The following is a 114,655-nucleotide window of genomic DNA, read 5'->3' as shown; positions in this document are numbered from 1 at the left end:
GATACAATATTATATTAAAAAATACTAAACTATACTATACTAAACTAAACTAAAGAATACTGAAAGGATACTTACAGAAGGCTAAACAGATAATAATGAAACTCGTGACTCCCTCTCCAGAGTCTCGACACAGCTTGACCCTGATTGGCCAATAAGTCAAAACAATTCACATGAGACCAATTAAACAATCACCTGTTGGATAAACAATCTCCAACCACATTCCAAAGCAGCAAAACACAGGAGAAGCAAAGGAGATAATGTTTTCCTTTTTCTCTGTGGCTTCTCAGCTTCCCAGGAGAAAAATCCTGGGTAAAGGGATTTTTTAGAAAATATGGATGTGACAGGTGGGAGGCAAGTGTTTTAGGATTTAGGTTTTACTTCTCATTACCTTACTAGGATTTGGCATATATTTTCTTTAATATTATCTGAGCATTCCTTGTGAAATTACTAGTATTCTTATGACTATGCATTCTGCTAAAAACAAACAAACAAACAAAAAATAACAACCCCCCCCCCAAAAAAAAAAAAGTTATTAATTTCAATTTTCATCCCATGAAACTCTGGTTTTGTAAAAAAAAAGTCTTTGGTAATGATTAACATTTTTATTTACAGTGCAAATCAAATATGCATTTCTGAACAGAAATCTCTAATCCAAAGGACTTTTGCTCTAAACTTACCTTAGACTATCTCTTCCTGTCTCACCAGTTTAATTACCTTGAATATAAATTACAGTATTTTTCCAACAGGGGCATGTTCAAAATTATTACACACAAAGTATTTTTCTTTTCCTACAGTTGTGCTGTTTATCCTTCTGGGTATTTTACTATGTCATTTAAAAGACATCTACACTATTTTGCCCTTTATAACTTCCAAAAAGAAATTGCTACTTGGTATCTTTCTCAGGGCTCTATCTGACAACATAAACACAGTTCAAAACAAATACTACTAAATTTTCAATGTCTATAATAGAATGATTTTTCCATAGATTAAAACCATTAATTTTTCCTGAAAGGATTTGAAATGCGTATAAGGGTTATATTATACTGCCTTTGTGATATAGTATTTTGTAAAATGTAATAGTCTCATTCTGAAGTTTGCTATTGATGTTTGTTTTTTCTTTTAAATTTCATGAGTAATGCAGAATATATTATGCTATGTCAAAATCTCAAACAAGGCTGTCCATGACTGAATTTATTATCTTCCAAAGAGAGGATTGGCAGTGTTTAAAGTACAATCGTCAAGATTTTCTTCCTAATACTTAACAGATTCTAATATATAGTTAATATGCCTTACATCAAATATAGCATTTCAGACAGATGATTACAGACTGATTTTCTGACATTAGATTTGTAGCTGCCTTGCACTGCTGGCAGATCAAGTCTAACTAGAATTCAGTCACTAATTTTACTGGGGGCTGTTGCACATGTTTTACAAACCTCCAGGTTTAGTTAAAGAAACCTCCACAAGAACCTCTAGCTACTTATGTCTGGGTAGTGTATTGCTTTTTTTGAATTATTAATTATATGCTTACATTTTTTGCTGCATATATTTTTCAGGTTAAAAAAATCTGGCTAGTATTCCAGTCAGTTTTCTATGGTTCATCTGGAATTTAAGTGGATTTGCATCAATTATTTGTTTAAAAAAGCATAATAATTAAATTTTCAAAAATATTTACAACAAGAATTTGGAATTTGCTGTTCTTGTCAGCTGAATCCACATAAGAGAGGGAAGATGTAATCTTTGTGCATGCAAATGCAGGGGTTTGCTTATGCAATGACTATGTGCTTGTTTTGCTCTACTAGCTTGTTGGTTGAAATTTTAAAATATTTGAAACCTCATGATGTTCAAGTCTTCCCCAACATCCACTTTTCAGGAGATAATAATTCTGGGTAGAGGGGAATTATTTTTTTTCAAGAGCAACACAGTGATTCTCTTGCTAGGATGCACTTAAAATAAAGTGGTACTAGCTGGTACTAGAAGTTCCATTTAATCTATCTATCCAGCCTCAATACTAATTCCAAGTATTGAGGCTGGATAAATCATATGATATTAACTATGGAGAAAGTCATGCAGTCACTCGCTATGATTGTTCCACAATGTAAAACTGTTCCACAGTGCAAAAAATTAGAGTATATGGGATCCAAAAGTAAATGAACACTTTATCAGTGCATTCCTGGGAATAATACCTGCCAACAACTCTGTTACAGATTATAGCGTCAGAGAGTTACTCAGGAAGTTATTTACTATAAGGAAGTAGTTGTTAATACCTTTCTATCTGTATTCAGAAGTTTTGCTAGGCACAGAGATTTAGAGAGCTTGTCATTCATGACCAAGAAATAAAGGGGACTCCATTTGTATTAGACTCTAGTGACAGAAAAATACACATGGTAATTTTAATTCTTTTGAAAATTGCCACTGATTGCATGAAGGTAAACATTATTTGCCCATTTTTCCCATTCTCATTTGATTTTTCTCCCTAAATTACCTTAAATAATTGCCTATCTTATGTATTTTCAGCTCTACACAACATTTCATTATGTTCATGTCTGCAATTTTTTGAGTTATTCAGTGGTCAGATCAGATTTTATTAATAATGTCTTCCAGTGTCAAATATCATGCTTTTTTATGTTATGTCAATTGTTGTTTTGCTTCTGAACAGCTATATTTCAAGTTCTTGTTTCTGAGTTCATGCATTTTTTTGAAACTGTAGATTAAATAGCTTCATATTTTATTTTGCTCAAATAGTCACAAAATAGATGTACATACTATCTTGAAGAAGGAGGTTGCTACTTAAATATCAGTTCACCGAGGTGATTAACCCTTTAATAGTTTGTATATAGTAAATTGCCCTAACTTTTGCTCTTCTTTATGTATGGAAAAAAAAGTGAATCAGAAAAAGTTTTTATGTAACATAGGAATGTCTTCATTAAAATATTTCCAACATTATCTGTATTTATGTAATAATGAATTCTGAAAGCAGAGGAGTTCTATGAAAAAAAAATAAACTGCTATTTCTTTTCTGGTATTTTCATGTCAAACAGGGCCAGGTCAATCATAAACCCAGGAATGTATTGCAGTCACACATTTCTAGAATAATAGATTAGCCATACAGTTTGGCTAAAGTTCACTAAACTGTTTTGGTATCCTTACAGTTGAGAGCTTGTAAGAGTTGTTATGAAACTGTTACTGATGATGACCTCAGGAGACATAGCCTGCATCTTAACATTTACTATTTTCAGGGTGGGTTGTTTTTGCCATCTGGATGATTATTTTACTATGCAAAAAATTCGATTCCCCCTTTCTTTGGGAAGTACTTAGCATTAACAAGCAGACCTTGAGTTGTTTTTCATTTCTCTTTTTTTTTTTTTGAAAAAGCAAAATTATATAAATGAATTTTAGCTCAAGTGTTCTTTAAAAATACTATTATTCCTTTCTATACAGAGTAGTCACTTATGTGCTGTTGCTGCCCTCAGTATTCTTTTCCAAGACAGTTTTCATATATTTGGTTTTGATGTCTAAAATTACAGGCTGAGGGTGTTTATAGTTAAGTCAATATTTGAGCTATGCAACATAAGCATTTAGAGAAAGGCCAAGTCCTGTGCTTGTGTAACTGTTTCATTGCTGAAAATTACTCAGTAAATGTTGCACTCTTTCATATATTGAAAGAGTCATGCAGTAGTTCACATTTGTGCTATAAGCAAACTCAGTGAACTAAAAGAAGGAAAGAATATTTTCATCTGTTTTCTAAGAGTCTGTTAATATACCGATATTTCTGCATAAAAGAACAAGTTAGTTGTGATTCCCTGTTAATTTTCCACAATTTAATAGCATTAGCTACCTCACCTCCATTTTCTTTTTTTAAACATAATATGGGGTTTTGTACACTATATATTGACTAATATTTATGTTGCTGAGTAATAATCTTACCGTTTGTTTCAATATGTGCTATGTTAATTAACATTTGTTCTTTCTTCTGTTTAGACTTTGACTCTCCCAAAATAATATTTTGACTCTCATCAGTACACACAGGTTTAGACACCTTGGCTTGCTAATTCAGCTACTAAACTATTGAGATAGACTTTGTAACTATACTTTCAAACATCTGTTTCTAAGGCAAGTACATGATTTTGACAATTACAGGTAGACTAACAATGAAAATAGAAAATCACCAACTCATAAAGAGAATAAGTCCTATCTGTAGGATTTCGTTGTGGGAGAGGTTAAGGGATTTGTTCCTTTCTTTCTTAAGAGTCAAAAGAGTATCGAAATAGCTACATGGGAATGGACTTGTTGTGACTGTTGCATTTGGATGTTATCTTTTTCATTTTGAAGTTTCCCTGTCTCAGCACTAATATTTCTGGGATCCACCATGTTGAGACAGTGCTGCTCCATGATCTCTTGTGTCTGATGCAGTCAGGCAAGCTCAGAAATGACCAGTTGTGCCTGTTAGTTGAAGTCCCAGTGTGCTTTACCCAGAAGTCAGTAAGTTTATGTTTGGCAGATGCTCGGTTCACAAGGCAGATAGCTGGCAGAAAAAAATGTAGTTTTTCTCCTAACACATAATCTTCTATGAATGAAAAAGCACCATCATCACACAGTGCACTGTCTGTTACATCCCATAACATACTAGATAATTCCTGCCTTCTCTTTTCTGTGATCTGGGACCATTTTTGTGAGGCCTGTGAAAGGAATGAATTTGAGTGTGGTTTAGCATTAAACAGGGTAAAAGTTAAGTAAGGGTTGAACTGGAGCCAACCATAGCATAAAACCCTTAAAACATAGTTACAAAAGGCCAGCAGACAAAGGACATGTGCAGAGATAGAAAGCAGAATATTCTGTTCCTCGTTGTGGGTGTGACAAACTCTCAGTCCATACTCACCAGTATCATATGGCAGCCCTGTATTTGGTTTTGGTTCAGAACAATAATTAGAAACAACTGGTTTGCAGTGACAGTAATCATCCATTGCCAAGAAGAAGGAAATTCATCATCTCCAGGATTCCTTAAATTGAGACAGGATGTTTTTATGCTCAAGTAAACCACAAGTTATTGGGCTTGACAGTATTCACTTACAATTTAAGGGAAGATGATATGTTCCACTACAGGAATTATTGGTGAAATTTTATGGCCTAGGTTAGACAAAGATCAAACCAGATGATCCTTATGTCTTAAACTCTGTCCTTAAAATTTACAGCTGCTCAAAAAACCCCTTGTAAGCAAAACAATGAAGAGAAAGAGGAGGACTGAAACACCAATCTGAAATGTTTTATCTATAATAAAGCACAATTGTTTCCAAGAACATAGGGCATTTCTCTTTGTTTAGAACTATTACGTCCCCAGACTTGTTCATAGACAGGGCCTAACCAAAAATCTCAACACAAAAAAAAGCAAACTATGAGTTCTCTACTACTTTCTCTTCTGGAAGTTGAAAGAAATATTGCCTACACCTCCGCAGTGTGCATCACTCATGTCAAGCCATGTAGAGATTTACCTGCCTGTGCAATGACTGTCTGTGCAGACAAAGAAATAGTGTCTTCTTACATATAAGAAACTACTTTCAGGATGACTGAGTCACTCAAAGTTGTGAAGTTTCTGTCAGGGCCAGAGAATAAATAGAACTAGGCATGAATCTATCATGATACTAGTGTTAAGGCATTCCCTCCTATCCTAGTTTTTGCCATTCTGTTTCACAGAAATGCTCATCATGGAGCATTTTAAGAGAGGAAGAGAAGAAAACGGGTTCTAGGGAACTAGACTGTCAAAGTCCTGGCACACAGTAAGTCTTTTCTGCTTCCTCTTGCTGGAACTGTGATACTATACAGGACTCAGAGAGTGGGAGTATTCAGTGTGCTACACTTTAAAACAGACAAAAAGAAGATGGAGAGAATAAATGAATACAAAGGGAAGAAATTTACCATATGAAATAAGAGAAGGGAAGCAATTTCTTCCTCTTTTCTGAAACAATGCAAAAGATAGAGAAGGCAAATACCAAAGACAAAAGCTATTAATTCTGTCTTCTGCTTCAGTTTTTAGCTGTACACCTCATCCTTTTTAGAATGAATTGTAAATTTTCAAACAAGTGCAACTTTAACTTTTAATTCTCCATTCACTATTTCTGTTTAGGTTTTGTACATTTCTCCTGCTTGGTTTCAATTTATTAGGGTTAAAATTTGACCTGATTCAGTCTATTTAAAATTTCTTTCATGGTCAGGTTGCTTTAACTTATTCATATAAAACTGTAGCTGCAAAGATGACTTTGCATTTTTTCCTTTATGCATTCACTTTAAGTCATGAAGCACACACACAGGAATGGTGCAATTATGTTTGACTTGAACTTCCAGTTACATAGCTTAGTAAATTCTCAGAAGTTGTTTATAAGGTTATGGAATAAGAGGTATATTACTTGTGCTTGGAGCAATATTCAAAAACATGAGAACACACTGTTACAGTATTGACATATACCCTTTTATATCACATAAGTATTGATCTGCTCTCTTGAGCTTGCACAGAAAAAAGGAAACCTTGTGTCAGAAAAGGAAAATGAGTCCTTAATCTTCTTCATGTTTCCAGAAGTTTACATACCGTGAATCCTACAGATGACCCCACCCCAGAAAACTGTAGGAAAAACATCTTTCTGTCCCTTCTTCCTTTCAGCCCTCTCTACATCACACATTGGTCATGGCTGGAAAAGGATCTAAGGTATTTCTCAGAAGAATAGCATGTGAAAATTTATCCCTGATTAAGAAAAGTGACAGATCAGAAAACATAAAAGATATATGTGACCCAATACCTGGGTATTGTAAAATATTTGAAAAAGTAATATAGGATGAGAAATCTGGGGTATTTGATTATCTCTAGTCACCAAAGCATGGAATTTTAGCAACCCCAAAATCATGGTTTAAGATGCATGATGGGACTGTGGACAATGCACATTAGCCAGGAAAAGGAAAAGATTAAGGACTGATCTCTCAATTTATTTCAACAGAAATATTCCCTCTTACATGGTATTCCTCACTCATGGCTTGCAAAGCATTTTGTGAGAATTATTTCACCAGAAATTACTTAACTGAAACTCATTTAGCATCAATACCTGATCTCACTTTCTTTGCCTTATCTACTGATACTTCTAATATCTGTATTGGAAGAAAAGAGCTTTTCGTTAAAAGAGTCAAAGTGAAGCAAAAGAAAGCAAAAGCTTTTCCATAAAAGTATAACTTTTTTGATCTCAGAAAACAGGTGTTACCAGAGTCTATCCATCTTTAAATTATCTACAGAACTTCATTGGGACAGCAGGTTCAGGTGCCCTGAACTGCAATTCACCCTGGATTGCTCAGGTTTTAACACGTGAAAGACTCAATGCAATGACAGTTCAGTCTCAGAAAGTTCAGTACAATTGTGTTTACTCTAATTGACAAAAGTAAGATGAAGGATCTCATTTAAGGTGTGAGGTCCCAATAAGTAGGAATGCTCCTGTGAATTTTTCTGCTTTAGTTTCAGCAAGGATAACAGCTAATAAAATTCATATCATCCCATATGAGACATCCTCTAATTGCTGCACTCCATCAGTTGTAATGGAAAGTGGATAATTTACTATACAACAAAATTGTTAGATTATTGGAGCAAGTGTGCTTTTTTGATAGCACCCTCCGGAAAGTAATTTTTCAAATGGCCTTTTATTAAATAAACTCTTTTGAAAACAGTCTGCTTTCCTGCAGAACTGTGGATCTCTGAATATACACACCCATGCTGAGAAGCAAATTACATGTAAAAGCAGAAGAACATCTGCAATTTAAGCTCAATTTATTACTTACAGAATAGTTATTTCATAAAGAGTTTTATGACTTTTCTCACTATTTAAATATACCTTTCCTTACCCAACTTGGCAAATGATACACTATTCTTGGGAAAAGAAAAGACCAAAAGAAGAGCTAGGATTGCTACTTTGATAGTCTCTCAAAGCCTAGATGTACTTAGAAACTGTACCATGAAGCCTGAAAAAGTCATGAGACATTGAAAAAAAAGAAAGGTTTGTTCAGGGGTTGTCAGTGAGGAAACATGATTGAACTTCATGTAACTGGCAGGGAACTTGGTACGCTTAGTTCTAAAATAGGCAGGACTCACATTTCAGCAAAGATTATGTTGATTCTTCAAGACATTTCAAGGCTGATACAGCAAATATGGTAATGATTAAATGTTATATGATGCTACAAGCACCAAGAAGCAATTTCTCTGCTATTCTGTGTTAAAGTATCATGTGTTTATACAGGATGCAACATAATGCTCTCCCAGTTTAGGATGCAAGTTGTCCAGAGCAAGTAATTGATGAAATAGTGTAATTTGCAGGCCTATGCTGTGGACCTTTTTCTAAAAATGGAAAATTCTGGTAGCTTCCCCAAACACTTTTTTTTTTTTTTTAAATAATGAGCTCCTTTTCTTTGCAGAGGCTGTTGGGGTTTTTTTAATAAATCTCAGAAAATTTGCATGTGACTTAGAAGTGTAAAATTTTACAGGAACATTGACAGTGAAGTAATTTGTAGCAAACTATTTCTGTCAGGGGAAAGAATTAAGGAGCATAAGGTATTTTATAAATACATCAAAAGAAGAAAGTGCTAGGGAGAAAACTGATCTGGGAATAACTATCCAAAACTAGTTATGGCAATGCAGATTTCTAAGAAAACAACATTTTACAAGGGCGAGAAGAAAAAATGGTAAGATACTGAAATATACTCAGTCTTAAAGTCTGCCTAATCTCCTTAGCTGCTACTCACTTTAGACATATCAATCTCAACTCACAGAAGGAAATTTTTTTAATAAGAAGGTACTGTGCAAAGTTTTACATTACAAAATCTGGGTCAGTTACAATCCAGGCATCCAACAGAGCAGGTCTCCTTTGAACTCTTTGAGAATGGGTTTTGTACCACAAAGAAATGAGTAGAAATAAAGTTGCACCAGTACTGAATTTCCCTCCATACTCTCTTGCTGGTACTAGGATTGGGAGGGGAAGGGAGAAAAGGGCTCTCTCAGCTCACAAGTGGGTGAAAAACTGTGTAATGTGGGTGGCAGTGCCAATGACCAGGAAGAATGTCACTCTCTGCTCTTGTTTCCTTCTAGGGCTCAAGCTGGCATTTCTCCATCTGTGGAGACTTGTACTTGCTCTGTGGCTGGTCACATACCCCAGGTAAGCTGACCACTGAGTATTGATTACGTATGGAATAAAATAACTCTCAGATTTACAGCCGGTTGCTGCTTCCTCATGCGGAAGTCTCTGTTGCCCAAAAATTCTCAGTGTTTACCAACTTTTGTTTTCCAAACACAATAGCAGAGGTTTTGCCAAGAGCACAGGGGTTGTGCAACAGCCTCCCTACTACATTTGTAGTACTGTTGAGCTCTATACTGAAAAGAAACTGTGGGTATTGAGGTAGGAAGAGCATGGAGGATTTACTTTAAATTTTCTGCCTTATGATGCATCATCTGGGGCATGGTCAGGAGTTTCCTGCTGTGGCAACAAATGACATAGAATCTGCTATTGCTTTCAAATATAATAGGTGCTCATGTCATTTGTTAACAACATAGGATCACATCGTGAAACATTTTCAAATCAAAAGCAAGAGAGAAATGTACTAATGTCAGGGTTATTGACACTCGTGACCATGACTTGGGTCTATTAAGCAGTAACTAGGGATATGTTCTGAAAACTTCCCTTCTTATATGCCAGCTGAACAGAAAATCCATGTTTAAGTGCCTGCTGAGGGGACTGAGATCTTTTGCAAGTACATACTGGGACCCATATTGGACCCACAGGAGTGTGGGATAGATTCACAAGCATGGTTTTATGCACACAAAAATAATATGTGGGTGGATGAATACTGGGGAAGATGAATAAGGGGAAAAAAGGTAAAAATGAGAATGTCTGAATTCCATAACATGCATTTTAATTACATCTGACCATTTCAGTGACAGCTTTTAGGAAAGCAGAGCTCTTCTAATGGTTTTCATCTTGAGGGCTTACAATACTGTATGGAACATGTTAATATTACTGTTTCCTAGGTAAATCTAGGCAGAAGAAGAAAATGGAGTTGGCTAGGATCACTTAGTCATTCAGTCAGTGAGAGAATTGAGATTTTTAAAGGGAACACTTAGTTCTATAAGAGTCTTCTTTTCATTATTCTCTGTCCATTCCCATTTAGATGAATGAAAAGATCCTCAGTAATTGCTGCAACCAGCGGTTTTTAACTCTGCCTTCTTTCAGGAAGATTTTCTTCCATCTAACCCAGAGAACACAGTAAATGGCAAATACAACAACACATTTTAGAGATTTCTGAGATTGTATAAAATAGCAAACAACTACTTGTACAGAAACCTAGCATTTCAAAGCTAAAACTTCCTTTTTTTTTAGTAGTAAAATTACTTTATCCATTTAAAAATACAGTGCTGCCTTTCCATTTTGTCAGTGTGCAGATACTGTATATGAAAGAAGATTTATGAATTTTTAAGTAAGATAATAAAAATAGTTCTTCAATTATTAACATCTGGTAGATTTAAATAGTTTCCTATTTTTAAAATATTTTTGTTATATCTGTACAGGGATTATGGAGGCATAATTTTTATTTTAAAATAAACTATTCAAGAAAAGCACTTCAAACCATGCAATTTTACTGAAAAAATTAAGCATGCCAGGGTTAGTTTCCTTTCACAAAATGAATTCACTTCCTTTGACTTCTTCCATTATAATATGCAGGCACCAATCACATTAACACAGTATTTTTCAGCAGGACCTTCCTTTATGTAGTGCAGGTAAAGTTCTTACCACATAATGTACCCATGTTTCAGGTATTATTCTCTAATCTTCCATATATAGCCACCTGCTCTATGCATTGCACACTATGCAGACAATTAGAAAACTTATTCATTCCCTTTCCTTTCATTGTGGGAAGCATCCACGGAATCAAAGACACATAAGATTCGCAAAAACTTACAAATTCCTTTTTAAAAGTCACTCTTGGAAGAGGGGAAGCTGAGGCAGAAGGAGTTTAAGGTCAAATATTTCTCTTAGTATGGCATGTTAAACATGAGTTCAGCACTGGACTCATGGCAGTAATGTACAGTAAAGTCAATGATACAAGGTACATGTTCAAAATCCTGTCCTCCAGTGATTTAATTTACATTTCAATGAGTCTCAGACATTAGGTTGTCAGGAGCAAAAGTGGTCCAGCTAGAGGGGGAGGGAAGGAATGCACAGCACAGGGATGACGTGGGATGGTACTGTTAGAAAGACAGAAGACATATCAAGCTTCCACCTCTGGAATCTCTGTCTGTTTAGGAGTCAAGGAATGCAAGATCACTAATTGCCCCTGAAACATCTATTTCATCATCATGTCAGAACCCCAGATTTTCTTCTCTTTCAGCCAATGGCTTAGATAATTTCCTTATGGTGAGCAACCCAAGGTATTTAATGTGAAAAAAAAATTAACCAAGTCAAATCTATCAAAGCAACTCTATCAATTGTATAGCTAATTTTGGATTAGACATTACAGTGCAGTTAAAAATAATTAGAAAAAGAATAGCAACGAAAACAAAGTCCCACTTGCTTGTCCACTGTGTCCCTAAAGACAGGTCCTGGTTGTCTGCCAGTCAATCGTGCAGTAAATGACACAGTCTCTGCTGGTCCCTAGGCATTTCCTCCTTCCATTTTCTTAGTGACATCCATTCTCTGATCTTTAATAGTGGTTTGTGCGCCCAGCTCCTTGCTGTTTTTCCTCTTTCTTATTCTGCTTTTCTCTGCAGTCTCCCTCACCCTCTATGGTAGGGAAGAAGGCATGCAAGTTGGGAGCAAATAAATAATACAAGCTTTTCTTCAGTCTTGTCAGAACTTCTAAGAATAATAAGGTCTACTTTCTGAAATTTCAGTTCTCTGTACTTTACCTGAGTTTTCCTCCTTGGTTTACAAAAAGTCTCTTGCACTGTTTTTTATTGTTGGTCTCTGATTAGTATACAATTCCTATTCCTCCCCAGAAAAAGTTTAGGTGGCAGTAAGAATTGCACGGTCAAAATGGAACAGTTTCCAAGACCTGCCACTGACTCTGATATTTCACAGGCAAAATAACGTTCTTTTTCTCAAAGGAGTCAGGAGGACAGTGAAAAATTTTTGAAGAAGAAATTGGGGGAAATGAGTTCTGTGATGTGGTTTCCTATTGATACATGTATGGGTCACTCGAGTTGAAATATTTATATCCCTTATTTTAACCAATGGAATAAGAAACAGGTTTCACCAGAAGCAGCTTACCAAAGCTAATGAAATCTCTTCATGGGCAAATCATAGAGGAGAATGAGAAATTTTGCTAATGGCTTTTATGGGCATTTGCCCACAAGAGGAATGAACAATGAGTTTATGGAGCTCAGGACTCTGCTCCAAGCTCCAGAGAAGGTGATGCTGCAAAAGCACAGGCTGTTCCAGCATTACAGTCCATCCTCATGTCCCAGCTTCTCTCTTCCCAGTTCTGCATCTTTTCCACTCATGACTGCTTGTACCAGTCATATTGTCCTTTTCATAATATTTTATCTCCAGCTCCTCAGGCTTGTCTTTTTTAAGGACATTTCTTCATTTTCTCTCAGATTTTCCTTGTAGTCTTCCTTTGGCCACTGGCAGTCTAAGATTTCTTTTCCAGACATTCTCAGTCACATGCCCTGGTTTACCTGTCCCAGTCTTCTTGCCAAGTCAGTCCTCAGTCTTGAAAAGAGCTAAAGAGTTTTGTTTGGATTTTTCCAGAAGAATTCAGCCTGAGGCATCTATGAAGCATACGGAATTTCAGCCTAAATGGTTAAAATCTGGCAACGTTTTATGCAACATGAAAGAAGGGTTTTAATAACAAGCAGCACCACTAGCCAAATCTGTATAAATCCTAATCTGTTTCCCTTTGAAGTCAATGTTAAAAAACCCCAATGGGACCATTAATTTTAAAACTTTAATGAAGTAATCAAGTAAGCACATGCTTAAAGCACTTTTGTGGATTGGACAGCAATTAAAAATGAGAATGTTCTTCAAGTTACTATGAACATGAATGCACTATTTGCATTTACTACTTTCACTTCCGTTTTATGAATGTATCCAATGGAATCTGTAAACTTTCTCCTTGAAATTATTCGTTGAATAATGTGTTCACAGGGGCTGGACTTCCAAGCTCAAGGAAAATGAAGAAAATTGATAAACTGATGTTTCTGCATCATTTCTTTAAGTGTTCCACTACAGCTCTTTGTTGTGGCTGCTTTGGGTAGCAGTATTTCAGTTTGTAAGGATTTTGAGCATGTGTTCAAAGTAGCATGGGAGAGAAGAGCATGATCTTTTCCTTTGTTTTTGTTTATTATTCCAAAGAACATGAAGGATTCTTTCATGTTCTCCTATGGAGTACAATGCTTTGAAATTCTTATGCAGGGTATGTTACAGTCTAGTAGCCTTTGGCAATATGGCCAGGATACAAGACCTCAAAAAAAAAAAAAACCACAAACGTGAAGAAAATAACTGATGAGGCTGGGGGAAAACAAAAAAGGCATAGGCAACATGTCATAAAGTTGTGACATCCAGACTTTTTCAGAGTTCAAAACAATGGAGGAAGAGCTGTGTGTGTCTCATGTATTATGAAGATACAGTCTCCTCTTGATGATAAATTGCTCAAAACCCTACAATCCCCTCTACACATCATATTTCCCAAACTAACTCACAGGTAATATATAATAACAGTGAAAATTTCCCTCTTTTTAATAGAGTTGTGAGATCTCTAGCTGTGCTATCTGTGGAGTTTGGCTATATCCTGAGCCACATCTCATCAGGCTGTTTTGAAGCTTTCCAAATTAAAAAAAAAAAAACCAAACAAAAAAACCCAAAAAAACCCCCCAAAAACGAAACAAAAAACAAACAAACAAAAAAACCCCAAAAAACCCCAACAACAAAAAAAAAAGAACCAAAACCAAATAAAACCAAACAAAAAAAACCCAAATACCATCTTAATTTTGATTCCATCACATTTACCTCAGATATAATTATATAATTATTTTATTTGTGAAAGTTAGGATGTCATAATCAACAGGAGAAATATATTATCTGAGCATGGAAACAGTGCAAGTACTATCTAATATTTTTTTAATTTTTCCCTGCTAGGAAATTCATTTTCTGTGCTTCCTTTTGGAAATAATGAACTGCCTTTATTCTTTATTCTAAAATCCATAGTGATTCTTCTAAGTAGCATAATTTGTAAGTAATTTTCTTTACTGTTCTCTGCTGACATCTTCCAGGTAGATCTTGAAGGTTGAATTACTTGTTTGTGATGTGACTTTCTTTCTGGAAAATACATTAGAAAGATTAGTCTTATTCATATTGGTGTAATTAAAATCATAACTAGATCCAAAGGTATTGCTGCTTTTTGAGTGTCTCAGTTTCTCATTAATCAGAACCCAATTCTCTCCAGAGCTCTCAATAAAATATTGGTTCATTCTTTCCTGCCAAAATAAATTGTTTCCAGGTTAAATTGACCTAACTATAATGCACAAATTGTTACTTCATTTTCTTATTCCAGTTTCTCAAGTATCAGGGTACAAATTGGATTACTACCTACCTTCTCTAAACTGACCAGCTGAGTTCTGATATTTGCGCTTTTTTTTTTAATAGATGTAAATTTCCTTCCTGCTTTTTTTAAGGTCTGTTTTCTCTGTTCTGAGGGGTTTTTTTATTATTATTATTGTCAGTGCTTCCGTATTTCCACAAACAATTGCTCTCTCATTCTGCAATAGGCTTCAAATTATTTTCCTAGCCATGCAGTTGCTCTCCTCATAAGGTATCTGGACAAAGTTGCACAATGTTATTTTCTTCTTTGGAAAGGCCCTGTTGGGATTCAAAAGCGTTCACTTTCAGCCTTGTTCCCAACAGTGTTTAGACAGCCGTAGATTTTCAGCAAGACTTTTCAGTCATCATTTACCTCTGTGGCAGGATTAAATGAAGTAGTTAAAAAAATTCAAACCAAAACCCTAGAGCCATCCCAGTTCATTTCTTTGCTCCCTCCTCTCTCCACCCATGTTTTTTTGCCCTGAAGCTTTTTCCCAGGCATCATGATCTTCTCATATTGCTGTGATTCTGCATATATCTTATCCTGAATAGGAAGAGGCCTGCCTTCCTTACATTTTTATCTTGCAGGGATCATGCTGCCTTCTGATTAAATGATTCATCTTGGAAACAGCATATGGGGGAAACATAAGTGCTTCTTACACCTTTTAAGGGAAGTTTGTCCAAGCAACAGATAAAAACAATCAATTAATTCTCATGGCAATTTTAAATTAAAATCTTTACTTATATTATATTATACAATATTATACAATAACTCAACAAGAAAACATTAATATCAAAATTTAGTAACACAAATGCATGCAAATATGTAGAAATTTGTTTTATATGTAGTGTCCCATTAATTTGCAAGACATTTACTGCAGTGCCAATAGGCAGAGAATACATGCTTTGGGATAGATATTGTGGAGGCACCTTCCCTTTGGCCTGCTGTACATACACATTAGTTGTACATACACATCTAATGAAGCTAACCAGGGTTCTTAAATTCACTTCTCTAGAAGCAAAAGGCCAACATGGCACATATAGATCACACAAAGATTGTATATAATATTAGAATTTTAGAAAGGTAGAAAATAATATAAATCCTCTAGTAAGTTAGTCCATTAAAAAGTATTTATTGCTTGGAAGGACAGAAAACTTGATCTCACAGTAGTACACAACTGAAATTTTTAAGAAAGTAAGGAAACAAAACAAATTTGAAGTCTTCAAAGCCCAGATCCTGAAAGGTATTTAGGGAGTTAAACTCATGGGAATTAGGCCCTAAAATTTATTTAGGCTAACTACTACGGGCTTACATACCCAGCTGCCTCCAGTTTCAATACATATACCTCTAAGAAGCAAGGACTATAAGTTTGTAAGACACATATCTTACATTTCCAAACAGTTTGCAGCCATCTGTACGTAATAAGGTACATGCAGACTCGTCAGACAGGCAGAGCTAGGGAGCACAGGCCAAGACAGAGCATATCCTTTAGAAGCTCCCAACTTTAGCAGGATAACACTGCAAAGATGAGTGCTGAAAACATCAAAGTAATGTCATTCAGGTGAAAACAGAAACACCTGCATAATTTTTCTCTCAATGGGAAGTTGAAGTACATTCAGATTTTAATATGTGTTTAAGCATGTTCCTTATTAGAGATATTTTCCAGTGAAGAAGGAGAAAATATCCCAGGAAAAACAAACAAGGAAAGAAAAAAAAGCCATATAGTTATCTGAGCTTTAAAAATATTTTTTACTTTAAATTTGTAAATTCAGAAGACACTTTAATGATATAATGAAAACTTACTATATAGAGAGGATACAAAATTGGGTCTGGACCTCGTTTGTTCTTGGTTATGTCTCAGGAATAAAAAGGAATACAGACTGAAAAATAAATATATAATTAACATAGAAACATTTTATGAGGTACCATGGGCAGAAAACCAAAGCAAGAAAAAAGAAGGAAGTTTAAAATTCTTCAGTGAGAATAGTGATGGGTTTATACGTGTATTCTGTCCTCGGAGACTGAACCCTTTTCTACCTGTGGAGCCCCTGTACTTCTGTCTACCATAGCCTCTGTTCAGCTGATTTACCTGGAAAGTCTGAGTTTTTTAATATTTTCTATAAGCCAGTCATTGGAAGGTTGTTTAAATATAAATATATGTACACACACATGCACACACATACACACACATATGTACATACACTTCTTAGTCTATTGTTAAATTTAAAAAAAATTGTTGGCAATAAAGCCCTTTATTGTGTGTCAATAAACACAACATAACACCAGTCCTCGGTGTTATATTCTGCTGTTATACTGTGTTCTCAGAAGTTGAAAGAGTTGAAAGGGAGAGGACTATATTAAATGAAAGTGTCACGAATGTGAATATATTAAGAGAAAAGAGAAAACTGCAAAAAAGAAGAAAAAGTTGAAGAAATAAGAAATCTATATCTCAAGAAAAATCAGCTTCCAAATGAAATTCATTTTAGCACGTCATTTAAAATAAAACAGGAATTGGCAATATACATTTAAATGGTTCAATAATGATTTCAATTACTGGCCAAGCAAATTCATAATCTGTCAGTTACTTTTCTTGACATATACCTAAAAATCACCCTTAGAGTTCATTATTTCACAGTAAGGTTAAAGTGATGTTAAACATCATCCTGACTTTACATTTTGATATGAATATTTATACTGTTTCCATACAATATTTCTTATATATGAAAGTTAGAGTTTTGTGGTACCCTAAAATATGCAGTCTCAACTTAAGAACAGCATCATGTGATTCTACTTTTCTTGAGTTATCATTATAACATTATAAATGTAAGTTTTGACTGCAGTAACTAAAACAAAAATAAAAAAATCCTGGTTTAGAACTGTGTTTTCAGCTCTCTTACAGCTGAAGAATTCCTGGAAAGTCAGTAGATTAAATTCAGATCACTCTGGCATTGTTTTGCCCTTCCTGTGACATTCATGTGTAAACGAGTGAGAAGTAGCACATGCAATTTCCTGATGTTGGATTACAAGATACCTATTGTCTGTACAAATATGGAGAAATACAGTCAATACTTCCTCTTCTAGAAAAGTTTGTGTAAATATATATATTAATATATTATACAATATATAGCATGTATAATAAATATTATGTATGTACATTTCTTAATATGTGAATAAAATGTTGTTGCTGTTATTATGAATTATTACTATTGATGAGGTGTTGTATATGTGGCCTTTTCCATGGGACAAAGCAGCCTGGGTGCAGCCCCCTTGGTGCTTTCTGGCTTTCCTGTATCAGCTGTAAACTGATGGGCTCTGGGGAGATGCTCAGAGCTGGGGAACTGCAGCACTCTGAGTGAGCTGGGAGCTCTCCAGCCTTTGCAAACTCTCCTCCTTGAAGATTAATATTTTTCAGGAGCCCTTGAGGAAATCTGCCAAAAATTATTGTTGTTAAAACTCTGTCCAACCTTAGTAACTCTCTGGAATATTTCAATCAGATCTCAGTCCAGATATCAGGGAAAGGAGCTTCCTTTGATTAACAATGGTTGGACTTTACATAATCTACAGCAGGAAACTCCATCCTTTATTTCAACACACAAGTAAACAGAGCAGCAGCTGCTGTTATCAGCAGCTCATGGGGCTAACTTTTCAACAGTCTTTTAACCCAAAATTTTCCAAACAAATCTTCAGTCACACAGAAATAATAAGGAAAATAGTGCTGTGAGAAAAAGTTTGATGTCACCAAAAGGAAAATCAATAAAATTACTGGTTTCTGCTCTGTTTTAAAATTTTTTCAGCCCCTATAACATGGATGGTTAGTAGTTATACTCTGTGGACTGTGGACTAGCTTGTGTTCATTAATTGCATTTTGAGAAGTATGTGTGTTTTAGGATATTTTCTGATTACAAAGTCTAGCTCTTCTAAACAGCCTGATTCTTGGATAAGGTTCTTCCAACCATAGTGCTCTATCATCCTGCAATGAGCTGCATTTCACCAATCAGCTTTATTGTCCTTACAAGTTCTTTTTCAAGTTTCAATGCAATAATTGTCTTCTCTTAGTTCTACACTTTTAGTGACTGTTCTTTCAAGAGATATTTTATTAGTAATGTGCTGTGTGAAAATTATCTCCAAGTGAAATAACCAGGAAAAAGGATGATAATACTTAGTGTGTTTGTACATTTAACTATTGCAAAGTCCATTTAGTTTTAGGTCTAACATGCAATATTTATTTCACGCTAGTGTGGAACGGTACTCGGGAGCTCACAACACAGTCAAAGATGAAAATCAGTAGGAACTAGACATGCTAAAGCCAGTTGAAATGGAATGCCAGTTGAAATGGAAGCCAGTCAAAATGTGTGTTAGGGAGAAGCTGTTTGGAGTCACTGGACAAGAAAGCTTACAGGTAACACTGCAAAACAACTTAGGTAAAGAGCAATGGACAGTGTAATTTATCCTTTTCTACACTTAGTAAGTAAAATGTACAAGTTTTATTCTGCAATCTTTTGATTACCAGAAAAACAAATAGAGAAAAAAAGAAGTAGCATGGCTGTCTGCCTCTAATTTCAAAATTTATTACAAGCTGGTTACAGATGGGAAGATTCAAATCACAAAGCACTGGAGAACAACCACAGGAAAAATGCCTGCCATTAGCAAAATGTTTCAGTTTGAGTTCCAGCTGCAAACTGTTTTCATGGAAAAATGTCCACACACATTTGAAGAAGCAGCCATGCAGAAACTTAAAATCCTTTGTAGGTCCTACTAATTATTGCTAATTATTTTAAAGGGAAAGGCCTTCCCTAACAGAAACACCGAAAAGCTACCTTAATGTTCAAGAATAGAGGAATTCTTCAGTTAGTGCTGAGGAGAATGGGATTAATGAGACTAATGGTCCATGCACAGATGCTAATTTCTTGCTGCCAGCGGCCAAACTGATTTCAGCTGTAGCATTCCTCCACTGGGTGATCCTGGCCCAAAGCCCAGCAAACAGCCAGGGACCAACTCCACTGGCCTCTCACGCCAAAAAGAGCCTTCAGATCGAATTCTTTCTGCTATGGCCCAGGGGTGTGCTAGAGAAAGCTAGGAGCTGTTAATATTCTGCAGCCTGGCCTTAGTGAGTTGTGGAAGGTAAATGGATTATGGACAGTCAGTCAGTTTGACTTCAGACCTGACAGCAAAGACACAGTGACTTCATCCTTCTCCCAGTCATTGCTGCATAGCTTTCATGTGTCCTTACTCACAGTTCAGGTGCAGGAATTAAATATCACAAGAGCCCCGAGGCTCTTCTGTGAAACTTTTCCAGGAGTGAATTTCTTTTGGTGTCTCAGAATTTGTTCCTGTCACAGAGTAGAGGCTGATTTAGGATTTAAATGAAGTCTGCAAGATGTCAGTAGCGGCTTTGCCCTTTGGCTTCTCTGTTCAAGTAAAAATTCACAGGCTGTACAGAGCCTGGCACAATGCTGAAATTTTTCTGCCTGTTGTTGCTTTCCATTTCATTTTCATTTTCTAAAAATAGCTTCCTATACAGAAGAAAAAAAAAGCAGAAATAATATTTTAAAATCTCACTCATAATTGTGTGTTAAAAAGAATACAGTAGATGTTGCATCACATAAATGGGCAACGATTACTCTTTTTACAATGGATTATTAACAAAATTAATCTTAATATTCTATATTTCTGCTTTTTTCTCTATTTATCATAGTTCAGAGATAGCAGGCATTATTTTATCAAGGCATAATATTCTAAATTACCTACAAATTAATGACTACTCTTATTCTAGTAAATCTCCTGGGTTTATGGTTTTGGGGCATTTTGTGACCCTGCCTGTCCAGTCCCCTTTGGATGATGAGTTCCTCACCTGTCAGTTTTGCTGAAAACAGGACATGCTCATCCTGCTATTATACAGCAATAATGATCTGTCTGTCCATTCCAGGCAGAAAGGAAAGTAATGCTGTTTTCTTCTAAGATGGCAATCTACATTCTGTGTGACAGCAAAATAGTAATGGAAGACAAAAAAAAAACAACACCAATCCTCTTGCAAGTCCATGGGGATTAACTAGGAGAATGCAGGGGTTTTTATAAAAAAACCCCAAACACCTCTTTTATTGGATCTCCCAGGAGTTGTAGCACTATTCATCTTTGAGGCTAATGAAGTTCCCTTGTGAATCATGCTGTTTGAACTATGTGGGGCATATCTTGATTAGCATATGTTTCTTCTAAAAATATATTTTGAAACCCCTGGAACTTGCCATTTGTTTGAAAGTTGTACTAGACTTTCAACCTTGCATCACTGATTATAGGACAAAAATTTTACTTTTAATCTTTATGGAAGGACATCTGGCTTTGTCTGCAATTCCTCTCCCCAGTGAAAATTTAGCCCAATAATTCCCTCCAGAACACAAAAAACGCAAGGTTTTTCAATGTGAAAGTGAAATAGAAAACTTTGAGCTAATGCTTACTTTAATATAGTCTAATTTAGGAATTCCCAGGGAGCTGAAATTTTAACCAGAATTCTCAGTTTATGTTTTTGGTTTTATTTTTTTTTATATTCAAGTCTCTTTCTTAAGGTATTTCTGGTCCTGTCTTTAAGGACATAGGGGTTACAATGTCAGCCCTGGGATAAAAAGGGTATCATCCTTGAACAATGCCAGATCTTGTTCTTACAGATTTTCTGTGTGTGTCGTCTATACCCCATCACTATTTGAACACCAGACTCAAATGGACAGCTAGGTGTATGTTATGCCTAACACTACATGCTTACTTTAGGATTTCAAAGCACCCTGATTTCAAAGCATCCCGATTTTCAAAACACCCTGATTTTCCTGATTTGTGAGCTCCATTCCTAATTATCATGAAATCTGTAGAGCCACTGAAAATGTGACTACCTATACTTCTCCCCAGAAAGATCTTCAGCTTGATTTCCACTGGTTCAGAACAACTGTGTTCTGGTCACTGATCATCCCTGGCAGAGGAGCCATTCCCAGGAAAGCACACAGTGGTTACCCTGGAGGTGGCTCAGTGAAGGCAGCTCCCAGGGTTGCTGCCAGTGAAAGATGTGTATGTCACAACTGAACATGTTCTATCTCCCTTTAGCAACCTGACCTGCCTTTATTCAACAGCCAAGGTGAGGCAAGAATGTAAACACAGAAGGCATTGTCTCTTGACATGACTAATCTTCCTTTTGTCCTGATCTAAACAGCTTTTCACTGTACCTGGTGCATCTTTTCCATGCCCTGAAAAAGGAAAAAAATTATTTTCTTACACTGCATATAGATTAGCACTTTGGAAACTTGACTAAAATGGTACTGCAACAATATCTAACAATATTTGCAGATGGTTTTGTTGCAACCATATTTTTGAACAGTTTATATACATATCTACAAAAAAAATGTTGTGAAATATAATTCTCTTTGACCTGTATCTACTAACAAATTTGAATGTAAAGCAATACCCAGGAGAGTATTATACAAGATAATGATATATTAAACCGTGGCCTTAATCTTGTAGCAAAACAAGACATGAGTCTTTAATAAGATATAAAGCATATACTGCAGTTTCATCATCTCTGTCTTTCAAAGAGGTGAACTGTAATGGAAGATGAAAGTCCAGCTTGCTAATACTGTTTCTAAAAATTATTTAATTATCACCCTTCAGTGACTTAATGTATGAAGCTTCTCATACATTCTATTGTTTCTTTTAAGCAAAAATTCTCGCCTTTTTTTTTTTTTAATTGGAACATCTTCTAAGGTAATCATAGATACTGAAAATCCCTCTCCTCTCCACAATGTCTGATTTTATTCCAGCATTCCAGTGTTGTCCTTATTATATGGACTAGGATTGCAGTCAGCAGTTTCTTGATATTGGCATTGTGAAATGGCCTTATTTAACTGTCTAGGGCATGTTATGTAATGTTTATACACCTCACTTTCCTTCAAAGTATCACATGTAAAGCACATCAGCACTCTCTTATGACTGTTTATGCAGTCATAAGAGCCTTCCAGATGCTTAAGGATCATGGCTGTTTTCCTGTGCTGAGGCATGAGGGAGACTGATCATGTCTCAAAACGGCATTTATAAGTATGTTATAGTATTTTCTTGCTGAACAGTTACAAAAAGATACTTTTTGTCAGACTGATATTACACAATCCTCTGTAGAAAATTTTGCAAATTTTCAAAATAGGTCTTTCATGTGAAGTATTAGCAAAAATTAAAAATTGAAAATAACATAGAATTATATGGGCACACAGAGGATTGCTGCTAGCTGTTGTGCTGCTGGCAACCCTCCTTCAGGCAGAAAAACCTCTTCTCTGTGAGCTGACTTTTGTTTCAAAGGTAGTTACTCCTATCTCCTACTGGTAAATTTTATTTGGCATTGCTGAATAAATCTCCTGTTCAAAGTGGCATTTCTGTGTTTTCTGCCTGTTGGTGTTCCTCTTGCTCTTAGTTTTCATGGAGATTAACCTTTAATCAATTAACACACTAATTCCATATACAAATCAGACTCAAAGAGCTATTTCCCAGAGGATGCAAGCTTTTTATCTACATATTCAGAGCTGGGACTGCCTGAGATATAAGCAGCAATGATCCAAATCCATTTATTAGTCTGGGAAGAGCAGACCTGATATCACTCAATGCCTCTGTGCACCAGCTCATGAGTACTTTGTTTAGTGAGGCATTAAAATTTTTGAGATATTCTCCCAGAAGACTAAGTGTCAAATCCAGGAAGCCTTGCACACCACAGTGGACTAATAAGTCTGTGCTAAAAGACAGATACAGTGTTGTAATATTGCAAATGGAAGTGACTAGATAACCTAAGGCTCCTATATCCTGCACGAGATAAGCGCCGTAGTAAATGTGCGCCCCTAAAACCCCATCGTTTCCTTCTTCAAAGAAGAGAAACAGTGAACATGAAAACAACAGTGATTGAAATAATTTTCTACTGTCACACAAAGAAAATCACTCCCAGGCTCATGAAGAAAAGGCCCCATGAAAAAAGATTTGGTGGTGTTTCTAAGTAACCATCCTTCTAATCTCATTATGAATCCTTTCTTCTTGCATAAGACATGAATATAAGTGTAAATACATGTATTTCAAAAATGCTTTCAGAAATGAAATGTAACTTGATACAAAGAATGTTAACTGATGCCCCGATGTCACATAAAAGTCATAAAAATAATAGTGCCATCATTTCATGCTTATGGGTTTTGCTAGAACTTTGCACCTTGCTTAGTTTTAGCATATGGACATAGTAGATATAGATTTTATTGTTTGTGGAAAACTTCAGAAAAAAAGCTGTGTTCAAGGAGGTGGAAGTTCCATAGGCTGAGTTTGTCTTTCTTGCTGAGCCTCTTGCCTTCTGGATGACTGAAAGCCTGGGTAAAGTTAAAAGCCTGGGTAAAGTTAAAAGCAATTTGATCTAAGTTGTATTGATCTGTGTATGCAATATTAATAAAAATATTAATATTCAAAATCATTATTCTGACCATTTCCTAGTTAAGGTTATGGTTTCCTCTAAGAAATATTACATTCTATACTTGCAGTTAAAATTGCACAATGAATCAAGCATTAGCAAAGAAAATCCATCAAAGAAATATAACTTCAAAAACTTTTGAAAGATTTTATGTTTCCTGAATAATTCATTTCCATTTTGTTTTGTAATCAAACAGAATGCTTTTCATTATCAGTACATTATTCTTAAATCAAGGATGATATAATAATCTTAATTCTTAAATATTTTTGTTAGTTTCTGTTAAAATAAAGGTGACTTTTATCTAAAAGCCTGATTTTCAGGCTTAGTCTGTTAGTTTAATAGGAGTTAAATTGTGACTCTGGGATGTAATAAAAGTAATTTCACATTTGAATTTAATTTACCAAAAGTAGAAGATTATTGAAGCATTTCAGATAATAAACTTTTCTTAGAAGATGTGATAAAACTTCCTGGAACTCTTTATATGCATGACGAATTATAAGTAAGGATTATTAAAAAAGAGGACTTTTACTAAGTACCAATTATTATGATTAATGTATCTGAAATTAATATCCAAAATACTGAAAAATATTATTTTGCATATTATATATGATGCTACTTTTGCATCACATTCTTCTAAATCTCTCAAGAGTCCTCATTTTCAGACTTCAGTTATGCAAATGCAACCATTTGTCTAGGCAAGAGAGGATTCCTGTGGCATTATAAACAAGAGAAAAAATAATGGATTATTAATTGCAGTTGATGAAGTGAAACATATAATCTGAAAAATGTTTTTCAAAATTAATTGCTTAACTTTATCCAATGCTATGTAGCCCATCAAGATAAATGACACAAACTAGATCCACAAAGGTGTGGAAATGACCAGTGTCTGGAATCTTGTGAGAAGTAATATTCTATCACAGGGGGTATGAAAATGAGTTTTATTCCCCATATAACAATAACTAAATTTTTTTTAATCTAAGTCCTGAAAGTGAAGTGAATGAATACTGCAATAAGTGGTTCTCTTCCTGCCTTGCTCAAGGAAGTCATCTCAACCTCTCCCACCCAACCAAGCCCCAGAATAACCTCACCCTTTACTCTACAAAGTAACTAAAAGGAGCTGCTATAAAGTCTATAATGTCCTAATCTCCCATTTTCTGAATTATTTCTTTTATAATTCCTCTCAGTTTTACCATTCCTACCCATCATGAAGAGAAAGAAATTGTAGATACAGATGGATGACCTTAGGAGCAGAAGGTTCTGTATTTCCAAACAGGCTACACTAGGAGAGAAAAGAGTGTTTTGTTACTTGAAAAGTTTCACACCACTGGGTCAGAACTTTGGTGAGCAAACAGCCACTTCCAGATAAAAGGGGACCTGAGGAAATCTGAGTTTGAAATAAAGGCCACCTGTAAGAAGGCTGTGAACCAGTCAGTTCACTCAGTGTGTTGACACAACCTTTAGATGAATCCGTGTTTCTGACAAAATAACATGATCTAGATATTTTGTTAATATTAAGTATGTACCTGTTGATATTATGTAAATGTGTGGTTATATTCTACCATAGGAATCCTGGCAGGAAAAGATGAAAATTATGACTCTTCTTTCAACATTGCCTTCTGTGGCTGAGATTGATAAAATACTTGACAGACCATCCTCCAATGCTTCTTCCTGGCCACAGTTTTCCAGCAGATCCTGGTGTGTGTTACCCAGCGGGAGCTGTGGTGAGTGTCTAGCAGTGATGACATCTTCACCACCAAAGGACAGATTTTCAGGATGGGACAAGGGCCGTGCTTTAAGAAAAAGGCTCTGTGAGTCAGCACCCTTTGGCATCCCCTGCTCTGGCAGATGTCCAGCCCTGCTTCTCCCTGCCAGTGCTATCTGCAGTCAGCATGAGGCAAAGGCTCTTTACTTGGCAGGTCACCAAGGTTATTCCCTGAAAGCTCAGCTCCAGCCAGGCAACTCTCCCACACAGCCACAACTATGTCACTGCTTGACTTCCTTCCAACCAAGGCCGGTAGTCACAGTCATGGTGCACTTTTGCTGCAGCTATCACTGACTGCCAAGGAGCACTGGGCCTAGCAAACCCCTGCCATTATTTCTGAAGGAAAAAGATTACATCTAAAAGTAGGGCTTTAAATGCTCAACCCAAAGTGTCTTCCTCTTGTCCAGAACAGCTGCAATTTGAAGGAATGCTATTTGTCTGCCATTACATTGGTTAAAAACAAATAAATCCCCTGACTCCCCTTCTGCGTGTCTCACACATCAAAGCATTTATATTTACATGCTAGACCAAGTCACTTCTCCTCACCAAGTCAGGAGGAACAGTAGAATAACAGTAGCTCTCATGCATCTCATTTACAAAAGCACTATAAGCACAGCAAGATCCTTAATTAGCTTTTCAAGGTGGTTACAAAGACTGAGAAAAGATGACTCTGTCTTTTACCTCTTAATCTCTAATGCCAAACAGCTTCTGCTGAATCTCTAGTGCTGATTGTTGTAAAGTTACAGGTAAAGCCCCATCTTTTCTTGATTACTTAGATAGACTTACAGGTCACAGATGGGACAATTTACCCAAAATAATTGTACTGGAAATCCTGCTTTGACATCATCTACAAAGGAGTTCTTTTACCCTAGAGATGTTGTTTTGCAGTGGAAAATGTAGGTCCACAATAGTCTAAGATATTCAGGCAGGAGGAGTAATGAGGAAAGAAGAAAAGATGACACTAACAGGTTTCTCTCCATCAGATGTTTCTGGTTCAAACCTATCAATCCAAACCAAGTAGAACAATTTCAAGGGGTGAGTTATGAAAAAGATGATAGTTATATAGTGAAGTCTTACTGCCATGTATATATAGACTGATAGTTATACTGAAGTTTTTACTTCATATGTTTTTATTACATAGATTTTATATATTTGTTACAGTAGTATGTAATGTAGTCTTTTTATTATCATGTTGAAGTTGTGCTGCAAAACTAATTGCTCCTCTATGCCTCTCCTGTCACACTCATTTTCAGATACTACTTCACTACTACCTCTATGCAGAGAACAATTTACTTCCTCCACGTCTTCCTTCAGCCTTTCTCTAGGAAACTGTTTTGAATATTTTCCTATTTTTTTCTTTCCATTAATTACAATATACCCTACATCTGTATTAAAAGCATTTAAATGGGGGGCTGTGATTGGGTGTATGTGATGAAGGTGTTCTCTAACATGTCCCTTAGTCTATAAAAATTTCAAGGAGGCCACTCTATTCCTCTGATTTGCAAAATGATTTGGCCATTTTCTGAGCTAAATCAGTAATTTGTGATAATGTAGTTACAAGGAGATCCACTACTCATTTTCCATTTGTCTACCTGTCAGTACTACATGTTTTATCTAGCTGGCAAGTTTGCCGCTGACTCATTAATGTATGCAGCTCATATCATGTTAAACTAGATCCCTGCCAAGCTTTTCCCACCCTGATGCTATCTTCGTGGTCTCTTAGATTAACTGGAATTCTGGATTAAGTGAAAGCCTGAGGCATTTGACTAAGAAAATGAGATTAACATAGATTAAGTGTGTTACTGAAGACTGCTAAACTAAAACCTCAGGTGTGTAGATTACTCATTATTTTTTTAGCATATAGATTTGCTGACTATTTAAAAATAATTAGCTTTACCTGCTACCATCTCTGGCAGAACTTCATCACTCCCTGATCCCTTTTGCTGCTGGATATTTCATTTGTACATGCTGCTTCCTCATAGGTTCCCTGTCTCTTCCATAAATTATAGGTTTGTTCCACTAATTATGTGTTCTCTTTTCCATCTCATCCAATCAAAAAACTGTTTCAAAGCATTCCTGTCAAACTAAAACTTGCATTCAAAGCAGACACAGACTAAACATCTTTCTTGGTTCTTTTCCAAATACTTACAATATTCAGTCTAGAAGTAGAACCTCCATCCAGAAGTCCATATTGCTTAATTTATACAATCTCTTCAGCAATCTGTGGTGGGCATAACTCCACTTCTCACCTTTAATTATATCTCTAATACAAATATTTAATTACTTGGTGTTTCAGACTGAAAAAAAAATTGAACTTGTTGCACAATGATCATAGATGTTGCAAAATGATTAAACCTTGCTCTCTGATTGTGGAAAGAAAAAATAGAACAATTATTTAATAACGATTGCTGGCAGATACAAATATATTTTCAGTCTTCACACAGATTTTTCAGGTTTAGGTTAGTAAATATGATGACTGCTGTAGAATTTTGAGAAAGAAGCTGCAATTCTGTTTCAGGTCTGTCATCCATGTCTTCCCATTAACCAGAAAACCCAATGTACTGGCAAATAATGTAGACAAGAAAGATTAATGCAAAGAAAGATTGATATAAAATCAATGTCTTGAGACAAATAAAGTGGAATATACTGCTTGCTCTCAAAATCTTATTTCACCCTGAAGTTGCAGTTGACATTTACCATAAATTATCTCAAAAGATCACTGCACGCAGAATGAGTTTGGGATTCATGCATGTACCCTCTACACTAGAGCAGTATACTGGATAGGTATCTGATTATTTCAAATATGGATTTTAGACCAAACAAAAAGCACAATTCAATATTTAGATTACCAGATTACATTACTGAATTATGGCGAATAGCCTCATTAAGAATATTGACCAATCTGATTTATGTGTGATTTTCCCATCAAAATATAATACCAGAATAGCTGTATTTTGTTGGATTTTGGTTATTTGGGGTTTTTTTCGTAAAACATTGCTAATTGCTAGGAAATATGTTAGACATAAAATGAGAGGCAGGCACCAGCTGTTATAGTTTAATAGTGTAGCATTTTTTAAGGTGCCTTATCCAAAGGCTTTCATATTCCCATTACCTATGTATATACCTAATTCCAACTTTGCAGAACCAAGGTAGTTAGGAGTGGCATACTCCAGAAAGAGTCCTGGGGGCTTTTTCATCTGCAAAGACCCTGTATTATCTTTTGGCACTGTAACAACCTTAAAACCCCAAGTTCTTACTTCAACAATCCTCTTATGTCAGTGTGTTTTCCCTGCACATATCTCAGGATTTGAGTATTTATGATCTCAATCCTTTATATGTCTGTCAAACTTTTAGATGTTGTGGAACCCAGTATCATATTATCCACACACCTATGGGCATAAACACAGGTCTTTATCTGAGCCTATATCTATTACTGAAAAGAACAGGGATGAAAAAGCATACATAAAAATAATACTCTTAATATTCATGTTGTTCCTCAGCCTTGCCAAAAAGTAGTGTGATAGAAGTCTGAATTCCAGAATCCTATAAGCATGTCCCAAGGCAAACCATATAGAAGTGTACAATTTTTCTTTCATCATTTTCATTTGCAAGTATATTTTACTTTGTAGTTGATGATATGTATCAATGCTCTACAAAAATATTTTTTGTGGGCATGTTGTATTTTTGAGGAAATCAGAAAGACAAAGACTAGGGCAAGAACCACATAAAAATCTCAGGCTCTGCTTAAGACATCTTGTAAGCCAATGCTTAATTTTCAGATCTGCCTGTGCTGAAGTGTATTTGAAGCAGTTTTCCTGTAAGTTAAACTATGTCATCATCTCCAGAATAAAACTTTCTCATCAATGTCTAGAACGTACATGTTTTACCAGCTACAGCAGTAAGATAATGCTATATAATAACTACACATATTTCTTCACCTTAGTAGTACTAGTACTACTACTGATGGCTAGAATAATTTTAACCAAACTTTGCAAACAAAATGTAGAACATTTTCAAAACACCTTTTGTACTCTTGTAGCTTCTCATAAAAAAATAAAATTGGAAAGAAAAGTGAAGCGAAGCAGGAATTATTACTTTCTACCTTTTTCCCCAGGGAAAAATATTTTTTCAGCCTCATCCTATTATAAATTTGAAATTTGTAAATACTTACTGAAACATTACACTTCCAAATCTGTCTTTTCTGCCCTAGCTGTAGTAATAATTAAAAGAAGCTTAATTCAGAGTTCCTCCAGTAATATTTTGATTACTTTTTGGTAAAACTATGCATTTGTATTCATAAGAAGCTGTAAGAAATCCACCCTTGCCTATAGATTTTAGCCTTAACACTCATGACTAGATAGTGTCATTATATGGTCAGATATTGTTTTAGTTAAGCCTAAAAGTTTAAAAAATGTAGATAGAAATGTGTATAGTAGTTTTTTTCTTAAGCAGTTTTCTATTCAAAACAATAAAAACAAAAATTTCAGAATAGGAACAATAATTCATAATATAAATGAGTGATTCTGCAGACTCACATTCAAAGTTTTTGAACAGTAAAGATTATAAAAACTATTTGAGAAATATTATCTTACAATTTCATTAATAAATTGAATTAAAATTAATTACCAAGTTACTAAAGGGAAGAAGACATTATAATTGAGTGTGATTCACAATAAATTATTGGCCTTTTTTTTGGTCAATACTCAAGATTCCTATTTTTTGGAACAAAACCAAATCTGTAAATTCTACAAACATTTTTAAAAGGAAGTTGGGGAAGGCAAAACAATAAGCATGTATTTTTCAGCTATGAAGGAATTTCTCAACTTTTCTAAGGCTGCTGGACAATTTAAAATAGCTCATAAGCCCAAACTGACGTCAGGTTTAGACCTTAGGTTATGGTAAATAATGCAGAAGGTCACTGCACTCTGTTCTCTGCCAGTTCTCAGATATCTAAAGTATCCTCAGCAAACACATTTTGACATATTACAAATTTTCAGCCAAGTGTACATGTTCTTGTGCTGACACGAATTCAACAGCCCATGCTAGAACTTTAAAAACCAGCAGGCCCCTTGTATCTCAGAATCTCTTATTTACAGACTCTTTTATGGAGTTGTTTATAAAAAATGATTAATTGTATAGAATGAGAAGCAGAGATGAGTATTAGCACTTCTGTATTCACACTGAGCTCTTAATTTTCAAACTTGGGCCACAATCTCAGACTAATTTCTTGTGTTTAATTTTCTTCATGTGTTGTATTTTAATACTTCCACCGTAGCCCTCATCAGGGACAAGAGATCTTAATCTCAGGATATATCTAAGCCACAACTCTTATAAATTTTTTTTCTTTGATTTTGAAGTCTTCTCACTATCCATTTGAAACTTTTCTCTACATTAATAATCTCTTCTCCATTTTCTCAACATGCATTTCTATGATTACTTGTGTTTGTGGGTGGTGTTTGCAGGTCCATTAAATGTGGCTAAATTGACTAACTGTGGCGCTGCGATCCTTGCATAAAAGATTCAGGTTACCTGCTTCTAATGCTTGCTATTCCCTGCTTTAAATAAAACAGCATACCAAGTAAGTAGCTTGAACTCCTGCAGATGTTGGAATATGCACTAATTATTCTTAGGTTGTAGCTGAAGGTCTTGTCAGGCAGCATTCTGACATTTGGTTTTTGGTATGGTTTCTTCTGTACAGAAGATGAGTTAAAACTTTTCAGTTGTCTCTGCCTCACAATGAAAGCAAAGAGTTTGACCCTGCCTTGGTGTGTTCTGTGCAGGGCTGTTCTCAGCTGTGTTCATTACAACCTCACTACGCCTCGGTGGAGCTATGGTTGCGTTTTCCCTGCAGTGGAAGCACACTGAGGAGACAGTGCAGGGTCACATTCCTAGCACACAGCACTGCAGCTGCCCTTTGGTGCAGAGATTTAGACCTGACAAGGAATGTTAGTGCAGTGCTGGTGTAAGAACACATATTTGCTGAAATGCAGAGTCACATGCTTTCACCAGAAACCTAGTTTAAGGCACATGAAGCATTTGTTTAGCACAAGATGTAAAAGGATCATTCGATCTAATCCAGCAAACATATGTACTACGAAAATATTTATTGAAGATATATAATCTAGGAGTGATTTATCACCAAAAATATCATATGTGGGGGAATCATTTATTGTGGTCATCTATAGCTAAAGATTCTTGAATTGTATCTTGAAAATTCTGTATATTTTGGGCAGAAATATGGCAGTCAGAACTATTATTCTTCAATGCCCTTCCAGTTGCATTGAGAATTCTGTGATGCTCTTTTGATTTTGTTTGATTTACTCCTATTCAAAATCCTATTTGTGTTCCAGGACTATTCTTTAACATTAGTTTAAATTTTTTGGGGTTTTATAGCTTAACTCCCTACTTACTCAAATTTAAATGTGTTTCTTTAAGAGTTACCTTACATTAAAATGAGATATGTAACTTCTAAATATGCAGCCACCTTTTATGATATCAAACTTTTCTAGGGGTTAAAATTATATATGAATTTAAAACATAGAATCACAGAATCGTGAAGCTTAAAAAAGACCTCTAAGTGTCTGAAGAGGTCCAGTCATTAACCCAGCACCACCATGTTCATTGCTAAACCACATTCCCAAGTGCCACATCCACATGCCTTTGGAACTTAAAGGGTGATGATTCCACTGCTTCCCAAGGCAGCTTATTGCATTGTCTGACCACTGTTTCAGTGACAAAATGCTCCCTAATATCCAATTTAAACTTTCCCTTGCACACCTTGAGCCAGTTTCCACTCGTCCCATTACTGGTTACCTGGGAGAAGATACCAATCCCGCCTGGCTGCAGCCTCCTTTCAGGCAGTTGTAGAGAGCAATAAGGTCTCCCCTCAGCCTCCTTTTCTCCAGGCTGAACAACCCCACTGCTTCAGCTGCTCTTCATAAGACTTCTGCTCCACACCAGCATCCTTACCCTTCTTTGGACATGCTACATGGAACTTTTGCAAGAATACATGGGGTTAAAATATAGAAAGTGCTGTCAAAAAAGGAGTTAAAAGCTGGCACACAGTTTTCACTTGTTTCTTTAGTGAGAGAAATATTTCAGTTGAACAAATTTTTTTGACAGTATATGCATATGCAAACAGCAATGCCACACCTTGGTTTAGGGGTTTTTTTGGTACACTTATTGTTAGACCTTAAATTAGGGCAGAAGGAAGAGTTGCATCAAGTTAAAATGCTACTGACCTCCAGCAAGGACCAAACTGAGGATACAGAAGAGATGAAACCATTATAATGTTCCAAACCACTGCAATTCTGTATATCACTGCATTGGAAGTTCCTCTTTCTGTGGCAAAGAAGAAAATTTCCTTAAGGTGTTCATGGTCTTCTTTGTCCTTATTTTCAGCTGTCCTACTGTTTGTACAGATGCTCCTGAAACCAATTTCGTTCTTGTCTACAAGCCTTTATTTTTTGTTAAACTGAAATGCATCGAGTCTTATTCCTTTTGCACTTCCATTACAATCCTCCAGTCTTTTCAATTTTTTTTTGCAAGATCATATTTAATGATAACTCACAAGTGAAGAGTTCTATTCATACAGGTAGCATACATCCTGTCCTAGAGAAAAAAATTTCTTGAGTAAAAAAGTAATCCAGGAACAAAGTCAGTTTGATCCTCTCTGTTCAAAATAATATGTGTCATGTGGAAAATTGTTCACCTGGAACAAGTGGACTAAGAAAAGCAAATTTATTTCAAGTTTAATATTGTAATTATTTTTTTCTTGTAATTTGAAACAGAAATCGGGAGGTGAAAAGTCTGCTAAAATTACCTAATGTATTTGCCTCTTTTATTTGAAGTTTTCCCTTTAAATGCTGCTTTGAGACGGGAAATTCAATACATTTTCATTTCCAACACTGTACAAACTATTTTTTTAAATACTCATTTTCATCTGTGAGTATCACAGGGCTCTGCCCCTGCCATACTATAAAACAGGGATTTTCTTTTTATGCTCTAAATTATCCTGTATTTTTCTTGTTTGCATTAATCCTCTTATGAAATATTTTCAGTTTCTACTTCAGTTACTTCCTTTGCTGATGCCTTTACAAAGATATTCATCTGACATTTATCTTTTGCTTCATTGTTACCATCTCTATTTTGCATCTTCAAGAATTGTGGAAAATAACCCCTCCAAAATCTCTGAAATATTTATTTCATTGTATAGTTAATCTACAATTAAGGACTGAAACATTCCACTGAAACTATTCAATTTATGAAGTTATTCAATTTATTCTTTAGCTTATATTTGTGAAGTTATTCAATATATTCTTTAGCTTATATCTGTTTAAAAAAAAAAAAAAAAACCCTGATGGGAAGTGACTTTGTTGTAGAGAGAATGAGATTATGATTGATGTAAAATGTATTCCTATTTCCTTTTAAAATTCTCATTAAATAAATCAGTAACCCATTGATGGTTTATTCAATTCCAGACTCACTGTAGACTGCTCACAGGGTACAGATGCTTACAGACACCATTGCACAAGTGTGGGTACAACATTCTGATGACTGCTTGGGCTCTGAAGAAATATAGATGCTGCCATGTGGGTCTCTAGCTAACAAGTCTTCACAAGCCAGTTCAGGCCTTTCCCATAGTGTTTCAGTTACTGTGGCCCTGGAAGCACAACACAGAGACAACTGAATCACTGTCCATGTAACCATCTCCGGTGTGACATGGCTGCATACGAGCCCCAGCCAGCAAGCCAAGAAGACCCAAGCTGACTCTCCTCAGTCATGCAAGTGCTCTGTTGCAGTTTCAGTGGCAGAGGAGTTCCCCCAATAAAAGATAATTCAGGCACTGGGAATATACCCTAGCATATTCTGTTAAATTTTCCACTGTGTTCGCTGCAAAACTAACAGGGGTTTTTAGTCTGAAATACAGCACTTTGCATCCAATAGTTACATTTTATCAAAATGGTGCACACTGTTTAGTGCAGGTGTGTGATTGTGAGCCATACTTGAGCGAGACGGATTTTTTATGACTTAATACAACATGTGCTGCAATATTAAAATTTGTCAAGAATTCTCAGTAGCATACAGGCAGACATTCTGAACTAATATTTTACAGCTGGCACAAAAGAAACATATGTTCTGTGATCTTCCAGGAGATTTCACTTTAATCTCTCCCTTGTCTAAAACTATAATTTTAGAATGAGAAGATGTGGTTACACAGAAAAACAAATTTTTAAAAAACATTTTTCTTGTCATTTATTTGAGATAAGAAGGAAAAAAATACTTTTTATTTGCTTACAAAGATCCAGGCTATGTTGGAAAAAAATAGCCAAACACAAAAAATCTAACAATTACACCATTCTAAGGATGTTTTAGTCTAGATCATTTCTGATGGCAGAAGGAGAGACAACATCTGTAGTCTGACTAAAATAAAACTGAACAATTAGAAAGTGAATTCTGATGTGGTAAATGAGGCTTCAGCTATTGCAGGCACACATTCCCTTATTTTCTTTATCGGCAGATGCTGATGTTACAAAACTATAACCAGCAATTGAGCACAGATGGTTATCTCTGTTCATCACAAAAGCTCAGAAGGGAATAGGCACTTAAATAGAGAGACCTCAGTCACCTCTCTCAGTAAATTTCCTGCTCTGACTTTCAAACAATATGTCTCTTAACAGTTTCCCAATCACATGCAATCTGTGCATCCAGAGGGGTAACCTCAATTGCACCCAGCACGGAGCAGCAAATGAAAACTGACCTCACCTGGCTGAAGCATAGATTTATGTTCTCCCATGACTGGATCTGCCTTGAGCTTGAGTTTTAATGGCCCCTAGCACTCTGGGCACAGCTTGCTCCTTCCTGTCTAAAATTCAGACCACAGAGAGATAACTACAGTAGATGTTCAATCACAGCAATATATATATTTTTTTTCTTTTCACATTGTCCTCACCAATTTCCCAGGTATGTACTGCAGTTCAGGCTGGCTGAAATAAAAAAAAAAATCCAATAAAGCTTAAAATTCCTCAGCCTGAGATAAATTAAAAATATTTTGTTATTCTGTGTTTGAATTTGCTGAACATGAAGCAACGAGCACAATGGAAGTATGATGGCTGGGTAAAGTTATCTTTCTGGTATTCCAGGAAAGACAATGAGGTGAAGAGTAAATGTTGCTCAATTTAAACATGGATTAACTCCATATACATTTAATTATACCACTGAACAGGTTTTCTCTGATCCTCTCCTTTAATGATAAAATTAAAGTAGTTGGAGCTAAAGAAGAAAGTTCAAAGAAGTAAGATTCCCAGAAAACTTTTGTGAACCTATGACTTCTCTTTGCAAAGCAATATGCTGTAACTGTAGTGGTCATGAGTAGCTGGAGTCAGAGCACGGCCAATCGCTTATCCTGCTGTGCAGAGCGCCTTGTCTGGCATATGAATCTCTCCAAGTCATAGCACAACTCCTGCTCCAAAGAAGGGTGTCTTTAACTGGTGAATGCAATTTCTCTGTCATGGTGCTTAATTACAGAGAGTGTGTTCTGATGAGCTTCATGAAGGCTGAGTGCTTATTCACTTTATAAAAAAATATATATAGCTAAATATATTATACATATCTATTTATATAATCTACGTAAGTTTTGGTATCTTATGTATCGTGTGACATATATCATTAAAATTACATGGAAAAATTTCAGTTTATCCTAAATTAGATGTAATGGAATATATTGGTTTATGATACAGAAATTGAGGGCTCTTAAAGTTGTGCAGTCAGCAAGCACACAACATGTGAACATGAAAAGTGTCTACACCTTTTTTGAATAAATATTTGAATAGCTCTGAACAGAAGTAATTTGGTCTCAGTACATTTGCTTAATGGCATTTTTTCCAGCTTGTTTAGTTTTTTTTACTGCCAGTCATTTTCCTTACGTTATCTCTTTAAAATTCTTGGTTACAATGACTTAAGAAAAATCCCAGTATGTGAACAGATTGGTGAGTGTAAAGTACATATTATGCAAAAAGGTAGTGGGCGTGTTGTTGGTGTGGCTGTCTCTCTCTCTCTGCTCGCTTGAGAGCATTAGTCATGCAGAAAAACTGGTACACTTCTATATGATTGCTATGCATGCAGTCAAACTAATACCAGAAACTGGAATAGGCTGATATGCTGTGGAAGATATTCAAATTGAGAACCAAAGGGGAATTTTCTCCAAAGTAATGGTTTCTAGTGTCCATGAGACTGTTGGCAGAATTATCTAAGTATGAAAGAAGACCATATGCTCATATTGCTTGATTGACATTTAAATCAGCAAGAGTTGCTTGTTTCTGGAACAAGATGCTTGTAAACTAGTCATGAGGTAGGTAGTGCTGGGTGGTGGCATGTATTAATGAAGGGCCTTTGTAGTATCTTTTATGGTTAGCATATTAAATACACTATTGACCTAATGTTTTCCCCTTATTTAAATAGGTCACTGTTTGGTGAAAACTAGAACAGAGAACTATGCAAATCAAAGGGAGCTTTGTGATCCACATCTGAGTGTCCAATTACTGGCCTCAAGCTGCTTGCGTCTTTCCTACTCACAGATTCTGTTAGGCCTTATACAGTGTGGGTTTAGACTGCATAAAGGAAAAAAATGGCCTAGTTAGATGATCCACGTTAGCCAGAGGATATAATGTTATATGTAATAACATTGTAGTATCTGTAGAGGACTGGAGAATAAAGACTACTGCTGAAGGTATCCACCAGAAAAGTTCAACATCTTCCTCAGTGTGAGGTATTTTAAATATCTCTACCTTTTTCAAGAAGTTTAACCATCAGGTTCTTTGGGTTTTTTTTCTGCTGGGGATATTCTAGGAAGTCTGTGATCATTCTATGTAGCATTATTTTCTTTCTACCACAAACATTCATAATCAAATACCTGCTGAATTTGTATGTCCCACCCTGCAATACACCATGCCTTGAAACAGTGTGCTGAGGTGTCTTGAAAAAAAGAAGGAACAATCAGTGTCATTTTCTAAAGAGAGTAATAAAGGACTATGTTCTGAAAGACAAAGTTTCAGCCTGAAGTATCTGAGAACAGAGATATCTCAAATATCTCTACCACTCTTGAACACAGTGCTAGATTTAAGGCACATTTAGTGATTTAGTGATCTCAGATGAAATGTGCTAACCTGTATTGCCATGCTTTGTGTGCTTATTTATTCTAAAACACTTGCTTTTCCACTTACAGTATGAAAATTTGAAAATTCATGCTTTTTTTCAGCTTTTGCATGCTTGGAGTAAGTAACAAAAAGCTCACCTAGTATTCCAAGAAAATAAATGGTGTCTAAGTAGCTAAGAGTACCTACAGGAGTTTTCAGATCCATCAAGTGAAATTTTGTTTTTAATTGAGTAGGAATAATGTTCAAATTATTACATGTCACCTGAGCCACAGTATCTGACTGTGTGTATCCTCTTAGTCTATGGCAAAGGATAATGCAATTTGCCTGAACTTTCCTTTTTTCACGTTTTAAGAACTTGTATGAAGACATGTAGAACATGTCAGCATGTCAGCCCAAACTTGAATAGAAATCTGAGCCCATGGAAGTTTGTGAACTGCAGCTCTGACCAACATAAACTTAAGAGAAAGTAAGAGAAAGGCAACCATAATAGTTCCAAAAGATAAAAAATGTGAAGTCTCATTTTGGGGGGGGGGGGGGGGAAGTGAAAAAATATTCACTTCTGTGTGAAAGAAATTAAATGACAGAAAAAAAAGGCCCTAAATTTTAATTTACAATCTAATAGATGCCACTGATTTTTTTAAGTCTTAGATTTCTTTTTTTGTTTTTTGGTTGTTTTTTTTTTAATATCCCCTCCTAATATGTAAGATTTATCTTGTTAGTAGATACTTTTACATTTTGTTGCCTCCAGACCTTACCACATTGAACTTTTCAACAACATTTGGAGCTTATTTTTTGCTACCATGCAGTTGCTACTGATCTAGTTTTGATTTTTCATTCAGAATTTCTTTAAGGGGGATTATCACTACAAATATTACTGGAAATACCTGAAACACTTGATTCAGGTAAAGAAAACAATTTTACTCGACTTCATTGGTCAAAATGTAAAAAAGCCCTAGTGCACTATAAGCTCCCTTTGCTGGATGTAGCTAGAGAGGATTTTCATTATTTGCAGATAAACAGAAACAGATGTCTGCAATAAATTGTGGACAATTTTAAAACTTCTCAAATGGGCAAAAATATTAAATTAAGAGCTGACAAAATGATTTTGAGTTGTAAAATATTAAATTAAGAGTTGACAAAATGTTAAACATTTTTACTGGTGTAGACTTTATTGGTCACCGTATATAGCAATGTGGCTATGCAATCTTAAAGAATACTTCTGACCTCAGCTCCTCAGACATGTAATGAAAGGTTTCAGTAGTGTCTAAAGGATATTAAATGAACTCTCTAAATTACAAGGTGAACTGAAACATGCTAGAGAAGACTAACATTGCCTCACTGTCTCATGGAATGCTCTACTCCAAAAAGATTTGCTCATGGAAAGCAAGAAGAATCAAGCAAAGAATGTTTCGTTTTCACTCGATGAAATGGCTGAGATGGTATCTCAGTGTAGGGAAGGCCTTTACCATGTATGCTTCACCTCTTTTCAAATTAGTGGAGTGGTGTTGCTTTGATAATCTAGCAAGAACTTCAATACACAATAACACTAAATATGTGTTTGTTATAACACTATTTGGGAATTGATTATATCAAAGGCTCATCATAAAGGCAAAGTCTTGAGATTTCTTTTATTTAATAAATGGAAATGATAAGTATATAACCATAGAATCAAAGACCTTTAAGATCATTGAGTCCATCTGTTAAAGTGTCACAAGTTGCTAGGGTCTTCAGGCTGGTCAACACAGGCTTGATTTCCTGTTTTCTTGAAAGCTCTCTGTAAGATTGTTTTCCCCATTCCTCCTCTGAAATAAAACTGTTGCAAAGTCAAGTACAGTAATGAAGACAAGCAGAATGCATCTGGAAAAAAAATTATTACTTAAAATACAAAAATGTTAAAATATGGAATATATGCTGTTAACTGGAGTCTGACATATACAGTTACTACCTTTATAATTTTTTTGAGAAGTGAAACCACCCCTCCTAAAGAGAAGTCATCTTGATCATTACATTCCTGAACTGGCTATGACAAAGGGAACAAAGAGTACATTGAAAAAGCAATGGTTACGATAACAGAATGTGCAAGAAGGAAGTGAAAGAACAAAACATAGAATTTGGGGAAATTGCAAGAACTGACTCATTTTCCAAAAATACGTGCATGCTATGTGACAAAACCCAATAGATACATCACCACCTAGAATGAGTATAAACAAAGCACTACTTCATATGTAGAATTTTTTAGACCATTAAAATCAGATGTTCATGAGTATTACTCCATCAAAAGTTAAATCCAACAATTAATTATTAGACTGATGGCCTGCCATACTTATGAGTAACTAAAAGAAAATAACAGTGTAGTACAAAAACAGTGAGTACAGCACTGAGATTTTTGTTTTGTTTTGCACCCATCTTCTTTTCTCCACTTATATCTCATTGTCTCCAATCTTAGCCAGACAACTGTATTTCTCCATTACTGAATTTATACTTTGAACTTATAGTGCTGCAGATGACAGTACTATTGATCAAAGGACTGCTCAAGCCTGAAATGATGTCTAGGGGAAAATAAATAAGATTGGCTTTAAGTGTAGACATAAAAGCACAGAGAACAGCAATGAACATTCATATCAAGCAGTAACATCCAAGCTTAAGAATATGTTTCTTACTTAACACCGGGGATGAATCAGTGAATAATTTCTGGAGAATTAAGAAAAAAAAGAAAGAAATTCCATAACTCAAGTGCTTGAGATATTCCAACTTGAGGTTACTGACAAACTGACCAGAACTTCCAAAATGGAAAACTCTGGTTTATGTTTATCAGAACCAGGTTCCTATCATGGTGTTTTGAATCTCAATTCCTGTAATCAAATTGTTAATTCCTGTAATCTCAATTCCTGTAATTAAGATGAAAAAAAGGTTTTTCTTGTTTTATATATTGGTGGTGCTTAATTGTATCATTCAAGCTTAGGAGGTATGCTCTTTTTGGTTCTTATTTTAATGTTTTTAGCTTCTGAGATGTGAACTAAGCACTAAAAATTAAAAGACACTTTTGATGGATGTATTAAGAAATATTCTTATGTCATATTTGACCAACTTGATGGCTTCCTATAATGAAATTATTTCCTTGATAGATGAAGGGAAAGCAAAAGATATTATCTCCCTTGACTTCAGTAAGGTTTTCAACAATGTCTTTCACAAGATACTCACAGAGGGGTTGATGAGGTATGGGCTGGATGCACAGACAGTGAGATGAACTGAAAACTGCTGAATGACCACATCCAGGGGGTGATGAAAAGTAATACAAAGTCTAGCTATAGGCCAGTAGCTAGCAGTGAGCACCAACGACCAGGGTCTGGTCCTGTTCAATTCTTCTTTAGTGGCCTGGGTGGTGGGACTGAGAGTACTGTTGGCAAGTGATAAAGTGACAGAAAACTGAGCAGAGTAGCTGATACACCAGAAGACTGTGCTACCATTCAAAGGCACCTTGACAAGCTGGAGAAATTGGCTGAAAGGAGCCTCATGACGTTGAAAAAAGTGCCCTTCATCTGAGGAGGAAAAAGACTGTGCACCAGCAGATGCTGAGACCACCCCATTGGAAAGCAAGACCTGGGAGTGGAAAAGGACTCTGGAGTTACAGTAGAGCCAGGAATGTAAAAAAGGCTAGTGGTATTCCAGGCTGAATTACAGGACACATTGTCAGCAAGCCTGAGGAGGTGATCCTTCTCCTTTATGTCAGTACTGTTGAGGCCATGCTTGTAATATTGTGTCCTGTGCTGGGGTCCCCAGTAAAAGAGACATGGATTTACTATAAAGAGTCCTGTGAAAAGCCACTAAAAATATTAGGGAAGTGAAGCAGTCTTCCTGTGTGGAAAGGCTAAGAGATCTGGGACTGTTCAGCTTGGAGAAAGCTTTGAGAGAGCTCATCTATGTGTACAAATTCCTGAAGGGAGGGTGCAAAGGAGACCAGGTCAGGCTCTTTTCAGTGGTGCCCACTAACAAGCAGAGGCAATGGGCACAAATTGAAATGCAGGGCGTTCTGTCTGAACATCACAAAACACTTTTTTACTATGCGGTTGATGGTACACTGGCACAGGCTGCCCACGGTAGCTGTGGAATCTCCCTCCTTGGAGACATTCAAATGCTGGAGCAGCTGGCTATAAGAGCACTGCTTGAGCAGGAAGGTTGGACCAGGTGTCCTCCAGAGGCTGCTTCGAATGTCAGCCATGCTGTGATTGATCCTTGTCTGATAGATATGGGGTTTTGAACTGGCCATCAAAAGTAACCTTATTTTTATTAGACCTTTATTATTTTTTTTTAATGAGATTGTCAACTAGCACTCTCAGGAATTCTGCTAGAATATCCATGTTTCTTTTCCAACTTTTTGTCTCTATTAGGTTTTCAAACCCATGTGAACTACCTGGGTTGATGTCTAATCAGTATTTTTACTACTTATTACAAGTAACATGCTTAGAAAAAATTAGTGTCTAAAAGACAATGTGGAAAATTGAGTCTCAGAGTTCTTTGTGCCACAAAATTGGTCAGCCTATGATTTATTTTTCTTACAAGAAAAGTGACACAAATGAAAACAATAAATCACTCTAATAATCAGAGTGTAATAAAAGTGTGAGATGGGAAAATTATTACCTGCTGGTGGATATAATACTGTGCACTGAGTCAGAGTACCAAGTGTCTTTCTTTCATGAAGAGTCAATTTAAAAACACACGATAGAAAAATAGACAGGATAGATAGATCTTAAAATCTCCTTATTTTTCAACAGAAGAGCACAGCCTTCCCCTTTTCTTATTTTCTGCTCTTATGTGAACAAATCTCACAATTCTCTTAAAGCCAATTACCTGTACTGTCAGGTCACATCTCACTTATGCTCCATTCCTGGAGTGTGTTTGAACTTCTCTCTTTCAAGAACTTGTATGAGACTGCTCATTTTAGCACAATGCAAATATATTGAAAAACAGTACAGATGGATCTGATAGTATAAGTCTTGATCACAATGTACAAAGGGAAATTGTAGCTGGTGTAATATATTTGTTACATCTATAAGTTTCAAGTTAGCATATGTTAAGTCCAACTCTTTTATCAAGACTGCCCTGATGGATTTTATTAAATATGTCATGGTTTAGGAATGGTATTCTCCAATTTAGTAACCCCAGTAAAATCATGCCACTGCTTGCTCCCTCTCCACCTTCAATTGGAAACACAAAAGGGAAAGATCACAGGCTGAGATAAGAACAATTTACTGGAAATAACAATGAGATAAGAAAATTAACAGTAACAGCTACAATATTAATAACAAGAAGCATAAGACAAAGAAATTATATACATGGAAAGTCAATTAAACTATGACCAGCTCTTCCCCAGCGTGTTTTTTCCCCACTGAAGAAGCACTCTTCTCCTCCGAAGGGAGAGCCCCTCACTCCATCCCTGGTAGTTACTTGAGGTGGTACAGAATGACCTCCATAGCCACTGGACTAGTTTGGTACTAGCACACTATTTCTATGGACCTGGATGTTTTCTCCCAGAATATGAAACTGCTGATTTTCATTTCATATTTGTTCTTTGATCCACCTTGAGTCCTCTGAAGGACCTTTTCTTACAGCTCTTACTTCCATGCTCTGCTCTTCTGTGTCATGAACTGGCTTATTCATACCCCAGATATCAAGAAGGGAATTCTTCAGGGGTTTGATCAAATGCCCTTTCCAAAAGAATATCTATGAATTACAGGCAAGCATATTTCCTCATCTGAGAAGTGGAAATGAAAATGTGCTTAGATTACCGTTGCTTAAATATTTTGCATTAATCTGGGCAATATTAGAACAGTAATATTATCCTTCTTATAAAGGAAGAGACGGCCAGACATGGAACATGATCATGTCCTAGTAATTGAATTCATTTTCATGAATGTATGTGTGTGAAACATAATCATATTTATGCATTCTGATTCATAAATTTAATATTGCAGTCATCTTTCAGACCACATGTATGTTCACTGGTAACTTTACTAGGTTATTACCTGTTAGATTTCATTACAAATTGCAAAGATGGCATCTATAACTGAGGTGATACACTGAACACAGTGGGTCCCAAATTCACACTGAAATTTAAGAGAACCAAAATTAATTCAATGGTGAAATTTATGAAAAGAACAGAAGCTGCGACCACTTAAAATAAGTGCCATGTCACTGTAAAAGTTTGAAGTCCTCTACACACAGGAATACTGACAGTGCTCAAGAACTATTTATTCCTCTGTCTCCTCAGAGAGCAGCCATAATACACATCAGTCACTTCTAAAATGTCCAGGCTGGGCAGGCACTGAACATATTTTTATTGGTGCCATTCAGCTTCATCATTAATCCTCATTTTCTTTTTTGTGTTCAGGAGCCTGACACTTAAAAATACATGCACTTTTTTTTTAACTTGCAATATCTTCTGCAGAATTATTTGTTTGGGTGATGTTAGTCACAGTTTACTATTAGCTGTAGCATTTAGCACAATTAGATACATAATGTGGGTAATTATCTATTCTTTTATGCTAATAAACTTGCCAGGCTTGGTGATGACAGTGAAGAGAGGGAGACCCTAGAATAGATAGCAAAATGTCAAATTGTACATAATTTTACAATTTCTGTTATTCTACTTGGCAATCATAAACATAAGACATGGAAATAAAATATATATTCACTTTTTCCTGAGAAATTTAACATTTCTGCTTTTTAAATTAGACAATATGTATGCTTAACAAAAATACCAGACTGACCAAACTTGTCAGAAGTGTACTATATAATGAAAATTTGATTTTTAAGCTTCCTTAGTTTTATATATGAGAATCTCATTCATTTTAACTAATTAGCATTACTAATTAAACTGTCCTTAAAATAAAATCAGAATTACAAACACAAACCCATTGACAAAATAGGTTGTCACTTTTAAACTGAATTCATCCAAGTTTTCTTTTGAGTCTTTATTTCTTCCTTTGGACTGGAGGTTTTTCCACTTCCAACTTGCAAAAGACCCTCAGTTTTTGCCTGCCAGTAAGTATTTTATTTTAATATTTTACTAGTGCTCAGTAATTCACTTGATAGCTAAACTAGAGAATTTTGAAAAGAAAAACAGATATAAAAAATCAGCTCTGGTTCCTTCCTGTGATAGTTTCCAAGACAACTAGACAAGATGGGAAAGTTGAATACAGTTTTAAATGCTTCAGATGTGCCAAACTGCAGAAAGAAATTGAATTATTTGTTCACAGTGAAAGGAATGGAATATAACAGAAACAATACTTAATCTCCAGAATCTCCAGTGTTTCCAAGAAAGTTAAAAAAGTAAAATTATTCCATTCTCTTCAGCTCAAGCCATAAGAACATAGCTTTCCATGAGAGCACTAGTTTTGGAACAAGCAATTATTTTTCAGCATAATTAAAAATATCCGGTTTTGTGCTTATACTGAAAATCAGAAAAAAGACTTTCACCTTTATATAACTTTATAAATTTATCCATTTAATTTAAAACATTAACTGAATATTAATGGAAGTTTCCAAGGCACACAAATCGAAACTAAAGCAGGCAAAATGTTTTTTTCTAGTGAAAACATAAAAATATAAAAACAAATGCTTATATAAGTGAAATCTATGTATTGGATGTAATAAAAAATTTTAAAACTATAATTTATTTCCTTTCTGCAATTTCAGTTACTGATCTGCAGCATAGTTAAATTAGCCTATCCATACAAAAATACCCTGCAATAACTAATGCTTTCATTTGTGAATGGCTTCCAAAGTTTAATTTTCTTTTTTTCCGACTTCATACTATAATGATAAAAAAATCGCTGTTTGCTTGTTTATTTTTCTTACTTGTATCAACCTCTTGGCAATTTGGAATTTGCTTTATATGCAGAAATACTGAGAGACCAAGTATCACTTCTTTGCTTTCTGGATGAGTTTCAAACCTAGACTTTTCTTATTAAGAACCTGACTGGAACAGATGTATGACTGTAGGTATTTCAGCTCTGATATAATCCTGTTTCTACAAAGTTTTCTTCCAGAAAATGTTCCAAACAGTTTTAATCATGTATTACATTTGGCTTCCTGTAGAAAATCACCTGTTTTGTTTTTTTTTTCTTTTCTGTGGAGTAATTTCATAGACCTGAAAATGTGAGTTGAATAATGCAGTATCACCTGTAGGTAACAAGTGTAACAAGTGTTAGCAGGTGCCAAAAATCTATTCTAATCGGAAGCAAGTAGGTGTCTCTCACATTTGGGAAAATGCCCATTTTTTTATTTAAATATTCTTAGCTTTTGAAATATGATCTTAAAAGCCTCCAAAGCAAAGTCTGAAGCAAAACAACCAGCCTCACAAACTATCTTCAAAAATTTTGGAGAGCAGTCAAGTATTCTTGAGTATAATTTTATTTACTTTTCAGTTGAAATGAAGTGATAAGATTCAGCAGACAAAAATATATCTTTTAAACTTTTTTTTAAGGGGTAAATATTGATCTACCTTCCTTGGTGTAGACTTGGAAGCAATAAGAGATAAACTGCAGTGGCTGAAACTTTATAAACTATTAATTGTATGCTAGTAATCCAACCAGTCATACTATAATTTGCCTAAATCTGTTACTTAAATCCCTATGTGGATAAGAAACAAAGAATCTTCCAAGTTCATGTTATTTATTTCATGCTCTTTAAAATCCACCCCAGGTTGGCCCAGGCCCAAATCCAGCAATTAAGGTAAAAGGAGGGTGTGAACTATGTGAAAGATGGTAGAAATTTTAAATCTGTTTGTTCTTGGTCCATTGTGTGTGTGTCGTTTCCTGTATGCTTTGTTTCAGAAGGTGTGGCTGGGTGGTGGGAAGAAGGGCTGCCAGGTTGTGTGTTCCTGCTGTGGGTGGGCACTGCAGAGTCTCCTGGAGACAAGGAAAAAATACCCTGAGAACAAGTGAGTATGCTCAGCAAGGAACAATTTCTGCAGTGCAGACTAAAACAACTAAGACATATAGCAAGGAAGGATTCTCTGCCTTGAGAGAAGCCTTCAAAAAGGAGATGCAACAAATATCAGAAGCGATTAAAAGATTAACTGCAAAAGGGACAAAGACACGTTAGCTGTAGTGGGAGGGGAAGAAAGAGGGACATTGGGGGTACATACTTTAACATCTTCAATCTTGTCCCACTCAGTTCTTGATTTCTTTTTCTATTTATGTAATGTAGCTTAATTTGTGTTATTTTCTAGAGAAAACCAGTCATACAAGCAGGAAACCTTTTGAGTGATAACATCATGGAAACTGAGGGGAAAAGAGAATTCCATCTCAAAGCAATGGCTGGCTCTGGAGCTAACACAAATGCTTTGTTATTAGACCATGCACTGTATAATTAGACCCTCATATTGTGCGTATTTCCAAAAATCAACAGTAACAGGTCAAGCAAGGCCTAGAATCCATGCTCATGTCCTAAAAACATCTGATCTCCTCTTAATTTGCAGCTTTCAGAAAGCATCAATAAAATTCTGGAAAGTACAGAGCAGCCAATGCAGTCTCAAGGACAAATGTGAAACTTTATGCAAAGTTACCTGAAGTGATCCCTGCTGGGTTTTTCTCTGCTTCCTGCTAGTCTCACTGGCTCTGTGAATGCTTTATCCACCTTGGAATGAGGCATAAGTGTTCTGAGAAAAATGTCATTATTCTTTACCCGATCAGTTCGAGGGCATTTCAGAGAATCTCACTGTGAAAGCATTCACATGGCAGTAAGACATTTTCTCCTGGAATAAGCCTATTAAAAAAAAACCAAAAACCTCAGAAATTGTGGTAAGGCTGAAATACGTAGTTTATTCTTGTGATGTTCTCACACTTCAATGCCAAAGTCTGGCAAGGAAATAGGTTGCCATCATGCAAAATATTTTTCATGGGGGTATAGGAGACTAATTAATGCTCTGAAGCATTGAAAATGTGGCGAATACACACTTTCTGCTAAATAAGAATGCTTAAGAAGTACATTAGTAAAGGGTTACAAATATAGTTACATTCCACTGATTCTAATTCTTTGCTTCCTGTTCAGTGTTCCCTTGTTTATCTGATGAATATTTCAAAGGGACAAATCTTCATTTTAATTTCCATTCATCAAAAGATGAATGAGGTTAGAAAAGTGGTTAGCTTTTTAACATTGTTTACTCAAATATTGCATCATTGAAATAAAATTAATAAAGAGATAGTTTGAGTTCTACTTTAACATTTTATTACTTATCCATCTTCATTTGTTCATATTTCTCCTACTGATATTCTATGAAAGAACAGTGTTAATGGACAGTTTAGTGAAAAAACTAATTCTGTGTCATCAGTCCAAACTGCAGTTATTGCTACTATTTTGCCTCTGAATTTAACAATAAAAATATGTATGTACGTTTCAGGTATTTCCAACCTTTGCTAAATCCAGGTGTAGTCTGATCACAGAAAATTTGCTGTACATGTATCAATATCCATATAATAAAGATTAATCAGTAAAGCTAAAATAATTGTGGAATAATATCTAAGAAATTAAAGTAATATGAAAGAGGTCGGCCATAGATGAAAAACTGTAACTAAACCATTAGTAATCCTCTAAGTCAGGAGATGTTCTGAGGAAGATGAGTCAAGGGCTTTAATTTTAAAGTAAATAAGGCTTAGCCTTTAAAGCAACTATTTCTTCATCAGTGTTAAGTACTGTTATCAAGCCATAGCATGAAAGAGTGTGGAAAAACATATCAGAGAGCACCTAGAAATCGTGAGAAAAATCTATTGATTCTGAATTTTTAAATTCCACAGAAGTATGCAAATGAGAATGTACTTTATTTCACTCCAACATACCAAGCATCTGTTACTGCTACTTGAAGAAATTACTTATCAAATCTATTTTAACTGAGAGAACATTTGGTATTTCTGATTGTCAGTGAGTCCAAAAGCTTTCAAAGTGACAGTCATGACCCTGAGAGTAACTCAGTTGGTTAGAGTCTGGTGCTAACGATGCCAAGGTTGCGGGTTTGGCCCCTTTATAGGCCCTTCACTTAAGAGCTGGACTTGATGATCCTTGTGGGTCCCTTCATACTCAGAATATTCTGTGATACTGTGATGGCTTTTTCATCCTTGTTTTTGTCCTGTGAAGAATTATAGAAAATAGTGATAGTTTTAGAAAATAACTACTATGTTTCTGTAACATTCCAAAGTTCTAGATACACCAAACCAGATCTGTAAGTTTGCTTAAACTTTGATTGTTCAGGTTCTGAAGATATAAGATATCTTCTCTGCTGTTGGATAATACTTTTTGGAAAGTAATGTAATACAGACTGATTATACTAAATAAAATTTTACAGCAAAATGCTTAAAGACTGTGAGAAAAAAAAAAGGCGTTAATTATGTCTGTGATTATCAATCTGACAGTTTCTTGGAGAAAAAAACAAAATTTGAATATTACAAATATATCTAACTAGCCCGTTCACATGCTCTTCATCTTCCTTCTGAAGGTCTTCATTTTGGGTTTGTTTATTTGAATTGTTTATAGTTTAGAAAACCAGCTGTAGGATACCATGGCCCTTTTCTCAGTTGCATGGATTTACCTGGCAGTTTCCTTTGGCTAGATTTTTAAATACTGGTACACAAGGAGAGAGGCAAACATGGAGGTTTTATTTAAGAATTGAAAGTGATTGCATAGAGCCTTGAGATCTAACTGAGGAAAGTGAAGTTCCTGAGATGAACCTGCAATGCAGGAAACCCTGCAATGCAGAGTCCTGTCTCTTAAACACCAGATTTCTGTAGTAACATCCCATCTACTCTGGAAAATGAATTTTTTCACAAAGAATTTTCAGTGCATCTTTTGATCTGTGTACCATTTTTTGACAAATAAAAGACTATTTATGAAATCTTCAGACAATGTATTTTTTATCCTCCAAAACATAACCAAAGCAGAATCTTACAAGCTCTGTGCTATTTCAAAGTATTGGATCCTCAGTGTGAGTTCAAAATGTCTTAATAATTAAAAAAATAATAATAATACTGAATGTTCCCTGATTTGTGTGCAGATATTTGGGATACTAAATTTCATTACAGATTATTTTAATAAAAAGAATCCACATGTAATATTACAATTTTAAAATTAAAAGTAGAGAAATGCTGAATGCAACTTAAATAATATTCTTATTTATTACAGGGATATAGTTCAGTATAAATATTCTCTATTACATGATATCAAGACAGTATCAAAACCTGCATAAATAATTAGTAGATTCCTTTTACCCTTTGAGCAATGCTCACATCAGGTTTCTCTTCAGCTAGGATTATGGCTCTATTAAAAACTGTCTGCCTGAGCAGTTCTATAAAAATGTTGCAGAGATGAATCTGTAACATTATATGATATCAACTACATTATCATAAAGAAGCAGTAAGAAGTAAATAGATAGAATGATAGTCTACCATGTGAACCACACAATCAGCTTAGAAAGGACTAAGAAACCAATACTCATCTGGGTCATTCTTTTCCAGGAGCTGGATTTTTCATGGAAATGAATTTTCAAGTTCTAAATCACTCAAATGAAAGTGCTTTATCCTCTCCAACTGGGACTTCTAGTTATTTCCTCACCATTCATCTGTTGTGATGCTCAGCCTTAATTTACTTTTTCTTAGTTTCGTACCATTATTCTCAGTTATTCTGACAGTTTATAACAGTGAACTTTATGAAACAGTTCCAAGATTCATTTAAGAGAAAGAATAATCTTTTTTATATGCCTGTGCTAAAAATGCCAATCTGCAGAAGTTCCCACTATTGCCATACAAAAAAATCTCTGATATTCTCTTCTTAAATATGTTAAATTGCTTGATAAGAAGATATCTGCTTGCAGCTTCACATACACAAATGCATATGTTTACATACAAAGTGCAATTTTAGAAGTCCAAATATCCTTACTACCTCATAATTTTAAGAAAAGTACAACGTTCTTCAAAGAGCTTCTGAAACTCTACATCTACAGATAGAAAAGAATGAACCAAAGTAATTATATTTTTCTTTGCAATGCCACAAAAGATGTGAAATCCTAGTCCTCCCCTTTTCATATCTAAGCTCATTTGCTGAAATGTATGTGAATGTTGTTTACTGTCTCTTTGTGATGCTTAAGCAGAATACAGAAGTCAGGAAGAATTGTAAAGAATATGCCGGAAAGATCACTGGCATAGAAAAACACAGACAATTATTGAATGTTTGCTCAGTTCAGAAGATGGGACTATTTTGTCATGCTATGTCTAGAAATAAAGACAAAGCCAGTTTACTGCTGTTACTTGATGCTTGGTCTTAAAAAACATGGAATGCTATTTGTAGTTCCTTGGGCCTAATGTGCTTTATTTTTCCTTTTAAGTATCTGTTTACTATAACAAGCTCTTGATATTTATGTTATGCAAAGTGATTTATTTCTCTTGCACTCTTTCTTGTTGTACATATGATTTCAGTCTGGGTGGAATTCTTTAGTGGAATCCCAAACTTTATATTAGCTAAGCCAAACTTCCTATTAACTTGCAAAAACCTGAAGTTTGTTGCATAGAAACACATTTAATCAATTATGCAGTTTTATGTTGTTAATAAAATAACATTATAATTGTACAACTAAACTTTAGACCGTGAGAGTATCATATATTTGAAGAAGGAATTTTGATGTTCAAGTTTAAATTGGAAGAATATTTTGTGAATCCAAGAGAGTTAAATGTACTTTGTGAGTGACATACACACTGTCTGAAAAGAGACAGGGTAGACTAAAGTATTTTACATAATTGCCTTTTATTTTTGTGGTAATCTTGTAAAATGAAGACAAGTCATACTTTCTCAAACTATATTGATGTTCATAAACAACAAATAATACAAACGTTTTCTTATTTGGAATGAAATAAAAAGTAAAGTTTGCAAGAAATCAATCTCTAAAACAATGAATTAATTAAGAGAATGTGTCTACATAATACATGCTTAACTACAAACTTCAGCATAAATTTGTAATTTTGTAGTCTTAGTCTTCAGTCTCCACTGTATCTAGATTCCTTTTAAATTGCCATCAACAGTGGCACAATTATATTAGTCCCCACTAGATTCTCTCTTTTGACATGATGCAATATCTTAGAAAGCATTTCAGCTCTGCACAAATGTGCATAACCTTGGACAATATTTAAAAGCTATGAAAAATCTGAATAGAATATGGGTATGAACCTTCTAATGCCTGCACATTCACTCCTTGAATAATGCTGAAGAAAAATTTAAAAAGCAGCAAGTGTTTAGAAGACCACAACAACACAAAACCACGAAGACCACACACACTGCTTCCTGAGCCCTCCCATCCTCCTGAAAAAAAACCTAGCAAATAACAGCCATTTCTAGTTCTCCCCTGGTAGGCTTGCAATTTAGGAACAGAAAATGTTGACTGCTCATCTTGTGTAATCTTCAGTGTGTTAGAATGACTATAGCTTGCAGAATTCCTTACTGAAAAAATAGTTCAGATCATCTGCCTTTGTCTCTGGAGCATTCAGTTGATCAAGTTACTTCATACACCTTTCTTCTAAATTAACCATTCAGGTCCTGGACTCAAGAATGGGTCAGTTGGATCTTTCATCAGAAGAAAAATTTGAGAATTCTGTTAACTGCTTTTTGTTCCTATATCTTGAAGGCTACATCTTATTACAGCAATGGCAAAAATTGCCATAACAGGTAGAGTTTTGCCCTCACTCATCTTTAATACATCAGCTGTGTTAGATGGTTCTACATTTCTGAGGCTTTTTTTGATCACAAGCATGTCATTTCTTACAATGTCAGAATTTCTGGAAGAGCACAGCTCTTTTACGGCACAAAAAGTTTTAAAGGGCAAGCTATTTTTATTTCAGTTGAGCAAGAAATCTTTTTGCCCTCAGCAGCAAAGGTGAATCATCAAGCTATCTATTAGATGTTAACATATATGCCTATACAAGTAAAGCAAATTAAAAATAATGCATGCCACAAATCACTCAAGGGCTCTTTTCATTTACAACTTTGCTCTAAAAAAATGGGTGAGGGCTGAAACAAAAGTTGATTAAATTCCAGGTCAACAGTGGTGGTCTTCTCAATGTTTAGGGAAGTGTGGGGCTGTGTGGGCTAGCAGAGAAAGGACAGCTGTGTCTGTTCTGGAGTTACAGTACAATTCAATCCACCAACCTCTGGTGGCTCTCACAACACACAAGTTAGGCACTGGGGCCTTTTCTTCTTCTCACCCTTCTTTAGGCAAGGCAAATATTTCTACATTATGCTGTTTCTGCTGTAACAGAGTCAAAAGCTCAGAGCCCTGGAAATGGCTCATGTAGCCAGAGATCAGGACAGCAGGTTTAAACAGCCATAGAATCAATTTAGTATGTTGAATAGTACAAGCAAGAGAGAAGAGCTTTCAGAAACATAATAGAACAGGTGTATTATGACCTGGATGTGCCTGTACATGGGAACACACTTATGTTTAAGTGGCTGATTGACTTAATTCTTCATTTGCTTTTATAATGAACATAAGATTAATAGCCAGTAGAACAAAAGAATTTAGTATTGTTCTGAATGAATCTTTACTGTTATAATCACAGAGCTCAAGACTGGAAGGGATTTCTGAATGTGAAATGGTCCCATAGCAATTAGACCAGGTCATTCTGTGCATTGTCTCATTCAACCCTATTTGCATCACCATCTCAGTGGACATGGGGCAAAAGCCAAATAAACTTTATATAATCTTCTGTTTAAAGGATTTTTCTGCCTATGAATTACTCTTGCTTTAGAAGCAGAGTCTGCTAACAGCAAGTGGGTGTACTAAAACACAACAAAACCAATGTTACTGCTTCTGATGTTGGTATTTTGTAGGTGCAGTGCAGATGGTGTAGGCAATGGGATTGTTTTTCAGCTACATTCACATTACATTCTAAGATTTTTATCCTACTAAAATATTTATTTACTTAAAATGTACCAGATTCAAAATTCACAGGAGGAGACTCTGCTGCTTTAAATATATTCTTTTAGTGACGTTTTAGACACCCTATGCAGGGATATTTAAACCCAGATATAGGGTTATTCTCCCTGTCTTCCTACAGGTCATATTCCCCTCTGGACTTCCCAAATATCTTACATTCTCTAGGACAGCCCTGAGTATTTCTGCATATGAAACTGGATGGCTCCATTCTTTTTGAGGATTAACCCCCAGCAGGCAGTCAAGACCCTCACTCCTTCCCCACAAGTGAAATGGGCAAAAGAATTAGAAGGGTAAAGTACGAAAATTTCTGTTTTGAGATAAAAACACCCTATGGGAAACAAAAGCGGTGTGCAGAAGCAAGACAAGGGAATTTATTTACTGCTTCCTATAGTCATACAGGTGCTCAGCCATCTCTGGGAAAGCAGGGTTACATCACATACAACTATTACTTGGGAAGACAAGCACCATTGACCCTATGTCCCCTCCATATTTCCCCCACAGGATATTCCATACCATATGATCTTGTCCTTTTTTTTTTTTTTTTTTTTTGAGCACAACATCATATGGTATGGAATATCCTTTTGGTCAGCTGGGGTCAGCTACCTCAGCTGTGTCCTCTCCCACCCCCTTGTGCATCTCTAGCGCCCTCGCTGTGGGGCAGCGTGAGGGGCAGAAAAAGCCTTGACTCTCTGTGAGTATCCCTCAGCAATAGCTGAAACATCCCTGTGACATCAACACTGTTTTGGTCACAAATCCAAAACAAGCACCATACAAGATACTATGAAGAAAGTTAACTCTACCCCAGCCAAAGTCAGCACACTTAATAAAAGTTATAATTTATGGCTGTGTATCCAACTTATACATAATTTACAAAAGAGTTAACAGCTCCAGAATGGGATTCTTGAAAGTCAACAGACAGAGCAGGGTTATCCTAAATACATTTAGAGGGAATAAAAGAGGGAATCCTCTTTTCTTGCTGTTCTGTATGTAGTGGAATCTTCTTGGGTTGTCAGAAATGCATAGGACACTGACATATTCTTTCCAAGGAGGTAAAACAGATACCAAAATTCTTACACAGATTTTTACACTGTTTTCTGTGTGAATTTTCAAAGAATTTTGTGGCTTCCTTTTTGTGCCATGACTTGTGCTTTCAGAGAAAAGGCAAGCACCATCTTTGCTGCATGTACTTCGTGAAATCTGCAAGACCCAAATGTTTCAACTATTTTTTCCTATATGGAATCATTAGTTGAATTGGAAAAGTTTTTGTATGAGGTTTTTTTTCTTATCAATCACGTAATAGGTGGAGTTGTATTTGTTGGGCTTGGCTTCATTTGTTTTATTGCTTGAAATTTGAGCTGCCAAAAACAGATATTACCTAAGAAACCTCAGCCTTCATTTATAATCAAAAAAAGTTTCTAGCCTTCCAGACTGAATATTAATTGCAAGATAAGCATTCCCAGTGAGGCACAAAACTAAACAAACTTACTAACCCTGACATGTGCTCTGTTCCAAGTCTCATCTTTTGGGTGGGGTGGGCATGAGGTGTGGTACTAAAATAACTTGAGTGCCTGTGGCTGGCAAAACTGAATTGAAACCTCACAAGAAGAGTTTACCCATACCATGTATTAAAACTTATTTGTGAACAAAAATATTTTATATTAGCATATATACTTTACAGTAATTATCCCTACTGAGCTGCAGCATGCTTTTTGTTAGTCATCTTTTTAGACAGATCTCTAGCTTCTGTTTTTCTATCTGGCTCATATAGCAAATTCTGAATTTTGCTAATAGGATCATCAGGGACCTCACTCCCACCTTACACTTCACTAATATGACAAGTACTTCTGTTCTTACTAGAATGAATGAATAAAAAGAAATGTACAAGCCATTCACAACATTTATATAACTTTGAATAATAATTCTGCTTCCTGAAAACTTAGTCCCAACTCTTGGAAAGTCAAATCAGGCTTCTGGGATGTCACATTGTGTTTCATTATGCATTGCCTTCTCTGAGGTAACTTCCTTCCTGTGGGATAGTTATCAGCAGTGTGCACACTGTTCCTGATGGGACATTATTATCATTTTGGTACTGTGATACTACTGTTGTTTGTTTTAAAGAGCTATTCCTCTATAATGCAGGCTTTAATACCATGGTTGGTTACTTATTTGCTGTTAAGATTAGAAATGGGATGGTAATATCAGCTTAATCACACAATAAGTAACAACTCAATACTTGAAATGACCAATAGAGGATGAGAAGAGAAAATGAAATCCTAATGAAAATTCCTAAGTTGAAACTAAAGAAAAGTGGATATACATAACATACTGAATGCAATAATATTGCTTCTCTAATTTTTTCAATTTCAAAGTACCCTCAGAATTAGCCGCTTAAATTGTAATGTCATTTTTTAAGGATTATCCAGGCATTCTTGAGCTTCAGAAAGCATACTAAACATAGAGTTTTTTCTTTTATTCACTCTATAAAACATATCACAAAAGTAATGAAAAGAATAGTAATCATCTCTCTCAAAATTAAGATATGCAGTGAGTTTTCTTTTGCATTGTCTCAATTGCTAAACACTTTTTCTTTGATCAAAAGAAAAAATTCAAGAAAATGCATAAAAGGTATTTGTTGCTTTGGATGAACCTGCCCTCAGGTTCCATTCAGAAATCTGTTTGCTATCTTTGGTTTGAAGTTAAGATCACAGAATTTCCAAAGATTTTTTAGTCTCCAACTCAGAATACTTGATTTTCAAAATGGACCTTAATTACATTCAATAAAGCTTCATAAAATCTATGTAAAATTTTCTTGTAGACAAGTGATATTTAAATAGAAGGAGAAGATAGGAGTTTAACATGCGATCAATTTGCAAATACAAATCTGAATCACAAGTTTTTCGTGTTTCAAACAGTAAAGACGAATATAAAAGAATAATACAAACAGAAGGAAAAATTCAGTACAAAGGTAATGGGGAGTAGATAATGCTGAGGAGGTCAAAGACTTTTATGTGTCTGACTAATGCCATTAAGGACAAATCAAAAGGATAAAATTCCCACCCAGAATTTTTTTTCCCAGAACAGGAGAAAATAAAAAAGGCTGCAGAATTCTTTATAATCCAGAACCTAGATAAAATTAATACCAGAATTATATCTGAAGCAAGCTCAGAGACAAGAATTGTATCTTTGGTTAGCAAAGGAGTGAGCAACACTTTTTGGAGGCTGTGGACATGAAATACTTCCCTCCCTTTAAAAAGTGGGAAAAGGGAAGAGAAGAAAACTGTAAGCTGAGTATGGAAAAATACTGAAAAATTGTCAAACTGTAAACTCCTAGAAAAAAAATATAAGCAAAATAAGAGCCTGCACTGGTTTGGCCCATCTTGTTGATGAGTAGCTGTTGCATGACATCTTCAGTGGCCAGTGGACAAAGAGTAGCAGAACTATATTATATCTAAATTCTCACAAAGATATTGACATACTAAAAAACAAACAATCAAACAGACAAACAAACACAAAAAACCCCGAACTGGCACCTAAAAAATAGTCTAAATAAATTGTTTTGTGGTGGGTCCATAATTAGCTGGATGATAACATCCAGAAGTGTTATTAAGGATTCAAGATAGAATAATATTTGCAATGAATTAACCTTACACATGCATTAGTTTGGGAGGTATACTGGCTGATATTTCATTAATGGGAACTACTTTTATTGTTCAGCTATAGAATTGGGAGCAAATTTACATATAAACACATGGAGACCAAGCTATACTTAGTACAGGCACGTGGTATCCATTTTGGTGGCAATGTAGACAGGTAATCAGCATCTAGATGGTAGTTCAGACCAAAAGTACCTTGAGGAGGATGCTAATAACATGTAAAAATATGTTTTTTCTTTAAATTTACTTGTTACATGTGAATGACCAATTTCGTGCATTAGTAAAAGAGAGAATTATACGTAAACGATTTGTATAATATATATTTTCACTGTCATATGTAATATATTATTTGTAATCTCTGTGCTGTAACCTTCAAACATAATGTGGAAAAAGTGGAGAAAATAGTCAAGAAGGGTTGAGGGTTTAAAAACCATGATTTTTAGAAAGGACTCGAATTCTTGGGTTCTTAGAGTCTGCAAGCAAAGACAGAATAGAAACATGGTAATGGCATTCAAGTACAGAAAACCTGCTTCAAAGAGGAAGGGAAGAATCCCTTTCTTATGTTCATGATCAATAGAAAAAAAAATGAAGAGCTTAAATTGCAGCAGGAGAGATTTACATTACTCATTGAAAATTTTAATATTAGACAAACAACTTCTAAGCTAGCCCCAGACATAATTGCTTGAGAGAAGAAAGGAAGAATGACTAAGCAATATCTTTAAGTCCCTTCCAGCATTCTTTGTATAGTTTTATGTTCCTCCTCTGTGGAGCAGAATCTCTGGGGCTCAAAAGGCATTTCTTTTCTGAGTTCCTTTATCCTGTCCCTAGGCGTTATGCACAAAATGGGGCTGTGATGAAGTAGTGAAGTACCACCTTTGAGAAATGCTATATTGTAAGTTACATTCTGCATAGCAATTCAAAGAGTCAGTAGTTATATGGAAATTTTGATTTGTGTAATAAAGAAAACACAGAAGTCTATCTTTAAAAACTGGTAATTTTGCCTGATGTATTTTATTACCTGTCTCATGAAAAATAATTTTACAAGTCACAGGTTTAAATGTGAGTAGATGGACAACAGACAGTAATAAAGAAAACAGTATAGTTTTTAATAAATTTAGGAATAAATCTTGTAGAAAACAAATAATTAATGTCTTCACATGGAATTTGATACCATTTCTCGGCTTTATCAGATAGTTCCAAAAAACATACATGATGACTATGGGGCAGACAATATTAATAATTTTATATGCAGAAAACATAAGCATGAAGGCAGTGAGAACAGGCATTAAGTACCATTTTTTGTGTGCCTACAATGTACACAGTCCAATTTTGATGAAGTACTGACATCTGTCTTATTAATACCTGCAAATGGAGAGGTAGATTTATAATTTGGAAAGTCCCATCTAGAACAAAGACATGGGCGATTTTTATGTTAAATGATTCAAGTATATGAAACTCTACAGAAACAAAGGCTAAAAAAGGAAAAAATATATTGGCTAAAATAATTGAAATATTTTGCTAAAGTTTTTGCTGATAACATTTAATAATGAGTTTAAATTGCTCTTGTCTATGATTTAACAGTTTCTTCTCTCTCTGGTTTTTGTTTTTAAAATGATGAAGAAATGAAATTTATCAAATATTTCTGGACAGTAGTGGCTGTTTTGGGAATTTCAGGAGTTGAGGTACCCTTAAGAAGTATCATTTTTGGAAAATGCATTCTGACAATCTGGACCCCTTGCTGGAATTGGAACACCTGATAATTGAGAAATCCAAACTCACAATCACTTTTGAAAATTCTCAATTATTAAGCTATGTCCTAGAGACATTTATTCATAAATAAATTTTGTATACCTCATGCAAAATTGCTAAATACCTAATGCATATTAATTATACAGTTGTAAACACCTAATTATAAAAAAAATGGAAATAAGACTGGTTTCTAAAGCTACAAATTGAACAGTATTTTTCAAAAAAAACTCATATCAAATTATTTTATCCACAGAAGTGAAGGTATTACAAATAGTTAATCTAAAGCAGAACAAAATTTAGGATTATATTTTCACTTGAAATAAATATAGGATTTGATATCTGTTGCATCCTCAAAATGGATAGTCCTACATTTAACACTGGCCTAGCCTCCAACAGAATCCTCACTAAAGTGAAGGTTGTTGGTCTGCAATAGGAAAACAAAGAACCACTACAGTCATCTCAGCAGAGCTGCATATCATTTAAAGGGAAATGTCATTCACATAGTATGTTTGTACTTGCCTCAAAAGGCTTTTTTATACTACTATATACTTTAAGAACAGATAAATTCCTCATTTTTCTCAAAAATAATTAAAAGGCTGAAAGTACATTACCATACTGAAATAAATCTGTCCAAATAATTGAAAAATTCAGATTTAATAACTCATAGAATGATGACACATAATAAACAGAATAACCAAAAATTACTTAGAGTAATTGGATTTTCCTCTAGGAATGAAAATCTGTACCATGGAGGCAGCATTTTCTCTGCAGGGATCAGTTAGGAACTATTCCATTAAACCCAGAGAACTAAAACCACCCTGATATAGATTAGCACACTATGGAATAAGGCGGTTGTTTGAAATAGAGAACACTGCAGGAGTTCCTTAGTTTGGATTTTAATCATGTGATATTTTTTGTCTGAGTGTGTGTTTTTCAATATATTCCTTTTTTCTTTCCCTCTGAAGATAAATGTTTCAGAAGTAGGATCTGGTTTCTTGCGTGGCTTGACGCCATGATTGTTTACTCTCTCGGGCAGAAATTATATATAAATAAAGAGAACTTATTTATTATTAAGGAATATTTAAACATAGTCATGGGTACAGAGAAGTAGGAAAGCTCACCTTTTCAAGTGTTCTGCTCTCAAAACTCTGTCTGAGCTGGCCAGGACTGTTTAAGAAAATACTGCACTAATTTAGTCAAGCTACATAGCTCCTTCAGAGCTGAAACAGCAGCTGGCAACAGCTTTGTGTTGGCCAATGCTCTCTGGATTTGCACTGGTCACTCCTTTCATCTTGGCAGCTATTAATGTAATATGAAAGTTATTTCAGGCATCAGAGAATTTATTCACACTGGCATCCCAATCAAGATGTGGTCAGGAAGGCAACAGTATACAGAAGCACAACCCATCTGCAGCCTCTGGAATCAGTGGGATGATTTCTGCTTCTGTACTGCACTGTTGTGCCGATTCCCTGCACAGTATCTCCTTACAGGAAAGTTTTTCAAAACAAATTGTCAGTATTTCTCAAAAGGAAAGCATTATTGTTGTCAAGTAACTGTCTAAAAAGACAAGACCATAAGGAGTGAATAATGAAAGCTCATCATTGGCATATGTGAAATTCAAGTTCACGTTGGAAATTATTCCTGCATTACTAATCAACTAATAACATAATGTCTTGCAAGTATGTGTGTTAATAAAGACCCTGGGGAGGTAAACAAAAGAATTATGCCTTTTCTTTTGCCCAAGAGAGGCACACTTACAGCAGAACATATGCAATTCTGATGCACTACAGTGGAAGAGGGAAAAGATCCTGAGTGACTGTGTTTTGTGTCTTCAAACTATCTGCTTCTCCTCTTGGCAGCTGCAGTCTTCAGCATCACCAGAATCTCAGGCACTTAAATAGAGGGCAATGGAGGTTGCACATCACTGTATTTCAGTTGATATAGCTCTCTGGCATATGCTAAACAAGAGATCAAGAAGTAGGATTCATAAGAGTCCTTTATACCTCTCTTAATTTAAGAGTTTATGAAATCATAAGTTATTACTTATCCTAGAACTGGGGTCATTCAGCTTTCTTAGTAGTACTAAGCAGAATAAATCACCCTAGAGGGATCTTCAGTCAAGTCTCATTTGAAACCTTTCATGCAAGAGAGCATGTTTGACTTCTAAAATGCAAAACTGAGACCATATTCTATAGAATAAACTCCCTCTACCAGAACTTAAACAGCAGTTAATTGAAATCTCCTGAACTGGTGAAACCACCCTGGGTTATATCAGCTGAGCTCTTCTTCCATGTTTATTTAAATTCTGTTTATGTATCCTTCCCTCAGTCAGAGCCTCTGCTTAAAATGGTTATTTGTTTTTTCCAGCTTCGTTTATTTAATAGGTATTTATCAAATCAAAGGCAACCCCTGACGATGGAGAGGAATGATGAGGAGGACTCCGTGGTATCAGAAAGCTAATTAATTATTTGATTATACTATATTATTCTATATTATATTACACTATATTACATTACATCTAAATTGAATCTGCCAAGCACTCAACTCTGCTCACAACTGCACTCATCTCGTGACTGTCAGCCAACAGTCCCCACAGACACACACACTTGGCCCTGATAGGCCAAGGAAACAAGCCACCATCACTTTGGAGAAACAATCTCCATATTGCATTCTACTTTTGCACAAACACAGCCACAGCAAATGAGATAAGCACTGCTTTTCCTTTCTCTGAGGTTCAGAGAATGTGAATTTCAGAAATCCTTGGGAAGAATTGTGCCTTGGTTTTCTCTGTGAAGAGAAATGTGGCTACAGGTATTAAAAATAAACTCCAGTAAGGGGTGCTAGAAGGCTTAAAAAAATTATTATTAGAGGAATTCTTAATTCTCTTTAACACTATTGATTTTACAGTCTTTATTACATATATATATTTTAATGAAATGGCTTTCTACAACTTTTTTTATCCCATATTTTCATTCAATTGTGCTGAACACTTTCTCTGAGGTAGATACTCACCAGAGATGTAATCCACTAATGCCAACCATCGTAATGAATCTACTCCATTGCCTATAGAGTTTTTCCATCTCTAGAAATATTGCACTTCATTTAAACTGTGCCCACTGAAAGCACGTATTTCAGCTCAAGGACCAGAGGTATTATTTTTCACTCTTGAATGTGGATTGTTCCAGTTCTTATAATACAAACAGCTCTCCACCCTTAGAATTTCAGCAGCATTATTTCTGCAGAGATGCAATTTCAAGCTGTCTGGAGCAGTGCTGTCCAAGATGTGCCTAGAATATTTCAATAACTATTGAAAGAAATGGGCTAGTCAAAATGGACCAAGTCCATCATTAGTTAAATTATTTATGGATTTTCTAGTATTAAAATTCACTAATAACTTTCAATGGTATATATAACTGTGTATCTGACTTCTTGAATCAGAAAATCGTGGACTCAACTTCATTTTAGGGGAAAATGTCATAAAAAAGTAAAAAATATCTTTGCTTTTGTTTTGGATATTAGATTAGAATCTTTCAGGGCAAGTAATAGAAGCACTTGGATACACTAGGATTTGATTTTCCTTTATCAGGATGATATTGGAAAGGGGCTATTACAGATAGCTGTCTGAAATACTCGTCTGTGGCAAACCTAATGGAAAGTGGGAAGTTAGGAAAGATTAGGGAAGAAATGGAATTCAAATCAAATTACTTTTTATAGTATATAAATCCATAGATCCTGCCCTTTGAATCATGTATGCAAGAATAACAATCACATCCAAACTTTATGTAAAAAAACTGGGAAAGATGACAGAAAAGTGAATCAAATGAGTTACATATTATGTAATATATATCTGCAGATTGAACAATCAACACCAATTTAATTTACTGTATCCATTTTTATATATGATAGGTGTGCGATTTATTTATTTGTGACTAATTACAAATCTAAAGCCATTGTTTCTTTATTATTTAATTTATTATGCTTTGTTCAAAACACTGTTAATATAGTTTCCTAGGATGACATTTTGCCTACTTTGTAAAGGAGAAGGGAAGAAACAGCAACAAAAATTTAGAGGAAGGTTTTTATGGTTTGACTCTAGCACAGTGCCAGTGCTTCCATGAAAGGTATATTTCTAAAATGGTTACTGTGAGATGTGACCCGGGAACAGAACAAAGCAGGCTCTAACTTGGGAATGGAGGGGGAAAAAAACCAACACTTTATTAATCTACAACATAGAGACAAAAAGTAAAAAAAGAAAAAAAAACCCACACAACAATCTACAATGGAACACCTTCCATTCCAAAACACTCCTCCTCCCCCCACCCCTCTAATACTCAAAAAGAATCAAGACAGTTTGGATAACAGGTCAAGATGTGTCACAGATCATTTGCATAAATGTGAGCATTTGATTTGTGCCTCATAACTCGTCTATTAAGTTAAGCACACAATAGATCAGTGGTGCTCTTCCTTATTAATTAGATCCAAAAGGGCTCAATCCCTGCAGAAATCTATCCAGGATGTACCAAAATGCTCACTTCCTTATGTCTGTCCCTGAAGATGAGCCTGAAACCTTACACCAAGTCTTTATACTGGACTCAGGGAAAGTTAAGCCTGTAGATATGATGTCCAAAGTCTTCATCTGAGCTAGTTAGTATGGAATACTGGGGGTAAAAATGTGCTTTCAGCCTTGGAAGGCATTCAGTCAAAAAGTGGGACTCTGTAGCACAGTGCTTGAATGTATGAGATCAGCTTCTGATTCCTGCTTTGACTTGCCTTACACTTATATGTCACTGAAACTAGGTTTCTACCAGAATTGCAAGTTATTATTTTCTCATTTATATGAGAGAGTCACTGTCTCTATTTCCATTTCTTTGTTTCTGGCTTATTGTTTCTTCCATGTTTCCTTATGGTGGTTAGGTTTCAGCAGGAGCAGAGCTTCGAAAGTAAGGAGCACTCCATACTGTCCAAAACCTGTAAGGTTTTGATGGGAAATTTGGACTGTCTCTTGAACTCTAAAAAACCAGGGCATTTCTAGGCACTTAGAGAGTGCACTTAAGGAGCCTGAGAAATTTTCAGACAAAAATCCACATCTTCTAAAGAGTTTAGTTTCCTCCAGGACTCAGTGTCAAAATAACAGGGATTTTCAGGATATTAGTTTCAATTGTGAGTATTTAAATTGTGTCCAAAGTATACATTTTTATTGATTTAGTAAAAAAAAAAAAGTTGAATCACATCCTCCAAAGAGCAGAAGACCTACTCCACAGACGTTTTCTTGGTATTAGCTCTTCTTTCCTTCCTCTGAAGTAGAAAAGTAAAATGTTTCTATAAACCAATTTATCAATGTCTTTCTTATTTGAAGGATAACTCTAGAATGATTTATATAATAATCACTGCTTTTATATATTCATCCTCATAGAAAACAGCTTGCTCCATCATCTCAGACTTTGATAAGGTTCAGAATATCAGTAACAGTACAGTTAGTATGAATATAAGTGTGCTAAATAAACTGATGCATGTTTGCCTGTAGTCTGAACCCAAACTGTCCATCAGTTCTATGGACATTTCACCATTCTTACTTTTGAGTAAAATATATATTTTCTTCCTCTAAAGAGTCTTTTGTTAATGCAAGTATGACAGAAACAATAATTCAAAATCATATATATATCTTCATCCGTGGTCTTTTATATGCTTGCTTCTAAATGTATACAAGTATATATTATGCATGGACATAATCTATGCCAATATATAGCTCAAGTGATCTTGTCTTTGTCTATATGTGTGTTTTATAGCATATGTGCACCTTTTTTTGTCTATGCAGCTACTAGTTTTGTCAGTTGAGGGTATTTTTGAAAGAACTGATGCTTATGTTGTGATTTACTGGGGGATGAAGCCTCCAAGCAGTTAGTAGATTTTCTTCTTTCCCTTCAGAGCAACTGCCCAGAATGACTGAATGGTACTAATCACATAATGAACTCTATCCACAATACCCTTCCCTCCTTACCCCATTCAAATTAGAGCTATATCCTTCTCTGCATTTTAAATGATGTAATATAATTGCATATTTTAATGAAGTGAGCTACTCAAAACCTTGTGAATGGAAGCAGACTTGCCTGTTTGTGTTTGATATGGCCCACCTATTGTTCATCAAAGCAAGCATTGCCTTTAAATTTGGATCCAGAGACCCAACATTTGGAAATTCAGGGGTTCACTATTGTGAAGATCAGTCAGTGCAGCAAGCAGTACTTCTGAAGCATATTCTCATGAATTTCTGGGTTTGTTAAAGAAAGAAAGCCTGTGCACTGTTATAAATGCAGAACTTCTGAATCTATGATTGATTTTATAGATGTTACTTTTAAACAATCTTCTTACACTGTTATTGGGAATTTGTGCTTATGAATAAAAATCTTGGCATTTACTTAAAATAAAGTTCTTTCCACCGCACGCTCACTTATCTTGTTGATAAAGTTTGCCACATATGTTGATCTTTGGTTTGACTTATATAAGCCTTGGGCAGCAATCCAAGTATGGTGAAGGCTTACTGTTTAATTTGTTTTATCAACTCAAGTTTTCTTTCAATCGCTGCTAAGAAGTGAAATATTAATCAGTCAGCAAACATAGTAAAAATAGTTCTGAAAACAACCTTCAGTAAAAGCTGATATAGAATCACTGAAGCATGAATAGCCATTTGCACATTAACTTAAGCAGGCAGCTTAGAGACTGAGTTGCTCAGAAACCAGAAAACATAGCACCTCAAATTAGTTCAAGGAAGAAATAAGCTGACACTATGGCTTGTTCTATGCTATTGTATTATACTTCTATAAGTATTTTTAATTGATTGTCATTATCTCTCCTCATTTTTTGTTGGTATGGGTTTTTTTAATACCACTGACATATAGAATATATCTTTTGCTCATATAGTATTTTTATATGGTATTAGTAAGTGAAAAATAGGACTAATTCTGAATCCAACCAAAAATATGCTGAAAATTTCAAATTTATCATCATGTTATTCTTTAAATAACAGATTTAGACAAGCAAATGTCAATCTGGGTATCTGAGAACACTGTACAGAGCTATCACAGACACAATAATCACAGAAGGTTAAGGTTGGCTGGGATTTCTTGAGATTGTCTTGTCCAACCCTCCTGCTAAAAGAGTGGCTGCCTAGAATAGGCTGCCCTTGACCATGTTCTAATAGCTTTTGAATATCTCCAAGAAGGGGGGTTCTACAACATCTCTGGGCAGCCTGTGCCAGTTTTGATCAACCTCACAGTAAAATAGTGTCTTCTTGTGTTTCAGGAAGAATTTTATATTTATTTGGTGTTGTTTTGTTAAGGTGGTTTTGTTCTGTTACGTTTTTGTTTTATTTGATTTTGTTTTGATTTGATTTTTTTCTTGGTGGGTTTTTGTAAATTTAACTTATGCCCATTACTTTTTTCTATTTAAATGAAAGAAATCTTATCTTTCTTCCCCTATGAAAAAAGTCCTGAAACACAATCTCCACTATTGAAAATAGTGGAACAGATATTTTCTTAATTCTTAGCAATTTCTGATGGAGGAATACTAATTTTTTTGTTGTTGTTGTTTTAAGAAAGAGTTTGAAGGTTTTGGAGCTCTTCAGCTTTTTATGACTTTTTAAAACCTGACATAAAAAACTTTCCAAGGGTAGGAGACTATAATTCCTCCAGATTTTGCTCTGTATATAGTGCTGTCCTGACAAAATTTCCTTAGATGTTTTTTTACATATTTCCATTCCCAAAATTGTCTTCATAAGCAATAGCCTAATCAAGTGAACATAGTCACATATGTAATTCATTCACGGATTTGATAGAATTAGTATGCTCTATTTTTCACCAATTAAAAATAGCATTTACTCTTGGGAAGAAACTTCAGGGACTGAGTTTTTTATCAGTTCTCTCTAATGCCAGACAGTGAGGCATTAGAGGACATGACCTTGCTTGAGGCAAATTGCCTTCAAGATGACCAGAACTATTAAGACTTCTATGGGACTACATTGTCCTTTGCTATTTTTTCTCTGCAAATAATGCATATGGCAGGTACTTAGGACTTTAAACATGTCTATTTTGTATATAAATTTTATATTACTATTATGCTGTATAATTAGCATATACAGAGACTGTCATTGTGTATTAAGACCTTTATATTCTGCTTTGATTATTACTTCCTTTCAACAGTTTTGCTGAGTTGTATATATGAAATGGGTGACATTCATGCAAAATGTGTTTACTGAATCTTGAGTCTCTGTCTGGCAATGGACCATTCAAATTCAAAGTGGCCATGAAACATAATCATGCCAGAATATGTTGCTTAGCAGCATGAGGAGAGCAACATCTCAGAGAGCTACAAGAGGTCATTGTGCCTAGCATGCTCTCATTTATATGGTCATGTCAAAACCACACTGAGCTTCTTCTTAAAAATCAGCTGTTTTCTCCCTGCCTCTCATTCTGCTAGAGAATGTTGTAAGACAGCTTTCCAAAACTGGATTCCTCCCTTTATCATTTTGAGATTAATCTTGCTTTTTGTATTTTCTATTTAATATTTTCTCTTAGAAAATATTAAATAGCTTTCTTTTTGTGGCCTTATTTGTTGTGGCTTTTAAGCATTTCTAGTATATTTATATATGGAATATACATATTTATGTGTCTATATTGCATGTATGTTGCATATTTTTATATGCATTTTACATATGTATTACACATTCTAGTCACTTCAATACTGACAAGTTTAGCAAAACAAGCTACCTTGGTTGTCTTCTATAACTATATCTTTTGTTCTGAGGACTTTGAATTTCTCTCTCTCCTATTTTTCTCTCTCCTTTTTCCTATTATTATTTTATTTGGTCTTCATATTTCCTGAAGCATGCATCACTTATCAACTTTCATTTGTTTATTTTGCAGCATACTTTTCTCTGTTTCTAACCTTCTACCTAACACACTGACAATTTTCATTTCTCCCTTCTTTGGTCTCTTTCAACTGTTGTTCAATGTAGTTTTGAAATAAATAAATAAATAAATAAATAAATAAGTCATACTAGTCTGTCCTTAAATTACTTGATGTATTACTTTGATTTACTTCATCCAAATTTTCCTAGGAGTTGAGACTATTACTTGCATAGAAATTAATCTCCTGTCCAATGATTATTGCTCCTGAGTTTTTTTCTGCACAGCAATAATCTAAATATTGCTAATATTAGGAAAATAAACTTATTTCAAAAAGCAGTATAGAATATATTTTGATATAGCCACTCTGCAAGTCAACAGCTCTCAGGTATAGTATATGTGGACCTAAGAAAATAAGCAAAGAGCTGTATCAGACAACCCATATTAAAATTAATTTTGAAAGCCTAAATCTTTAAATCATATATATATATATATATATATATATATATATATATGTCCTAATTTTTTAATGTTTAATTTTGTCTTGGTGCCTTAGCCAAAGATAAAATGTCATGGCAACAGACATTAATAAACAGGTGTTTATGAATATTACAGTTATATTGGGATGTTCCCTAATCTGTGGGGAACAATAAGATAAAATTCAGCTCAAAACTGCAACAACACACATGAATATGAACTTTTATCACCTTCAGAGGGGAGGGAAGGTTGTTTGAAACACCTTCCTGCCAGTACTTGGAAAGAATGAAAAGGTAGGAAAGGATTTAAAAGCTTTTGAATACTATGAATAAATATCAACTCTTTAATTTCCTATTCCTGTTTCTTTCAGGAGATGTTCTGAATCAAATCTTGATCCAAAAACATTTTCAAAAAACAATTATGAAAGTAACTAAAACTGACTGTTAGAGCTGAATTAAAGAAGAAACAGAAATATTTCTTTTTCATTCATGATAGGTGGCAGATTAGAAGTTCAGTGGACAGGCCAGAGTCACAGTAATTGCCCAATATCACCTCCTGAAGTGTTTTTAAAGGTAAGAACAAACATTCTAGTCTGCACCTGCCTGGGTCTATGGGTGAGGCAACAGAACCTCAAGGTCATTGTTGACTGATGATGGGAGTTGTGTTGGCTCATCTAAGCTTGATGACAGAAATTAAGAGTAAACAAAAATTGCACTACATCCCTTAGTCCTTGGGATCACATAACAAAGTGAAAATGAAATTATTATCTAAAATATTGTTTTTAATTCTGTAGTTATTGAAAATGAAGAAGTTTTGTTTTGCATTATGCTACCTTATCCCATTCTAAATAATTGTTAGATGTTGACTCATGTCTGATTCAGATATACAACAATATTCTCAGTGGGTGGTGCACTAACTTAGGAAATTTTTGCATTGTTCTGGCTTGTCAAGCTTGTATTTTCATGCAAATCTTGATTAAGCTCACTTGAAGAAAAAATATGGTTTCATAATTATACCTTGAAGTAGCAAACTCAGCCCAAATTTAAGAAAAGAGAAGATGCACTTCTTTACAGGAGCAGTCAGTGTAAAAATGGCTGCTTTTGTGTCTTCACTTTCTCTAGCATACCTAGCCTTTTGGTCATGGATTCAAAATCAAGGTTTATCCTTTGAGTACTTGGTGTCAATTAACACTGTGATGAGCCAGAACAGAGATACAGAGGTATCCTTCTCCTCAGCACCTGTACTGTTCTTGGAAAATTTTGCATATTTTTAAAGCAATTCAAGTAACACCAGTGACTGCAGTGCACATTTGTACTCAGTATATATGTATGTATTTCTGATGAGTCAATATTAACATTTAAATATGTTACTGTTACTAATGAAAAATAATTCAATATTTGTACTGTATTGAACCCAGTATTTCATATTCAGAGTTCTGGGTTTCCTTCCCACACTGCTATTTCTCTTCCCAGTCTATGTTCAAGCATGAAAGTTCAAAAATCAAAATAGTCTACAAACATTTGAATTGAAAGCAACACCTCTCAGGAGGCATACACAGCAATATTTTCTTCCTTGCAAAATCACCTTAATGGCACTCACATGAAAATCAATGTGTGCTATATTACAAATGTCTTACTGCCTTATTTTTAAAAGACGTCTACTGAAAGCAAATTAGATTTTTTTGTCTATTTCTCATGGTAGGTAATCATCAAAGTAATTCTTCCCAGTATATTACTTATCTGTACTAATGATTTGAATCTTAAATATTAGTGATCCAAAATGAAAAGATAAAGGCTATTTAAAAAAACAATTATCAAAAAAGTCTACTCCAGTAAAAAGAACACAAAGCTGAAACTGAAGAATTTACCCTATTGTAAATGAGCATAATTTTTAAAGCATTGTCAGAAGGAATATGTTCTTGCAATGCTTTGGTATTTGGTGGGACATAAAGGTGTAGAAAAAGAATAACCTACTTTTCAATCCAGGAGCATAATATTTTCCATAGACAGGACAGTTAATGCCAAAAGTTTCTGTACACAGTACTGCTTTCACTAAGATATCATAGTTCAAAATGAATAATCTCCTTCTAAATAAAAGTTTCAGATAATAAAAACATTTTTTAGAAAAGACAAAGAAATCTTCATGCTTTGGTAAGTAGGATGCTTTGATCTGTTGATTAAGTTCCTGTTTAGAATGTGCATTCCTTGTAGTCTCTATGGGGATCCAGATAGTGGCATTATGTACAGTGCCTAGCCGCAGAATTAACCTAATTCTAGTGTATTTTCTGCACTTTGGAAGTTATTAAAACAGGTTGCTATGGCAATAGCTGCTGAACTCCAGAATAATCAAGACAGTTATAGACTAAATTTGTTCTAACAATCAGAGCTAGGAACAATCACTTCCTATTTATTTGTGCACTGTGACAGAGTTGCAATTGTCAGAAAGTCAGCCAGCCTTATAATTTTAACAGGACTCCTGGGAGGAATGGAAAGTACAGCTTTGCAGGTGTGGAACAGAAACACAGAGAAGCCAAGTGATTTGGTTGTCTCACAGAAGGTCTGATGGACTGGGGAATTGTTAAAAACCTTCTAAGCCCAAACATAAGCATGCAATGTAATGAATTATCCTTTTTCTCATTTAATCTTTCTGTATGTAAGTACACCATCTTCTGTTTAAGGCCAGGTTGAAATGGTCTAGAATTTGTTGCTCTGCTGGTATCTAAAAGCGAAACACATAAACAAGCAAACAATTAAACAAGACACCAAAATCTGACTGTGTTGATTATTATGGGTGCCCTAGTAAGATAATCAGGGCCAGGAAACTTCCTTGAACACTTGCACACAAGCAGCTGTATGCCTTAGCAGAACAGGCTGACATCAAACTGTTAGCATAGTGCAAATAACCCACTGTTGTTTGACTGCACAGTTCCTGCCAATGTTTGGCCCAGGGCCACAAATACTCTCCCAATCAATGCCAGAGCATGATTCCCAGCCCATCAAGGAGCAGCACTCCCTTCCAGAAGGCAACACAAGATTCTTACTAGAACCTAGGGCAAAAGAGTAGTTTTTCACTCTCTTTCTTACCCTGAAAAAGAATAAAAAACAAAATAAATGAGAGCTTTGGATGATTCAGTAAATTTTATGTGCTGCATTGTAGACTGGTTATAGGTGAAAATAGATGTAGGTGTAAAAAAAACCCTAGATTTTATACAATATTGTGATAAAAATTTGGAAAATTTAAGTTCAGGGGTAATTTCAGGGTGTTTGGATAGGCTGTCTTAACACAAATACCTTATGTAATTGCTGGCTTCTTCCTTTAAATTATTTGCAATCTCTCCAATTTTCCACATTAACTGCATATCACAGAAATATGCATTGAGCATTGTTTTAATTTAATCTAGTTACAGTATTCAGAGCAAATAAATTCTGCTTTCAGTGTATAAGCTTGTTGTACTGAAGAATGAAATTCTCTGACACTTAAGAGCAATGTTTTCTAAGACCATGAAGCTTATCAGAGTTTTTAACCTATTGGAGATCAGTGTCCTGATCAATGTCCGTCACCCCTCTTCAGGTGGAAGTGTAGCAAAGGATCATTTTATTATATGTATTTTCTACCAGAGAAAGAGGTTTCTAGATTTATAGAAGAACATTGTATGAATCCTCTTTATCTCTGAGATTGCATAAATTGAGTCATCCATTTGTTCTCCTGAACTATGTATCCATAAAAGTGTGCTATCATATGATTAACTTAATAAACCTGACTCCATTTCTTAGTATTTTATGAAATACCTATTGAAGTTTAAAGGTAATCCAGATAATGCAAACAATTTTGGGAAGAAGCCATGCTTTTGGAGTGCTTATAGGCAGACAATTTACTAATGAGTCATTGTAGTTGCCAGGAAATGGATTGAATGAGCAAGTTTTGATTACTTCACATAAATTGAGTCAAACACTAGTTACCAATTTATGTACACATGGCTGTCTGAGCATACCAAATGGTAGATAATGCTTTCTGAAATGGTAATCTAATGTTCTGTGTCTCTGGGAACATTAACCTACTGGTTCAATGCTCTTTAGTGCTTGTAAAATCCACCAATGTGTGCAGTAAGGACACACAATTGAATTGCATGCTACAATTCAAATACAGAGAACAGTCAGACATCTTAAGATAAAATGAGTGAAATGAACTCTTCTCAGTTAATATACTAATTAAAAGATAAAGGAAAGAAGAAAGAAAAAAAAATCAAGGGAGGACATTTTTCAGCTATTCTATGAAAAGTGAAAAGGAAAATTTGAATGCCGGAAGGACTGTGATATTTGCAGAATCACCTGGCTTGTACCATGGAAATAGTGCTGACTGAAGTTAATGAAATGTCTATAACCCCTCTAGCAATTCTTGAATTACCACTGACCCTACTTACACATAAAAACACTTGTGATATGATTTGTAACTCCTCCATTCCTCTAAATGCACACAAAATTCTCTATTTTTCTGGTGCTGGTTCTGTTTACAGAAAGAACAAAGCATGTAGGAACAGAAAACTTACATAATAAAAATACTTTTTTATTTTAGAAAATCATGTTAAAACTGCAGCAATTCCTAATAAAAAAATTGTGGATTTACCATTGTTCCCATTATTTGGATGCTAGTATCTGACCAATGCTTTTAGTTCCTAGAGTTGCCAGTCTTCGACTATTTATTACTGTCATTAGTCAGACATGAAAAAGTAATTAGATTGCCTTAGCTAACTACTTGAGAATTAAATTCCACTTTCTTAAATTGGAATGGATCCTTAAAAGATTTTTTTAGTTCTGTTCTTCTATCAAGGTGCCATTATGATTAAATAATGTTTTCACTATACTTGCATTCTTAGATGCCTGAATCCAGAATAAATACGTGCAATACAAAAATGCATAAATAGAAACTAATTAAAAGGTTTTCTTAAAAAACCAAATAAACCACAAAAAAAAGAAAATGAAAACAAAACAAAACAAAACAAAACAAAAAGAAAGAAAACAAAACAAAACAAAATCCAACATCTATTTAGATTTGTTATTGATTTGCTGCTTTGTGTAACATGGATATCTCATCATTACACACTTTTATATGAACCAATGTCTCTAGAGAGTTTAAATCTGTCTCATTATGCAGTACAGTCTAACCAGGAGAGGAACGGAGGGGAAAGAATTTTGCTTTTGAAACACTGAATTAATGACATAAGGTTATCTTAAAATTATTTTTCTTATCCTACTTATTTAAGCAGGAATATTTCCTCTTCTTTTATTTATTTTCTAATTTGTCTCTGTGAGTTTTTATGAAAAATTAACTAAAGTACTTTCTATCTACTTCTTTCAATGTATGAAGGACTAGCTTCCATAGAACATTGCCTGCAGAACCGTATGAAAAATCCTCAGTCCATCTGAAAACTTCTAACAGAAGCTCAAGGAATGATCCTGAGACTGATTTTGAAAGAAGAGCAGGTATCAATGAAGACAGATGTGAAAGAAATTCCCAGGAAGTATCCAAATGAGGTGTCACAAGAACTGTTAGATATAATGATAGAGAAGGCTAGCCAGGAGATCTTATTATGCATAACAATGGTCTTGACACAGGTCACTGAGGCAAATTCAAAGATCATAAATCCTTTGTTCCTCAGTACATACCTAACACATGGGTATGTTTTGACATTAAAGTTGAAAAATGGAAGCACTAAGAAGTGTTTTTATATATCCAAGGACTGTAAGTATGAGTTAAGGCAATGAAAAGCAGCAAAAGAATTGGAAGCAGAACATATTTTTTTGAGATCTTTAAATTATAGACTTTCCGAATTTTAATTAATTTTTAATATTTTTAAGGCCAGCATTAAGCTGCCATGGGGGAAGCCAGAATTTTTTTCATGACTACTGCTAGGAATCTGCTTTTTGCATTCTAATACTGTATCCAGTCTGCATCAGCAGACGACTAAATAGACATTGGATATACTTTAACAATATCATTCCTGAGACCCCAAGAAACAATTTTTAAAAAAAGACTAAAAATATAAGACACACCATTCCTTCAAGCTGTGAAGACAGTACAAGGCATAAAACACATAAACAGTTGCCTCTAGGAGATAATAGGAAATTTAAAAATTTGTCTGCTCTACATCGGTCACAGGGATACAATTCAGGCATATATACTGCAATACATTTAATAATTGACAAAGTACATGGAAACAGTATGAATAAAAAATAGCTTGAGGACAAGCTAAGAAGCTTATATATATTTTCCATACAAAGATTAACTGCCTCCATTACTTTAGTAGTGCAAATATCTTTCTTTGAAAACAGTATGAATCAGGTATTCTTCATCAGGTATGACCATTAAATATTTAACATCTGATGTATTATAATTATTCTCTGTCATTCCTATTCTACTCCTTGACCAGATAGATAAGACATTATTAATAGTTGAGGACATACATGCTATAAATTTCTTGAAGAGAATGAGTAATTGAATAAAACAGACACATAAAATCATAAAGATTTAATTGTTTAATCTTTATTTCCTTTGCTATGTAGGCAAAAGATTGTGCTTAATTCTTCTTTCAGCACAGCCAAAACAATTTTATATGGATGTGCTGTTCTCACTGAGAAGGGTGCGGTCTGACATTTTTTGTCTTAACTACCTCTATACCAGGGCTCTGGCAGCAAACTTTGGGAACCCAGCTTCTCCCTATGTCCCATCACATATGAAATATGCAGACTTCATTACAATTACCTCTCTTTAATTGCCTGTCATCACTTTAGCCTATGCTGAAAAATAACAAGTTGCAAAGACCTAAACATGAGGACAAGATCAATCTGTGGTTTATTTAAGTGTCTATCTAACAATATGCTAAGTGCTCTGAACTCTTTCCAGCAGAGCAACTACTTTTGGACTCAGAGCAAAACATTGGAACTGTCCAGCTGAATCCAAGGAGACATCTCTCTCATCCTTGAGGCTAAACAGTTGTTGTAATTGCTGGGCCTAATTATTTTCTTGGATCAGTGACAGCATGCTCAGCATTTCGTAAGATCAAGATTAGGTCCAGAAAATTTCAGAACTCAGTCCTGTAGTTTGTTTTCTTTTCCAGTTTTCCAGTACAATTCTAGGAAGTAGTCCAACCTTCATGTGAGCAAATAGATATACTCAAATTTTCCTCAACATGACTGAAACCAGGAACCTTGGACCTTTCTATAGCAAATTAATTTCTAAATTTTAATAAATGTTTACATGAAACATTGATTTTTGTATCTTTACCTTATCTATATATGTACACATTATATACATGCAAGTACAGTGCCATGTGTGATAATTTTATCTTTGAGTCTAAATGAAAATACATCAAAAGTAGCAGTGATGTCAAAGTGAATCCCATTTTGAACCTAATATCTCTTGTCTTGCCTTACAACTTTATAAATACAAATAAAAATTCAGAACTAAATCCTTAGCTCAAAGCAAATCACAGAATAGTGAACATGGAGAAAATGTGTCAAGCGGCCATGGGAAGCATCTGGTCTTTGTGAACTAAAAATTGCATGGAAAACAAATCTGTCCAAAAATCAGAACACTGGCAGCTGTTGTAGCCAGCTGTTACTTTGTCCATTTTAAAAAAAGAAAATGGTATTACTTTTAATTAACCATTTCCTACTCCCACTTCTTTGGTATGTATTTTTTTAAATCAACATTACTTCTTGTAAGGAAAGGTTTCCTTTCACAGCCTTGGTTGTCTTCAACATCAGTTTATGAGTAATCTAAGCCATGATGAATCTCAAAATGAGAAGACTGAAAGAAAACTTATGTGGAAGGGGTCTTTACTGAATGATAGACGTGAGTCAAGATACCAAAGTTTTGAATTCTCATTGAATATTTATTGCTTTCCTCAAGGCAAAATAGTTTAACCTGCTGTAGGAGCTTGGTTTCACCTTATAAAAAAATAAAAATGTGCTGCACATTTGAGTTAACCTAAAACCAAATATAGACAAGAAAAGCTTAAACATTTTATCTTTGCCTAAGACATACCTCAGTTGTCTAGAGTTTTGTTTGGTATTGCTCAGAACACTGTACCAATTTCTGCTTAGGATGAAATTCTATAACTTAGGTGGTAAAATATTTAATACCTAAATACTTCGATGTTAGAATATAGACGTCACCCGTTTCAAGAAAAAATGTCATATGATTTTGAATTGAATTTATTGCAGTAGAATTTCAGCAATCAAAACAACTTGTCTTATCTTACCAGAAGCAATTATTGCATGTAATCCACCATGAATATTTTACCAATAAAAATATTTTTATTGTCTTTCTTTTGATATTTTATTTTAAAAAATTATCTTTTTTTAAACCAAGATAATTATAAATATTTTTAATAAGTTTAAGTGAAGAATAATATGATCCATGTGCTTTTTATGTGGCCTTGCGATTTAGAGAGATACATTTAGGGAGCACTTCAAGATTTACAATATGTATACTTTGTTTATAAAATTCTAGAACAATTCTAGAGTCATTTTGCTGCTTTATTATAATAGATCTTGATTACTTTCACAATTTTCCTACTGCGCAATTTTTCATCTAGGTATAATGAATTCACAAAAGGTCCTCTCTCTTAGAGCTGATGCTATTTTTTCAATATTGCATGCTATAAAAAGAATTATTTATTTCTTTATTTGAAATGTAATTTACTAAAACTGAGTAGTCAATGAAAGCAAAAAATGGTAGAAAAACTTTTCATGAGACAATAACAACTCATAAAAAAAAACAAAATGAAATAAAATAGTATGCATACTCCATGCAAAATTGTTTGGAAAATTGTTCCTTTTAGTTTCAGGATAGTATTTTGTATTTTTAGCAAAAAGTTAATTTTATAAAATTGGAATCTCTAAGTTTCCCTAATAGTCAGCTTTCTGAAGTTGTAAAGACCTGGTTTCCTCCAAATACCTTATCCTGTCTGTCTTACTATGTAGTAAAATTGATTAACCTTTTCTAATTACGTGTGCAGCACGTACTGAATAAACTCCACTTATTTTTCTCAGTAGTATTGGTTAAATTGCTTTGGTTGCTGAAAACCTGAGAAACTTCATAGATACTAGGATTATTTTAATAAACCCGCTTTTATTTTGAAACTCCTAATGAATGTTGAATAGTTTTCTTTCTAGCTCTGAGTTTTCACCTTCCCACTTAGGACTTCTTTTTTTTATTTTTTAATTATGCTTATAAAAGTATGGGATACTTTTACTCATAATTGCAGGAACTGCAGCCCTGTAGAACTATATGTCCTTTCTCCATTATTTTTTCCCTCATATTAAAATTTCTTAGGGAAAAAAACAACATTAAACTAGACAATATTTAAAAAATATCTTCTGGAAAGGTACAACACCAGTTATCTACTTTCTCACACTAAAACACATTGAATTCCTCATATCACCTTTGATTTGCTGACTTGAAAATATAAGCTGGTCTGTACAGTGAGCATACCTGTGAATCTATCACAGAAAGGGTCCTTTCAGAGAATACTCATTTCAGCAGTGACACACTTCCATCTCTTTCACTTCCTTCCCTATACTTGAGCAGTTTAAATAGTAAAATGGAGATGATGGTCCCCTCTAAAAGGCTGCATGTTTTACAGCTGGGAACAATAATGTAAAGTACTGTGGAAAACATTCCACCTCAGCAGTCTTACACACAGACAGAATCTTTTCCTCAAGTGCTTGATTAGCAAAATTGCTGTATTTTCTGCAACTATAGGTATGTTGTACATTTGTGTCATATTGTCTAAAGGCATTAATTAAAAAAGTCTACAGACATATGCTGTGATGGAGTCTCCAGACCAGACTTTGCTCAGAATGACAGCGGTTTTCTTTTGGCCGAAACAGCAATGGACTGATACAGTAGTGAATCAATGGAAACAATGACTAGTGATCATATAAGGATCTTGTGCTCTCAACCGCACTGTGCTAACTCAGGTCTATACATTTTCCGCTGATGAAATATTTGCTGTTAAAAATGAGACATTGACTGTCTGAAAGCTGGAGTCCTTTTGTTAACCTGACTCGTTGTTCTCTCTGGATTAACCAAACATGGACCCATACTTACTCACTTTCATTAGGATGTAGCTTCCAATAGAATGGCAAAAGAAACAAGATAGCTCATGGTAAATCTGTCAGTGACACAGCTTTTGAGATGTTCAGTATCATGGTGATATAGGTAAAGAATGTTATCATTAGATTGTTAGTTTGCTCTTTCATTATTCACACTAGCTTCTTGCATTACCTCTGATCTGTTAGATCATAAACATGACACTAATTATCTTAATTACTTATGTATGAGGTAAAATGTTTATGCATTCATCAGCAGAGGAAAACTGATTTCAGCCAAAAGACTCAGTATTCATGAGGTCAGACCTTTGAGTAGCTCTAGAGTATTCCTTTGAGTAGCTCTAGTTTACTCAAGAAATCTGAAACACTTCTAAGACTGGAGTATATTTTCAGAGAAAACCATTTTGAGATTGATAAAGATTGATAAAATTAAGATTACTATTACTATTTTCAGACAATATTTCTTATATATAATTCTTTTTGTTTCTTTGTGTCTCACATGAAAGCAAATGAATCACTAATTTTTTTTGAGTATACTCCAGAATATTTTGCCCTCATTTTTCATAATATTAAGTATATTCATCATGTATGTTAACATTTTATTCTGGATATATAGCAGTGCTACTGTATTAAAACGAGAATTCAGATGTCCTCTATGATCTCATAATAACAAGGAAAGAGAAACACTATCATGTATTTGAAAAGCCCTAAATCTGTTTGTACTTTAAAAAAATCCAATTCTCTGAATCAAATTAGGTTTAAAGGAAGTAAATTTTTTCCAGTTGTACATTTCCTTTAGGTACAAGAAGGGAAATAAATTATTTACTTGTGTAATACCCCAGGTCTGATCCAGCTCTAGGGGACCTGGAAGTAAACATGAAAATAATCACAATTACTTTTAGACTTATATTAATAAAAATAAATAAATAAAGGGTCTAATACAATTAAATTGCTTATAATTGAATAAACTCTTTTGACTGTGAGATCATTCTAAATGGATAAACAGCAAGATTTATGATGAAACAGGCAACCTGTTAATTCAATCTACCAGCCTTAGCTTGATTTTTTTTTTCTTTATAATAAATATACATTTGTCTAAACCTACTGGAAAAAATTATTGACTTCAAATATCACAGATGGTGGGTATGCTTAGAAAATGTAAAAGCAGACAGCAACACTTCCCTCCTGAGTCCAGTGCAGTGTTTTATCTTACATTTTTTTTCTGAAGCAAAGATAATCTAGTGGTTTGGATTGTCTTTGTTTCATTGGGGCTACCTAGCAAATGTGGCTATATCTGGAAATTCTACTTATAAGACTACTCAACCAAAGTAGGATTTGGGCCAAAATCATCAGTATCAGACCCTGAGCAGCCTAAGGAAGGACCCTTGCCTGACTATAAAAGTACCATTTGAGTGCCTCAAATAGTATGTGGACAGTTGTTCAGAAAAAAAATTATCGTACAGCTCTGCCTTAATAACTGGAAAATAATTTTCACAGCAGGAAATTGTGTACCTCTCTAGATAGATGTAACTGCAGAAAGTATGGATACAAGCTTACTTCAGCGTGTGTTTCCCTAATAGTCGTGCATTTGAAACATATTGTCTGCGTACATTTTCCATTATGGGAGTGACATTTTTAATGGAAAACTGTCACATTTTTTCTATAACATAAAATTGTTCAGCTATCATCTACTTGGCCATAATCAGTTAACTTTTTCCCAAATGAATTAATTGTGAACTGGAACAAGACCATGACCATTTGCAAAGATGACTAAACTGAAATATATGAGTGTGGGTGAAAGTATGCAAGACGACCTCAGTGTCAGAGAACAATAATAAAGGATTTTGTTGTACTTAAGCAGATGTAGCCTTGACAGGGAGCAACATCTTTCGTTTCTACTCCCAGCTTTAGCATTATTACAATTTGGGCTCAGATTCTGCTCTCTTTGTTATGTTGCATACTTTTCTGTGAGAAAAGTACAGCCTTAGGTGTAAGAAATGCAATGTTTTGTCAGTGTATCAAAAAATCTTGGCAGTAGCAGTTATTATCAAATTTACTCAGATTTTGACACACTACTACCTACATCTTGCCTTCGTAGCATCTACAGGTGCCAAAGAGCTGACTTGAGCTCTTTGGCATGGGAAATAGTTATATAAATAGAATGCATATATTTGCTGCACAACCAATTCACACTCCTTTGACAGAAATACTCTAATACACCCTCTCTCCCTCACCAAGACATGGAAGTTGAAACAATATGATGATTTTCTTCTACAATAGCTATAGTTCCAATGATGTGTGGCAAACAGGCATTTCAGGTTGGTTACATCCTGTTATAATTTGTAATGGCTTTGGCAGACCAGTGTGGTCTTAGAGAAGTATACATAATTCCTTCATTAGGTCTAGCATGTGTTTATTCAGTTATTTGGCTATTTAACATAAATTTGATATTATGTCTGGTAAGAAACCTTTTTGAGGTCATCTAGACCATTTATTAATGACTATTTTTCCAGCTAATGTTACTTTCAGGTTCATCTTCACTAGCCATCCAAAAGAAATTTAAGAAAGCCACAGAAATTTTTTCAGTTCTTGTTCCTGTTTTAGATTACTTCTTTGCCATAAAGTAGAGAGAATAAATAAAAGAAATTGCATGTTGTAAATTTTTTGTCTTCAAACATGGAACTTAAATATTAAAATACTGTGAAGTTTTATTAACTAAATTGGAGGACTCTTAAAGATGTCTCATTCATCAGGAATATTTAATATAACGCTGAACCTTATCTTTGCCTATGTGGCAGAGACCTTTGATGCTAAAAGTAGTTCTCTGTTTATATGTTTAGCTCATGGGCATAGGATTATAGCAAGCCCCAGCCAATGAAAGTCTCTCTTCTGAGAAGCAGGATAAAGATCTCAAAACCTACTACATGCTGATAGCTTTTCTGGACTGCTTCTGACAAGAAGCTATGAGAACTTTTCAAAAATAGGTACAGAAGTGCATGTTTTCCTTGTTATACTTGGTAATATGCCTTGGTTCTTTCCTCACATTTTATTCTTGGAGATCATCAGTGATGCCTGTGTTTTGAAGAACATGTTTTGACTCAAATACTTTAACAATATTTTGCATACATGAAATTGCAGGTTGTCCTGGTCAACCTCTAAGTGTGATGAATTATGCTGAGTCTTTATGTGATGATTTGTGGATGTATTGGTCTGGTTGAGATGGAGTTAATTTTCCTCATGGCAGCCCTCACAGTGCTGTGCTGTGAAGGTGTTGATCACTGGGTGCTGGAAAGTGTTAACACGCTAATGTTTGGCTACTGCTGAGCCAGGCTGGCACAGCACCAGGGCTGCCTCCCCAGCATTGTCCCCTCACCAGCAGGCTGAGGGTGGCCAAGACCTTAGGAGGGGGCAGTGCTTGGGAGGGAGTGAGACTGCTGACCCAAACTGACCCAATGGATATTCCATACCATGTGGTATCTGCTTAGCAATATGAGCTAAGTGAAAGGAATAATGTGGGCTTGTATGTATTCATTATTATGAAATTTTCTGAAGAAACGGGTATGTGTTCTAAAGCTCTTTTTTTCCCCAGGAAATGGCTGGACATCACCTGCTGATGTGAAGTAGAGAATAATTTTTTCCTTTGTTTCCAAAAAAAGTCGTTGCTTTTGGTTTATTAAACTGCCCTCATCTTGAACCGTGAGGGTTTTCTTCCCATTTCATTTTGTTTTCATCCTCTCCTGCTGAGTAGGGGAATAATAGAGTGCCTTGGTGGGAACCTGGTGATCAGCCAATATCAACCCACCACAGTGGAATAGAGCTTCAAAATTAAGTAATTAAGTTTCGTATTTTAAAACTTTCTTTGGAACAGACAAGGGAGGAGAAGAGTTGTCAAAAAACTTGAGGTTGGAATAGACAAACAAAAACAGATCCCTGGAAAAAGGAAGTTTGCTTCATTCATGAGGTTAAATAAGGTAAGTGTTGCCGTTTCCTGAATAGATGCTATGATTTAGCTTTGGATCATATGGTTTTATGCAAACAAGGAAAGACTGCAGAGCAGTACTAAGGTGAACAGGTATGGAGTTAAATCAGACTGAAACACCCTGTCTTTAGACTCAGAAACATTGCTCTTCACTTTTTTTAAAGGTTTGGGGGTGCAAGCAAAAAACTTTTCATCAAGTTTGCGGTTTGTAGTAGTAGTGAAAACATGCATAAGGGTTAACTCAACCATCAGTAGTCTTAGTGAATAATAATTTGGCAAGTAAAATATAAAAAACTTTGACTGGAAATGTCAGTTGCTATTTTCTACCATATTATTTCTGGTGGCATACTACTGTCATATTTATTTCTGGATAGTTTACAAAAAATTTGAAGGTAAATGATCAAATATTTCTTATAGAGAAATGATTCATGAACAAGTATAAGCATTTAATTTTATCTGTTTTAACAGTAAGGAAATGCAAAAAACCCAAAAAACAGATGTCTGTTCATATATTTCTCTACCTGTGTTACTCATCTCCTTACTTCTTTCCTATATTCAGTTTTTCTAAGCTATCTTGTTTAAAAGTTAAATGAGAAGTGTTGAATCCATCCTGGTAGAATGATCCATGATTATTAATTTACCATGAGTGTTATAAAGATGACATGTCTGCCTAAGCATGCTCATTTGGAGAGAAGTGAGATTTTGAAGGGAATATTCCAACTGCTCCCACTTGCTGATGTGATTTACTTCATGAAGGATTTCCAGACTGCACTGACTTGATTATTTGGGGATGATAGTTAACAGATAAATGCACTCCAATTCCTCATGGACATTCAATACCTATAATGAAATTAAACTCTTAGATAACAGTATGGCATCAGGTCCTCAGCAGCAAATATGCTTCACAAATCATTCTTATGATAAATATACTATATGCTAATGAAAATGTAGTCAGTGACGTTTCAGAGTGGAAGGGTGTGAAATAGCAACACCTTGTGTCATTGGCTCAACAAATTCTGATTACAAAGAATTGATTAAATTAATTAAAATATCAAAGTTCCATTTAAATCTCAGAGAAATATGTTAACATGTATTTATTCCTTTATTCTCATATTTTAAATGCTACAAGTCATGGCTAAAGTATTACAAAAGCACACACACTTTCCTAAGCATGGATATTGGTTTTTTTCAGCTGACATAGGTCATGCTAAATGAAAAAATATAGCAAACAAAGCAACATGTTCCAAAAAAACCAACCCTTTGTCAATTACAGAAGTAATGATTCTCATCAAACATACAGTAACCATTTTTTTATCAGTGATTTATGCCTGACACCAAAACTGTTGGGAAGATGGGAAACTTAGATGGGAAACTCTCCAAAGGTAGGTTTACAATCAGTCTTGACCTGCAAGTCAGGCAATAAAGGTAATCTGCTCTAACCTTCAAACGCTTTAAAAAAAAAAACACGCCTGTCCCTTATTTACTTCTATAGGCATAAAAGAAGTCAAGAAAGCAGGATTGCATAAGTATTCTGAATATTTTGCTGCCAGATCTAATAGTGACCTAGTGCAATTTTTGAAGGCAATTTACTCTTTTGTCCTAATATTTGATGATTTGGTGGCAGGGTTTCTTAAACCAATGTTAAGCTGTCCAGAAAAGAAAATAGCTCTGGAACAGAAAACTGGTAATGAAAATACAGCCATTTACTATGATATACAAATCAAATCATGGAGCAAGTGATGAAAATAAGGCAGGATATGATTTGGTTTGCCAGTTTGTGCTGGTCTTTAAAAAATTTGCAGTGATCACACAGTCTGTACAACCTAGATCTTATTTAGATTTGGGCTTTAGGCACTTTAGATATTAAAGTATAATTTTCACCCAGCAAACACTCTAATGTGACTATTGTTAACTATCTGTAAAATCATATTGAAATTGCTCAGTGGCGAATCTGAATGAGCCATACCATCATGAACCATCTTGCTTCATATAATATCTCTAAATAACACTGAGTGGGATTAGAGTGTCTTTTACTAAACTAAAAGCCCATATCAGTCTGAACTAGTGTTCTCGTGGCAAACTGGTTTACTCAATTACCAGTCTCTGAATCTTTATAACTTTTCCAAAGTGTTTCATCTGACTGCTTTCTCGCTTTTCTAAATTGCAGATAGAAATAGTTCATACAAAGTTTGCTTTCAGTTTTACGGCACTTCCAACATCAGAACTTTTAGACTGTGTCTATATTCCCTTTGCTATAAATATATATACAATAAAGTCAACTCTAGTCATTCCTCACTGACTGTCTTGGGCAGAGCCAAAGGTAAGCAGATCATGATGATAAACTGAATTGTAAAAAAAAAAAATATGGGTAAATAAGCTAAATGGAATCTTTAAGAGAAAAGAAAAGGTGATCTCATATGAAGCACTATAAGAGAGAGAGCTAAATGAGTAAAATAATGTTTACATTATGTACTAGAGGAACATCTGTAGCATTCTTGGAGGTTGAACAAAAGGTTGGATTAGATATGAGGTTCTCTTCAGTTACCAAACTGTTCTGTGTGGGGATTAAGCAAGTTGCTACTTGACCTAACACAAGCTATATAAATTAGAAAAGAGTTAACCAAAATTACATAGATTTTTTAATTCATATTTCATCTTAATAAAATGTGAGTTCTTATATGAAATGAATACAGTCAATAAAAGTTGAAAAGTTTAAGCATGGAGGAATGAACCTGTGTTTTATTTGGAGATGAAGATTTAAACCAACGGTGCATTTTGAAAAAAATATTAGAGGAGTCACAAGTGACAAAAGGAGAGCCAGTAGCTGGTTTTTGAAAATAATGAAATTTTATCTCCTTTCTATCTCTTCATTCTTACTGAGAGAATCTAATCAGAAAAAATTTATTTCACTGATGATGTATTTGACTTCAATTCTATTTTCTTATGGGTAATTTAATATATTTTTGAATTATTGTAGCGCCTCTAAAGTCCTGTCAGAAAATTGCCTTTTCTCCTTCTCAAAGTGTTCTGATTCACTTGTTCTAATTCAGCACCAGATATTTATTGTATTTTTTTGTATTTGTTTCCAGGAAATTGTTTTATGGCACATTAGGTACAACTATAACATGCAAATATAATTTAGGGATAAATGTCTAAGAGGATTAAGGAACAACATTATCTCAATGTCATAAATAAGAAGTTATTTCAGTATTATTTTCTATTTTGGATCTTGTCCATCTGCTTCATTTCAGAACAGTAATTGATTAACATTTTAATCCTTGATGTTTACTTTATAATCTCAAGGTGTTTTGGCTTCAAACTGCTTTCTTCATAAAAAGACAGAGACAAATTTAAAATTGATACCTTCCTGTTTAGCACTGCATTTTCCTGAGAATTTTTTTTTTCAAAATGTCCTGGGTTTATTTTGATTTTTTTGCATATTATTATACCATTAAAAATGCATAACTGTAAAACAAAAAATTCACCCTTCAGAAGCAGGGAACTTTTTAAGGGTTTACAACATAATTTTTTCTGACCTACTGTTTCATTTTCTAGCATTCTGATATTGCCAAAGGACAGACAATGTAATTCTAACATACTTGAATAATATGATTTGGAATCACCACTGTGTGCTTGCATTCTCAGTCTTAAACTTATGAGAATTTAGTTTAGGAGATGTTTCTTCTACATACAGTTCTTCTGTGACTATGAACATAGTGCCAATTAGGCTTACTTCACAGCACTGCCTCATTCTCAAATGAATTCAGTTATCAGCTTACATAATTTCATCCTACCTAACATTTTGTGAAATTTTAGTTCTATAGTAAAGTTTTGAAATAAGTGCTTAATGTGCAGCACAATTCCAACATTTTCTGAAAGAAAAAAAGAAGATGGGATATCTAATATTTCTAGAAAAAAACTGTAAACTGGATGGTATACCTTGTTCACACTCACTGATTTTCAAGTATGATAGACATGATCTCCAAAGCTTTGAATTTAGGGATGTTATCATATGCATGGCATTACTTTTAATTTTTTTCCTTCTATTCCTAAAAAACTGACAGTGTCCATAATTTATTTAAAAGTCCCTCTTGGTTAAATTTGATAAACCTATTGAGATATATGACCTTTCCTGAAGGTCTCTTGCTAGAGACCTCAAAGGACTGAAAAAGGGAGCTCCTAACAGGAGCTTCCCTTCTGAAAACATGTGGTTACCCCTTTACTGGGTACAAAAATATGAGATAGGGTCACTTTAGTTTGCCATGGGTGTAGCTGGAAATTTCACTAACGTGTTTCAAATGCCAATAGTGACAGACTAAATTGACTCTGCAGAACATCTTTTTCATCCTGGTGTGAGAAATTAACAGCACCAATTTTGGATTATTTAAAATTATAATATTTAGAGAACTCTTTTAAAACACGGAAAAATGAATTAAGATAGTAATATATGCAGGTAAAAGAGTGTTTGCCATTCTGAGAAGTATGATTTTTTTCTTAAAGAAATCACCAGGACTGCAGATATTTTGCAATACATTTTGAGAAGTGAAGATTGAGAGTGCTTAGATCACTGTACTCCCTCAATGTGGATAATCTGTCTTCAGTTAACCTTCCTTGAAATGACCAGCAGAATGTTAAGAAAATTTTTTACAAAGTCTTGCAAACAGTAAAATGAATTTGTTTCATTCCTGAAGTATGGGATAAGATTCCATTTTTCCTGTGTCCTTAATGTCATGGAGCCAAGTTAGTAGGCTATTGGGTAATGCTTCCAAGTCAACCAAAGAGCTGCTGGTAGTAGAGATTTTGAAGATAGTACTTATTGTCCTCCTAATGAAAGATAGAATAAAATAAAAAAATAGGATGATTAAACCACGTGATTTTGCCAAACTCTCTCAGTCCTATAAAAAGCACATGTACAGGTAAGTCTGAGCTACAGATAATACACCATTCTGTTATATTATAGGTTTAGAGAAACCAAATGTTCAACTGGAAACTTCACAAAGATCACAGACACTGGATGTTTGTAGTTTGGGCAGGCCAGACAGCTGCAGAGTTTCATGCCTTCAATTTGTAAAAGCCAGCCCATCTGCCTACTATGGTGTAATACTTCTACAGGAAACCACCAGGAAAAGGAAGTTCACCTACTTCCTATAATGACAGGAAACTGATCCCATGAACATTTGACCCTTCAAAGGATGGCTGCATAAGCTAATGAAGCATTTGGCACAGAGTGCACACTGATGCCTAGGTGTTTGCAGCTTTCATACGTGTAAAGGAATAGGAACATGGAAGCTACTATAGATGAAACTTGCACTATTTCATGTCTGAAAAAGTAAACTTTTGCCATTTTTTCTATCCCTCAAAACTGAGGAAAATTTCTGTTTATGTACATATCTGTATATACTGTTGTCTTGGTTTGAAAAGACAGGAGCCTGTGAAGGAAGGCAAAAGCCTCCTGTGAAATGGAGAAGGTAAACCCCCTCCCTGCGAATTATCACAACTTCAGAATTAAAAAGGGGCTCTCAGGCAAAGATATGGGAACGGGAATAACAGTTCTTTACTGGAAGGAAAAAAAAACTAAATAACAATGTAATTTAACACAAGCAAAACAACCACTGGCAGAGTGAGAAAAAACCTGACACCCTGAGAAGTCAGGGTGCTGACAGCAGTCCAGCCAGATGGTGGCTGCTCCTCCTGGAGCGGCGATCTGCAGAAGGGTGTAGATCCCTTCCGAAAATGAGGCGAAGGAGCAGCTGGGCCTCGGTTCCTGATTCCTCTAGGAAATCCAGCGAAGAAGGCTGTCTGTGGTCTCAGAAATGCTTGTTTTATGGTGTCAGGGATGCTTGGCTCCTCCCTCTGGGTGGAGCATCTCCCAATGGGATGATGTAACTAATCTTACCAGCCACAATGAGTAATTCAATAGCCCATTAGCAGGACATTATCTTCCGGGCAGTGTCATTGTTCTTGAAAGAGATAAGAAAAAACTGCCTAACCCCCAACAGATGGCAAAATAGAATACATGCTTATTTTACAAGCCAGGACAACTGTCAATAAAATTATGTGCTTAAAAGGAACCCTTGACACCTCCTAAAAAGTAATATCCAAGACGATAACATCTTAGGTGTGAAAAGTGACCCAGACTGGTCAGTTCTGAGTTGCTCAGTAGCTCTGAAGCTACTTCTCCACAACATATTTTCTCCTGAAGTGTCCTTCTTCAGGGAACCTGCTGCTATCTTGCTGTGTTCACATTCTAGCAGAAAGAGTGCATAACTTCAAGCCTCAGACACACACATCCATGAGATAATTTCCTATATGGTACAATAGACTGAGTAGAAACCAAGCAGTAAAGTGATGAGGCTTAAAGGTGTTTTGATACACATCAGTAATTTTGTCTGCCATTTCCAAACTAGGGCTGGCTAAAAAAAGTTTTGTAGTCTTTCAGACAAAATATTGGTTCACCTGAACATAAATATTTATTTAACATATTGAGACAGGAATATGTGGAAAATAAAGTTTTATTTTGGGAATTAAGGAAGTGTCTTATCTTTTAATTTTCAAATCAAGTTAAACAGAAAATTTACTCATGGCTTTTCTCACATAATTTTAGTTTCTCATTTTTAGGCCTCAAATATTTATGCCAGTGTAGAAAATGTATCAAAAACCACTTGCACTTGTGATAGTGTGGATGTGCCACTGTTCCTCTTATTCAGGTGCTTGTTGCCTCACTGTTGTGTTCTTGAGCCACCTGGAATAATTTTACAACCATTCATCTTGTGATTACCATCCTTGTTGCAGCTTCAGTGTACCTCTCTAAAGTGTACAAAGGGGTAAAATTGTAATCTGAAATCTATGTCCACAAGTGCTTCTCAATTTTTCCTTTTCCAATGTGAAGTATTTATAATTCACTACAGATAGTTGTAGTGTATCAAAGCTAATTTAGTAGTGAATTAATTACAATCAGTCAGGACTACTCACATGCTTAAGGTCTCAGTACTTTCTTAACTTGGCTAACTTGACTTAAAATATTACACTGTCTTTTCTAAACTGACATATTAAAAAAAAAAATGAAGTTCAGACTGTTCAAACTTATACTTCCAGAAATTGTTCCTTTTTAAAACCTCAAGGTTAATCCAAATATTTTTTGAAGACTAAAAAAATTAATCTAGTAAATTTTAGTTTAGCTACATCCAGAATCAGATTGTACAAAGGCAATTATGCAGGCTGACAATCAGTGGGCTATCTTAGTTATTACAACAATCAATGGTTTATTTGCACATTTCTTTTTTTATTACCTTCTGCAACTCATTTTTAAACAAGATTATTAAACATTTATTCTCCAAAATACAGACACTGTTGTTCAAGAACTCCATGTACATTGTATGTGTATATATATAATGACTGAAGAGATTTCCATTAATTAAATGCTGGAAAGAGAAGCCATAATTTTGGAGCTGTAAATTTATCTTATTAAAATGTACGGGAATTTAATTTGTCTAAACTATTACTCTTTACTTACAATAAGAGAAGTTATGAGCAAGAGATAGTATTACTTAGGCTTTCATCTCTCTTTATTATTTGATTTATCTGGCTATCTCTACAGTGATATTCAATTACATTTTTAATACTAAAAAAATCTATGATATATTAGAATCATCTTAAAATCTAGATGATACTATAATATTTATTAAGAGAGCTCCAGAATAATAGGCATGTCTTCTCAGAACTTGAAAGGATATTTCTAATTTGTATAATTGTAAATTGAAGATATGGCCCATTATGAGATACACAGTCTTGTTGCAGGAAACCACTCCTCAAATTTATTCATCCTGGTTTTTATAGCTGTATTTTTCAACAATTCTAGATGAGAGAAAAATATCAGGTTAATCTAAATTTAGACAGATTATAATATGTTTCAAAACTCAGAAGAAATCACTTATTAACAATTATCAAAGACTTATGAGCCTCCCCATATCTTTCATCCATGACTGATTCCTCTAGCCTTGTTTTTACTTGTGTTTTGGCAGCTCTCTCTGTCATTTTCTTGATGCATTAATCTGCTAGTTTCATGTTGCCCTCCACATATCCCATTGAATATGTTTTTTGGTCTTTTCTCCTCAACTTGTCATATCCTAAGTCTTGCTTTCAAAGTTTCTAGATACTGAACATATTTTATTTGAATAAATGACATAAACATGGTGTGTGTCTGTGTATGTGTGTGATGCAGCATCTGATGCTTGCAAAACCATTCCTTAGCTCTTCAATTTAAAAGTTCAGTCTGCAGCTTCTGTAAATCAGTGCTAAGGTTAAGGAGCTTCAGTGTGATAATCTTGACTATCACCTCTTGATACTTCCAAAGCCAAACTTGCTGGCTGTAACTCTATTTTTTTAATGACATAAATTGACTGCATAAAGAACTTCTGCAGTTCTATAAGAAAAATATAAACAGCAGCAGAAAAAAAAATAAAAAAAAAACAACCAAAACCACAGGGCTATGCAAAAAATAAAAATAATTTTACAATTCATGGCTTGTGCATGTCATCTCCAAGAAGATAAACATTCACACAAAGGGATTTTGTTAGGAGCTGCCAAGAAAGTTTATGTAAGAGCCTTGCAGTCATGTTCACAGTTTGCAAGTCCATCTGATAAGGCAGAAAAATTTCCAGAAGGAAAAATTTTAAAGCATCAAGAAATAACTCATAGAAAAGTGGATAAAGTTAGGCCATGCTTAATGTATACATTGAGACCAAGCTCATCCTGTATGAACACACCCCAGGCTCAGTAGTGTACAAAGATTACTAAAATCGTAGTAGTAGTAACAATAATAATAATTAATAACAATAATTAATAATAACACCACCACCATTTAGAAAGTGTGCGGATTGTCTGTCTATAGCTCCTGAGAATCTTTCTGAAAAGACTGCATTCTCTGTCTGAAAATCAGTCACTACAGCATTGTAGTAACAAGATTAATTTCTCAATATGGTTGATAACTACTATTTCAAGTAATCATATGTTCAAAATAGATTTAATAATATGGAAAGCACTGAATTGGTGTGGAAGATCATGAAAGCCAGAATAAAACTCCAGAAAAAGCCTTCATATTTTTGCCCTTTTGTAAATTCTGTCTCATACTTATCTTTGAACATGGTTTGAAATACCTATTTTGGATGTTGAAATATTGAAGATATAAATTGCTATTATCTAGAACTGTCTAGTTCCAATGAGGAACTAGAACCATGTAGCTGATCCTTCAAATCACTTGTTGATGTTTGTCTGTGATTCTTGAGGTAGTGGCTATAAGATTATCCAAATACCTGTGGTTTTAAAGGGAGCCCTGAAGCCTAACTGAAACTTATAAGCTTCTTACAAAATCAGACAGAAAAAAAGCTGCTTGAAGTCTAAAGATTTTCCAGGAGCAAGAACAGAACAGAACAGATAAACCATATTAAAAAAATTTGTAATAGTAGAGTAGACAATAGAACAGTGTTGAATGGTTACATTTTTAAACTCTTTTAATATATAACAATCAACAGAGTGTGCTATGATAAAGAAATAGACACTTCTCTTCAGATGGAAGGAACAGGAACCATTAGGTTAGAATCACCTATGTCAGTGATGCCTTTTGAAAGACCTGGAAGTAGCAGCCTTTTGAGAGTATTCCTGGAACAGCTTTTGTAATTATCTTTTCACTAATCCTGTGTGTGTGAATATTTAGAATGTTACACATCATTAGCAATAATGAGAGGATAAGAGAAGTTTTATAAATATGAATAGTCTAACATTCTTGTTCTCTATTGACAGACTTAGATTAAAATTGTTCATCAAAAATTAATTTGAGAATTACATTGTCCAGATTAAGCAGTGGAGCTTGACGCAGCACAGAACTTCGACAAACCTGCAATAATTGCAATAGGGAGAGCAAATGAGAACTTTTCATGAGTGATAGTCTTCCTCTCCAATAAATTATCAAATCAGATTATCCTACTTCTCCAGAGCTCTCTCAAATGGATTTGTTACCTATGGTTAATAAATCTTGATTAGTTTTCCTATCATTTAAAATAGCTTCAACACTTCCAATTAACTCAATGATCAATTAGTGTCTGTTCAGGATGCCCCTTAACTCTATTTTATCTCCAGTTTCAGCTTTGTGAAAATCATCTCTGCAAGGCAGAAAAAGATTTCTCTCAGACTATTCCACATCACTGTAAGAGTTTGAGACATGACTTGAAATAAAACACCACTACATGATCTCTAAACGTTTCACAGTCTGCCTGGATGCTTTTCAGATTCAAATATTCGCCTAATCAAGCTTCAGTGCTTGATTAATGAGCCCTTGTGCACTTTTAAGTATACTGCAGATTTAAGGATTACACTTTTTTGTTTTAAGGATCTTTGTCTTTAAAGATTATTTTTTTTCTTATGATTAAAATACTAACATTAATTTCTATTAATTTTGCTCATTATTATGCTTCACTTAGCCACAACGGGTAAGACTTTGAAGAGGTAAAAATTCTTTTAAAGCAGGGAGGCTTAAATCTATATTTTAAAGTGCTTTGATTCAGCTACAGGAGATTTAATTTCAAAACATCTATTGGAAAAATTCTGTTGCAGTTTTATATTATTTTAGAAAGCTGTTAAAAACTTAAAAATTTTGGCTACGTAACCACGTTGGAAGAATTTCAGGAACTGATCCTTCCAACCTTCTATTCCTAATTGTTTTATGTCCCATGGAATGACCTGATTCCTCTCTTCTCATTACAAGATAAAAACAGCGGAGAAGCTGCAAGCTAATGTTTTCTTTGCGAGCCAAAGAATGCTTTTCAACTGCTTAGAGAGAGACACATTTTGTCAGCTCCTAAGAAGAATTGGTTAAACCGAAGGTAAGTGAGACATATCTTTCTGAGGCAATGTACCACACCTACTCAAATTGCCTCCTGGCATGCAAATGTGTTTGTATTTCTACCCCATACTGAAATCACATAATGTTTTCTGGAAGTTTTAATTTAAACTCTTAAAAGAAAAATGGGAGGCAGAGTAAGGCCTCTCAAAGTTGGTATTTGACAAATAATCAGGATGGGAATCAGTTTGAAATGAAGACATATTAATGCAGATGTTCTCATGTATATTCATATGCCTAAGCTTCCATTAATAGAGATCTAAACAGAAATTACAGAACAAATTAATTCTCAGCCAAGTGAATATGCAGGGATTAGTTACCTAAATTCTTTCAAGACTAGAGTGACTGTATTGTTCAGGATGTCCATTGTGTAGCCTGAGCCCAGGCTTCCAGCTGTAGTGCCATCTCGGATGCCCTAGGATGTTGGTTCCCTTGAGGAGGACAACACTGGCAAGTCATGAGACCTGAAGAGGGATGTTCTTCAGGTGGCCAGTGGAACTTAAAACTCTAGTGCAACTCAGGCAATATTGAATGCCTATGCCTAGGAAAATGTACCAAGGCCTAGAGTTCCATTAACTTTAAGGTAAATTAGACATCAGCTCACATTGAAGACGTCTAAGTTTAGGTGAAGTAACCTGGCAGAGAATTCCTAGCCATCTCTGTAAGATGAAGCTTTTCCTAAGAAATAGACTGTGATCCACCATGACTGAAAAACTTTTTACTCCATGGGCAAGTGTGTAAAGTAATACTTTAAGAGCTGAAATGCTCATGCTAACCAGACATTTTATGGGACAGGCATGCTATTTTCTTGTGATGACAAAAGTATATGTGAAGCAAGGCTGTGTGTGAGAAAAAAAGTAACTGTAAAAAAATGAAAAGGAAATGTATTGCTCATAAAATATATGTACATAGTTTTTCAGCTTAGTTTTACTTTTTTTCAAATCTTAAGAGAAAAGAGAAGGGACAAGAGTCATGGAAAGTAAATAAAACCAAAAATAAATCTCAAAGACTTTGATTTTTTTACCATAACAATTTTTTTCTGTTAAGCTTATGTGAGAAAGAAAAAGAAAAGTAAGATTTTTATTTATTTTAATATATGCTCTGAGAGCATACTGCATACGGTTTCCTGAGAGCATTCTCACTCTGAGGCTTAAAACCTGCATGTGTCACCTTCCTGTCTGCTCTCTCTCTAGCATCCACAAGCAGGAGCAATGACCATGATAAGCACATGAGTTTTGACTCTGATATAGATGGATACCATTCGTTTCACGATGGACCTGGATCTTCAATCCAATTGCCCACTTACGTTATTGGAGTAGTTAAGCGCAAAGAGCTTTTCTTGATGCTATTTTCTTTATATTACCTCTGAAACTTGTATGCCTGGAAAATATCAAGAATTTCCTATAATAATCTGCTCTGGATTTAGAAGGAAATAAGCTTTCTCTTAGGACCTGTAACTGCTGTGTCTTACTGACATGGCAAAACTAAGCTGGCAAGAAATATTTTAAAATGTACAGCAAGAAATATCTGGACAAATCAAAATCCCAAGGAGGTTCCCTTTGGAGACAAGCTGTAAGAAAGAAGACATCTGACAGATAAATAAATAGTTTTGCAGCTGTAATATACATACAGCTTGGAAGAGACATAATGAGCCTCAGTCAAATCTATATTTTTACCTTACGGCAAAGTAAAAATGAAGTCAGATTTTATTTGGAGAATGTCAAATAAAAACCACTGGAACTGATTAACTACACAAGAACCTACATACTTCTATTTAACTTACCTGATTTACTAAATTGCAAAACTTACCTTACAAAACTGTTAATATAATTCTCATGAGGATTTTTTATTTCTGAAGTGGGATCTTTCAGTAAAATGTTTTTGATATTAAATGCTTTAGATTTTTTTAGCAGATTTTTTGTATATTTCTTCAAGCAATTTACAGCTCAATTAAGCAGAAAGATAATAATACTCAAGAGTGAAGCATATAATTTTGTCTGTCTATAAAATATAAGTGAACCCATGGAAAAAAAAAAAAAAAAAACAAAAGCAGTGAGAAAATAATTCACCCTTATTATTTTAATCCATAATTTAATCAGAAATTACTTGTATGCTTGGCTTAGAAAAAGGCATTTCATCAATTCCAATTTGGAGAAATTATTTTCTGCTTATCTTATCCATAGAAACCAACTACTTGGGAAACAAATTCAAATTATCTAGCTAAAAAATTATAACAGATATTCCTCAGATCACTATGACTATGCTTTCAGTCCACTGTTATAATGTATGCCAAGTCGTGCATGGAAAAATATATCATTAAATGTATGAACAGTATATTTTGCCTTTACCTAAGCTGTCTTCAAAAAACAGACAATTTGGTGCAGGCAGTAAAACAGTCCCTTTCAAGCCATTATTGTTGTGGCTTGTATTTTATTTGATCAGAACACTTTTTGTATCCACTAAAACATTTTTCCTCCCATTGTGTCAGCTTGCTCAATAATCAGACCTCAACAAATTTTGCCATATACACAACTTATGCAACAGCTCCTTTTACAAAGGGATATGAATGTGAAGGATTCTATTGCCCCTTTGAGTTAGCTACCCTTCTGCTGAAAGTGATACCTTTCAGCTCTCCAGGAAATGTGCGTTTAGATTTCTCACTATTGCGTAATTAGCTCGTCAGTACAAGGAGCAGCCTGTGCAGCTGTGTTCAGGTGCCACTGCAGAATGACCTGTACTTCCCTTGCCAACCAAAACAATGGGGAGAGAAAACAGATAACAGGCAGAATAGTGCAGATAACAGAGGTAAAGAATTGCAGAGAGAATTGATTTTGGCCATGGTAATCTTTTCCCTTGATGCAGCAGCCAAAATATAGCTAAAATTTTCCACCACCTTGTCATAAGTTCCATGGAAAATGATGTCTGAGCTCTCAATACAGAGCATAGTGTGAGCCTTTCCAGATTTCTCTGAAACCAACTGAGGCTGTTTCATTTCCACTTATATTGCAGTCATTTCAGTGAAAATATATTTATAGAATAAATTTAAGCAATGCAGATAATGTAAATATATTAACTTGGTATTATTCAAAAGAGGAAAAAAAAAGTTGCACATTCTTCAAAGCATTTTGTGAAATGAAAGCACTCTTTAAAATCAAATATGTACCTTTCTAAAAGCACATCAATTTTTCTACTCCTCAGCATCAGTATCTAACACATAAGATAATGATATATCATAATGAATTTGAGCAGGTGATTCTTATAGTAGGCATGGAATGCCTGTAGCCTTTCCATGCCTATCCATGAAGTATCATGAAGCACTTTTTGCGTACTTTACATTTGAATCTGGCTCTCTAGAAAGAATAGCATAAGTCTGAAGCCATGTTTCAGAAAAGCAAGTGTGTTCCTGTACTAATATAAATCACAGAATCCCAGAAAGTGTAAGGTTGGAAAGAGCTACTGTGGGTCATCCGGTCCAACCTCTCTGCTCAAGCAGGGTCATCACGGAGTGCATGGCACAGGGTTGCATCCAGAATCATCTTTAATATTTCCAGTGAGGGAGACTCCACAATCTCCCTGGGCAATCTCTTCCAGTGCACAGTGACTTGCACAGTAAAGCAGTTGTACCTCACCCTCAGGTGGAACTTCTGGTGTGTTTCACCATAAGATCAACATTGAGATCCATGACAGATATCACTTCTTTGATGAAACATTCATCATATACCAAAAGTTGTTTATGTACCATGTTTGGCAAAGGGTTAATCCTTATTACTTGTCAGCTAGCTAAGGACTGGGAAACACAAAAAGTAGATAAGAGACATGGAAGAAAAAGGAAATATGCAGTGAAAAGACTTCATGAATTATAGGAGCCAACAAAATTCTTATTCTTGTTGGGAAAGCAAAGGAAAAGTAGCAAACATGAGAATTAGACTTGATTATCCTTGTCTGTCCTTTTCAACTCAGAATATTCTGTGATTATCTGATTCTGTGAAGATCAATTAAAGTAAACATGATGTTTATGCAGTTGTAAAGTTTCATTTTGTGGAAATCAAACTTAGAAAAGACCTCAACATGTCAGTGCCTCTAAAAGAGTGAATTAAGACCTCTAGGGTGTATTTCTGTTTAGAAAAACTATTATGTTGCTATGTGCTACAGGGACAACCCTGATTAGCCTTGATTAACATCAATGTATGTCAAGGTGGGGTTTAGTTCATTTATTCTGGCATCAGATTTTCCATAATTATGGGAGGGAGACAAACCTTTTACAGAAGTAATGAGAGATAAAGTAAGCTACTATTCCAAATCATTTTTTTTTTTTTATGGAATTGCAAAGAACAGCTAATCTCCTCTAAATAAAATGTCAAGTTCCTTTTTTTTTTTTTTTTTTTTTTTTTTTTTTTTTAATTCCTAGAATCTGCTGAGTTCAGAGACCCACAAGGATCATTGAAATCCAACTCCTGGCACTGCACAGGACACCTATAAGAATCACACCATGTACCTGAGAACTTTTTATTCAAACTGTCAGGCTTGGTGGTGTGACCATTTCCCTGGGGAGGCTGTTTCAGTGTCCAATCACCCTTTGAGTGAAGAAACTTTCCTGATGTCCAAACTAAACTTCCCCTGATACAACTTCACACTGTTCCTGCAGGTCCTGTCACTGGGCACCACAGAGAAGAGATCAGTGCCTGCCACTCCTCTTCCCCTCACAAGGAAGTTGTAACTGCAATGAGGTCTCCCCTCAGCCTCCTCCAGGCTGAACAGACCAAGTGACCTCAGCCACTCCTCGTGTGGCTTCACCTCAAGGCCCTTCACCAACCTCATGGCCGTGCTTTGGACGTGCCCAAATAGTTTAATATCTGTTTTATATTGTGGCACCCAAAACTGCCCTCAACAATCAAGGTGAGGCTGTCCCAGCTCAGAGAATAGCAGGAAAAACCCCTCCCTTGCCCAGCTGGCGATGATGTTCCTGAAGCCCCCCAGGACAACATTGGCCTTCCTGGCTGCCAGGACACTGCTGACTCATATTCAACTTTCCATCAAATAGCAACCCCAGATCCCTTTCCACATCTCTGCCTTCCAGCATCTCATTCCCCAGTCGGTCCATATGTCCAAGATTGCCTGATCCCACGTTCAGTATACTACACTGTCTCTTCTTGAATTTCATATGGTTGGTCATTTCCAATCTCTAATCATTGAAGTCTCTCCACAGGTTCTCTCTGCCTTTGAAGGAGTCAACAGCTCCTCACAATTTAGCTTCATAAGCAAATTTACTTAGTAATCCTACAAGTCCTTTCTCTAAGTCATTTCTGAAGATGTTGAAGAGCACAGAGCAGGAGATAGAGCCCTGTGGAACCCCACCAGTGACAGGCTGTCAGTCTGAAGTCACTCCATTCGTTGTAACCCTTTGTGCCCAACTCATGAGTGCCTCACCCACCACATGAGTGATCATTTGTTTATCCAGCTGCGTGCTGCAGTGAGACTGACAAGCCTGTAGTTTCAAGTCCTTGCTCTTCTTCAAAATTTGGGCAACACTGACCCGCTTTCAGTCAACTGGAAATTTTCCAGATTTCTAGGACTTTCCAAATTATTTCCAGATTCCCATTCAAAAATCCCTGAGAAAGGCCTTGCATTAACATCAGTCAACTCTTTGAGTACTCTCAGGCCCTTTGTATTATTTGATACAGAGAAGATTGAGAAGTTTGCACATCTGGTTACGCGCAAATTGCTGAAGAAAAGTTCTATATGAAGCTTTAATAATTTCTGCTTATATATTGCATATTTTTAGTAGTTTCTTAGGTAACATCTATGATATAATTGTAATGTGATAAACACAACTTTGTTTAGCTGACTTCCTTTACAGAAATGTTTCCTAATTTAATAGATAAAGATTCAGTTATTAGCAAGAAGGCATATGATGCTGGAGAAATGTACTGTGTCTGGTCCTACATCTGAGAGTCTGGAAGACCAACACAGAGAAAAAAAGGAGATATTTTAATAAGATAGTACATGAAAGAAAGCAATAAAATCCACAGAGATATGCTGAATAATGGGGAGAAGAAAATTGCCATTTATTGTACGGAAAAATAATTCTTTTCAAAACTTGTCCCAAAAAAAAAATTTTTATGTTTTCTCAATTGAAATACGAATTCTCATTTAATTCCCCTTAGGGTTTCATTCACCTTTTATTTTTTCCCTAATTCAAGTGACATCTCCTGAACAAATATTGACATTCATCTAGTTTTCTGAAAATACTATTTTATTTTCAGTCCAGTCTGGTTTTGTGCTGTTGAATCATATTCCACCTGTGAACTGTAACCTCTTCACTTCATCTTCCTCAGCCAAACATTGCTCATGGTTTGTTCATAAAACACATCATATATTTTCTGACCAAAAAAAAAAAAAAATCCCTGGAAGATGGTTGGAAGATGACTGAGAAAATGTGGAACCATATTTCTGAAAGAGGTCTCAAGACCTTGATTCATATCCTGACTCATTCCAGGATCAACTATCATGTCTCATAAGCATTTGTCCAATCTACTGCTACAGAAATGTCTCCTGATAGTGATTTGAAACTTCCCTGAACTCTGTTAACAGTTTCTTTTTAGCATTTACCCCAAATCTGTAAATTCACGCTTGGTATATTTTCAGAGAATATACTAGGGAGGAGTCAGTCCATCTTACTTCCCTTCATATAGTCTTTCCCAAACAGTTTTTATTGGCTACTGGTAAATGCAAAAGAAATGGTAAATTAGCTGGACCTTTGGACCAAGCAAAAATTGTTTTAGCATTAGCCCTTTCAGTCCTCTGTAGGATTTTCCTTGTCTTTCCCCTAGATGACACAGTTGTCAAATTTCCCCCAGTAATTTTTTTCCTTGACATCTCATCATTCTCATTTCTTATTTTATTTAATATTTTGAAAGTTGGACAGTGCTTCTGACTTGCTGAATTTTTGTTCTCTGATTTGCTTGCAACACATTCTATACTGACTGTTGAAAATCTGTCCATCAAAATTTGTTAAAAATAATGGTACTGGTCCAAGACAAATCTCTGTGGTCATCATCAGATAACTGACTCCAATTTCATAATGAACTGTAAAAATATTTTTATAAAATACTCCTTTTCAAACCAGTTTTTCATCCAGTTCAACATTTTCTTATGAAATCATGTAAAATAAAAATATATATTTATGTATGCATATATATGATCTTATATGTATTACATATACTTCAGCTTTTTATCAAAGATTGTTTTACTGCCATAAAGGAAACAAAATTGTTTTGAATTGGTTAATTCTTATCGTAAGCCAGAATTGTATGAGTTCTTTCATTGTCTTGGTCCCTAGAACTTAGATTCTGCAGGCCTATCTGAGGAGAGGCTTTTGTTCAGATCCCTAAAAAGCTTCAGTAATTACTCCAACCTATTTTTTTTTTTTTTTTTGTTTCATTTAAATACTTGCATTTAACAGTTAGGGAAATGGCTGATGCTACTCATATTTCTTCAGGTGCCTCAATATGACCTCAGCTGTTTCTGACTAGAAAAAGACAGTCTTTAATTACTGTAGATAGAGGAAATCACTTGTATATTTCCCCAATTTTCCTCTATACATATATTTCCTGCCTGAAATGTGTCTTGTTTAACTTCTGTTTTCTGAACACTGAGGGGATGTAGATATGATCCAGACTCAGCCAAAAGACTCTCGTTAAAAAACCTAATCCAGCAGAAACATACCAAAACATTGTTTATGCTTCAGATCAGGTTCGAGCCTTACATTTTGAGCCAGCTTCTTATAGAAATGTCCTATATGTGCCCTTTTTCTTTTCTTTTCTAGTCCAAGAGCTCTGTATAAAGCATTTTTAAAAAATGAATTATTTATCAGTAAAGAAAGCATATTAGACTGCATAAAATATAATTCCAGCTTAAAGTCAGATGAAACCAGTACAGATATGTGTCAGCTCCTCACAAAATTAAATTTGAGTAAAAGTTTGGCTGAGGTTCTAAAATGTCCTTTTAGGTTCTGTCATTTCACATGGGTTTTATTTTTCAAATTCATACAGAACTCAGAAGTGTGGATGGTTTAATGATAGAAAATGGCTTCTAACCACATTTAACTGCTTGAAAAGCTCTTGTAGACAATTGTATGCCAAAATTATCTCCTGGTATTTTGAAGAATTTGGTGCATAGAGGGTCAAGATGTAGCAACATCTTAATCATGTCATTTTTAGAAACTTTGGCCTTAAGATGTTCTACTTGACTCCTAAGGGAGGACAAGGGTCTGTCCTTCTGCAAGTTCCAATATTTACTGATGACAAAAATAGTTCAATGTTCTGTTCTATTTGCATTTACCTTTAAATGTTATCCCTCATTAGGTAGAAGACTTTTCTGGTGGTTCTAATAATTTGGAAGCATTGGTTTTCAGGTTATAACTCAAGAAATCTTTTTATTTGTTGGTTATTTGGGGAAAGAAAAAAGGAAGAAAAGCAAAATCTATCTTCAAGATCTCAGACTGGAGCTTAAAATCCATTACTCAGAGAAGCTGAAGACCTTGAAAATTATTTCTGTAAAATACTTTATTACTTCAACCATTGCAAAATTACTTGCTCTTATAAAATTCATGGTCAAGTTTCATGGATTAAAATGCTTGAAGCTGTCCAGTGACTAACAATTTTGGGATGCTTGTAGGGGTTAATTTATGAAGTTTTCCAGGTTTTCCGTCATAATTTGCAGCTGCCTAATTATTGATTTAATTATAGCTGACACCACATCTTTTTAAAACTGCAACAGTGGAGAAATCTGTGGCTGGAAGTGGGCATTGACTTGCTTTAATTGACATGCGATGTGAACTAAAGAGTAGTCTAACTTTTTTTTTTTTTTAATTAGAAAAATGTAAAACACAGTGAATCGTCTCTAATATTCACAGATGTATTTCCAGTTTGCAAGTTCAGAATGTTTTGTGATAGGGTTTTTGATGGTTTTTTTAGTGTGTGGTTTGTCAGATTTCAGATTGAAGTACTATTTATTACCTTCAGCTGCCTTTTTATTTTCCAAATGCAAAGTATAAACTTGGAATTTTCATAATGATTAATTTATTTTAGTTTTTTCTTGGCAGTTGATTTCCTTTTACTTGTACTCAGTAATACTGAAATTTTGGCCCAAGGTTCAGTCTCCATATTCAATGTAAAAGGATTATAGTTTAAGCATAAATTGATTTTAGATGTCTTTTTCTTAATCAGTTTTTACTCTATTTTAAAGTCACTGCTGTCTTTCTGAAGATTAATGGCACAGTATTAGGACTGTTATTATGCTATTCTAATATTTTTAAACCAAAGATAAAAGGTAGTTCATCTCTCAGTCACATTTATTACTTTGACCATTCTTTACCTTTGGATTAGGATTGAGTCAGGAGTGGTTTATTTGGTACCTCACCTATTCAAGAACAGATAAAAAAGTTCAAGGCTTCATATTTTGCATTAAATATATGGTTTTCTTTATTTCTTTTAATCTTAAAAAATAGCCAAAATATTAAAGGCAAAAAATTATTCATTGTTTATACCAAGTGAACATTTATTTATACCATCAGAAAGGAAAGATCTGTGTTCAGTGTCTGGTGTATTCTCCATGTTTTTTCCTCCTTTGTCTATGAGTTATGGCCAATGTGCTTGTTGGTTTAATTAGTGTTAAATACTTCTCCATTTTTCAGCACAGTGGTATCTTCATATTTTTATCCAGATGTTTAGAATTTGTACATGTTTAGTGAATATTTATTTAACTTTTATTTTTCCTTTTCTTTTTTCTCCTTTCTTTCATTTCAGCCCACTAATAACTGAGGTGATCTTTCTCAAGGAAATAAAACAAGCAAGTGAAAAAAATTCCCCACAATTCTCTCTTGGTTCTGTCTGAACTTCTTACGTATCACCAGTGGAATTACACAAGACTGAGTTACTCAATTATAGCCAGTTGCAGCTGTATAAATACAGACAGTGAAAAATTTTATCTGCGGACCAGTTATCATCGATTACAACAGGAATAATATCAATAATTCAGACTCGTAGCAATAGCTATCTGATGAACCTGATTTACTCCTTCCATTTCCAGTTCTGTTTCAGGTTATGAAATGCCTTCTTTTGAAATGGATTTTAATCCAGAGACACCTTTATTTGTGTCTGCAAGAGGCTTGATGGGGTAGCTTTTATCAGAAGTCCACTTTGCCCAGCATGGGTTTGTTACTTCCATTGTAACTGATGAGCAGAAGATGCCTGCTCCTGTTTAGGCTGTTTTGCCAAGCTTTTAAGAACTCTTGTGTTTACATACTTGCTTTAAGGCAGTTATGGTTTCAGCTAGTGACTTCAGCTTTTGTATAAAGATTATGGTCCAGCAGCATTGCCAAGTAATAAGAGTTTCTTCCTGAACATTTTGCTCAAATAAGCTTTTTACAGCCATGGTAATAGCACTAATACACCTGCTGATATTTGCATTGCTTTTATGAAGCCTGGAAATGATTGTTTTCCTAGTGTTTTACACAGAACAGTAATAAGTACTGAATTCTGCAGTATAAACAAGGAGGATTGGTGCTGTTTATTATCTCATCTTACTTTTTAAAGGCTTTTTTGCTATGCTTATATTACTAAAGTGATGGTTTGCAATGATATGAATTGCAAGGATTGCAATGTACTATTTAATCATCAAATATATTTAGCGCTGATTCTGTATGCACACTAGTGCTGTATAAAATAATGAGTGAACCATAAGCAACAAAAAAACCCTTAGCTGGTTTGAAGTGTTCCTTATGCACTGGCTGGAGGTAATGCAAAAGAATTTTGCCCCATAATGCCAACCAAGAAGTGCCATTTCCAAGCAGCAGCATGCAATCAAAATTCTCTTTGCTATTTAAAGTATCACTGACAACCAAGAAAGCCCAGAAGATATTATCTGCCCTTTAAGTGGCTGAAGCCACAGGATGTGAATGCCATGCTATTTGAATTTCCTTTGCTTCTAATTTAGTATAAGCAGTATTCATTTTACCTCAATCATTGTTATATATAGATATACAAAAATCAAAATCTTCCTCTTACCATGTGGAATTAGAAAGCACATGACTCAAAATGGCTTTGACTTATAATTACAGATAAATAATTAATGACATGTTTGAAGACCCATAAGACAAATTAAAACCACTAGCTAAACTAATATGTAATTAAATGGTATTAAAAATAAATAGAAAATAAAAAGTAAGAAAGAATAATAGATGATTGAATGAATCAAGCTATTAGGGCAAAATATTAAAAGAAAAAAAAATTAAGTTGCTTTTTTTACATCAATTTCCCTTCATTTTTGTACTCTTTTCCTGTCTAAGGTACAGGTTAAATCACTTCTTCTAACTGCCAATACAAACCTTCACTTTTTGTAAATGCCAGGATACAGAAACTCCAGCTAAGCTTCCTTTTTTCAATGAACTGTGTAGCTGCAAAGAAAACGGCGAATACACCTAATGACTCTACCAGGATATTCTTCTAGAACTTATTTAACTGGTTTTACAGTGTACAAGATGTTTTTGTGGAAGAGAAAATATGTGCCATTTTTTCCTTAGTACAACTGCTAAGTGATGAAATGTCATGGTATTCCATTTAAATTTTTGTTATTTCTCATTTGAATATCAAGCATATATTAATAATATGTGGTGCCAGCTGACATCTTCTGGACCCATCTCTGCACACAGATAAAACTTACTTCCTGATTGGAGCTGTTAGTTTTCAGGCAATGAATGGTTTGGTTTTGATAGTAATAAGAAGTAGGAAATATACAGTTGTACACACACCTATGAGAACAGAAAGGTCACCCACACCCTCACACCTGAGTGCCATTCTCTTATAGAAAATTTCAAGAATGAGAGAGAAAGTATGACAAAGATAGCCAACACAAAAACTTTTGCAACACACTTCTTTAATTTTGCAATATTTTGCATTAACACAAGCCAGCTTTCCCTTATTCTCAGTTTGAGTTTACATCTCACATTCAGATTGCAGGTTTAAGTCTTTATGCAGATTGCAAACCCATAACCTTTAAAAGAGCTAATATGCAACATGTGAAAGAGAAAATTACAGTAAATTGACTTATCCACTTTACCTTTAGTGTCTTTATATGTCCCAGTAGAGTCTTTAGTGTAACAATAAAGTGCATGCTGGAATATTTATATTGTTAATTATTCTAACAAAAGCGAGTTGCTTATAAGAGATTCTGTTGGCTGTGATTCCATTTAGTGTAGATAAATAGTCATGTACATAGAAGAAATGCACTAGAATTTCTGCAAACAGTATGTAAATACTTTGGTGTTGGGTTTTTTGCAGGCATAATTAAGATTTGGGATACTAAATTCCAGATGCATTTGGTGGAGTGTTTATAACCTGATGAGAAATCTCTGAATAGCAGATGATTTGAACAGAAGGAATTCTTCTCAGCCTTTTGTAGCACATAAATTAATAATTTGCTTTATCAAGACGATTAAGCTTATTTTACAAAGACAGTAACACTTGTCATGTTCTAATCTGATCTGCCACAATTAGAATTTAAATATATTTGTAGTACTTTTAGGATATAACTGTAAATTTGCTTTTTCCAGAAACGAGAAGCATTTCTCTAACATATAGATTGCACTGGGTGACTACATGATGTCTGGAAGAGGCAGAATGAAGGGCATGAGGCATATGTTGAAGAAAAATAGTCCTATGAAACTTTACTGTATAAGAAACAGAAATTATTAAATATTGGGTTCTTTGCTTTTCTTAATTGTACTCACTTTTCAGAATCACATAGTGCTGAAAGGATTTCTGGTTTTGAATGTCAGTTTTGAGAGTCTTATTTAAAATAAACCCCTTTTCTTCAAACTCTCACAAAGCCGAATGTTAAAATAGATTATTTTATTTAAAATATTAATAATCAGAATTACCTTCAAATACAGAGCTATTATTTTTAAGTGCCACAATATTAACATAATATATATTTTTTCATTCTTGCAAAAAGTATATTAAATAAATGTACATGATTTTACATGACTAGTGATTGGTGTTTGCACCATAGTAATACTTAAGAATTCAGTTCAAACAGATGTGTATAGATATAGATAGATAGATATATGTATGTACATATACATATAATATAGATATATATATAAGAAACAATGACACAGTCACTGCCTGAAAAAAATTAGAATTAATATAAAGCAAGACCAGAGTCAGCAGATGAATGCAGACTTGCAGGGAAGTACAAGGATACAGTATTGGTCAGCACAATAGGCAATGATCTCAGCAGCCTGACTTAAAAGCTTCAAATTGAAGAGATCAAACAAAAGTTGTATGTGATTATTCAGCACCGGGTGAATCTTTGCAGTAGAAATTTCAATAGCCTGTGGCTTGGGGACTGTGATAAAGATCTTTAAAAAATAAAAAGGAGACAAAAATAAATACATTTTTAAAAGAAAATGTTCATTTATCTACTTTCAGATCCTTTTGATTTCTCAGCTCTTCATTTTCCCTTCCCAGTGGACAGATGGAAAAAAAATTTATCTGAACGATCCTAAAGTAGCTAACATTGTGACAAAAAGATTCCAAGAAGAGTTAAGCAAGTTTTAAAATATTATACCATTGACTGTAAAAATCACAAATGTCACTGGATGCGAACGAATGTAGTTTAAAGAATGTAATCCAAAGTGAACTGTCCATATGATACAATCAATTTAATCAGCATGTGGTGGATCTAGGACAATTTAGGAACTTGTGTGCTGAGAAAAATACAGCATTGGTTTAAACATTGTTCTAGAGACAGGAACCCAGATATTCAAAGGTGCCTGAACATCGACCTTATCTCAGACTTTACTTAAATGCAATGGATACATATTTATTTCCTAGATCAGGAGAGTCTTAAATACAGTAATGTGATTTAAAGGTTTTTGACAGTAAATTAACATTTCACCTGTTTCTAAGGTTTATTCTCTAAAAAAAATATGATTCTGCAGTTAATGACCAGAAACAAAGAACCCTGCTAGTTCATAGTGATAGATAATGTTTGTTTTATCTAAAATATAGAGGGCATTCAAGGCAGGTTAAAGTACAAGATTTAGGCACTAGAATAAATCTTAGGCTGCAGAGGGGAAATTGTAATTTCAAAGTCCTGACTCACTTTCTGAGCTGGAGACACCTAATCTCTGTAAGCCCTGTAACATTTGATGTTAAATCTCTTCAGTACCTATTAAGTCACTGCACGTGCCCAGAACTGTCCTATGCTTGGCAGGCTTAAGCAGCTCAGCACTTAGATCATGTCTGAGCTCAGGTTAGATTGAGAAACTTGGAGGAGTGAAGTCTGAATCACCCCAATCCATTAAACATTTCCAGAGGCCATAGAACACCATATGCTCTTCACACACAAATCTAAAATAGGTCAGTTTTAGACCACAGACAAAGAGAAGTCTTTCCCTAGTTTCTCACACAGAATGGCACACTACTGAGTGCGCCCACTGAGTAGGCTGGACTCCCAGATTCAGTCCCCTCCTATTCCTAAAAGCTCTCAAATGCATTCCACCTTCAATCTTCATGTCCTACTCAGACAATAGTCTATTGAAGTGTAAGAAATCTGAATGTCTCTTTTGAACAAGTCCCCAGAACAAGCCTGCAGTCCAAGGAGACTTGCACTATATGCCCTTGCTATACTGCAAGTCCCCATTGCAGTATGGCAATAAAAACTATACTGGATCAGAGACAAAGTGCAGAGTAAATTTGACTTTATAGTCTGATGGTTAGACCACCTTGGAATACTTTGTATCAGACTCATGCTTCCAGGAATACTTCTATATTAAGCATGAATTTGGTGTTTTACATTAAATGTTACTTATATATATTTTTTTTATGTTACCTAGGACTTCTAATACTTCACAATCACATGACAGAGTCCTTTCTTTTGAGCCTCTGCTGTAATCAGTAATGTAATGTCAGAAAGTAATTTTGTAGTTGCTCATAACTCATGAAACATAAGACAGAATTTAACTGACCTAAGAATTTCCTAGCACCCAGAATATTATCTGATGTCAAAGAACATCCATTTATTATGTGTTCAATTTGTTCAACTGAGGATCTGGCCCTTCAGATAGACAATCTGATTAGAATCCAATTAAATTAAATACTCAGCAAAGTTCTTTATTTTCTCAGACTCTCTACAAAAATTTCTACACATGAAAATAAACTCTGACTTGACTGTAGAAAAAAACACAAAGATAAGCAGGTAAAAATATAGAAACTAATACTCTTAGTTCTCTTAGCTATAGGCAAACTGATCTATAATTCACTGGAGCTTAGCTGCAGCATACTCTAATTATGCGCTTAGCTCTAAAGCCTTTAATAAAGAAAATAATTTCTTTAAATATATCTAATTAGGTAAAGTATGTGTTCTGGTTTAGCTGCATTTGGCACCAAATTTAAAAATACAGAGAAGAACAACTTCTTTTTCATGTATCCCTGAGCTAGGTAGCCCATTGTCCTCCCAACTTTTCAATACAAATGAAAACAGTGTTACAACTAGACCAAATTGCACTTAAAAGTTAAGGGCCTTGAAACGATAGGCAAAAATGTATGTATCTCACAAGAGCCACAGAACTTTAACTACCTCTTTATATCCTCAGTCCTGACAACAGTTCTGAAGCCAAAGAAATTCCTTTGTACTCATTTTGGTCCTTTTCTTTCTTCTCTCAATTAAAAATATGTATTGAGTCATTTCAAAGGGTAAATGTTATCATCTTCCCTTCTGAAAATCCTGTGTTGCTTTCAGTCAAAATAAGAAGTCTGAGCTGACCTAGAAATGGGAATGACCTATTAAATCAATTAAAATTTATTTCTGACAAAACAGGTTTAGTCCCCAATACATACTAGTGCTGCATTGTCTCTTATATTTTGTCATTCTTGTTGTTTAATTCTATAGAGATCCTAGCAAACCCAGGTATATGTATGAGAGGTTTCATGTATTATGGGCAGCTTTAGATTATAAGCTTTTTAGGAAAGTCTTTTATTACTGTGCTCTCAGTAGAGGTACAGCACAATTGTATTCAGATGCACAATTGATATTCACAAAATATTAAACATAAAATTTTGAGGTAGTCTATTGAAGTTACAGGCAAAATTTCTTTCTTTTTAATGAAGTCAGGCCCTTCTCTTTAGTACATTATTACTCAAATTTTAGGTATAAATTAATCTGAGTAAAATATACAGCATGACAGCTGTCTGATCATCAAGTCCAAAAATGGAAACAAGGAAAGTTCACAGTATTTTGAAAGCTATGTTCTATGGCTCTGTTACTTAGGAGATAACACCAGTAGGTGCAGCCTTATGACAAGTACCCCATTTTTTTCCCATGCCATATGTCCACAGTGGAAGTAGCTGAGAAAAAAAAGTCTTGTTGTTGATTGATATGCATTTTAAAATACTTGTCAAAACTGTACAATTATTTGAGTAGAATGAATGTGCCAATCTCCAGATTTAAAGGAAATTTTGAGCCTAGCAAGTAGTAGTGTTTGTCTACTTCATTATAAGAGATTTTATAGAAGAATCAAAAAATAAAATGAGGGTAGGACTAAAGCTTGTTAAACTGCCCACACTTTGCCTTTACTTTTCTGTAGGTGATACTGGGAAAGACACTAAAAGAATAAGTTGTCATGTATTTTCTATTTTAAGACTCTATTATCTGGACTTGTATTTTCAAGAATTTTCAGCAGCAGTTATTTATTTCTAAGAAATAAAATATTTTAAAAGAGAGAGAGAGGGGAAATAAGAATGTTAGTATGATGTTTAAAAAGTTAAATACCTGAGAAATGTTTCATAGTTTATCATTCTAGTTTTTGGTGGTCATCCTCAATGCCAGAACACACTCCTGTGTTAGGAGTCAGATGTGACCAAATCTTTACATGACGATGAAGGTCCTCTGAGAAATCTCTGGTACATGTTCAGCAGATATAGCTTAGTCGCTGACAAAAATTAGTCTCCTATCATGTAAAAAGAAGACAGCATTACAGTGCTGAGTCTTCCTCATTGAGGCAAACTGAATTTTTCACATAAATTGCTTTATTATTAAGTACTTTTAAAGGTAAATAAATATAAAATATTAAATATTAAATTTTATAGGGGAAAAAAATTTACTAACAAAAATCTGTTCAGTGTTAGCCTGTTATCAGTGCAGTCTTTGCTATAACATCTGTGAGCAAGTGAATATTATTAAAGTCCACAAATGACTTTAATGTCTTCTATTCTTTAGCACTGAGAATTAGATCTTAAACTATTAACATTCTCTATTTTTACACACAATTGTAAAGCTTTTAGTTTTCTTTCTCTGCAGCCTTCAAGTAATGATATCCCTTAATGATATCCCTTAAGATTCCAGATTAGGGTATCTTTTTACAAATGAATATTAATTGATGTGCTAAAATGCAACATTTCAACAGCTACCACACTGCATTTACTTAGAGAATCTTATCCCACTCACAAAGAATCTTATCCCACTCGCAAAGACCCCAAAAGGGAAAAATTATAAAGTTCATACAAAATTGCAGCAGTGTCCTGGTTAAAATTACTTTATAAATCATCTTCTGATGCAACTCATATTCCATTTTTTAGAAAAGCTGGCAGTCTATGGCTCAGACAGGTGCACTCTTCATTGTGTCAAAACGAGATGGATGGGCAGTACCTAAAGACTGATGGTGAATGGTGACACATCCAGCTGGTGGCCAGTCACTAGTGGTGTTCCCCATGGCTCAGTAAAGGGCACAATCCTGTTTAATATTTTTATTAATGATCTAGAAGAGGAGATCAATTGCACCGTCAGGAAGCTTGCAGATGACATTTAGTTGGCTGGAAATATTGACCTCCTGCAGGGCAGGAAGGCTCTGCAGAGGGACCTGGACAGGCTGGATCAATGGGCCAAGGCCAATTGTACAAGGATCAACAAGGCCAAAAGTTGAGTCCAACACATTGGTCACAACAACCTCCTGCAGCACTACAGGCTGGGGAAAGAGTGGCTGGAAAGTGGCTTAGGAGAAAAGGACCTGGATGTGCTGGTTAACAGCTAGATAAACATGATCCAGTGTGCCCAGATGGCCAAAAAGCCAGTGGCATCCTGACCTGTATCAGTAATACTGTGGCCAGCTGGACCAGCTGGACCATTTTTTCCCTGTGCTCAGCACAAGGGATGCCACAATTTGAGTCTTGTGTCCAGTTCTGGGCCCCTCATTACAGAATGACATTGCGGTGCCAGAATGTCGAGAGTAGGGCAACAGAGCTAGTGAAAGGCCTGGAGAAAAAGTCATATGTAGAGCAGCTGAGTGAGCTGGGCTTGTTTATCATGGAGAAAGGGAGGCTCAGGGTGACATTAGCACCCTCTACAAGTACCTGAAAAGGGGTTGTAGCAAAGTGGGAGTCAATCTCTTCTCCCAGACAACAGGACAAGAGGAAACTGTCAAACTGCACCAGGAGAAATTCATATTGGATATCAGGGGAATTTTTCTTGGGAAGAACTGTTAAATATTGGAATGGAATGCCCAAGGAGGTGGTAGAACCACCATCCCTGGAGGTGTTCAGGAAACAAAAGGATGTGACACCTTATGCTATGGTCCAGTTGTTATGGTGGTGTTTGGTCAAAGGTTGTAATCAATGGTCTTGGAGATCTTTTCCATCCTAAATGATTCTTCAATTCTGTGATTGTGTGACATCTGTACAGTGTTGAAGAACTGAAATGTGTGTAGATAGCATGCAGATTATTGGGTACTCACATGGACGCTGTTTTATAGCTTTCAGAATCTACCGATATAGTTTTACAGATGTTTTGTCCAATGGTAAAACTCAGTTATCTGGCTAGCTATTGTAATCTTTAGTGCAGCATGCATCTTTGCAACTGTGTTCTGGGTTAAAAATACTAAAAACCAAATTATTTAAATGAAAAAGAATACCAAATATATAGCTTAAAAGTACTTTTTAGTTTGAGATATATTGCTTCTTTGGTAAGGTACCATAATAACTTCAGGATGCCTAAAATCTGGTTGGTTCAAGTTGTGCAACTATTACATCTTAAGTGAAACTTGATTTAGGAGCTAAACAATATTAATGAAATTTACATTTTTGCTTTATGTGAGTTCTCAGCTGTAGAATGACATCAGCTGCAGAGGTCTTTCTTGCCTGAAGTAAACCTTCTCTTTTCTTGTTACTTTTGACTATCAATTTCCATTTATCATTATTTCAGACTTATCAGATCTGAAAAATTTTCTACCACATTATTTCTACCAAATATTTGCTACATATTTAGCAATTTAATTTTTTAATTCAGAGATTTTTATATGCTTGCAAAGACAAGAAATTCAATATTGACTTATTCTAAATCTAATTCAGTAGTTTACAATCTATGCATCAATGTATACCAGACTTGAAGATTTTGAAGTAACTTTTGTAGAAATCTGCAGTCTATGGCTAGTTCGCTCACACTTTTTTTTTTTTTTTTTTTTACCTCTCATCATAGTTAATTATAAGGAAAATAGAACCATTTTCTGTTCTATATTATGATTCTAAATGAAATTTTAAAGAGTTGACAGATAGGAAAATAGTATGTTTATATACCATACCCAAATCTGAAGAAAAAGCTACCTTGCAAACATAAATTATTTCCTACCTACTGGTGGAGCTGAGTACGGTGGTTTAGGAGTTAGTTCCAAACTTCTGAAATAGCCATTTTTAGCTTTTATGTTGCAGCTCAAGTGTTCTTTCAGCAGATTCTGCTCTGCAAAAGTGTCTTTAATGGAACAAGACACTTTCCCAGAGGCAAGCTGTGAGCAGGTGTTTAGTACTGCACCAGAAAAGACCCAGGGAGAAGGTACCCAGCAATGAGGCAGAAGCCTAACCTTTCCTTCCTGTCATTCCAGTGTAAGGGCTGTTCAAGCTTCTTTAGAAACTTAATTTCAGAAAGAAGCCAAATCAGGGTCTAACAACCCCATGCTTGTCAATCCCCCTGTCCCGTGTCAGTAGAATCACAGAGAATATACAAAGAAAAAACATTCTAGTTTCTTCTCTTCAATAGGATGCCCTCACCCCTCCTCCATGGTTATATCTGAAGTATCTGAACCATTTTTGAAGATGATAAGGACTTAGATGGGTGTATGATATCAGATCACTGGAATTAAGCTATCATACTCTATTTTCTGATCTGGTCAAGTTATTTATCTGGACAATAACTAAGGTTCAACTTATGTTAATTTCTGAATGTCAGTAATTTTAAGACATCTGAGTGATCCTAGAGATCTGTATCAAGCTGCTGGATGATTGACTATCATCCAGCAATAGTAAAATATAAGAAAACATGCGGTCATCACTCATTAATGACTAGGGTGCCACAAGGGAATTGGGATGCTTTAGATGTCTTTTTTTTTGTTCTACTAGAAGTAGGTATGAATAAAAAGATGTACCTGAAAAAATCCATTTATCTCAATGAGGAAGTCTCCCCACTGTAAAGCTGTTTCCTTTTGAAATGATAGGACACTAACTTTTTGTCAGTGACTAGAGTATTCAAGTTCAGAAGGGTTTGATTTTCAAGTTCTAATCCAGTGAGTTAAACACTTCAATATTTGGCACACCATACAGATATTTGGCATATCTGTTAATGTCTATTCACCATACTTACTTATTTATTCATTCATAGAATATAGAGTTGGGTAGCTACAGTTGGATAGACAATCTTGCTTGAGATCACTTCTATATAAAGACCAGAAATTCATTTTCCTTTGTTTATTCACATGATACATAACAGACTGTGAGAGGAAATAAACAACTTAAGGCTCCCCAATAGCAAATATAATTCAATAAACTTAAATAATCAAAGCTTTGTCTATTCAGAAAAAGAGGAAAGTATTACATTTAAAGACAGGCAAAAAGGTCAATTGCTTTT

General features: G+C 34.9%; 3 long non-coding RNA genes across 6 annotated transcripts; 2 read left to right on the top strand and 1 right to left on the bottom strand.

Moving 5' to 3' along the window:
* Positions 1-223: 223 nt before the first annotated feature.
* On the top strand, positions 224-10,377 carry LOC135300314 (uncharacterized). The gene is made up of 3 exons (XR_010362173.1): positions 224-344; positions 9,110-9,176; positions 10,186-10,377. It is a non-coding gene; the product is annotated as an uncharacterized LOC135300314 (long non-coding RNA).
* A 3,811-nt stretch (positions 10,378-14,188) lies between these two features.
* On the bottom strand, positions 14,189-21,614 carry LOC135301347 (uncharacterized). 4 transcript variants are annotated; one of them, XR_010363103.1, is made up of 7 exons: positions 21,471-21,614; positions 20,444-20,566; positions 19,827-20,105; positions 16,396-16,472; positions 15,982-16,125; positions 14,605-14,966; positions 14,189-14,330 (listed from the first exon to the last, which is right to left on the bottom strand). It is a non-coding gene; the product is annotated as an uncharacterized LOC135301347 (long non-coding RNA). The 4 variants fall into 4 exon arrangements; XR_010363104.1 differs by having other exon boundaries at positions 14,605-14,870; XR_010363106.1 differs by having other exon boundaries at positions 14,605-14,827.
* A 912-nt stretch (positions 21,615-22,526) lies between these two features.
* On the top strand, positions 22,527-105,163 carry LOC135300313 (uncharacterized). The gene is made up of 6 exons (XR_010362172.1): positions 22,527-22,662; positions 25,620-25,776; positions 69,214-69,290; positions 82,702-82,804; positions 93,572-93,689; positions 103,513-105,163. It is a non-coding gene; the product is annotated as an uncharacterized LOC135300313 (long non-coding RNA).
* The last annotated feature ends 9,492 nt before the right edge of the window (positions 105,164-114,655 follow it).

Source organism: Passer domesticus, chromosome 5 (assembly GCF_036417665.1).
Source record: "Passer domesticus isolate bPasDom1 chromosome 5, bPasDom1.hap1, whole genome shotgun sequence".
NCBI classification, from domain to species: Eukaryota; Metazoa; Chordata; class Aves; order Passeriformes; family Passeridae; genus Passer; species Passer domesticus.
This window is presented reverse-complemented; position numbering and strand designations above follow the sequence as displayed.